Here is a 144,179-nt window from a genome sequence, read left to right on the forward strand (position 1 = left end):
CCAGTCCAATCAAAGACATGAGATTTTTCTTTTAGTTTTTCTTTTTTTTATGCAGAAGAAATGTTGCTACAATTGGATGTTTGTTCGTTCTTGCTTTTTTTTACAATGCAGTATAGTATTACAAATGTGTGACCAAAGTTTTTTTTTAAAAAAGCATAGCTACTATAACATGCCATTCTGTACGTCTTGTTTACATATTACAAACATTCTTAAATCTAGAGTGTTAGGTTGATATTATAATAGCACCAGTGAAGGACTTATCCTTTTTTTTATAAACAAGGCACTTTAGGGGGGGGGGGGGCAAGTTATTTTTTTAATTTTAGCTTTTAAAAGAAAAAGTCAAATTTTCTTGGTGGGGGGAGGGGTAATTTTTTCATAGGGGTTATTAATCTTAAAATCTTCCCAGGACCTATGAGAAGCTACATTGTAAAGGAGAATTGTATTGGTTTAGCAGTTAGCGAGATCCTTCGCTACACACAGACTAAAAGACACACCTACAAACATCCTGGTACTTAAACATAAGGCTTATTCATATTGTTATATTTTACTAAGTTTCACTAATCCTTTATTGGATGTGTTCATCCTTGTTTTTTTAGATGGTGAGATTTATTTAAACTTCCGTATTAGTTGTTGGTTAATAATTTCATGCATATACATATACTAGAGTTTGTACAATACAGCTAATTTAACATGTTAGCAAAATTTATAGAGGTGGCAGTTCTTTTGGTGAAATCTTTCATTACCAACCTTTAGTGATATAGTATGTCTTAAAATAAGTCAGTAAGTCTGTCAGTATGTCTCGTTGTCGGAAAGGTTAGGGGTTCGAATATATGCTCTACACCGCGTTATAACTAAAGGCATAAAATTGTTCCTACTGCTGCTATGTCAGATGTGCAACATTAAAAGACAGAGTAGGGGAAATGCCTTGGCCCAAAATAGGCACAACTCATGCACAGTCAATAGACCAAGTCCGTGCATTCAAATAGATGGTTGTGTGATGGGTGTCACTTAACCTGATACCCCGAGTGTTTGTACAGAAAAGGAGAGATATGGATTATCTTAGTTATCCTTGGTTATTGGACCTGTCGTTAAGGTGCCATGACCAGCATTGAATCTTTTTGTTTACATTGTATGTACATATATTTGATGCATATCCTGTCCTCATGTCAGTTAGATTTGCACACATACACACACACACATCCATACACACATGGTAGGTGTGTGTGTTTTTGCATGCATGACTTATGGTTAAGTTAGTCATAATGTAAAGTGTAATAACCCTTAGAATTTATATTATTTGTGTTTTTTTAGCATAGCTACTTTAAACTTATAAATCTTTTCATATTTATAAGACTTATTATTCTTAATTTTGACCAAACAATATTTTAAATGCCAATCTAAAAATAAGAATACGGACTATTGTAGTCATTTTTACACCCAAGCAAAAAGATCTTTTATATTTAAACCTATAGACTAGAGCTGGAGCTAACATATTAGTACTATAAAGTACATTCTTTATGATATAAATACAACAAGGATGATAACATTCATAAAGCGAAACTGAACGAATCGAGCGCTTTAATCTAGGCATAATTAGATGCTAAAGAAAAAGGATGTGTTAATCAAGCGTTAAATTGTATCATATCATGATCATAGAGATGTTATGTTTAAAACATAAACATAGTGCTTCATTGTCCTAGAAGTCATGATAACGAACGCAAAACACAGTATGATTGTAGAAAAGATTCGCTTTAAAAAAGTACACTGAATGAAATATAAAAAAAAGTTTAAGTGTTTGTAAATAACAAATGATAATGCATTTCTGATGACTTAATCATTTTTTAGTAGCGCAGCTAATATACAACTAAAATTTCACTTATATTACTTAAATGTTCTTTTATATCCTAAATCTGATTATCATGATTTGCAGAGCTTTGAAAGAGTATAGAAAAGAATCAATAAGAATTAATTTGCATTTTTAATTAATATTTTTTGGACTCTGTTTTTGTTCCAATATATAAAATTATTATTTATGATTTATTAATAGTTAGTTATTGCATTGTATTATTGACAGCTTTCCGCGGATATTATAACAAAAAGTTATAATATTAAAACCAGTTTTGCTGCCCCGATGAAAATAATACAATTTGTCAGCAGGGCCGTTTTGAAGATCTTACTGAAAAACTTAGAATGAAAGTGTGGACAAACCAAATACTCTTAGAAGCACATCATACAAAATATTAGAATTGTATGACTCACACACACACACACACACACACACACATACATATACTTTTCAGAGTTCATTATAAACTATGGCATTTCCTATTCTACAAGAAAACCCCTATAGTCAGTAATTTACCAAATATTTAAAAACTTTTTTAGTTGTGAAGCTACTCTATAGATATCCCTATGTCTTTTCGTCCACAAGAATTAATTTATACAAATTTAATCTTTATTAAAATATTCTTTAATAGTTTATTATTCTTTTTTATTAGAAAAGCTTAATGTTGTTACGCTTCTTAAGGAAAAATGAATTATTTAATGATGGTCCTCTTGTAGGTTTGGTGGTACTAGTATGTGTCAACGATTCATATGGTCCTCTTGTAGGTTTGGTGGTACTAGTATGTGTCAACGATTCATATTGGTCTACAGAACATACTCAATGATGATAAACAAAATTACATAATGTAGTTTACAATTTTATTTGTAAAAAATTAAATATGTTATTTTGAACCGACCAATCAATATCTGATTTTTAGAATTCTTTAAGTTACGCTACTATTGGATGTAATCTTTTCTGTTAGACTTTATTTTGCAAACCAGCGAAAAACAAATGTATGTGTGTGCGTTTTTGCACATAAAATAGGGAAGGGGGGGGGGGGGGAATTAGGAAATTTGTGTAAATAAGATTAGAGGTTAATTAGAGAATGAATTAGGGTGGATGATGAGGGGAAGATAATAAAACAACTACAAAAAGTAAGAGAGAAAGAGAGATAGATAGATAATGAGAGAGAGAGAGAGAGAGAGAGAGAGAGAGAGAGAGAGAGAGAGAGAGAGAGAGAGAGAGAGAGATCAAGGGTTAGAAGGGATAAAAAAGAGAAGAAAATTTACCTACCCTTACTAACCCCCTCTTCTACTGTATAATGCACAATTTCTCTCCTTTCTCTCTCCTCGAAAAAGTGGGCGAAACGCGCTTAACTCGCTTAGTGAATTTTCTTGCTTTGCGCTTCCCCAAATAAAATTTTCCCCTTGTGACGAATCTACAAAACCGCCAACTTAACCCCCCAAAAACGCTAATTTAAATTGCTGTTAAAAACAACAATGCAATACATTAACACTTGAGAAAGGATATTCAGTAAATGTAGACATATGAACTAAAAAACTTAATTAGTTGTCCTTTCCTAACCTTACCTTATTAGACAAAAAGACGTTTATATTTTTTTGTACTATAAAATTTTGTTACAATTCTATACAACTAAAAGTATTACTTTTAGATTAATATTAAATATTACAAATAAAATCTTATTATATAAATTAATAAGGTTATGTTTGTTTGTCCTCGCCTTAAAAAATTTCTTCATTCTAGGTAAGTTTAACATAGGTTCCAGGATGGTTTCATGCTATTTTAGTCTTAAATTTAACCTGAGTGTAGTTTTAGGCTTTTTTTTCTACCATCTCCTTTCTTGTATTACAGAACAATAATGTTGTTAATGTTCGCTACAAATTATTAAGAAATTAACTGTTTTGAACGAGCACATGTCCCCTTAAATTTCCCTGTCTCCTAATTGCGCTACGCGCGTCTCATCTCTCTCCCCCCTCTCTCTCGCAATAACTTACACTTACTAGAAATAATTCACTTGTAGTTTGACAACGAACAAGATTACATCCCAAAACACAAATCAATCAATCAATCAATAATGGCAGATTCTATGTTACGCCGGTATCTCATCCTCGCCCCGCCTCCATCGCCGCCCCCAACCCGGGCTGTAACCGCCGGCACGCCGCCTCCGCCATCCCCGCCACCATCTCCGCCACCACACGCCCCCTCGCCTGTTCAAAATATTTCGTGATAAAGTTTTTTTAAAGTTTTTTTCTTTAATTTTATGTATTAGCAGTTCTATGTTATTTAGGTAAGAATTTAACTTTAACTCAAATCTAGCATAGCTACTTTATAATCAAATGTGAATGTTTGTCATACTTCTCATATTGATTAAAACCTGTACAGAGTAAGTGTAAATTACAGGTTTTATCAAAAGAACAAATGCTTTGTTTAAGATTGATTAAAAAAATGTATTTTTATATAACTGAAACACCCCTTAATAAAATAGTGAAGATTTAAATTTTTTATATGTTTTAAAGGTTATCTTTTTCATGAACTATAAGGTTTTTAATCCATTTATATTGACCATTCGAAATATTCTATTGTCGATGTATAAGTTTTAAATGACTTCAACGCCGTAAAAGGAAACGTCGTATTTTTACCGTATTTTACGTACCAATTTCTCTCTCTCTCTCTCTCTCTCTCTCTCTCTCTCTCTCTCTCTCTCTCTCTCTCTCTCTCACTCTCTCTCTCTTTTTCTCTCTCATGTTTCTGTAGGTCGACTTTCCCTTAATGTTTCTTGGTTATTACATAAGCATGAAGATTTCCCTTTTTTTCACATACACACACATACAAACACACTCACACACACACACTTAAACACGTGTATCCTATTGGCTTTGCTATCATATATGGCTTTTATGTTTATACAATAATGATACTTATAGGCATCAGCAACTTTACTATGTGTTATACAAATGTATTTAAATGTGAAACTATGAGTTGTTTTCTCTTGCTTCTACGGGATATCATGGGCGGTCACAAGAATAGCCTAAAACCAGCCCAATACGCTCCAGTAATCCAAAAGATCTCTAGCTTCAGAACAAAAATTGTCATTTTTTGTGTCAGCAACGACCACATATAAATATAAATAATGATTTGATTTAGTCAATAACAGGTTTTAACCCATTTTTCCGCCGAAGAAACCTAATCTCAGATCAATATTAGGAGTCACAAAAAAAGCCTGCATTAATAACGTTAAATTTGGTTTGGTTGATTTCGTTTTTTTTAAGACATATTATTTGTTTTGTAAGAATAATATCCAAAAGCACGTAAATATGCTAGGTATGTATGTATGTATGTATTATACCTCGACTTTCACAAAGCATCGTGCATCTAGAGAATATCTGTATACACAGGTACTCTATAACTCTCTTTGTCCGTCTGTCCGAACGTATAATAGTGAACCTTGAGTTTCGTGATATTCCACTTGAAGATTCATCTGACAATTAATCATTTTTTATGTAACTTACTCTGTCAGTTTGTCTGTCGGTAATGCTATGGAGGACATATTTATTTTTGTGATTTTTTTTAGCTTCTACTAGATCTTGATATCTAAAATATACTATTTTCTTTAAATGACTTTGTCCGTCTATTGCACTAAAATAGAAATAAGATTTTCTTGGCTGCCATAATGGATAGAAGTCCGAAAATTATTGTACTGTTATAAATTTTAGAGAAAAAAAGCATTTATTGGCTAAAATTGGTAAAAATCAATTTGTAAAAATGTTCATCATCTAAAGAGAATCTATATGACCAATAAGCATCTTTTCAGCAACTAATTGTGTCCGTCTGTCGCTTGCATTATTTTTTAAATATATTATTGGATTCGCTACTATACATGCACAAATCATTGTTTACGTATCTATCTATCTACTTTCTGGTATTATCTAATTTTTACTTTCTCTGCCCTTTCTCCTAATTTCTCTCGCTTTCCCAGCGTGACAATGACATTATACTTTGTGTGTCAAGTTGCACGCTTTCAAGTGCACCCCTGTTAGTCTATTATGTTGATATTAAATCAACATAATGCAGGAATCTAAAAGGCTAGGACAATGGCCGATTACAATGTACATCCCTAGGGATTACACAGAAAATTATCCCCCCTGTAGATTATGGTTGAAACGTTTAAACACTCAAATTAATAAACCAACTAATCAAAACTGACTAAAAGTCCCCAACGTTGTTGAGCCAACAAATAAGAAAACATAAACAAGACACAGGGGACAGGTGTTATAAACAGCTCATTGCCCCCTGTCTTTCTGCATATTAGTTGTACATGATTCGAGTGATAAAAATGTTTATCTTCTTAAAATGATTTTAAATAAAGTGAAACTTTTAAGCACTCGAAGGAAATAGAAAACTAGGATTACTAAGCGACTAAAATGCTCCAAATGCCCCACTAATTTTATGTGTACTTGTTTTGATTTGAAGCTTCCTTGCTTGACAGGGGGGATGAAAAGCTTAATTTAAACAATTAAAAAAGAAATTAAAAAGAAAAATCATATACAACAAGGGTGACAAAACCTTTCAAAGCACAGCTAACAAAAATGTGAATACCTAAAGAATATCGGTCAATAAAATAGCCGTTGCCTTTGAAATTAAAATCAGCCGCTAAGCTAGCAGCTGCCGCTACTATTTTCTGAGAACTACCTACGTCTATATCTTATTATTTAAAGTAGTAAAGTTTTTTTTGTCTGAAGTTAAGATCTCAATAACTACTGAACCGATTGGGTTCTATATTTTAGGTAGCTTCACTAAAGTCCCGTGACGATTTTAGACTATTTCATTTTCAGATTTAAGTGTTGTTGTTAAGCTATTTTTCTATCCAGTCTGCTTTATAACCCTTCAAATACATAACCCCTAGATGCTAGGGGCGCAATCGCTAGTATTGTTAAAAAGAGCTGAATTAAGAATTACTTAATACGACTACGGCTGCCAAGCCCTGATAAAAAAACCCTTTTTTCCCAATTAGAACTAATGTGTTAATTGTACTTTTAACATTTCTTTTTTCTTTGTCAATTTTATCTTTGTCTAAATATTGATTTAAAATTTTAATGATTAAATTACATCTTTTTTATCAAAAGTGTATTTATTTGATAAAAACTACCGTTAAATTTTAACATTTTAGATGACAAATTGTTTGACAAGGATAAAAATGTAGAAAACTAACAATGCTTATAAAATTTAACGTACTGACAGACTATTTCTTTTAAATCTCGTTTACTGCATATTTTCAACGCTATAATAGCCTCATTGCCAGACTAACAGACTAAGTAATTACAGAGTAGACGCTCATTAGTCATAAGAATATTTACAAAAATAAATCAGACATTTATCTTCAACAGTAGATTCAGAATTGCAGGAGAGACAGACTTTTAGAGGTAAAGAGTAGCTTTGCTACTAGAAACTGTTCATATTTAAGGGAGATAGAGAAAATATGATGATAACAAAAAGCCCAGAGAAAATCTAAACAAAGAAAAATGTTAAAACTTTTTATCAGAAAATTTATTTACTTTGTGTGTTCCATCAAAGCAGTAGGAAAATGTTTTTAGCACTTTTTTTTGAAAGAAACAATGAAACTTTTTATATTTTAGAAAGCGCAAACAAACTGGGCATTATTGAGAGCATTACAAACCAAAATCAACATATCATATCAAATATAGCGAATATATGCTGCTAGAAATTCATAAATTCGCTAACTTTTAATATTATCTTCATTGTAAATCTATAAATATTTATTAGATAGAAGCCTGGTATAGCCAGGGATCTTAAGGGATGAGACAATGGACTATAAATTGATGTGTACATCCCCAATGAAATTACCTATTATGTAGATTAGAAGCATTTGTTGATAAAATTGAACACTGTTAGTTTGAACCCACCCAATGAGATAAAAATAAAAATAAAAGTCCTCAATGATTTTAGACCAAAAACATGGGAGTGTTTCAATCTTTGGGTACATGTATAATTTACAATGTCCCCTCCCTCCCTGGTTTTTAGATTTGTTTTATATTAGTTTAAAATCAATAGGAAACTGAAAAATATCCGCTGTATTAGAACCGATTCTCAGCCATACTGAAAATATCCACTGAAAAATGATGTATTGCATCACATTACAGACAATTTTCTACGAACTTTGAAATAAAAATCATAAAAGTACAATTACAATTACGGACGAGCCGGTTTTATTCTTATAATTTTTCATTTAATATCCGCGAAAGCTGCCTATTATACAATGCGATAATTAACTATTATTGCAGTTTTAAGAAAATCCTAAATTTGATGCTTAAAATTAGTTTCTTTTTAATATTTGTGATACAATAAAATATTCTATTATTACTATGCATACATATTTTGCCTCCTTGTTTATAAAACCTTTTTTTAACTAAGAAAAGGTGCTAAGAAGAAGAAAAACCTGTTTTGCCTCAACTTACCAATCTACCAAGCCCTAAAAGTACACTCAACTTTTTAAGGCCTTAATGTATTTCTGTAAAAAGTGCAGGTGGCCTCAAAGGTTCAAGATTTTTTTTTCGTTTTTAAAAAAATCATAAATAATTCACTGGATAATAGTAAAATATAATTGCTATCAAAAAAGAAATATAAATCTAAGAGTAACTACATTTTTTTGATGGTGCATACAGTTTTAAGGTTTGACAATATTGCATTAAATAAATATTCTAAATTATGATTATAACCACAGTGCCTTGTTGATAGATTTGCTTCAGAAAAAATAAAATGTTGAAATCACAAATAGTTATTTATCGCATCGAATTATAGACAGCTTTATAAGAATAAAACCTATTTTGTTAACAAAACTAGAATTAATTTTATGATTTTCATTTTACCGTGCAAAATTGTCTGATATAGTATGCTATACATGATTTTTCAACTGAAAGCCGGTTCTAATCCACCAGATATTAATCGGTTTCGAAGCCATACTGTGAATGATAATCTATATATGGTCCTGGGAAGCCCTGGAAGTATAGGCCACGCAAGGTTCTGACCCCTGCAGGGGTTAGGTAAAGATAGAAAAAATAACCTCCTCCTCTCATTTTATTTTATTTCAATAAGGTGGAGGGTTTCAGTGCTCGACAGGCAATTTGTAGAAAAGCACTAGCAAATATTCTAATATTGACTTGATCCATGGAACAAACCATAATAAATGTTGATATTCAATTGACTATATGCTATTGACTGATATTCAAAAACCCAATTGAAAGTCGGCACAGTTTCCATAGGGTGGAACATACAGTTATTTAAACCATTCCCTCTCTATTTTTTACTTTAATAAAAACAAAATGTTAGATATGCTTAACATACTTAACTTTACTTGAACCAAACAATCTAAGTTACTTATTCTTTTTTATCCTTGGTGCATAGATTGATATTTATGCTAGAAGTACTTAACTTTACCTGATCCAAAGAATCCTAGATATTTATTCTTTACTTGATCCCTGGTGTCGAAAATCATTTTATTAATACTGGAAATACATAACTTTACTTGATCCAAACAATTCAATATACTTTTTTTCTCATTAATGATTAACTTTACTTGGTCCGTTGTGTTGAACATAATTTCATCAATGCTAAAAAAAACTTAACTTTACTTGATCCAAACAATCATTTTTATTTCTAATAGATTTGATCCCTTGTAAAACATAATGTTACCAATAATAGAAATACTTAACTTTACTCAATCCAAACAATCCTATGTATCTATTCTTTACTTGATCCGTGGTGCATAAATTAATATTTATGTTAACCTTGAGAGAAAGAAATTTATCAAGAATCTTTACCACAAACCTAACGGTACAATCACAAATTTAGGGGAATTGGAATAAAATTTTTTTGATTTAATAATACTTTTATGGCTATTCTTGTCAATAAAGCCTTATGTATATTTGTCACTTAAGACCAATAAACCGCCAGACCAATAAATAGACTTTGTATTAATCCAGGGAAAGATTTCAGCAGATTCAAGGGGGCCAACCACTTTTTAAAAAATGCCTTATTAATCTTTTTTTCTGATTATTAGACCAAGAATGAAGCTTTTCTTTGAATTTACACCTTACATTCCAGTAATTTTTGGGATCTAACTGAACACATGTAAATTTTTTTAACTATTCTTGTATTTAAATCAAATTTCATACCTTGATTTTCAATCTTAATAGACAAAAACTCTGTGAAATGAATACGTTTTAATTAGTTGGTTCAATTTATGAAAAAAATCCATTATTTTTCCTCTAATTGTGTAAGAAGATACAATTTAAATGTTATTAGTATGAGGCAGTTGGATTCCGAATCTTTTCTGACAGCAAGCGGGCATTTATCATCTTGGCTAATGACATTGATACTAATAAAAGCGCCTTTAAAATTACATAATTATGACAAATGTATGACATGTGATACATTTAATTGAAAAATTAAAATCTAGATTTGAAATGTATTTATTTGTGAGTTTGTAAAGCTGGTTTCAACAAGAGAAACAAGAAATTTCTGTCCCAAGGAAATTTGTACTCACATATTTCTTTGTGTTTGTGTGTGCGTGTGTGACTTTGTGTGTATGTGTGTGTTTATGTGTGTGCACTTTTTAAAATTGATATTTGTTTCTAATCGTGCGATTTCTGTATTTTATTTTCATCTATTTATGATTTATATTTCTGTATATTTTAGCTCAAAACATGCCCTGGCCAAATAAAACTGTGGACTGAATGGTCCAGCTATTTATAAAACCTTACTGGACACATATAAACAAGCTAATTTTGTACAATACTAGTGACTATGCCCCTAAAGGCACTTGAAAGGGGTTGAAATTTATTTCTTAAATAAACAACTCTTTCCTGAAGAGGTTAACTTTATGCGCTGTAAAGGCTTGTCAGTATAGAATTAGATACCCAACCCTTTATCTATTACAATATATGGTCAATAAGCACAAACAAAATTAAACAAATCCAAATGGATTTTTTGAACTGTGAATATGACATAAATAAAATTTAAACAAGAGTGTTTACTGACATAGCACAGAACACACATTCAAATATTGAAAATATACATTAAGAGATAAATAACAACTAAATTTCCTCTTCAAGTGTCTATTTCTATCTGTATGTCTGTCTTCCTGTCTGTGTTTCTTTCGGTAATGCTTATTTTGTTAGATTAGATAATTCCATTTCCTTAACTTCCCCATCACTGCACTTCCCTTAACTTTCCCTTTCTTTTACTTTAACCTCTTTCCCCTCTTCCACTCTCCTTTTTTGTTCTAATTTTAAACACATTTGCTATTATTAGACGTAGAGTCGTCCTTATTTCAATAATAATACTAATAATATTCAAAGAAACTTAGTAACAAAGACAAAAGGAAGACAAAGCTTTATAGAACATGATTGCGTTATTTCTAGTATAGAGTTTAACTAAATATTAAAAAAAATTATTTTGTTTGTAAAGGTTGTTTTAGAAGTTTGCATTTGAGATAAAAGTTGACGACTTAAAATTCTATTAATTAGATACAATTTTTAATTTAGTGAAAGAATTTAGTGGGCTTGCCGTACCCTTCTTTTCACATCAAAGGTGTATACCCCCGTGGCAAAACCCTGTTAACGCTACTGAATTTAATTTGCATATCAGTCTATAAACCAGTGGTCTAATATTGCTAAAATAATCACCATTTTGACATCCAAATTTTGCGACACTGCAATTTAATTTTGCGAGTTTTTACATCAATCAATATCATCATCAATTATTACAAAACAAGGATGACAACATCCATAAAAGCGAAGCTCTGAAACAGTATGACAGACGAACATTAACTCTTGTAGAGTGTCAGAACTGAATATACAAAATGTGAATATATAAGTTTTGACAAAATTATACGTAAATTTGTTGCAAAAATTTATTAAATACAGGATTATGTTTAAGGACATACTGACATTTTTAGGAGATGCTGCCCTCAAAATATTGTACTTTAATGTAATGGGAATCAGTGATCCAAAATTAAGATCAATTGGATGATTTTATCACATAAAAACTTGTTGTTAAAAAAGTTAAAAAATCAACATGTTTAAAATGAACGTTTGGACATTCTGGTAACGATTATAGAATTGCTACGATTTCTAAATCGTACCTAACTACTATAGGAATCATCATGCAAAGTTTGAAATCTATAGGGCAATTCTAACATGCCTAAGTTAACGAAAAAAGCTATCCGTTACGGACGGACAGACAGACTGACGGACGGACGGACAGACGGACTGACCGACCCTAATTATAGAATAGCTTGGCTTTTAATAAAAATATTTTGATTAAAAATTTTAAAAAGGTTTAGAGATTTTTTATGTAAATTTGTAAAATTTTTCATGTTTTAAGAATTAAGTAAAAAATATTGAAAGTTTTTTGGGTTCAATTTTTCATTTTGCCCCCTGACATTTTTAATTTTAGGCCCCTCCCCATATTACTCCCCACTTTGAGATCTTAAAAGTCCTTCAGGTATACTGACGTACTATTAAAATTGACGAACTCCCTATCTTTGTAAGAAAAGTAGACTTTTTCTTTTAATTAGGTTCAAAACAATTGTTAACCTTGTTTTTCCAACCTTCCACACCTAGACTATAAAACGAGGACAATTATGTATACAAGTTGCGAAGCAGTAAAGAATACATATTAAAAACTAGAGGGTAGGCAAGGACTAAAAACTATCTTAAAACCACCATACGACCTAAATGCAAAAATAAAAAGCCTGTGACATATACGAAGCTTCCACAGAAGGGATAACTCAATCCCTAGAAATAGTAATAGAAATCTTAAGCTACACACAAAAAAACCTTCATATTTATATATTAAACATATAAAGTTGCCATACAGTGATTCGTTTAAGTGGCGAAGTCAATTAAATTTTTTTTCTTCGGATTAACGGACATACGAACGGATCGAGTATTATTATTATAGTATTAAGTAGCTGCGCTACTCAAAAGACACTCAAAGGGAATGTTTGTAAAATACAAAGCTGTTTATTTTAATCAAGTTAATGGCAATTTCTTTAGCTTCCTGGCTAGGTGTTTACTGAAAACATGTTTAGTACTTTTTAGCTACTTAAAATTTTTAAAAGAAATTTTTTATCTTATCACCCTCGTGCTGTTATTATATCAAGATAAGAATGTAGTCATTTTACTATACTATGAAATGTTTTTAAAGCTTAAGAACTCTTTTTTTCTGAAATGATGGTATCACTAGAACAAGTCCAATGGTTGATATAAAAGTGTTATTGACTGACATATTATTGATGATAAATTACAAGTTTTTTACCCAAATTAATCCCCCCCCAAAATATACGTCCTTGCAACACACGAACATTCCTCTTATTTTCTTTATGTTGTTTATTTGATTTTTTGTTGCGTTTTTTTGCAGAAACACCTGCCTTGCTAAATTTAATGTTGAGAAAATTAAAATAACGAACCTGCACATTAAAGTCTAATCTTACTTCTTACACTCAATGTTCATACAATGCATACAAAATCGCGATAAACATGATTAAATTGTTATTTCTACATCAATCATTCCAAAAAGTGACTAGATCCTGTAGAAAGTTCTTAAATGACGGGTTTTCTAACATTTTCTAACATCTAAATTATTGCATTTTTAAAAACGAAACTTTACTAAAACTACGACCGTCCAAACGTAAAGAACGGTTAGCTATTTCATTTGCGACATATTTATTTATAATTTTGTTTAGACTTATACAATATTCTGCTTTTTCACTTCTGACAATCTATAAGTGTTAATGTTTGTTTACTGTTCAAGAGCATCGCCAACAAAATGTTCTTGGTTAGAGGTTTGAGTAACTTTTTACAATTTTTATATTATATTAAAACATTGCTTTGCAAACATTAGAGTTCAACATTCTATTCAATTGCACTGCATATTAATTTAGATAATTACAAAACATCTAAATCCAACTGTTTTTTTTTGTCTGGAAATATTACGCAATATTGAATAAACACCTTGCCAACACAAAGTTCGTTATGTTTCATGCATAAACCTTACTCTTGGTATGTCCATTTATTTAAGCACAAACTTTGAGACTTTAAACTATATTCCATTCAATTTTATTCTTCTTAGATTATATTTATCTTATTTTCCGATAGACACAAAGCCATAAAGAATAATCTTATACACCACGACAAAAGATATGCTTAGTTTTTTTTTGTTGGGGATATTTTATCTGCGGTCAACTTTCGATGATTTCTTGGTATTATTTTCGTGAGGGGTGTTTTCACAACCCCTACTGTTTTCCCCTACTATTAAGTCATAATGTATTGTTATTGGATTTTTTTGATTTTTGTTATATATTTGCTCGAAAAAAATCACGTATTTTGTGGTTTTACATTTACACTTCCTACTACTTTTGCTACATAGACAATACCTTGCAAAAAAAGGCTTGAGTTGCAGGGAGTCGGGTGTAGGTAAACAAACGATAAATGCATTGTTAGTTTTTTTTTGTTATGCCCCATACCTACTATTTTCTTTTATGGCTTTAAAAATTTGAAGATAATTTAACACAATATATGTATTATGTAACCTTTAATACCTGATTTGCTATAGATTTGCAATCTTATCTTTATGTGAATATAACATTACTAAATCCTAAAATACTGAAGTAGCTGGATGTATGTCTGTGTCTTTCATATAAAATCTCGCAAACGGCATTTTAGGTATTAAGCTAAATTATAAGTGTGTGTGCTATCACCACTTTTCTGCAGTAAATAAATAAAATTTAAATATAGTCATAATAATTCATTAGTTGTAGAAGTTATAGGGTTCTAGTAATAATGCTTAATGTTGTTCAAACTAAATTGTAGTCCAAAAAAGTTGTTACAATAAATAGAAATCTTACAGAAAGTCGATAAAAACCTCTGAATTTGCTGGCCAACATGGTATTTCCATTTTTTAAAGGGGATTTATTTAAAACTACTTCCTATTTTCAAGACACACACACAAAACACTCTGACACACATTTTAAGAAACCTTGTAATTTATGCCCTGAGCTAAAACTCTTTAAATTGCACTCTTAAAAAGTTTGTAGAAAAAGTCTTTTTCGTAGCCATTCTAAAAAGTCTTCTGTTTAGTGTGATCTGTCTATTGTTGGTCTGTAATTTTCTGTGCTTTCTTTTTACTCTCGCACTCCCTATTTGTCACCTTTGTAAAAAGACACTTTGTCTATTTATTTAAATTTTTCTAAAATAAAGCCTATATAAAACATACTTTTACAAAAACACTCTAAAAGACTTGATTACTTTTTTTTTCTTATTTGAACTAGGTATCTTCCTGTACATTATTTTAACTGAATTGGCTATTTTTCCACTGATAAAAAAAGTTAATATAATTTTGAGTCGTTACATATCTGTCCAAATAAGTTTTCAGGAAATAAAAATATTCCGGTTCTATCCATAGATAAAAATAAAATTTGTACTGATATTTATTTTATTTTCAGAATGTTTGAACCTACAGTTGTGCCTGAATTTGTAAATGATAATAAATCTAACGCCCCGCATCACACCATTGATCTCTATACTTAAGAGTCAGATTCTTCAAACAAGAAAGACGACTTTTACATTAATTCTTCCAGTCGCCGCCATTTTGTTTTTGGAGCCAGTTTCCCGCGGGAAATAGAAGCAGTGACATAAAATGGCGGCCACCCCCATATCCATGCTTTTAAAAATCCTTTGATTTTAAAGTGAATCCCTAATAACAAACAAAAAGCAATTTCGAATCCTTATTTAACAGTAAAAAATACTGACAAAAGTAAATAAGTATTTCATAAACAAAACAAAAAATTCCCAATAAATTGAAAAAAGTGATAAATATTTAATGCTTAACCAAGCTAAATTATAATGTGAGGACAAAAAAGTAATCAGCTTTCTATAGGGTCTTTAAAAAAAGCAAGAAAAAAATACTAATTTTCTTTATGATGAGATTTTACGTTTTTTTTCTAGAGAATAATTTAAACTGGTGTTTGTTTTTATGTAATATATTATTGTATATAATTTTATATAATCTTATTAGTCCATTCTTAATCATTATCAATGCTATAAATAACTGTCAAAATTGTCATATTTACATATAAAAATAAATTATAAAAATGGAAAATAAATTGATTTTATTTATATGTGTATTGTAATATTTTATTTATTTGAAAAAAGAAATTCTTGGTAACGCATCTACTCTATTACTAAGGTACATCTTTATGTCATTTCAACGTTCAACATTTGTGATTTCACTTTTTCGTAACCAACTGAAAATGAAGTACATTACAGTATGACACTTAAAATATGTCACTAAAATATGTCCAAAAGATAAATATTTCGTTCACTTTGTTAAAATTTACACCAATAATTCCCCCAAATATTAATAGTTCGCTACCAAAGTTAAATTTCGTAATATAAAAGGAGGTAAAATTATTATCATTTTCATGCCCATCCCTTAAAATTTTTAAAATTGACAATCAAAAATAAAATTGGGGTTACCTGACATATACACTATGATACTCTAAAAGCTTTGACTTTATAGCACTCTAATAGCTTTGAATTATAGACAGACAGTTGCAGTGTGAGGGATACTAAGCTCTATGGAACACGCTTTGTGTGTTAAAAGCACCATGCACTTAAATTTTAGTTCAAAAATAATTTCTTTGGTAATTCTTTTTTTTGGGGAGGATAGACCTAAACCATGATCAGATGAGTTAACTAAAACACATTAAGGCCTAATTCAAAGCTTGCATACCAGCAGTGAAAGGGATCTTATGTAACACAAGATCACAAAGTTACATACTTATTTAAGAGGTTTCGTGATTTTTATGATAAAAAGCAAATATCATTTTTTGATAATATATTGAAAATAAATATTATTATAGATTCATATCATATCATAAATAAAAAAAACTACAAATATCCTTAAATATTAAAGGTGGATTATAGAGTCGTTTATCGCCGCTTTCGTACGGATGGGGGGAGTGGGGTTATGAGTATATTAATTGGGTAAATTTTGTAAACATGAATTTGCAGTATTTCCCCCCTGGAAAATCCCATTACTTGCACAGGTCAGATTAACCCGATTTTTGCCCAAATATATCGTTTGTTTACGTTAAGGCGAACTGTGACATTTTACCTCAAAGTATATCGAGGCAACAAACAAGCTTTTAAAAAATGTATTGTTGATTCTTAATATAGATTAATTAAGTAAATTAGAGGTTAAGAATCCCTGCAGGGATCATATCCTGTTGAATAAGGCCACACTTATGGGCTAGTATTAAGTTTCTTATTCTTAGATCAATAAAAGGAAAGATTGTGTTTGTTTTGTAATTTAAGAATATGTTTGAGTTAAATCATGAAAAATTTTGACAAAAGACTATAAAATCCACCTCCATTAACATTAAACATAAACTTCAGATTTCTCATTAAGTGTATCATTATTATTTGGAGTATCATTGGGTAATTCACTGGTCTTTGTTTCTAAGTTATCATTACGAGTATTTATATTTGTAATAGGGTTAGTTTTACTGAGATCTTCATGTATTGCTTGTGGAGTTATTGCTTCTAGCTCAATACTGTTAGTTTCATTTACCTAAAATATTTGACAAATCATAGGAATTATTTTTATATTAGTGCTGCTTCTAACACAAAAAGACTTTTATAAGAAGCAAAACAATTCCACATTATCAACTGATAGATCAACTAAGTAAAAATTTATAGAAGCTTAAGTATGAAAAGAAGACTCAAATATCGAATAAAAAAAACTTTACCTTCTCTAAGGGATGATTAATCTTCAATCTATGATGATTGTTATCTTCAAGCTTTAATTCCATTACGTCTTCATAAGTCTTGTCTTCAGTATTATTTTTATCATCTTTAGTTCTTTCAATTTGGAGTCTATTGTGATCATATTCAACATGAAAGTCACAAGGACCTAACTGAAGTCTGTGGTGACCAAAATCAAAGTTGCCTTGATCAAGACTGACTCTGTAATCAAAGCTGAGTCTTCTTGGCTGCTGGGAAATTATCTGAATGTCTTCTTGTGCACTTAGACGACGCCTGTGTTGTTGGATATCAAGTTGATGAAGTCTTTGCTGATCGAATCGATCCAAGGGATCCTGCTTACGATGTTCTTGAATATCTTGGCCTTGCATAACCTGAGGACTCGGTAAAATTCTATGTTGACTTAACTGACTTAGCTGAGATCCGCGGCGAAGACGTAGTTGATCATACAGATGATTATTAGGACTTGTTTGGGGCTGCATATCAATAGAATCAGGATCAATTTGAATTTCTGGAGGACCCAACTGAAATCTTAGCTGTTGTTGATCATGTTGACCCAACTGAAATATGCAAGGGCTAAGCCGATGGCTTTGTTTGTCCTGTTCTGTCTGTGACTGAAGACCTAATTGATGTCTTTGTTGATAAATAGGATGAAGGTCTTCATCCTCCTCTGGTATCCAGGAACTTTGGTAGGCCTCAGAGATAACTGAGGACTGAAATACCTGAAAATAGATGAAAAATATATTTTTATTTGAATTAATTATCCAATTTTCTCTCTCAGTAATATTTCAAGCAGAAATTTTTTGAGGGTAAATCTAAATCTATTGTTTTATCCCTGACCCTTGTACAAAACATTACCTCAGAATTAAATGTATTAACAGAGCTGATATCAGATAGGAAGGTGGACCTACTCCTTCTGCCCCCTTCCATACCAAAGATAGAAGACGACCTTGCAGTTGAACCGCGGGAAGCAGAAAACCGGTTCCTTCTGTACCAGTGGATATAATCAACATGAATATAACATTAGTGGCTTGATTAGGTATCATAATACGATAGAATACACTAATAGTTATTAATCGCATCGTATTATAGACATATCAAAATGAAAAATTAAATTATTATAACCAGTTTTGTTCAGTAGGCTTAGAACTGGTTCCAATTAAATAATCAATTTCGATTCCATTCTGGTAAAAATGTTCTTTAATTGACCTTTAGATTGAACATTGTGTAATTTCAAATAATTTATCCATATTTTAGAATCCATTCCTTAGTTGTAGGGTAGGTAAGTCCGCAGTGGTAGGCGTAGCAGTTCCTATACTTCGTATTGTACTCTCATCTGCTATCCCAGAGTCATTTATCCTAATATATAAAAAAGAGGTTAAAGGAATGCATATCCAGTGAGGGAGGGGATTTTGAGCTGCTTATTACACCAGTCCCCAAATTTTTATGGTAACGTTGCCTCAACAACTTTGGGAACTATGATTGAATTTTGATTGGTTGATTCATTAGATAAAGTTTTTAAATGATTCAACCACTAATTAAAATTTTGTTTATCATCATTAGGGAGTCACATTTATCCCTTTATCTTATCCCTTGAGATCCCAGATGGATATATGTCTGCTTTTATATAAAGAAGGTTTATTAACTTTTATTTTTATATCTAGCCGGTGCTTTTAGTAAGTAGTAGATTTAAAATTTTCCATAGAATTCAGATATGCAATCGTTTTTTTTTTGTAGACCTCTTATTTTTTAAGTAATTTAAGTTTTTAAAAAAATTAAGTCGATTTTAAGGTATTAAAACGCAACAAAAAAAAGAAAGAAAATGGCCATCATGAACAAAAATAGTAAGATCTTTAATTTGACACCTTACTTTTCGAATTTTGTCAGATAATTATTGAAAAAATAGATTTTTTAAAACCCACGAGAATAAAAACTTTGAATTTAATTTTATCATTACACAGGCATAAAAAATATGGGTTCATATATACCTTTAGAATCAAAAAAAATATTATGAATCCATTGTAAGCAAAATTGAAAAAAGTAAAAAATAAAAATAAAAAATGGCCTAACATATTATTTTGTACAGGCAACACTTTCTTCATCCCCTCTTAACCCCCTTCTCATTTTTATTCTCGAAACAAGAAATAAGATGGTTACCTGTATAATATATTAAATATTTTCATATAATTCCTTTTATTGTAGTTTATTTACTATTTTGTAAACTTTTTATTCAAATTTTGCTTAGAATGGACTTGTAATATTTTTCTCATTCTAACAGTATATATAACGCCTATTTCTTATGCCTGGGTAATGATATAATTAAGTTCAAATTTTTTATTCTCGTGGGTTTTAAAAAATCTTTTTTTTCAATAATTACCTGACAGAATTAAAAAAGTAAGGTGTCAAATTAAAGATCTTACTATTTTTGTTCATGATGGCCATTTTCTTTCTTTTTTTTGTTGCGTTTTAGTACCTTAAAATCGACTTAATTTAAAAAAAACTTAAATTACTTAAGAAATGAGAGGTCTACAAAAAAACGATTGCATCTCTGAATTCTATGGAAAAATTGACATCTACTACTTACTAAAAGCACCGGCTAGCTATAAAAATAAAAGTTAATACACCTTCTTTACATTAAAGCATCCCCATGTTATAATCTATTTAATCTTTAGATTTATCTATTAATCCGTCAAATTTTTTTTCAGTTTGTCTTTTTAACTGTTCACCTGACCATCTGTCTATGTGTCTCATTATCTAGTCATCTATATACCTATCTAATTATCTATCTATCAATGTTACCCAGTAGTAGTAGAATTCATCAAAGAAGAAGTCATAATGGTAGACACATTCTTAATTGCCTTCTTTCTTCTGAATGTTGCAAACATCTTCAATCTTGGATGTAAATGTCTAAACAATGATGTAATGTAAATTATTTTTAGCCACAGTTATGTTCAGAAGAACGGCTGAATAGCAAAGTAAAAACGTTTTTTTTATATAAATATTAGATCAATTTGGTTGCTTTACAAAGTTTCCTAAAATATGTGCCTTTTGCCGTCATAAAAAATGAGGGATGAGAGGGGAAGTTGGAAAGGAAACCCCTTGAAAAGAGGTGGATCTATTGACGTCAGTTTAGTTTTGTATCTTGTCCTGTTCACATGTTTTCAAGTGATTAGATTTGGACAAGGGTGATTCAAAAAAATATATAAATCTCTAACAAATTAAAGTTATAGCTGTATAATGGGACCAAAAAAGATCCCTAACAAACCACCTCAAGTGACTCAAGTAAAATTGGACCCAGTCACTAGTGCATTTTTAAGTGAGTTAAAAGTTGATGTAAATAAATTGACATTAAATGAAAATTCTGTTAAAAGTGTTTTAAACACCCTAATTAAAACTATCGGTCAACTTAAAAATGAAATTACCCAGCTTAAAGAGTCAGGAAGTGAGAGTTCAAGCGACGAGGAAGAGTGGGAAGTAAAGGGTGGAAAGGGGAAGAATGGTACAAACTTGCCCAGAGGAGGGGGAGGAGATAACAACAGATGGAAAGGAAATGGTGTTCCCACCAACATACAGGCACAGGTCAGATATAACAGCGATCACATTGACCAGAACCAACAAAGAGCAATGAAAGGTACTTTATTATTTGCCTCACCAGAAAATGCAGCCAAGAACCTTAAGTCTATTCTAAAAGAGCCAGAAGAAATCGGAGAAGAACTATACACCCAGCAAATATGCGACACTATAGAGAAGTATTATGGTGTTCATATTGACCCAGCTCTGGATATTGAAGCATGCCACCCTACATCCAAAGGTTGTGGTATTATAAGGTTTAATAATCGAAGGATGGGCTCAGCATATGCTAAACTATGTTCGGCGATTTTGAAAGGGCCCAAGCCATCACAGCCCAGGAAAGAGGAGGAGATTGTAAGTCAACCTGGGGCGATGGAGGGGAACGAGATGGAGGGAGGAGCGATGGAGGGGAAGGCATCAGTGCAAGGAGCCCAGAAAGAGGAGGTGAGAAAGGTAAAACGACCTAACTTTTGGTTAACTTTCCAACTCACAAAAAGGCGTTCAGATTTAATCAGAAAACTAAAGGAGCTTAAAAGGGATGGAAAGATAAACCATTTTACTTCTAATGAAAATGGTGTTATCAGTGTCACTTTGAGCAAAGGAGCGGCTCCTAAACGGCTTACTTTGGATTACAAAAATGACAACTCTAAAACTTACTATGTGGGTGAGTTACTCCAACTTGTCTCCTGTAAAATATGATAAACAATCCGAAAGTGAATCAAACTAGAATATAATGGTGTAAAAATGGGATGAATATTTTATTTTTGAAAAACCCGAATTTAAAACTAATCTCTATCTGTTATCACTTAATATTTATTTTACTATGTATATTAAGAGATATAAGTTTTCCGGAATTTTAATGTAGGGAGTAGATTTGAAATCTGCATCAAATTTTAAGGATTTTTTATAAAATTCATTTTTTGTATAATTCTTTATCTAAAAGCGGAAATACAAATTAAGTTAATTAATTTTGGCATCCGTGATTGGTGGATTTTAAAAATCTGCGCTCTGATTGGATGTCGTACATCATTCAACCAATTAGAGCGCAGGTAGTTTAAAATCCAACTATCCTATTGGTCAAAATTAATTAACTTAAAATGTATTTCCGCTTTTAGATAAAGAATTATACAAAAAACGAATTTTATAAAAAATCCTTAAAATTTGATGCAGATTTCAAATCTACTCCCTACATTAAAATTCCGGAAAACTTATATCTCTTAATGTATATGTTCTGTGTAAATTATCATAGCATTAAAAATGGGTTGTTTAATGCTTTTTTTTCTTTGGTACATTTAAACAAAAATAATATAGGCATTCAAATTAAAAATGGATGATGAGTTAGTTAATAATCTTGGACATAATTCTTTGCAATTAGATTCAAATTTAAATCATTCGTGTTCTTACTTTGAAAACCATGAATTTGTAAACTTCATTGGAAAGAGGGAGGAAAAGTTTTCAGTCTATAGTCAGAATATTAGAAGTATAAATAATAAAATCGACGATATACAAGAATTATTATCGGAGATAGAAACTGAAAAATTTTCTTTTAGTATTCTATTATTTCAAGAAATTTGGGCAGCAAATAACGCACAGACCACTAGATTAGAAAATTATCAAGATATTATCTTACAAACAAGGGAAGGAAAAAGGGGTGGGGGTTTAGGAATATATCTTAAGCAAAACTTAAGTTATGAAATTATTGATGAATTATCATATATTTTAGAGGGCGAATTTGAGACTCAATTCATAAAAGTATTTTTTGGTAAGAACAAATTTAAGATTATAGGCAATATTTACAGAATTCCTGGTGGTAACTTAAATAACTTTATAGAATGGTTTGGAGAAAAATTAACATTTCTTAAAACTGACCCAGTTTTAAAAAAATCTGATGAAATTATATTTGGGGGTGATTTCAATGCAAATTTTCTAAACTTTGATTCCCACAACCAAACAAATGATCTTTTGAACCTATTAATATCCAATTCTTTTCTACCAATGATTACTCTACCTACTAGAATTTGTCAAAATTCAGCAACTCTCATTGATAACATATTTAGCAATAAAAAGCAAGAATTTTATGAAAGCGGCCTAATTATATCTTCTATTTCTGATCATCTCCCAATTTTTTACTTAAATGTAACTTGTGAAAAAAATACTTCAAACCAAAAACAATATTATTATGATATGAGTCCAAATAACATAGAAAACTTTAAAGAGAAACTCTCTTCACAAAATTGGGAAGGTGTTAATAATGATAATATTCCGAAAACTGCCTTTGAAAGTTTTGGTAACATATTAGAAAAGTACTTTAAAGAGAGTTTCCCTTTAAAAGAAAAATGTGTAAACAAAGGAAAAGTTCCTATTAACCCGTGGATGTCACAGGAGTTATTAAAAATCAGAAAAGCCAAAAATAGGGCCTTTAAAAACAAACTTAAACATAGGACTGAATCTGCTGAAAATAAATTTAAATGCCTAAATAATAAATTCAAAAAACTTGCTAGGAAAGAGAAGAAAAAATATTACCATGAAAGATTTGAGGATTGTGTTACTGATATCAGAAAGACTTGGTCGCTAATTAACTTAATAGTCAAGAAAAAAAAGTGTAAAAATGACGTGCCTTGTGTTTTTACAGATGCACAAAAATCCTATAATACTTTCTCTGAGATAGCCAATGGCTTTAATGACTTTTTTATTGATGTTGGGCCAAGACTTTCTGAATCAATACCTCAATCTTCTAAATCTTTCAGGGATTTCTTGGGGGATCAATATGATGAAGAATTTAACTTTCAGGAAGTAAACTCTTTTATTATCAATATAACTTTGTCCAAATTAAAATCAAAATCAAGTGTAGGTAATGATAATATCTCTATGAAACTTTTAAAAGAAATAATGCCAATAATTGTAAAGCCTATCATTCACCTGTTTAACCTCTCTTTAAACACTGGCTACATTCCTGATAACTATAAATGTGCAAAAATTATACCTATTTACAAAGCTGGTGAAAGAGATAGATTTGACAATTATCGTCCTATTTCCATACTTCCAGCCCTCTCTAAATTACTTGAGAAAATTGTTGCTTTTCAAATGATTAGATATCTTGAGGGAAACAAAATGTTATATCAACATCAATATGGCTTCAGAAGGTCAAGAGACACACAACAACCACTGATACATTTAATCAACAAAGTTTATGACGGACTGAATAAGCCCCAATCAGAATACAGTGCATGTGTGTTTCTTGACCTTAAAAAGGCATTTGACACGTGTGATATACCAATTTTACTATCCAAACTAAAACACTATGGTTTTAAAGGTGTATCTGCAAAATGGTTTGAAAATTATCTAACTAATAGAAAACAGTATGTTGAAATAAATGGTGAAGTCCAAAGAAAAAGTATTAACCCATGGAGTACCACAGGGCTCTGTCATTGGACCAATTTTGTTCTTGTTGTATATAAACGACCTTCCAAATTCAACAACCTTATTTTGTAGCCTTTTTGCAGATGACACAATATTTTGTAAAACCTCAAGTAATTTAGAAACCATAAAAACATCATTAAATGAAGAATTAGATAAGGCATCAGTATGGTTTAGGGCAAATAAACTTTCTTTAAATGTATCTAAAACAAAATACATGGTCTTCAGACTTAGCAGTATGCAACCTGTCAATAATAACTTTAGAATCTTCATTAATGGGGAGGAAGTTGAGAGAATCAGCAATGAAAATGAAACAAAGTCTTTTAAATTTGTTGGGGTACATCTTGATGAATTTCTCAATTGGAATGAGCATACAAAAATGGTAAAAAACAAAGTTTCTAGTTCTCTATATGCATTAAATCAAATAAAAAATGTTCTCCCATCAAAAACTTTGAAAACGATTTATTCCTCAATGATTTTGCCTCACTTAAATTATTCTAATATCACATGGGGTCTCTCTAAAAGTAAAGATATTGATCAAATAAGAAAACACCAAAAAAGGGCAATAAGGATTATTGTAGGTGCTAATTATAATGCACACACTGAAATTTTGTTTGGACAATCTAAAATCTTAAAATTTGATGATTTGGTAAATTTAAACATTTTAAATTTTATAAGTAAATTTTTTCATAAGAAACTCCCAGAAAGCTTTGATAACATGTTTAAAGTTCTTTCTTCTCAGAGATCAAAAAAGTTACTGATAAGTATACCTAAAACAAAACATCTTGAATATTTTCCAGCAGTGTCATTTCCAAAACTTTGGAATAACTTGAGAAATGAAATAAGGCTTTCAGACTCTGTAAAGAAATCATTGTCCATGATTAAAAAAGATTATCTTTTAAATTATAAATCATTTCATTGCAACAAAAGAAAATGCTTTTCCTGTAAGAAATAAAATCTGTACCAACTTCTGTAACTGTAAATAGTTATTTAGTCAACCCACTTAATTATTGATCTATTAAATTCGTGTAAATATCTTTATATAATAAATAATTTTTGTAATTTCTGGCTATAAATAAAATGATAAATGAAATCAATTAAAGGGGTAAATTTACGGCCTACTCCAAGGCTTAATTACTCCTTGCTATGCAATTTTTAAAATATGATTTTATATGTATATTTAATAATTTAAATGTATTGCATTAGTTAATAAATTCTATTCTATTCTATTCTATTCTATGTGGCTCATTTTTTAGGACACTTAGGAGCTTCATCAATTTTCAAAAAAATATATTTCATATATTGAACTTTAAAATCCGACTTAAAGAAGTGAAAGTCTATATTACAAATACTTTGCTTTGAAGCTCTAACTAAGCATGATAACAAATTGCTTTATTTTCAACTAGCGCTACGCCCCTAGAGGCCTCTAGGGGCACTTGAGGAGGGTTAAATCCCAAGACTTATTTTTTAGACTTATAATAAAAATTTGTGGGGGGGGGGTAATTTTTTTCTAGGGGTGATTTCTCTTCGGAGGGTGGTGGTACCATCCCCCAAAATAATTATAAACCCTCACAGGAACTATGAGAAGCTACCCAGTTAGGGAAAACTCGATCGGTTCAGCGGCTAGCGAGATCCTTCGGTACAGACAAACACACATCCTGTTACTTTATTATAAGGATTGATGTCAAGCAACTTCCAAAGCATTATTAGGTATCATTTTCTACGTCTCTAGCATGATGTGGCATGTTTTAATTTTCCAACCTGACAACTAGCGGGTGTTTGTTATTACCTGTAATATGTAAGAATTAGGATTGATGCTAGAATAACAACCAATAATACAAGAATATACAGGGCTATATAGACACCAAAAACACCGGGTATCACATTTAGAAATTCTAGTCCCTTCTCCTTCACAAAATGCTCCAAAAATTGCCTAAAAATAAAAATCATAAACAAAAGTTAAATATTTTGAGATGTTTTGGCTTAAAAAGTTTTTTTTTAAAGTGAAATTTTTGCTTCAATGTTTCAATCCTAATTTCTTAATATTTATTCCACAAACTACTATAATTCATTTAATAAAAACAAAAGCAAAATAGTTTAACCAAAGATGCCAAACTCAAGGATAAGATCACACACGATAAATTGATGTACTCCTAAATTAAAATAGTATGAACACTGCTATTTTGTAAAATCAATTAAATAAAAGTGCCCAGAGTTTTTAGGCCAACGAATGAGAGATTGTGTTTTAAAACTTTGGAAAACATTATGGTTAACATTCCAACAGTTACATGGATATTGTGACAGGGGATAAGTTGTTGTCAGTTAGTTTGCTATTTCCCCTGTCATTTATTAGTAGGGCCGATCATCCAGTGGGAGGGAAATAATAGGGGTTAAATGGGGGATGGGGGAGATCTAACCCGCTGCAGGTTTCACTTTAATAGAGAACATGAAAATCTGATGAAAGATCTAAGTAATAATAAAATACATTTATATGAGCAATTAAAGGAAGCTTGACCTAATTATAGCATTTGATTGTAGTTTTCCTACTAAAACTTACAATGATGAGATTATTAAAATTTATGATTATCTTTATGTAGGTTAATCTTCTTATGTGTAAGTGAATGAAATGATTTTGAAACAAAGAAAATTAAAACATAAATGTAATGAAATTAAGCAAAATTGTATTTACATTGGCTTATTGAAAATCTTTATAGGGCAGCCTTTAATATCAAAAGTCTTTTTAAGCGTAATACTTTTAAATACAATTGTCATATTTATAAAAAAAAATTTTCTACAAAAAATCACAAGGCTCGGCATCCGCGCGTAAGCCTTGAATATAAACCCTTTTGGATTCTTGAAAGAGGAATTGTCAATTTTGGGTCATGATTAGACTTCCAGCCGATTTTTAAAATTGCAAAAGGTTGATCTCTCTGAGGCTTACAGGATGCTGGCGCGCGGCTGCCGAGGCCAGATAAAACATATTGACCTGTAGCTATCAAAATGATAAAACTGATACATGAGAGCAGAAAAAGTCACTACACAAAAACATTCAAAAGTGTATAAACCTAAACATATAAATCATTGTTTTTATTAGCAACTTATATTTTACTACTTTTAAAAAGTGAAGCTTGCCTATAATTAGTGTCGGTGGGTCCTCCCGTTTTTACGTACGTCAGAAACGGATAGATCTTAAGGCATGTTAGACTTGTCCTACCATTTTAAACTTGACATGTCGATTCTTTTAGTAGTTGTGTAAGCATGTTGATTATTAACTTTTTTGACAACAATTTTTTGTTAATATTATCCTATTCACTTGTTTTTTTTTATAATTTGATTCCTAGAACAACAAAGTACAATGTTATACGCAAAGCATGTCTATAATCAACTCCTTTATATGTAAGTAAGTCTTAAACAGTATCCTGTATTTAATTAATTAATTAACAAATGTACTTGCAATTTTGTTTAAACTAATATAGTTATATTCTTCTTATTCATTTATTACACTTTACAATTGTTAATGTGCATTTTTTCTACCGTTTCCTGGTTTATCTAATATACATAGTAAGCGAGGGAAGCTAAACTTTATAGAAAAAATAATAAATTGTGGAAAACTAAATATTTTTACCTAAAACCAGCATCATTTCATAGCGTGACTTTCGTTCAAACTCCAAAACTGTGGAAGATCTAAAATATGGGATTAATATAAAGATATAAAAATAAGAATAGATGGAATATCGTTGTGGCTTGAGTTCTAGGTCCTGCCTTAGCACCGAAATATCTCTCTCTCTCTCTCTCTCTCTCTCTCTCTCTCTCTCTCTCTCTCTCTCTAAAAAAAAAGAGTTAGGGTTTTCTTACGCCTTACATAGATATTATTTACGATATGCAAGACTATGAAAACTTAAGTTTCTAAGCTAACCTAAGAAAATCTATAGAATTAGTTCCAATACGAGTTTACCTTTTTAATGTTTTTCTGTCTGATTTTCTGAGACTCTAAAAAAATATCACTATTTTATTAAAATTTATAATTATAAAAAATGTTGTTACAAGCTAAACATTTTAAAATCAAAATTGTATTTGATACTAAATCTATTTAAACTGATTTAAAAAAAAAATATTTTACCTCTATTATAGAATGAAAAGACTGTAGACTACTCATTGATTCATCATTGCTAAGGAAAAAATAATATCAATCATATAAAAAAGAGAGAAAATTTAATAAGAAATTGTAATAAAAGATGCACATTTTTAATATAAGAAAGATAATTCTAGTATCTATTCATATATATGTAGATGTATAAAAACCCGATTGAGCAAATTGAATTGTTTTATATGAAGTCCATCGTTTTAGAGGTCTTTAAGGTCATGAAAACGCCTTCCTTTTAAGTAAATAATTTTAAAAACTTTAAAAAAATGATTATAAAAGTCATTCCTAAATAAGATAAATAATTTTCAAATTAGAAAATTAGAAAATAAATTTACTTACAATTGACTATAAGATGAATTCAAACCGCTGTCTATATCCTCTGAAATTAAATAATAGATAGACCCTGAAGTATTATCTTTATTGTTTTACAAATATAATTCAATTAATTTTAAGAATATACGACAACAAAGATATATCAATCAGCCATAAAAAAATACAAAAGGCTAGTAAAAACAGATTTTGTCAACCTCTCCTTTATAAATACTGTATTCCATACCTATTTCTATCTCCTTTATGTTAGAGTAAGGATCATCAGAAACAGCCAATGGGAGCACGCAGCAAACCATACAATGGATCATTCTATCATGCCAGGGTAAAGTTCTGAAGGAAGGTGACACCTAAACAATAAATATGGATTATTCTATTACACAGGGAAGGTTTCTCAAGGAAGGTGACAACTGAACAAGAAATGTTGGTCATTCTATCATGCCAGGGTAAAGTTCTGAAGGAAGGTGACACCTGAACAAGAAATATAGATTATTCTATTACATAGGGAAGGTTTCTCAAGGAAGGTGACAACTGAACAAGAAATGTTGGTCATTCTATCATGCCAGGGTAAAGTTCTGAAGGAAAGTGACACCTGAACAAGAAATATGGATTATTCTATTACATAGGGAAGGTTTCTCAAGGAAGGTGACAACTGAAAAAGAAATGTTGGTCATTCTATTATGCCAGGGTAAAGTTCTGAAGGAAAGTGACACCTGAACAAGAAATATGGATTATTCTATTACATAGGGAAGGTTTCTCAAGGAAGGTGACAACTGAACAAGAAATGTTGGTCATTCTGTCATGCCAGGGTAGAGTTCTTAAGGAAGGTGACACCTGAACAAGAAATATGGATTATTCTATTACATAGGGAAGGTTTCTTAAGGAAGGTGACAACTGAACAAGAAATGTTGGTCATTCTGTCATGCAAGGGTAGAGTTCTGAAGGAAAGTGACACCTGAACAAGAAAATTAGACCATTCTATTGTAAAACGACAGAGTTTTCAAGGAAGGTGACACCTGGACAAGAAAAATAAAAAAAATTATTATCTAAAGACAGAGATTAGAAGAAACTTGACACACAAAAAATAATGATTATTCTATGATAACAGTGTTTGGTTATGAAGTAAAGTGATAAATTATTAGATTATTTAGATTCAATTAATCAAGTTACTAATTAGTTTAACTAATATTTAAACTTTTACATCTACATACTACTAATTCAGATAAATGCTACTAATAATCACTTTTTTACAACTTCAAAACTAGAATTGTTTTTAAAAAATTATAGTACAAAATCTAACCGCTAGAGCTGCAAATAAACTTACATTTGAATAAGAAAGAACAGTTGCTGTTACACAAAATTGTATTATCACAGGTATAAAGAACAAACCAGGGAAGTTGAGAAAACTAAAATAAAAAAAATCATACTTTTTTTTATATTGGAACAATATTTTTAAATCTTTCTATAATTCTACCTATCTGTCTAACTGTCTTGCTGTTTAACTGTCTTACTGTTGTATAATTGTCTAACTGTCTATATGTCTCTTTGTCTCTTTCTCTATTTGTCTATCTGTCTTTATATTTAATGTTTATCCGTCTATCTGCCTATCTATCGAGTTAGCTGTTTATCCATCTATCAATCTATCAATCTATCAATCTATCAATCTATCAACCTATAAACCTATCAACCTATCAACCTATCAATCTATCAATCTATCAATCTTTCAATCTATCAATCTATCTATCTATCAATGTATCAATCTTTCAATCTATCAATCTATCTATCTATCTATCAATCTATCTATATCATACTTACCATATAACATAAACAACAAGCTTTGTACTAATTAATAAGATCCAAGTTATAAATTGCAGAAATGTGGAGCCAGAAATCACAGGCCTAAAAATATAAAAAAAAAATAATATGTATAACCCTGCAAGGACATCTAACCGGCATAACACCTCACCCTCCCCCCCCCCTCCCTCCCCTCCTCCAAACCGATACAAAATGTTTTATACAATGCTAACATTTTTATTAATAAAAAAATCTATTTACCACCTCTACCCCCAAAAAAAATAGTTGTTGTATATATCAAATTTACCTCAAATACTGTTTAGACCTAACGTGATAGCTCCAGAAGGTTGCAAATAAAGAAAATACTGAAAATAAACATCGATTAATGAGCGTAGCTCCATTTTTATTAGGTTATGTACGATTATCATTATTAGAAATTCAAAGAAAAAATTAATATATAGTAAGGAATACAGCTTTTACTTATACTATTTTCGTTATAAGAGCCTAGGATCACTTATAATTTAATGCTGTAGAGCGAACGGCCAAAGTGTTTCTGAGATATTACTGGGCAAACATACATACGTACATAGTACACACATGGCTTTAGCTACAGCTACATAATTAGGTAAAAAATTTTCCAGTATGGCTTCGAAACCGCTGGATTAGAACCAGTTCTCAGCAGAAAGCTGTCTATACTACAATACAAAAAAATAACTATACCTGAAATAATCATAGAAATAATGATAACTTGTTCAAAAGTAACTCCAAGATAGGAAAAGTAGTCAGTCTAAAACAAATTCAATTAATCAAAAAAATGAGAAACAAAAACTAAATTGTAATCTTTAATAACATAATTGTTTTTAATTTTTAACTTTTTGGTAGCAATGCTTCCCTTTCGAGGGGAAATAAATTACTGGATATATCTGTCAAATGGAAATAGAGGTACTCTGCCCTAGAAAAGTTCCAGGGACCTAGTTTAAGAAGCTTCAATGATAGGAAGATTTGGAACGGTCTAGCCAGCTGGCGGAGAGTGAGATATTTCAAAACACAAATAAACACACAGACAGACATCCTGTCTGTTATAATTAGATTTAAAAGCTTGATAGAATTGTTTATGCCGATTTTAAATTGAATTAAATATTAAATTGATTTGATATACCTGAATTAAAGTTTTTAGCCTAAGTAGAACAATACTTTGGATAATCAGCTGACCAAATGCCTCACAAACAACCTAGAAAACAAAGAAATAAAAATCGTTTAATTCTAAAAAAAGATACCTTTAAATTTTAGAAAAACAAGGACAATGACATCCATAAATAGAGATACAAACACAGTTATTATACGGTAAGAAAAGAAAGCCGTAAAGTAAAATTATGTCTTACAAACCAAACCGGGACCATTGAGAAGCTACCCATTTTTTTGTTTACGGGGAAGTTAGTTCACATAAACTACTGGCAGCACCAGTAGTACTTAATTTTTTAATTTAAAATTTTTTTTTATTACCTCTTGGGGCAAAGCCCCTAGTATCTATTTATAATACCTCAATAATCTTGATGTTGAGAGCACTTTTTTCAATCAATTTTTCTTCATAAAGTAGTTCTAGGTAGGTTTTAAAATGTTTGGCTTTCATGGCGTAATCTTCAGTTTCTTTCAACTTAATAAAAAAATATATTTTTTTTTCATTTAAAAATATCTAAAATAAAACCAAATCAGGGCTCAACAGCAGTAGTCGCATTGGAGTAAAACACTAGATGGAGAAGGAGTTATACAACTGTATGTTCCCATCCCAAGGACCTTATGCCGACTCTCAATGGGGTCTTAGAAAATCAACCAATAGTGTCGGGAATATTAACACAGCCAAGAATACAAAAAAGGTCCTTGGAAAAGGGGAGCAGGTATCTGTATATATATCCATATAGATCTGTTGTAGTGGCACCCGTATTTAGCCAACTGATAACTGATAAGTCAAATTTTCTCATGCGAATTATTGCTGCTATTCCTAGAGACAATATTTAACTTCACCCACAAATCATGGCAGCGGATGGCAGCTAGATAAAAATCATAAACGTATCCTTAGCCATCAAAATAATAGCCTCCTTTTTAAATAAAATTTCGCTTTATTTTAGACAAAGGCAAGTGCCGAACCCTGAAAAACTCTAATAGATATATTTACCTTTTAATACAATTATTAGTGAGTTCCATAATAGTGCACAGCAAGCAAAGAACCTCTTTCCATCCCTTATTTTTTGGTGGGGTTGTCTTCCCCTCCCTCTTACTTTTAATTTATTTGAAAATAAGGAGGCAGTGTATTATATGCTCGACAAGGCACTTTTAGGGAAACCGCCTAAATATTTTTACCTTTATTTTGATGAATGAATCTTCAGCAAAGAGAAGGATTGAAAGAGTGGAAGGTATTAATTGTGCAAGATATATCATGTATTTTATCATCTAAATTATAATAGTTATTTATCGCATCGTATCATAGACAGATCTTCACTTACAAAAATAAAAAAAATATAGGATTTAAAACCAGTTTTGTTAGCTCCGAGGGGCCAAAGGATCGAGCTAATAAAACTTGTATTAATTTTATGATCAATATTGCCAAGAACCGGTTTTAATCCAGCGGATATTAATCGGTTTCTAAGCCAAACTGGAAAATTGATTATAAATAAAGGAAAATTATGTATGAGTCAGGGTATGAATAGAATAGCAGACGAAGAAGACGAAGAAAGTCCCTAAAAAAATCACTCATTTTTGTGATGTCATTGAGGGAATTTCTTCGTCTTTGCAGACGAACAATATTTATCTAAATCGGCATAAATAAAAAAACAAAGATGTCAACATCCAACGGCCAAAGCTCATCAAATTACAAATAAATGTGAGGGGAGAAAGTCGTTCAAAAAAGTTCTGACGTCATGAAAATGAGGGATGAGGAGAGGTAAAGAAAACCCCTAAAAAAGAGATGGATAATCCCTCATTTTTATGACGTCACGTGCTGATTTTTGAGTGACTTTCTTCACTCACCAAATAAATGATAAAAATATCTATTTTGATGATTCACATAGAATTCATGGTCTAATTTTCACCCTATGGGATTTTCTCGAGTTTTGCAAATATATTTTTGAAAAGTTATATTTATCAAAATGTATAAAAAAAGAAATTCTAATTCCACTACATTAGTACACATTGGTTAAAGTTTTAAAGTCAGAATTTCAATACATACTTATTTTCTCTTTTGCTTGATAAAAAAAATATGACGATTGTCATGCATAATATAATAACATAAATCGGTAAAAAAATTTACCTTGCTTTGATGCTCACAGAGCATTAGGAATCCAGGTTTTCTGGACACCATACTCCAATAAATCTAAAGTAATTAAAAACAAATAAAATCTTTATCATTTTCTAAAGAAAAAATTACTAAAAATCTTTCCCTTTTTATCTTTATTAGAACAACTATTCTATAATTAACTTTGCCTTTTCTTTCTTATTTTCTCGGCTGCTATTAAACATATACAGCTGAAATTTTTAGTGAAGATTCCTATGAAACGAGCAAGATCTTTAGGTATATAAAGACAAACAGTATGAACTCATGCGATAAAAATACTTACCAGAGTTATGCAATGGCTTGCGGCCAAGAGTCCTATGGAAATAAGGAACACATAAAACACGTTAAAATCAAAATATTGTTGGTATCTACTCTTTTGACCATCATAGTCCTGGGACAAAATAAAGCTTATTTATCAAATACAATGCACAATTATACAAATTGAAGTACTAATTAGAAAAGTGCATTTTTTGGACTTTTTTCGATTATTGAAATATTCAAGAAATCTGGCTAAAACACTTTCAAGTATATGTTAGAATTTCAAGTTCTTTAAGTTGAATAAAAAATAAGAAAATACATTAAGCGTGAAGAAGGGTGTATGGTAAAATTAAGGGGACTGGATACTGCTCCCTGATACAGCTCTCTAAAAAATCTAAAGAATGGGGGGAGGGGGGAAGTTAAAGCTAAAAAAGTCACTCAACTCCTTAATTGAAGATGTAACAGAAATTGACATATTAGCACAAAAACAACCCACTGCTTTTACTATCAAAATATTTTATAATAAGCTTTTTTTTCCTGGATTATATTTGTATCATAGTGCATGACTGCTGAGGTGAAAGTTATATCCTAAAAATTATAAAAAAAATAAATATTTTTAAAAATTAAATGAGTCGCTTTATGTTAAGCACACACAACATATTTTCCTTGTTTATTGACGATTTTAAAAATATCTAAAAAAATAAATTGCGTAAAACATAATGCAATACCAAGCAAATAAAAGTCAGTGATTCCAGACTTGCCAAAAAATGAAATTAAAGTCCGTCAATTTATTATATGTTTAAGCTTTATTTGGCCAAACAGACCTTTACGACTTATTATACTCACATGGTTTCTTTACAAGCCCAAGTAATCAGTTTTAAAATATCTTTCTATTCCAAGGAAAATATTAATTTAAATTGACAAACTTAATTGCATTACTACACATTTTCTTGAACTCATTCCTTATCTTCTCTGTTTTAACTGTAATGTTTCCATTAACATTTATATTATTTCAGTTCTACATTAAGACATAATTCTACTACTTTCAATTCAAATAAAATTTACCTTTACAAAATCTGCAATGTTAAAGATAACAAGGAGAAAATGAGTGAGAATCATACTGTGGGAAACAAATATCCAAGCTTTAGACCTCTTCTTCTCTCTTGACCTAAAACATAATTTTATTTTAAATGATTTTATAATTAAAGTTTTATAATTAAATAATTCAAAATTCCCAATAATGATTAAAATTTACCAGATGAGATTAACATTTTACATAATCCGTATATATAAAAACCAATTATTTTTGAGTGGCTTCCAAAATACTTACATTTCTATTTAATTGAAATAGCTCTAGAATTTTCTCTATTGTTATTATGTACAAATTTAACTAGTTATTAGAATTAATGACATATTTAGACTAGATTATACTACTAAAAGTAATTAAAATGAATATTAATTCAAGTCTTTTTTTTAATATTAGTCTTTAATCAATTCACTGTAACTATACTTTATTACAATCTTAACTCTAGTACTTTTAGTAATTGTAATAATAATCAAATTAACTATCACTTTATTTCACTGAAATTACTTCATTAATTTCATTACTGGCTAAACTCTTTATTAATCATAAAAAAGTGTTCAGCATTATCATATAATTTAGATTAAACTGTTCAGCTGCCAGATTTAAATCAGGTATTATGGGCAGTAAAGAATTTTAAATACTCAATCTCAGCTGTTTAAACCTGTTAAGGTTAAACTGAACAGCCGCTTCATGCTTGTAAAACCAAAATATAGGACAAACAATCAGCCACATCCTTTCTATTAAGATAATAACCACAGTTAATGGATATGAATCTGTCATTGATCTTCTGACAAAGACCAGGATCACAATTATTGTGTTAACAATTGTTATTATAACAGCAATATTATGGGATAAGGGGTTTTGCATTTTTGGAACAAATTTGTATGTCAAACGACTGTCGATTCTTGTGTTTTCTTCTGTAGGGGCCATACTTTGAACAGGATATGGTGACACTTTGTTATGTCTGAACAATAAGAACCTTACAAAATTAAATAATATTGTCACTACCTCATAACACCAACTTAGTGGAAATGCAACTGCAAGGAGCAACCAGGGATAACGATTTGAGTATTTAACATACGCTTCCATTGTTTGTTTACTAACTAAATAATAATTTTCATCCATATCAATTGCATTACTAAATCCACAATCTTCATTAAAGATAGCAACAACAACACCAAATATTGCTAGCATCAACTGTATTAGTGCAATTGATAAACAAAATCTTTTTACTCTATTTGTGTTCAGTTTGAGATAGAATGCTGGGAAGTTGATTAGAATTGCCTTGACAACTATGATTTGTGTCACAAAGGTAAAGTAAGGACAAATGATAGCCTTTCTGTCAATCAGGTTACATAACAAAGCAGGATACCTTTCTGCATATCTAATAAAATACATTAAATATTAATCATTAATTGAGAAAAAATAAATTTAATTTATCCAAATATTTAATGTTATTAACATTTTGACATCATTATCTTTGATTTTATAATTTTAGTCAAAGGTAGGGAAGTCCAGCTTTTTTTTGGAGGGGGGGGGGGGGGGGACCTCAGTAATTTTGAAGGCATGCAATTTAAAAAAAAAATTATTCTAATTTTTTACTCAAGGGTAAAATTTTCGATAGGAGGGGGGATTGGGAGTTAGCTAACCTTCCAACATGTTTTTTGGGGAGTTGGGTAGCAAGAAAGTTAAAAACTCACATTTTGTCTATGAAATGTGGAAAAACCACCTGATTTTTAGAAAACTTTGAATGAACCATGGTATAAAGTTTTAGTTATTTTGGGTTAAGCTTGTTAAAAACATATATAAATTTTTGGTGTACTAAAATCCTTTGCTAGCTCTTTCCCCCCCCTCCCCCCATACCTTGTATATCCTTGGCCAAGCTAGTTCACATTTCATTACTTTAGTTAGTTATTATCATATTTAATTCTAAAGTTTGCAAAAGAGTTATAACAAAGATAAAAAAATTTACTCCTACCTTTTAACAAATTCATGAAACAATTGAGTAAATACAACTACAATGAATTTATTAGCGATGACAACAAATATTGAGAAAATGAGACATTTGGTAAGAAAGATGAGAATACTCTGCTTGTTGTGTGGAAGATTATTGAAATAGATGAACAGACACAGAAGGCAAATTGAACTATAGATTTGATTTTTTAAATTAATAAATAGTTTTTTTTTATAAAGATTTTACTAAACCCTGAAAATATTACATTCTTTTTTGTATATCCTACCTAGTAAATACATATCCATTTTAAGAAAATACTACTCCCTCATGATCAAATTTTCACATCCTCATAATAAAGTAACAGGATGTTTGTCTGTCTATACCAAAGGATCTCACTAACCGCTGAACTGATATGGTTCTCCTTTACAGGGTAGCTTCTCATATGTCCTGGTAATATCTATTTTGGGGGAGGATCCCACCACCCTCCCAAGAGAAATAGCTCTAGAAAAAATTATCCCCCTTCCAAAAACCAAAAACATTTTATTTAAAAAAAATTTAATTAAAATTGGGGAGTGGAGAGTTGACCCACCCCCCAAAAATGAAATTTCACCAATTTTTTATTCTTCGGGGTATCAGCTTTAACTCCTCTCTCCTAAAATGTCCCTAGGCCCCTTGGGGCATACCCATTAGTACTTAAAAAATATTTAAAAATATCAAATTCCTGGTTATGAGACCAAAACTGAGAAGAATGAAGCCAAAGAAGCTATTATAGTTAGGAGCAATCAACAATAGAATACAATATACTATACAAAAGGTCTTTTGTTTATTGAGACACATAATTATTTACTAGAATTATTTTATGTCCAGATGTAAGTCTATATTCTATACAGGATTTGGATAAGGTCAAATTAACTAGAGAACTCTAGAACAACTGCTGGAATTTCTCTTTTTCACATCTCATCACAAGTTAAATAAAATACACAGAGAGAAAAATGGTAAGTGAATAAGAGATAAGTGGAAATTTTGATCAATATTATGATGTCTAAGATGTTACTCACTTATGACAAAACAGAGTTGGTTTTTGCATCAATAAATTTTTTTCACAATAAATTTAATTTTTCAAAATATGTATTTATTGCATGGTTGATTTTTTCCTTTCAAAAGGGTTTCTATAGTTAAAAGTAACACATTTTTAAAAATATTTTTTTAATGTTTTTGTAATTTGTTGTTGTAGTAACCTGCTGAAATAACTAAGCTTTGTCACAAACTAATAAACAATCATAAACTAATCGCTGAGTTCCATGGTGACGATTTGTATACAACAAAAGATTTTTTAGTTCATAATTTTTTGTAACTTTTAGACAAAGTTAGCTTCAGAGTATGAAAATCTTGGCTAATTTCAAGGAATTTTTAAATTAAGTTAACACTATATTGTATATCTTGACATTAACTGTTTGGCTCTATTGTGATTAAACTGAATGGCAGCATCATACTTGATCAACAAACAAATGGGAGTCACTATCAGAGCAAGTCTTTTGATGGAAATAATCACAAAAGTAAGAGGGTAGGTATTTTCTTACGTATGAAAGACAAGGTAACATCACTATGAAATAATTGAGTAAAGATGAGCTATACAACTTTGTTAGCAATGATAAATAGAATTGAATGATATGATGAAGCACTTGGTTAGGAAGATAAGGATACTCTTTTTGTTCAGGGAAGATTGTTGTTGAATTAATTAAAGATACTAGTGAGACAAGTTGTATGACATTACAATTTTTTCTGAAATAATTAGCACAACTACTCTATAAATTGGTTATATACGTCTACTTGTATAATAAAAAAATAAAATTCTAAAATTTAATGAAAATATAGTGTTCAATCATAGGTTACAGCTAACTAGCTTAAGAATGCCAGAAAGTGTTTTGAAATCAAAGGATTTACTGTAAGATAAGTGATAGCTATTCTGTAACATTAAATAAATTTTACTTGCAAAGTTATGGACAAATGACTTATCTTTTCAACGAGTTTCTTGATATGTATAAGAAGTAATTAAAAGAGAAATAAATGTTCCTAATGATATAACCAATAGTAAGAAAATTTTTTCATATCGTCTATGGTGAAGCCATGGCTGCCAACACAAAAATGTTAAAACCGTATTTTTGTTCTCATTTCAACAATTTCCAGAGTTTACATGAGTTTCATACCTTAAACTTTTCCTTTAAACTTGCTTGACAATCGAAAACCTTTAAATCAACACATTTATTAATTTCTAGGAGTACAGCTCTTCACAAGTAATTTTTAACTGGAGGTCGATTGTGGAAAAACCCTTGCCTAATATCAATTTTTTTTTCATAAATGGAATAGTCTATACTTGAGTAAATTATGGTATTAATTCTAGATTGGTGACGTTATTCTAACTAGTTCTATAACTGATTAATCTGTTTCTAAAATTCTAGCTTCCTTTCTTTGAACTTCTTTGTGCTTGTTTTTCTTGTCAAAATGATAAATTGATTTAACAAATAGCTGTTTAGGCCTTCCTAAACGAAGATCCAATGAATATAATGAATATAAGCATCCATGATATGCTTCACTGCTCAATATGTTTAATATAAGGTATAGTAAATATTACAAATCTTAAACAGCAACCATGATTTTACATCAAATTCTTTTTAATCTTAAGGGCTTTGCTTAAATGAATGTTGTCATCCTTATTAAATAAAAATTAACAATGTACTATTTTTTTAGTAGCGAAGCTACTCTATAATTTAAAATGTCCGTCTGTCTTTTAGAGAAAAAAAGGGGAAAACATCATTTTCTCAACTCCTATAAAAGATAGAAGGCTGAAACTTCTTGTAAACATTCAATCAATATGGAGCATAATTAAGTATAAAACATCCATAGCAGTCGGACTGCTGTTAAGCCGCTTATATTTTTCACAACTAATTTTCTCAATGTATTATTTCTTTTTAGTAGCAAATCTGCTCTAAAATTCAAAATGTCCGTCTGTCAGTCTGTCTGTTAGAGACAAAACGAGGGGGGGGGGGGGTGGAAACATGATTTCTCAGCTCCTGTAAAAGATAGAAGGCTGAAAATTCTTGTAGCTGTTCACATAAATATGGAGCATAATTAAATATAACACATCCGTAGTGGTCAGACTGCTCTTTCTTTTCTTTCTTGTGATAACAGATAATCAGCTTTATAACTCACTTTATCCGATTGTCTATTTCACAATAGATTTTGTGCTTCGCTACATATGGATGTTGTTAACCTTGTTTTTTTTATTACAGTATAGTGTCAAAAAATTCAGTATTTATAAATGGATTTGTAATTTAAAACATTTCGAATGACTAGTCTTAGTCTTTATTAAACTTAAAAGGGGGAGGGGGTTGTACACTTTCACAGTAACAGTGTACTCTGAGGCCCATATACAAGATAGAGCTCTGAATTATAATACTATGGGTCAGTCTAGAAATATTCTGCAAAACTTTTAATTTGGCGGTTTGGCGGCTGACCACTGGTGCAATTATTCAGCTAAACTTGTAATATTGAACATGCAATCTTGTTTTTTTTAGGGTTTGTTTTGGTTAATTATAAGAAAATATATCAACAGTAACAAAAAACTGTTGAGCTGCAAACTACCAGCCGCTGGCTGTGGATATTAATAAACATTACAACAATTTTCCAGCTCAACAGTTTTTCATTACTGTTGATATATTTTCTCATAATTAATTAAAACACACCCTATGGTTTAAACAAAATTAATTTTAAAGTAGCTTCGCTACTGTAAAGTTGATGTCATGCATAATGTATTTTTTTTGTCCCATTTATGTAGGTTTAACAGGAAGGGATAGTTCATCTGACAAAAGGTAATAAGGGAAGATTTAGCCAACCTCCCTGGATATCCTTTTCTATTTATATTACCTCATATATTTAAGACTATTTGTTAAAACATTTTATCATTTTGACAAAAAAAACAAGTACAAAAAAGTGCAAAGAAAGAAAGCTAGATTTTTGGAAACAGATTAATCAGCTATAGAACTAGTTAGAATAATGTCGCCAATCTAGCATTGATACCATATTGTACTCAAGTATAGACTATTCAATTAATGAAAAAAAAATTTGATATTAGGCAAGGGTTTTTCCACAATCGACCTCCAGGTAAAAATGACTTGTGAAGAGCTGTACTCCTAGACATTGAAAAATATGTTGATTTAAAGGTTTTCGATTGTCAAGCAAGTTTAAAGGAAGAGATTAAGGTATTAATCATGTTTTAACTCTAAAAATTGTGCATTTTAGAACAAAATTAGTATCTCCTCTTCAATGTGTTAAAGTTGATGGCGTTGCTAAAGTCAAAAAAAAAAAAAAAAAAAATTTTGTATTATTTAATGACTAAATGAATTTTTTTTTGACAGACTATCAATTGTTTATGTATGTTTAACAATTTAGGGTGGTTTTTAGGCATTAAAAAATATTTCGTGAGTTCTATAATATTCCAGTCAATTTTGTCTCTTCTATTAACATGGAACAAGAAGAATTGTTAGAATGTTACCCAAGTACAAAATGCAAAAAGGCAAACCCAATGATAGCTTTCTGAAAAATTCAATTTACTAGAGTAAAAGATAAAATTTGTTTTGGGAGACATCATAAAAAACATCATAATGTGATTTTAACAAAAGCCATTAATATATTTGTCTTAATAAGTTCTATTTTTACTTTAGACTAGTTACCTGAATTTTATTCTATACTTCATATTCTTAATGCTTATTTAGCTATTTCATTAGAGTTGATAACGAACTACTGCACCATCCCATAACTGGTTTTTTAGGCCTAGGCTTGAAATAGGCCTGAATTAATATTCTCCCATCCCATCCCTTATCCCTGATTTTAACAAACTATTTCAAAAAGTATTGACGTTTTTCTTACATTTTCTTATATCTACATATATGTCTGCCTGAGAAAAATTGTAATAAACACACAAATACTAAGCTCCCATGGAAAAGATATGTTTCGTTAGCATATTGGCTATTCTGTTTTACATCCTACATAACTCACCCGAAAATTCTGACACCCCTCTTGTTATTTTTAACATATCACTAAACAAATATTGATTGGGTTGTGCAGACAATACGAGAGGTGTTATTTCGTTGTCAGGGAGGCCGGTGGATACACCCCCCTAGTTGTTTACCCCCTACTTCATCAACATATTCAAAAGTAAAAAAATACGTCGTATATCTGGTAAATGTGAGCAAATTCAAGGAAGTCATTTCTTTTTTTACTTTGAAACCCAATGGATGTTTAAATGGATTGTCAAGAGGGGTTGACACGTTAATTTTGTCAGTAAATTTAAAAATCAACGACATTATCATATGTTTCTTTATTCAGATTGACAAAATCACATCTAAAAAAGCCTTGCTTTTATAATATTTTAAAATGAACATTTTCAGTAGAACGTCAAGAAGTCTTCTAGGTAATTGATATCACACTGTAATTTTCTTCTTCTTCTTCTTCTTCTTCTATTAGCCCAGATCCTTTTCATCCATATTCATCATTTACAGGCAGGTTCAGGAACCTGGCTGCTTCCAGAGGGGCTGTCCAGAGGTCGCGCACAGTGAGTGTGGTGGGGTTCTCCGGACAGTTGAAGAGGTGATTGGTGGTGTGTGTAGCAGGACACCTGGGGCATTTGTCTGTGTGGTTCGGGTTGAGTCTGGCTTTATAGCTGTTAAGACAATTGCTGTAGCCAGATCTGAGTTGTGCCAAGGTTGTTCTTGTGACTCTAGGGAGGTCCTTTTCCGAGTCCTGGATAGGGGGAGGGGGGCAGTTCAAGACCTTGTTGTCTGCCATAGAGTTCAGCATGTTCCGAACAGAGGTGGTGTGAATATGTTTAAGTTTTGCCTTGTAGACTTTGTCAGGCATGTTTGGAGTGGTTAAGTCCTTGATTTCTTCTCCAAACTTTGAAGCAAGTGTTTGCTTCATTTGACGTGGAGGTGGGGGGTCATTAAGGTTTACCGGATTAGGGTGGTCCTGCAGCTGTGTCGAGAGTAAAAATTGCTTGCTCAGCATCTCACAATGAGGTCTAACCTTCATAATTTTTGTCTCATTATGTAGATGGTCAATGTCTGACATAAGATGGCATCCGGTAGCTATTCTGAGTGCTGAGTTCTGTACACTGCACACTGTAATCAGGGGCGTCCTAGCTTTTTTTTTTTTTTTTTGGGGGGGGGGGGGTTAAAATGGCGCGCGAAGGCCCCCCCAAATTTTTATTCCGGGGGTAAAATCTGCTTGGGGGGTTGAAATCTGTTGCAGGGGTAAATTTTTCTCCCCCCCAAATTTTAATCGAAAGGGATTTTTTAATTTTGGTGGGAAGATTTACCCCACAATTGTTTGGGGGGGTAATTACCCCCCCCCCCCCTCCTAAATGGTTGGGGGTGCCTACGGCACCACCAAGGTAGGGGTAAATTTTAAAGAGGGTGGGGGATAATATGAAAAATATTTAGGGGGGGGGGGGGGGTAATTTAATTACCCCTTTAACCCTCCTTGGACGTCCTTGTCTGTAATAATTCATTTCGGGAATCATAACAATAATGTTTTTCATATGAAAGAGATCCATTATTTCAAAATAAAATATAGATACGTAACAATTAAATCAAAATTTTGTTTTCATTTCTAAATACAAAGTAGAATGATGTATGTCCGTTCATCTGTCCGTCTGTCCCTTAGGATCTCGGTAACCACTGAACCGATTGGATTCTACTCTTCAGGGAATATACCTACTGGTCCTGTGGTGGTTATATGCTATTTTCTTGGGGGGGGAGGGGGGGGGGGGGGAAACCCCCAACCTTCCAAAAAAAAACAAAAAAAAATCCCTCTCCATTTTTTAAAAATCAGTTTTTTAAAATTACCTCTTGAGGCAAAGCCCCTAGAGGTTAGGGGCAAAGCCGCTAGTTCAATTATAAAAGAATTAGATATTGACATTTTACAAAAATTTAAGAGCAATAAGGGCCGGGGGGGCGGGGGAGAGGCATAAAAAACTATTGATTTTTTTATACTAAGATATATTTGTTTAGCAGCTGCGCCCTTAGCGCCTAATATTTTATATAATATTAGTGGTTTCGTCCCTAGCTTCTAAGGATTGAGTTGTGCAGAAGGGGAGTGTATCCAAAAATCATAATATGTAAAATGAAAAAACGTACTTTCCGGTATTGTTATTATAAATATGCACAACCTAATTAAACTAACTTACTTTGTAATAGAACAGACCAATCCACAGACAGTTGCTTTCCATCCCTCCGGTGGTAGCCGCGGTATTATTGCGTTCTTCATCTAAAATTTGTAAAATCAATTTAATCTGTATAAATTTCTCCTGTATAAGGCATTACACAAATGTGTATACAGGGTGTCCCACGTAAACTGTTTTTTTTTAAACGCTTATTACTCCCTTAATATTTGAGCTATCTTAGTAAAATAAAAAGTATTTGGCAGCCTACTACTGACCATTTTATAGGGTAATGATGAAAAATCCACAAAATAAACAGGAAAAAATCTACGAGGTATTACTTAAGAGGTTCATTTTATTGAATTTAGACTAACCCACAAGAAAATATTTGCTCTGTGAACTTTAAGATTAGTTTGGGTCCAAACTGCTAGTCGCTCAGACTTTCTAAGCACAAAAATAGAACAATCTTGACATGGCATACTAGAAATTTTTAATATTCAAGAATCTAAAGTGTATTATAAGTGAAAAATATGTAAAAATAGGCATAATATTGATCTTCTTTGTTAATTTTTCATGTGAGCTCGCTTTAAATGAACACAAGAACCTGAAATATACCAGATTTTTTAATTAGACTACAATACCAGTTCTTATAATGTCTGGAGTAAGTCTTTGTTATCCACCGTTTGACCACCAGCTGTTTTAAAGTTAACTAAGGCATATTTTTCTTGTGGATTAGTCTTATATTCAATAAAATCAGCCTGTTATGTATTACATTGTAGATTTTTTTATGTTAACTTTGCGGATTTTTCATCACTATATTATTAAATGGTCAGTAGTTTGCTGCCAAATACTTTTTATTTTACGAAGATAGCTCAAATATTAAGGGAGTAATAAGCGTTTAAAAAAAAAACAGTTTACGTGGGACACCCTGTACATCCAGTGGCGTGCAGAAAAGGGCTGTATCTACCCCCCGGCAAAATTAAAAAGGATTTTAGTACCCCCCTACACCCCTTTATATCCCCCTTAACAAGAGCCTACACCCCTATAAAACAGCCTAAGGAGTGTCAAGTTAAAAATTTATTATGTAGGTGGTTGGACACCAAGAGGAGGGGGTTATCCACCCCCCTGACCTTAATATCATACCACTCTTATTTACTAAGTATATTTGCGATAACTTTTATTTAATAGATTCTTCCAATTTTTAACATTTACAAAAGAGCCTGCTTTATTGCTTCAAGATCCATGAGAGATCTATATAGGAAATAAATGTCTATAAATGAGCTCAAATCTTCCAAGGAATAATCGTTTAAAACTCATAGTGCTCCCATAATCCATAATAAACTCTCATTGCCCAGAACTATAAAACCCATTAATTACTTTATTAAAAATAAATTCATTTTTTTTCATTTCATGTTGCTATTTACATTATATTGATGTATTTAATTTATAATCATAAAAAAGAAAATCTAAATTTATAATATAGTAAATTTAAGAAAACTCTGTTTTAAAAGAACTCGATTGTGGCGACACTTCCTGTGTGTTCAAATATTGAAACTAAAATTTTAATCATATTAACCCTTTGGTGATGGTAAACTGAAAAAAATATAATTGAAGAAATCTTAAAATCATTTAAATTATTAAATATTAACTACTTTCTTTTAGATAGAAATGGCGGGGGCGGAAAATTGATTTATTGAGAAATAGATAAATAGATATATACTTATAGAACACTAGCCAATAGCGAGATAGTTATATCGAGCCAACTCTAGTAGTGTATATTACACACTGCAAAGCTAACACCCCATACTCCCTGGCTTAACTCCGTACACGCCACCTAATACAACACAAATCTTCAAAATTTGGCTGATACATACCAATAAATATCTTTTGCAAACTTAATATCTCATGTAATTTTCCTAGCTGTTGGAAAAAGAATGAAATAATTGGTATTAATAAAAAAAATACTACAATCTTAGAATGGGTAGAGACCTACCTTGACAAGAAAAGCATATGCTACTAGAAAGCAAGATCTTCCTTTATTCTCCATCTCTAGATACGCCACGTATTCCTCAACCATCTTTCCATTTCCAAATCTTTCTCTGTTGTAAAGCTTTATATTAAAAACTAGCGGCTACTCGCCTAGAGGCCTCTAGGGGCACTTGAGGGTGAGGATGGGGTTGGAGAGAAGTCGTTCCCCTTATTTAAAATCTTAGTTTTACAAAGAAAGAGTAATTAGTGTCCAAACTATTCAACCAATAATTTTAGACAATTAGGTGTAACTATGTTTCATTGGGGATGAAAAATGAAAGAAGTTGAAAAATTCTTAATTTTTGTGTATGAAGCTTCCCTGACACATTTATAGTATCCCTGTGGAGTGGAGTGATATAAACTTTCAACCTCATTCATACGGGCAAACGTCGTCTTCTTAAGACCCCAATTTTCTCTAAAAATAAGTTTATATTAAGGCAATTTTAAAAATTATTACTGAACAATTATTGGATAATACAATAGCGGCTAGACCCCTGAAAAGGCTTCTAGGGGCAATCTAGGGTGGGTGAGAGGGTAGGGGGTGGAGAAGTCAACGTCCCAACCCCCCAAAAAAACTGTTAGAAACCTTCGAAGAATCTATGAGAAGCTTCGCTATAAATGAGATCCATATAGGTCCTGCGGTTAGCGAGATACCTCGGTACAAACAGTCAGATAGACAGACAGAAATACTGTTACTTTCATAAAAGGATTTAGCTCGTTACGTCTATGGTAAGAATTATGGACTTCCAAACTAGTGTGTTACAATTTTTTTACTATAAAATATTTCACTTTTATATGATTGGAACTATCATACCTGAACGACAAAATGTAACCAATGATGGAGGCGACAGCAATATGATCCTTCTTATTTGCATGACTTGACTCATAATCATGGATAAATCCAAAATCTCTGTCATCTTTCATTGCATCCTTAAGAATATCATTATCATTATCCACAAAATCAATCATTTTACTGATTATCTGTTTGTTTGACATTCTGCAAAAACTCCAAAATCTCCTCAAAAGTATTATTACCTATCATTGTGTCTATATTTATAAATATGGCATGATCTATAACATGGATAAATACAAAATATCTTTCTTTGCATCCTTTAGAGAATCATTATCATTATTAATGAAATCAATTGTATTTATCTTTCAAAAGTTTCAATATGCCTTAAATCAAAATAATGGATAAATCCAAAATCTCTGTCATCTTTCCTTGCATCCTTAAGAGTATCATTATCATTTTTCATCAATCAATCATTTATCTGTTTATCTGTTATGTGGACATACAGCAAAAGCAAGTCCAAAATCCCCTTAAGAGTATTTCAATCATTATTCATACATCTATTGTATCTATCTTTAAAAAGTATTTATTATTTTATCTGTTTGAACCTACCTTAATATCCTCAATCCTATTGACCAGAGATGGATGGGAATACCATCTATCTACCTTAATATCCTCAATCCTATTGGCCAGAGATAGATGGATAAGAACACTATCTATCTACCTTAATATCCTCAATCCTATTGGCCAGAGTTGGATGGATGGGAACACTATCTATCTACCTTAATATCCTCAATCCTATTGGCCAGAGATAGATGGATGGGAATACTATCTATCTACCTTAATATCCTCAATCCTATTGGCCAGAGATAGATGGATAAGAACACTATCTATCTACCTTAATATCCTCAATCCTATTGGCCAGAGTTGGATTAATGGGAACACTATCTATCTACCTTAATATCCTCAATCCTATTGGCCAGAGATAGATGGATGGGAATACTATCTATCTACCTTAATATCCTCAATTCTATTAGCCAGAGATAGATGGATGGGAATACTATCTATCTACCTTAATATCCTCAATCCTATTGGCCAGAGATGAATGAATTATAATGCTATCTATTTACCTTAATATATACCCTCAATTCTATTGGCCAGAGATAGAAGGTTGGGAACACTCCTCAATCCTATTGGTCAGAGATAGATGGATGGGAACACTATCTATCTACCTTAATATCCTCAATCCCATTGGCCAGAGATTGATGAATGTGAACACTATCTATCTACCTTAATATCCTCAATCCTATTAGCCAGAGATTGATGGGTTGGAGCACTATGGGCTGGATCAGTACAGAGGAAGTAGTCGTGGTGCTTCAACACCATAAAAATCACCAGCACGGCAAACATGTACAGGAAGATCATCAAACTTATGTTTCTAAAATAAACAAATGATTACTTTAATTAGCCAGTAGCAAAGCGACACCAAATCTATGATGATTTTTAGAAACAGGATGACCTACAACATCCACAGAACAGATTTTCAAACATTCAAAATAACAACAATATTCAACAATATCAAAAAGCTAAAGCAAATATTCTGTTTAAATTTGTTCTTAAATTACTTGATTACAGAATGCGTAATTCAGACATACTTGCATTTTAAGACTTGATTATAGCATATTACTTAATCATCCCAGTAATATCTACTGCAAAAATCAGAAGAAAAGGGATAACTGTGTTCATCACATATAAATTTATTGTTAATGAGTTAAAAATCAGCATTTACTTTCTGATCAGGATAATAAAGTTCCTACTCTTTTTAAGCTGTAACAATCATTATGCCAAGTTCGAACTAGATAGGACAATTCTAACATGGTTAAATTTAAGAGCTATCCATTACTTATGAAAGGGCCGACCTTAATTATATAAAAACCTTCGAAATTAAAAAAATAACAATATACTGTAATACAAATTATAAGTAATTTTACCTGGCAAAAGGACTGCCCTGACAAATGACTTCTTGTTCGTCCCTTTTTCCGTTTGGACAATCATCCTTACTGTCACACACCTAAATCGTGTTATAGGATTCCTTTTAAAAAGTTTGAAATCGATAGTATAGTTCTAACATGTCTAAATAAAGAAAAAAAAGCTATTCGTTTCGGACGGACTTAGGGACCGAACCTAAAATCATAAAAGCTTCGCTTTTAAAAATATAAGTCACCTGATTTCTATTAATAATCTTGTAATTATCCTCAGCTCCACAGTTCCAATTCTGGGTGTCATGTGTAACTTTCCTAAAAATTATATATTTTAAACTTAAACATAAATAAACAGACATACAAACAACAAAATACTTTAAAAGAAGAGAGTGGGATTAAAAATGTAATTACCTTGATACACAGCAAGCAAAATTACAGGCGGAAATCTTAAACTCGTACGTAGTGGCCACTTCAAGTTGAACAAAATCAAACTCTGCTTCACCACTAAAACATGGATGACAACATCCATAAGTAGCGAAGCACAAAGAAAATCATGGATGTTCCAACTGAGAAAGTCATTGAGCCTACATGATGTTTTATGATCGCAAAAGATAAGAGCAAGAAAAACCACTATTTCTTTTGTAGCATGTTTAACAGAACGACGAACCAAGTGATTTGTATACTAGATACTCTTTTAACAAGGGGATCTTCACACTAAAAATCAGCATTCCACATTAAGTATCAGGCAAGAAATCACGTTTCCCATCGCGTTAAAGACTGTCATACAGACATACAAAGTGAATTATAGAGTAGCAACATTATTAAAAAACATTTAATATAAATCTTAAACAAAACTGTTATTAAACCACAAAAATTTAGGATTTTGTTGGCAGCTGTTTTTAATTCATAAGTAATTTACCTTTAAAAAGTTTTAGAATTAGTTAATAAAAGTGTAATATTTTTTTTTAACACAAATAGTTCGATAGATAGACTTATTTAGATTATAGAGTAGCTAAACTAATTTAGTTTATCTTTTGCAGAGGGTTAAACTATTAAAAGTAACATTTTTTTTATCAAACCACTAGATAACTCAAAATTTAAATTAATATCTGATTAAAATTAAATTATATTACTGATTATTACTTAGACAAGTAAAACTATCAACGGCAATTTTAAAACTTTGCGTCTGTATGTCAGCCTAAAGACAATTTGTAAATTTATAGATGATCGCGTTTAAGAAATCTTTTTCTCGTATACATTCGAATCCGGTGGATAGGAACCTGTTCTTATCCATACAAAAAAAACTATGTCTAGCATCGTATTATATCCAGTTTTCTACGAATATAGAAATGTACAAAACTTAGTTTTAATCTTATAATTGTACATTCTGTATCCGTGGAAAGCCGTTTATAATACGATACGAGAAATAACTATTCTCGTATTCATTCGAATCCGGTGGATAGGAACCTGTTCTTATCCATACAAATAAACTATGTCTAGCATCGTATTATATCCAGCTTTCTACGAATATAAAAATATACAATCATAAGATTAAAACCAGTTTTTTTAGCCAATGCCTTCGGCACCGAGGGGCTAAAAAACTGGTTTTAATCTTATAATTGTACATTCTATATCCGCGGAAAGCTGTTTATAATACGATGCGAGAAATAACTATTACACATTCTTTAATTTGTAAAAAAAGTTATTAAGTATAATAATAATAATAAATGTTATTTTCAATTAAAACTTTAAGCTAAGTTTGGCTTATCAAATGACATGGTTCTTAAAATAATTAAGTTATGACTTCCAGACAAAGTCAATATTATTAAAAGGGCGTCTTCTAGAGTGTTACTACCTGGTACAAAGATGGTGAGGATGAATGATCTTCTCGTACTGCAGAGAAATGTTGAATTGACAATGGTGTGACTCTATTTCTTTTCCATCTAAAAATTTGTATTTTTATCTAAAGGAAGCAACATGTCTGTCTGTCAGTTTGTTTTACATCCTGCCATGCTTGCTAATTGCTGGTTTGATATACATAGTAAGAACTATGTATATCTTACGACCTCTAACGATTATTTTAAATCCATTTTGGTGAGAGCATCTAAATCATTTAGAGTTACACAGGAAAATGCATCACACATGACAAAGTAAAAAAGTAAAGTGATGAGATTATATCTAAATTAAAGTGCCTCCTGAGCCCTCCAGAGAACCTAGAAAAATCCAATATCTAAAAATTCTCTTTCAAAACCAAAAAAAACAAGAACGATTGGATAAGTTTCCTAATTCATATGTGTAATACTAATTGAAAGAAAGTAGGAATGTCCTGGTCATAAACAGGTGCAATCAACCACAACATACAGTTTATACTTCCAATGAAAATATGTAAAATCAAACTGCCAAGAAATGTTATCCTTAGCTAATGTACCTAATAGTTTTAAAATGCAATTTTTGTTTTACTAGGATCAATTTCTCAATCTTCATGATGTTTACATAGAATGAGGAGATAGGTAAAAATTATTACTTTTAAATGCAGTGACAGAAATATTTTTGATGGTATTGCTTTCATCTCTGAAGGCACGGTAATCAATAATAACTCTAGATTTAGAGAAAGTGTTTGATTGTTTCCTTTTGATATACTAGAGGCTACGGCCCCTGCAAGTCTCTAGAGGCACACAATGTGGAAGGAATTCCACCCGCCCACCTCCCTCTATTTTCAATTCTAGTTTTTAAAAGAAAAGGGGAGGGGGTAATTTTTTTCTAAGGAAATTATGTATTTGTCGGGTGAAGATACCCATCCCCTAAGTATTTAGTTGTAAACCTTCAATGGACCTATAAAAAGCTTTGTTGTAAAGGAGAGCCATGTCAGTTCAGCGCTTTGCGATATACAGACAAAAAAGCTTACTACTTTATATAATAGGATACAAAATATCACTAAATTTTCAATAAAGTTAGGTTTGATTTTTCATCGCAGTTCAGAAACAATCCGCATTCTTAAGAACCCGTTCTTAATTTTTTTAATTTTAAAAATTTAAAGAAATTCATCAACCAAAAACATAATCAAACACTTTCTTTCCGACCACAGAGAGTTTGGGATCAGATTTGATATCATTTATGATATTAACATATTTATTATTTTCATCATCTTCTAGGATTGGAGTCTCATCACTGTTTGTTACATCATAATTAGATAAAGCTTTAATTACGTTGTTTTGACTCGAGCAAAACATTTGACTAATAAAAATAAATCAAATATCTAGGCAACAGGATGTCTTTCAAGGTGTTCCGAAGAATCAGGCTAACCGCTGAACCTATATGGTTTTCTTTTGATTCTCAAAGGTCCTGGGAAGGTTTTTAACTACTTTGGGGAAAGTAAAACTACCCTCCCAAGAGAAATCGTCCCTAAAATTTTTTTTTAGACTTTCTTAAGTCTTGGGATTTAGGCTATTTTTCTTCTCTTCTTTAACCCCTTTGAATACAGAGCCACCATCATAAGCTTAAGATCTTAATAACTACTGAACCGATAAGGTTTTATATTTTATCTAAGCTTTACATAGGTCCTTAAATGGTTTTAGGCTATTTTATTATTAGATTAAAGTCTTGGGATGGTCTAAAGCTATTTTTATATCCCCTCTAGCCGCTAGTATAAATATATATAAATAATGTTTCCTAGCATCATGACAATCTCTGATTCCATCACATCTCCAATGATTTGGGATACACTGACTCTTACTTCAACCAAATCAATATTTCATTTTTTATTCAATAAATTGTATAAAATATGAAGAAAATTTTTTTTAATGGAAAGCTCTTCTATATTTAGGATTGTTCCGTTAATATGAATATTCGTAACGGATAGCTTTATCGATAACTTAGGGATGTTAGAACTACTAGGAAAGTGTATCAATTGACATAACATAACTTAACACACTGGAAACCTCTAAAAACCTGCCTATTAAAAAATGTAAACTACATGGATATGTCGTTTTCGAGATCTTATTGTTTTTAATATAAATGAAATAAATTTTCCTAAGACATGGGAATTCTCCAGGCTTGCAAAGTTCGTTCCATTCGTTTTTCTTGTTGGCTCTCACTCCTTTTACCTATACAGAATAACAAATTAGTTGCTTTCCGTCGAAGTGCCTTTCTAGCTCAGAAACCTCCCTCCCTTAGTTTTTAATAAATTAAAAATAAGAGGAAAGGGAGGGTAGCAAGAGTTCTCAATAATATAACCTAACCTAAAGTAAAACAAAAACACACGTTTACTGACCCCAGCCCTTCTTTTCAAGTTATTTTAAAATGAGAGGTTTGAGAAAAAAATTCTCATTATCATTTATGTACCGAAAATATTAAATCCTTTTCTACTGTTTTACAGAATTGTCGAGATTTCAAATTAACCATACCTGGCAAACGATTTCCATTTCTTGCTGAATAAATCTGTCACCTGAATATTTAATATCATTTAAAACAAAAATTTATTATTTATTTTTAGTAAACAAAATTACATATTATGTATATTAAATTATATCTATCCATCTATCTTATCATCTACTTATCCATCTATCTATCCTTCTATCTATCTATCTATTCTTTTTTCTGTTCTATCCATCTATCAAACATCTAACTGTCCATCTATCTATCCATCTATCTATTCATCTATCTATCTGTCCATCTATCTTTCATTCTATTTTTCCATCCATCTTTCCATTTATCTTTCCATCTATCTATCCATCTATCTATCCATCTATCTATCCATCTACCTATTCATCTATCTATACATCTATCTATCCATCTATCTATCCATCTATCTATCCATCTATTTATCCAATTATCTATCTATCTATTTATCTATCCATCTATCTATCCATCTATCTATCTATCCATCTATCTATCTATTTATATATCCATTCATCTATCTATTCATCTATATATCTATCCATCTCTCTATCCATCTATCTATCCATCTATCTATTCATCTATCTATTCACCTATCTATATATCTATCCATCTATCTATCTTTCTATCTATCTATCCATCAATATATCCATCTATCTATCCATCTATCTATCCATCAATCTATCCATCAATCTATTTATCTATCTTTACCTGTATAAAAAGTCCATACTGAAGGAACAGCCTTAGTACTGTTAGCCAAACATCTAGTTCCAATGTTTGATTCCCAATGTGTCTGTAAAACATATTTTTTAATGAAAATTCTATTTATTTCTCGCATAAATTCATAGAAAGATACCTAAATTCCAGGGCTCTGCAGCCCTGCATATGCCTAAAATTAAACCCGTTTGTGTGCAAATAAATAAATTCCAAAAATATGGATTGTTTGAAAGAGAACATGTTTTTAGACATTCAAATGAATTATAACGCTATAATATGATGAATTTATTAAGACGTACACGAGGCTGAAGCGCGGTTGCCGAGCCCTGCTAAATTCCTGTGGCCTCAACGAAATATAAATTTATCAATTACTATTTACTGACGTGTTTAGATTTTGCAGAAAAAGAAAGTAATTTTAAATGGAAAGCGTGGGGGGGGGGGGGCCTAATAAGTTTTAGTGATCTTAACTGTCAAAAAGAACATACAAATAATTACCTTAGCATTTGTTCCGTCTGCTTCAGCCGAAGCCGTCCAAACCCTCTTGGCTCTGTCGAATCTCAGAATCTTTCTTATGGCCGAATCCTCTTTCTTTCTGTATACAATACGACCTGAAAAAAGTGTTTGAATGATAATGTCTTTTCAAAGCTTTTACTATTGAGCACTGAAACTAAACTCCGCCCCTCCTTTGTTCCTTTGTATAAACGCTGTGGGAGGATGGGGTGGGGCGCCTGACTCTGCGGGGTTTAAACCAACTTAACTTAAAAAAAATATGTGGGGTAGGGGTTTCTATGCTCAACAAGGCCTTTTGAATATTATTTTTTCCTCATAACTGTTTGCTTTTGCATTTGCAACAATCGGCTTTATCTGTCTGATTTTCTAATATCAAAAAAAATTTAGCTTTTCTGATTCGATGAAAATAAAAGTTTTTAAAATAATAAGCTACTGTACGAAATCGTTCTTGTTTAATTACAATATGATTGTGCATAGTGTGATATTTACTTTATACTATACCAGAAAAGTATATGAAATTTGTGCAAAAATCAATTAATTAAGTAAGCTATTTTATATATTGCATTTGTAAAATAACATTCTTTATTGAAAAACAGTGAAGTTTATTAATATTGGTAAAATCATTTTCTTTCTTGGTATGATTTCTTTTAAATGTATGATTTTTAAATCGTTTTTTTTTTACATTTTGTTATTAGGTTAGGGTGGGCAATATTTAACCTTTTTTGTATGTACATCTTTCATATGCTTAACTATCTAATATGGTGTCCCATCACTTCCGCATAATATGTTAAATGTATATGATCAAAACCTGTAGATTATTACAACAGCACAAACTGCCCCTTCATCTTTGCTTTATACACATCATTAACCACCACCCAAATACAATTAATTTGAAATTGCATGTTCTTCCGATTATAAAAGTTTTTGAAGTTTTTTCATAATATGCAGGAGTGATGGGACACCTTGTGTAATGTGCATAGTGATTATTTTTACCTTGTTTTGAATACTTACCTTTAGAATCATAGCCACCTCCGTCCTTATCAAAGGAGTACAGCCCAAAGAAGTCGGTTTTGGATCTAAAAAATAAATGTATAATTGGATCATCTAGTGAATCGTGAACCCTAACGGATAACAGATAACTCTATAGTTATTTAGGCATGTGAGAAATGTCCTACTGATTTCAAACTCAGCATGATGATTCTTATAAACGTGAGCAATAAGGTATGATTTAGAAAGCGTAGCAACTCTATTATCGTTACCAGAAAGTTATTACGTTTATTTAAAATATTTGAAATTATTTTCGAAATATTGATTCCTATGACAAAATAGTACATGTTAAGCATCTCTATAATCAAGTCCTAAAAATTTTTATTCTGCAATTATGATTGACTCTTTCAACGTTTATAGATTTTTTCTTTCTGGTTAAAAAATATTAATATCTTACCCATATTCAGCTAGTCTTGTTCTATTTATAGCAGATCTTTTAGAATTAAAAACTATATCTTCTACACAACAACCTAAAAATGTCCATTTATAGTAAAATTTAGAACTTAAACACACAAATCAACTTTTTGACAATGTTTACAAAAACTGCTTAAATTTACATTTTACTTTTTGATTTAGATTTTCACTATTTGACTGTATGATATGATTCTGTTTTTTTTCAGTCTTTGATTAGATTTGTTAAAAATGTTTAGGGATGAACCTGTTCTTTGGCTAAGGCAGTTTACCTACACTTTTTATTTCCTTGACGTCTGACATAACATCAATCTGTCACATTTAAAATCCCCCCTATCCTCTCCCCTGACCATGGAGGAACTTACGGAACAGTATATGAAGACTATATTAGCAACCTAAATTGACGTCACAATATCCACGTATTCTATATCCATTCTTATATAAAGCACGATTAAAAACAATACAATACCAAAATTCTGCAACACAGCTGTTCTGCAAATAATTCTTACCATCGCTGAAGTTGCAATCAAATGGGGTAGCACAAGTATCACACAATATTCCAGTGTAACCTAAACAAGAAATTCAATCCTTGAACAAAACATGATCTGTGTTTGTCTGCTCTTCAATTTTTAAATTTTTAAAAACTAAAATTAAAAGTAGTAGGGATGTCGACTCCCTCCCCTCAAACTTCAGTGCCCCTAGAGGCAATGCAGCTATCTTATTAATATGTACTTACATAAACCTTTGGCAGGTATTTCACCTTATTCCAACCTAATGAATTGAAGCTATCCATGTATCTATGTGCCAAATTATTTTTAACTTATTCTACAGTAAACAGTAATTATCATTTATATTGTTTGTTAAATAGATTGATAGATACTTCACAAACCTGTTTTACACTGACATGTAAAGTTATTAATTCCATCCTCGCAACTAGCTCCATTGTTACATGGGGCCTCCAGGCATTCGTTTATATCCTCCTCACAAAATCGACCTAAAATAATTTTTTTCCCTGCTTATTACAATTTTAAAAAAAATCTTATTTAAAATTAAAGTCATTTTGGAATTATAATTTGTCTAGAGTCATAGCTCAGTGGTAACACACTGAGTTACGGTGGTGAGAGTGCTAGTTCAAGTGGCAACTTGAATTTCTCAGTTGCAACTTCCCCTGGTTGTGTGGAGATTATTAAGTGGTTACTTAATAGTCATGCGCATCATATCTGTTCAATCCTTATCCTAAGCTCATCTGCGGAAAGCGTCATTAGTTAAGGTTACTAAATTAAGGACACCTGCCTTACTCTGCGAAGGAAAGGTTATAAAAAGTAACTCCCATGAGACAGCTGAACAAGTCATAATGTACTTGAACATGAAGATTGATAGACCTAGTGTCTCGTCCGTCTCAATGAATACTTAGGTCCAAACTCCAAGAAACAATAGCTACACACACACACAACCTACTTCTTAATCTATTGTGTCTGTCAGTCAGTCCGCAATTCTATGTGGGAAAATATTTTTACTTTGTTTCTTTTCAAAAGGTTGATTTTAGAGAACTTTTTTAGGGGTTGCTTTTGGAGCACAATCAAAGGAACTAAATTGGAATAATATAAAGCACATTAAAACGACTATTACAGGATAAAACTAACCTTCAAAGCCTGGTAGACATTCACATGAATATTCATTAATACCATCCCTACATGTTCCATTGTTAGCACAGTTATGACCAACACAATTATCTATATTCTCTTCACATAGTACTCCTAGATAGATAAATAGATAATAGATGATAGATAGATAGATAGATAGATAGATAGATAGATAGATAGATAGATAGATAGATAGATAGATAGATAGATAGATAGATAGATAGATAGATAGATAGATAGATAGATAGATAGATAGATAGATAGATAGATAGATAGATAGATAGATAGATAGATAGATAGATAGATAGATAGATAGATAGATAGATAGATAGATAGATAGATAGATAGATAGATAGATAGATAGATAGATAGATAGATAGATAGATAGATAGATAGATAGATAGATAGATAGATAGATAGATAGATAGATAGATAGATAGATAGATAGATAGATAGATAGATAGATAGATAGATAGATAGATAGATAGATAGATAGATAGATAAGTAGACAGACAAACAGATCTATAATAACAAATATACTACCTGTATATCCTGAAGTGCTACAGTCGCATCTAAAACTATTGATGTCGTCTAAACAATTTCCATTCAGACACGGATTAGACTGAAACAGTAGATTATTATACAGCAAGAAAAAAGTAAGTTCAGTAGGTATCATCAAAATTTTTGGGCCTTCTAACAACGTGCCTGTTGAGCACTGATTACCTCTATTTTATGCCTAAAATCTTGCAAGGGGTCTAGCCCTGCAGGGCAACCCAGTACACAATATTACCTAATCTAACCTGACCTGACCTTGAGCAAGTAACAAATAAACAAACAACCCTCCGTTTTTAAAAAATAAATTAGAGGGAGGGGTTTAGTGCTCAACAAGGTACTTTGTGTGAAAAGCACCAAAATATTTGGGTAATAAATGGGTAATTTTTTGTACCATCATTGGAAATGTACATCAATTTATCGGCCATTGCCTTATCCCTTGAGATTTCTGATGGAAAATCCTAACAAAGGACCAGAAACACCTAGTTATAGAATAGCTTTGCTGCTACAAATAATTACCTCGCACTCATTGATGTTGACCTCACAGTTCTTTCCCTTGAATCCTGGGGGACAGGTACACTCATATCCATTCACTATATCACTACAAATATACATAGACAGGTACACAACACTCATATCCATTCATTATATTACTACAAATATATATAGACAGTAGAGGATTTTTTCCCCGGCTTTTTTTGAAATTCAAGTAGTGCATCTGCAATTATTATGCCTTTTGGTGAAAAAACACTTGTGTAAAATGTTTATCCATTTTGGACAAGTATTATGCCCAGTAATTTCAAAGTTTCTAATAGACATGTACAGAACACTCATATCCATTCATTATATCACTACAAGTATATTTTAGAGAATTCTGTAGATATGTAGGAAACTTAATGAAAATATAAGATAAACATGATTGTTATATAATAAGAATATAATTAAACAAAAGGGATTGTCTGCTTGGTATTCCTTTTTAAGTTTGACGGATCATGTGGCCTGATTGACCCTCAAGATCTACTATAGCTATTGATAGATTGATAGTTCTGTAGTTAGATATGTAGGAAAATTAATGAAAAATTTAATATGAACATAAATATTGTATAGAAAGAATGAAAATAAACAAAGGGGTTTGTCTGCTTGAAACTCTTTTTTGTTTGTTTGACGGACTATGTAGCCTGATTGACTATCTAGATCTACTATGTCTACTGATAAATAGAGAGTTCTGTAGTTAGATATGTAGGAAACTTTAAATGAACATAAATGTTATATAATAAGAATGAAAATAAAGAAAGGGGTTCGTCTGCTTGAAATTCCTTTTTAAGTTTGACAGAGTTTTTGTCCTGATTGTCCCTCTAGATCCACTATTTCCATTGCCCAATATTATTTATACCTGCATTGACCATTATTTTCACAAGGGCTTGTAGCACATTCATCTATATCTTCCTCACAATATTTACCCCTATAATGATTAAGATAAAATAATATTTACCCCTGTAATATATAAAATAAAATTTATCCTGTAATACATAAAATAGAATAATATTTACCCCTGCCATACATAAAATAGAATTATATTTACCCCTGGTATATATAAAAAATATAATAATATTTACCCCTGTAAAAAATATAATAGAATAATATTTACCCCTGAATTTTAACAAGATTTAGATACAATTAAGATTTAAGATAGATATCAAGAATTTCAAGAATCAATCTATTAGACTATCAATCTTCAAATCTTTCCATCTACCAAATTATCAATTTACCAATATATCAAACTATTAATTGTCAATCTATAAATCTAATCTACTAATATATGTAACTGTCAATCTATCATTCTATAAATCTATCAATGTTTTAATCTATTAATCTATTAAACTATCAATGTTTCAATCTATTAATCTATTAAACTATCAATGTTTAAATCTATTAATCTATTAAACTATCAATCTATTAAATTACTAATCTATAAATCTATTAAACAATCAGTTAATTAATTAATTAATCAATCTATTAATCTTACAATGTATTTACAAATATATAAAACTATCAGTCTATCAATCTATTACACTATCAATCAATTAATCTATCAATCTATTAAACTATCAATCTATTAAACTCTTAAACTCTAAGTATATTAAAATATCAATCTTACAATATATTAATCTACCAAATTATCAATTTACCAATATATTAAACTATTAATTGTCATTCTATCAATTTTTCATCATGAAATATGTTAATCTATCAATCTAAACGTCTAATCAGCTATTTATATACCATACAACTTCTTTTTCTCAATCAAACTTATAATGAATTAATCCATCCATTGTTCTATACCTGTATCCTGGTACACAATGGCATAGGAAATCATTGATTTGGTCCTGACACGTGGCTCCATTCAAACATTCATTTGTATCTATTTCACAGTCATTAATGTCAATCTCACAGTTTTTTCCTAAAAAATGTATTTTCTGGTTTTGTTGACTATGATATCCTTATTTAAAAGTAACACCATGTCTATTTGTCTGTCTAAAACCAAAAAAACATGTCTTTCCAACTTATTGTTGTAGCTCTTCTTTACACATGAAGTAATAATAACAACAAGAATGATGCAAAATAAAGAATGAAAGCTGAACTAACCTTGAAAACCAGGTTCACACTTGCAGTCATAATCATTGATCTTATCTGTACAGTTTCCATTATTCTGACAAGGCTTCGACTCACACTCATCTATGTTTACCTGCACAATAGTAACAATGATGACTTAAAGCAAAGTTAGAAAAAAAAGAAATATTTAAACTAAGGAACATTAATTTGAGGAATCTAAAGTATAAGGATAAAATGTATTATAAATTAGATTCCCATTAGTAACTAAAATCTCCATAGTTTTGTTAGCCTCAAGGGGCTGAAGGATCAGACCATCAAAACTAATATTGATTTTATAATTTTTTTCGTGAACAATTGTATGAAATACGATGCATGATTTTTCAGTATGGCTAAGAACCGGTTCTAATCCATTGTATATATATCAGTTTCAAAGCAATACTGGAAAGAATCATTACAAAAACTTACTAGACAAGTGTCTCCAGTATATCCAGGCAAACATGTACAAGAGAATCCATCCACTGAAAAATGTTAAAATTTTTTTTAAAAAACCTCCAAGTTTAAAGTAATTAAAGCATAATTTTGTTTGCTAATGATGATAATCATTATTTTTGACTATCAAATAAAATACAAATTATCAAATAACTAGGCAATAATTCTCAAATTCACCCCATTTAAAAAAAATTGCTTTTCTATCATTGTTCAAAATAAATTTTTTCAAAAATAGATAAGATATTAGTTAGGCTTTACCCCTTTCTTGTATTTTAAATAACCAGAATTCGTTTAACTGTCCATTATTCTATCCCTGTATTCTCATTTAAAAAGTTGACCTTGATCGGCACAAGAAGAATCATGAAAGCAAGGGTTGGGGGTACAGTCATCTATGTTCACTTCACAGGACTTTCCTAAAAGATATATAGATTATTTGTATCATCCTCCTCTATCAAAACAATGGTGTTTATACATACAGCATGAACCTCGAAAAAGTTTTTTTAAGCATCTGCAGCCCTTATTTCTCAATGAATTATCAAAAAAAGTATATGTCCTTGTTCTCTGTAGATTTCCACATAAGTAGATATCAAAATATTTTTTTACATCAATTAACAGCTGAGATTTTTAGTACCAAAGTTTGAACACAGTAATAGTGTCTGACTGATTATGACGTAACAAAAAAAAATAGCCAATGAGAGGCCGTTATTGACCAATGGTAACATTTATAGTGGCCTCTCATTGGCTAATTTTTTTGGTTACGTCATAATCAGTCAGACACTATTACTGTGTTCCCAAAGTTTTGAAAAAGTGGCTGAGGAAAAAGTAACTTTTCAAGAAAAATGTTTTTTTAAAGTGAAATGACGTGTTTTCCTCATAATTTCAATACTTTTTATAAAACTTATATAAAGATGTTTTCAAGAAATTTATTTCATGCTGAAAGCACTTTTTTCACCTGCTCTAAAAGGCATTTTTAGATTAGTTTAAATTGCAAAAACACCCTTACAGAAAGAAATCCTATAAAAATAGTAGCAAATTAAAAGTTTACATAAACTGAAATCAAACACTTTTTATTTTATTAAAATAAGTTAAAAAACAAAAAGTTACAGCTGCAAACTTTTATTAAACATTTAACAATTTAAATGATTTTTATGTGTGTTTAAGTAATTTGTATGAGTGGGCGGGAATTTAAGCACTAATCTTTCCGGTCGTAAGCATTAATTGGGGAGGGGTTTATTTAAGGTCATATTAATAAAGAGGAGAAATTATAAGATTTGAGGGTAAATGGTTATGAGAAAAATGCATTTGATGAAATTTTGAAAAGTAATTTTTTATATGTAAAACTAACCTTTTTTTATGCAATAAAAAATGTATCAATTGTAAACTTGCTCTTCTTTCTTATTTGTTTTTTAACTGGTTGATAAAAAGTAATATACTAATAAAAAACTAAGAAATATTTAGCAATATCCAGTTTCTCAAGCACTTTTTCCAAACTTTGGCTTTAAAAATCTCGGCTGTTAATTGATGTAAAAAAAATATTTTGATATCCTTTGATTTAGAAAATTATAGAGAACAAGTACATGTGAATCTTTTAATATTTTAATGAGAAATATAGGCTGCAGATGCTTAAAAAAACTTTTTCGAGGGTCATGCTGTAGTTGTAGTGTCAATACCTTGCCAATATATTATATGGTTCTATTAGATTTGAGTACCAATTTTTAAAAAGTTCTTTAACAGTATGGGGGGTCTCCAACCGTTAATTAGCCTTAACAATCACAAAACTTAGTTTTAATAATTTGAGGAATTATACAATGTTCTACAAGAGACTGAAAAACAATAATTAATTGATCTATCCATCTAAAAATTTACTTGTATCAAGTAATGCATTAATTTTTATCTATAATTATCAAGTATCCATTAAACAAATTAATCAAAAAATGTTCCTACTACTGCTATGTCAGGTGTGCGACAAAGTTAGAGAATGGGGGAACGCCTTGGCCCATAAACAGGTGCTTCTATTACCAGGCAAAGTTAGGACTTCTCAGTAAAAGATCGTGCAATCAAAGGGTTGGTTGTCAGTTGAATATTTCTAGGGTGTTAGGGTATCGCATCCTAATACAAGCGAATGTTGCTCTGGATTATCTAGATGATCACTTAAAAATCGAAGGAGAATTCTACCCTTACGAAGTAAGGTATTCCTGTATCTACAAATGTATGAACCTGTATATCCAGGAAGACAAGAACAATTATATCCATGTACAAGATCCACACACTCAGCTCCATTTTCACAAGGGTCAGGTACACAATCGTCTATATTGGTCTCACACACTGTTCCAGTAAATCCAGGTGGACAGCTGATATAAAAAAGATTTAACAGTTTAATATTTTTTTTTATATAATTAACAATTGCAAATGTGTAGTACATTAAATCTATTGTTTTTTTTTTATTTTAAAAATTCATGAGAAAAGCATTTCCTACTTTAATTTCTAATAATAAAAAATAATAAGTAATCTGTAATTTCTATCTTTTTTTTCATAGAAAACAAATAAAATACAAAACACACAAGAAATCAAGAAAGACATGTATTTCTAATCCATGTGTCTTGCTTTGTATATGTCTAGAACATGATCTATCCATCTACCTAAGCATCTTACCTACAAGTGAAGTTGGCTATTCCATCAAGACAGGAGCCACCATTGATGCATGGATTTCCAGCACACTCATCCGTGTTTATCTCACAATTCTTTCCCTCAAATCCCTAAAAAAAGGATTAATGATTCATGAAAATTAAATGAACTTGAGGTTTCTAGGGGTACCCAAAATATTTATAACAGGAACAATGAGAAGCTACATTGTAAATAAGAAACGTATCAGTTTAGCGGTTAGGAAGATCCTTCAGGATAGCAGATAGACAGAAATATATCCTGTTACTTTTATACCATATTACCAGGTATTAAATTATTTTCTGCTACCTGTAAACAGCGGCATGTGTATTTGTTAATTCCGTCCACACATTCGCCATTAACACATGGACCTGTCTCACACTCATCAAAGTTTATCTCACACTAAAGAAAATATAATTATAACTCAAAAAGTGAAGTAAATTCTGAAAAACTAACAAATTAACAAATGTTGTGTTATCTGTTAATAGTTTAGGAAGAAAAATAATTTGTAAGTTCCTTGCAAATGCATAGATCAGTATTTGTTTTTTTACATAATACAGGTTATCCAAATTCTTTTCCTGTCCTAAGGCATATTTATTGTATATTAATGATACTTGACTGAAATTACCCAGCATTATTAAGAGTATATTCATCAATTCTTTTTTACCTGTTCACCAATAAAACCAGGCTGGCATTCACAAGTGAAATCATTGATCTGATCATGACAGATGCCATCATTAGCACAGGGTTGAGACTCACAATCATCTACATCCTCCTCACAGGAGTCACCAGTGTAACCAGCAGCACACAAACAAATATATTCACTTGAAATAAATTACAATTATGTATGAAAATGACAGGGATATTGAGAGATAGGACAATGAAGGATGAATTTTTGCACATACACAAAATCAACCCTTTTGTAAATTAAAATTATTAATTGAAAAATTTATACACTACTAGTTTTAAACTAACCAACCCAATGTCTTTGAGCCAATAATTAAAAAAACATTCTTATAAAAATTTAAATTTGATTGTAATTTTTAGCCCAATGTCACCTTCCTCCATTAAATGGTAAAATAGGCCCTACAGGTACATATAAATATTTGTTATAATTGGAAATCAAAAGTCAAAGATTTTTCAACTACATTCTTTTATCAAAAAGTTTTTTAAATGCCAAAACCTTACCCAATTTCATCACGACACGTGCCACCATTCTTGCAAGGTTTTGAAGCACATTCATCTATGTCAATAGTGCAATGTTGTCCTGTAAATCCAGGTGGACAAAGACAGCTGTAACTATTCACACCATCCTAGGTATTGAAAATAGGTAATGAAAAGAATTCTTTGAATATGTAAATTGTAAATTAGCTCTTATTATTTCCACTACTATGATTAAGAATTAATAAAAGGTTGCAAAGATATTAAATACAAAAATTATATAAAATTATAGTTTGTTTAATGTTCACCTGACAAGTTGCACCATTTCTACAAGGTTTAGGTTTACACTCATCTATATTTATTTCACAGTCTCTTCCATCAAACCCAGTCCTCAAAAATATTGTAGTTAGTTAATTATTTAATAAACCCGCGACCGTGGCTCAACATGTAGCGCATCCGCTCGTCGTTGGGAAGGTGTTAGGTTTGAATCTCAGTCCGACACCGCGTCATAACTAAAGACGTTAAAAATGGTTCCCACTGCTACTATGTCAGATGCGCGACATAAATAGTTAGAGTGGGGGGAATGCCTTGACCCAAAACAGGGGCAACTCATTACCATGCACAGTTAGGACTTCTCAGACAAAGGTCGTGCATCACAGAGAGTTGGTTGTCTGTAATGTACTGTACCACAGGTATGAGGTGAAGGACCAAGAGTCTGGCCTTGAGTTGACAAGTTGACTGTTCAGTCCAGGTGCAACTCACCCATACGACATTAGCATTATAATTATTTAATAAACAAAGCATACTTTTGTAAAAATTAAATTAAAAAAGAAGCTGCTTACCTACAGTGGCACTGATAGTCATTTAATAGATCTTGACAGGTACCTACACAAAATGCTGATTAAATAATGTAGAAAATTAGAATTCTTTTTACTAAATATTTGATTCTTTATTTTTTTTTCTTATGTAATACTAACTTAATAATTACCTTGGTTTTTGCAAGGATTAACTTCACATTCATCAATTTGAATTTCACAATACTCTCCTTTGTAAATAAAATAATGTTTAAGGAACTAAAAGATAAAATATTAAAGATAAAGGAAATAAACTGTGCTGAATCAAATTATAAAGCATTTGGTTTTATGATTTATCAAGTATATATCTTTACTCACCTGCATAACCAAGAGGACAACTGCAAGTGTAGCTTTGAACTCCATCAATACACAATCCTCCATTCTGGCATTTGTGCTAACCAAAATTATACAATATCAAATTTCATCAAAATAATTAATAATCAACTATGAAATGAAAAAAAAAATTAAACTTTGACCAGAAACATTTATTCTATTGAGATGAAAACACATTTTAAACAAATTTTAAATTAAACTGAATCCCAGCCAATTCAATACAATTAGTTAATAAAATAATTCAACAACTTCCAAACTTAGAAATTCTTAGCATCAATCTTGCAATTTGAGCCAGCTCATCAAAGATACCAATTGCTGAAAGACTTAGCCACAATCCCAGGGCACTGCCAACTTCGACAACCAGATCAAAGATGCCATAACTGAAGATAAAAGTGTACACTGGAACTTTTTTGTCTATGATTATTTCCATGATAGCAGCATCTTTGATGTTTGAACGATGAAATATCTTTTCAATGTTGATTTGAATTTCTGTACAAGAGGGCAAACATTTGTTAGCAGATACATCTATTGGTAAGTTTGCCAGTAGATGATAGGACATATTGTACAGATAGCTGGCAGTTTCTGGCTTAGGAACAATATTCTTATTGCATGTCAGATCATTATCTAGTATTTGAAACCAAGGTGGAAGGCAGTTAAGATGATCAAGAAAGGTATCCTTAATAGCTTGTTCAAAGCAAGTAGCTTTAGTTGTTCCTTGGGCAGAATAATCAGTACAAGTTTTACCAGCCAGTACTCTCTTGTCAAGTTTAGTCAATTTTACTTTGTAGGTCTTAAATTCAAAGTATGGAGGTGTAGAAGGTTGAACATTCATTCTCTCTCCAATGACTCCATCCATATCCTTTCTAACTCTGTTAGCTTTAAAAGCATCCACAAGAATAGCAGACATTTTGTTGGTAGTTTCGAATTGAATATTGTCTGTTTCTTTGATATCAGCCTTTTTACAGAATCCTTCAGGCAAAATAAAAACATCATCTATGTTAGTTTCCTTTGGCTTTTGGATGTTCAGATCAGTGTAGTTAAACTCATATAAGTCAGTGATGAGTTTCTCGTAGTTCATTGATTGATTTGCTCCTTTCCAAGTGATTTCTTTTGTACAATTTTTGCAGGTAAGTTGTCCTGATAAGAAGTTTGAATTCCATGCATAGCCATAAGTGTTGGCTAGGCTATACTTGTATTGGTTCATAGAGCAGATGTACAGTTCAGGCATTTCTATGTCAGCAAGGGTGGCTTGAGACATGTGACTTACAACAGGATTATCAATATATTTCTCCAGAGCAAGTTTCATCTGGAGAATAAATATTCCAACAGCAATCCATTGGATTAATACTCTTAGTATTTTATACTTCATGTTTTTTAATGTATTCAGGCTGACATTATTGTAAAGAATGACAAAAATATCGAATTTGTATCCTTTTTTATATACTAAATACCTTTATCAAATAATACTACAGTAAACACAAATACCATTCTATTTTTTTATCGAATTTTTATAATATTGATCCTGCTGTAATGGGTATTCCAAATGTTCTGGCAATGTGTGATCACAAGGCAAAACTTGAAATTTCTCTCTCCCATTCGTGGACGAAGAAGGTAGACATTACAAATTTTGCCTGATGATCAATATATTTCAGAATAATTTGGAAACTTATTCCCGTTTATGCAATATTACAAAAATGCAATACATAATTATGTCATATTTTAGGCTAAGATATATAATCAAAAAATAAATAAATCCTATTAGATTGTATACATTGTCGTTTCAAATACGATAAAAACATTATTAAAAAGAGTTGATTAAAGTTATTTTTAGCATTACTTATTTCATAATTTGTTCTGTATAAAACATAGTCTGAATGTAAAATTTGAATCAAGTTTTTTAAGATACAAACAAAAATGTTACTTAAAATATTTTGTTTATGAATTAGGAAATGTTTGATAATCATAATAAGTTACAAACTGCTTTCAAAACCTTTTCAGCTCTATGAATAGTGCTCTAGTTAAAAAAGAACTTCTCAGAAAGTTTTTTTTGACGTCAGCAATGTCATAAATGTTTATGTTATGTATTGGTTTATTTTGTACAATTTGTAAGTTGAATAAGAATGTATTGTACAATTCTACGTTTATTTTCTATGTAAACAAAAACGAAGAATTGAATATTCATAAAAATTATTATGTAGATGTCTAAAATTCAATATCAGCCTATAGTATTACAATACACCTCATTGAATAATTGTTTGTTTAATATTGGAAAGTGTCTACTTTTATCTATTTTCTTTGTCCAACTTAATAAATTGACAAAACTTTTAGAAATTTAATGTCAAAATTATTGAATAAGAAAGTAAAAAACTATTTGACTAAAGTCTAAAATTCAATAAAATATGGTAAATCTATCAGTTTGGGGAAAAACTTGCTTTCATTCACATAAACTGTACATCGTATGAATAACAAGGACAATCATAACTATAACAATCGCAGCAACAACAGTTTAGATAAAAAAGAACAATAATGTAAAGTTATACAGTAAGAACTTACATTTATAAAATCATATAAAGGTATTGTAACAATGAATTGTTGTAATAACTGTTTTCAATTTTGAAAATTCTTGTAAATAAGTCACTAAATATGATAGATTGGTCAGGTATTAAAATGAATTAAAAATAACTTACATCTTTGCAGTCATCAATGTTGATTTCACAGAGAGACCCCTAAAATAAAAAAAATCAAATCAATCATATGTCATTAAAAAACATTATAGTGATCGAGTACAAATTTCTTCCTAAAGTCACCCCCCCCCCCCCAACCAATCTCTATAAAAGCTAAAAACTTTGAGTCCATAGAGTCTTTAAAAACCCCGCACAGAAGATTACCTACTATAGTAGACATGTTATAAGGGAATATTTATATTTAATAGATTAACAAGCTAATATAAATATTACCTTAAAGCCAAGTTCGCAGTTACACAGATAATCATTGATCAAATCAGTACAATTTGCATGATTCCTAATAATAAATACATTTTTACTCATAAATATACTGCAAGAGTAAGGTATAAATTCAATATCTCATTAGCTGCAACTCATAACCTAATTCACTGAGGACTTTCAGACAAAGGTGTTGAAATCAAAGGGTTTGTTGTCTGTTACTCTCTTAGTCCATTGGAGGTAAAAGTGGCCTCTAATTCATGGACCTCACCCATAAATAAAGAAGCGAATTCAATATGCAAAAAAAAGTCAAATAAACTTATTAATGATGCCAAATAGAATTTAAAAGACCTTTTATATCTAGCCATCTTGGTATCTAAAGGTAAGATAATAGATAGACAGAAAAACATCTAGGTATCTGGATATCTATAATACCTGCAAGGGTCGCTGGCACAGTCATCAATATTAGTTGTACAATTAGTATCTGTATACCCTGGGGGACAGGCACACCTATACCCACCTAAATATTAAGGACAATTAATTTATAGAATCACCCACAAATAAATAAAATTAATGGATCATTTAAATCTATAAACGGTTATCTATTTAGGAGTGGCCCCAAAAAGGAATAGACAATGAACTTTATAAAAATCAAAAAGCATTATAAGAATTTCTGTACAGCAATTTTTTGTTGTTGATGTATTTAATTTTTTACCTAGCATTTTAATGCAACTACCCCCATTTCTACAGGGTCTTGCTAAGCAATAATTTGTCATATCTTCACAGTATTCGCCTTCATATCCTTTCTAAAATATAAATATTTCTACAGGGTCTTGCTAAGTAATAGTTTGTCATATCTTCACAGTATTCTCCTTTATATCCTTTCTAAAATATAAATATTTCTACAGGGTCTTGCTAAGTAATAGTTTGTCATATCTTCACAGTATTCTCCTTCATATCCTTTCTAAAATATAAATATTTCTACAGGGTCTTGCTAAGCAATAGTTTGTCATATCTTCACAGTATTCTCCTTCATATCCTTTCTAAAATATAAATATTTCTACAGGGTCTTGCTAAGTAATAGTTTGTCATATCTTCACAGTATTCTCCTTTATATCCTTTCTAAAATATAAATATTTCTACAGGGTCTTGCTAAGTAATAGTTTGTCATATCTTCACAGTATTCTCCTTTATATCCTTTCTAAAATATAAATATTTCTACAGGGTCTTGCTAAGTAATAGTTTGTCATATCTTCACAGTATTCTCCTTTATATCCTTTCTAAAATAAAAATATTTCTACAGGGTCTTGCTAAGTAATAGTTTGTCATATCTTCACAGTATTCTCCTTTATATCCTTTCTAAAATATAAATATTTCTACAGGGTCTTGCTAAGTAATAGTTTGTCATATCTTCACAGTATTCTCCTTCATATCCTTTCTAAAATATAAATATTTCTACAGGGTCTTGCTAAGTAATAGTTTGTCATATCTTCACAGTATTCTCCTTCATATCCTTTCTAAAATATAAATATTTCTACAGGGTCTTGCTAAGTAATAGTTTGTCATATCTTCACAGTATTCTCCTTCATATCCTTTCTAAAATATAAATATTTCTACAGGGTCTTGCTAAGTAATAGTTTGTCATATCTTCACAGTATTCTCCTTCATATCCTTTCTAAAATATAAATATTTCTACAGGGTCTTGCTAAGTAATAGTTTGTCATATCTTCACAGTATTCTCCTTCATATCCTTTCTAAAATATAAATATTTCTACAGGGTCTTGCTAAGTAATAGTTTGTCATATCTTCACAGTATTCTCCTTCATATCCTTTCTAAAATATAAATATTTCTACAGGGTCTTGCTAAGTAATAGTTTGTCATATCTTCACAGTATTCTCCTTCATATCCTTTCTAAAATATAAATATTTCTACAGGGTCTTGCTAAGCAATAGTTTGTCATTTCTTCACACATTACATTTGCATATTTCCTACCTTATAGGAAACTGCTATTTGGAAAGAAAATTTACATATAAAATAACCATATTAATAACATTTGACTGTATAAAAATTATAAAATGTATATAACATTCATTTAATTCATTTCTTATTGTTGTTCTTTTTATGTATGATTGTACACCTTAGAATAATAAATCTAATCTAATTAATACTTTGTCAAATCATAATTTCATTAAATTTGTTGATGAAATAGTTTTTAAATAAACAAAAATTTGTAGAATTAGGGGTCTTACCTCACATTCGCATTCATATCCACCAATAAGGTCCTTTTCATTAATACAAAATTAACATAAATAAATAAAATTACAGTTATAAAAAGGCATTTTTTTGAGGTTTTGGGACAAAGTGACTCAAAAATCAGTAATATGACGTCATAAAAATAAAGGAGAAGTGGGAAAGAAAGCCCCTAAATAAGAGATGGATAATCACTCAATTTTATGACGTCAAATGGCTGATTTTTGAGTAACTTTTTCCCACCACTTTTTGAGCAATATTATACACTAAAGTAGCTGGATGTCTAAATAATTGATATGTTTTTGGTCTTGGGCAGGGTTTGTCCTATTTTACTGAAGGAGCGGAAAGATTACTGTTAGAATCTTGATGATATGCATCTTATGATATTGAAATGTTTCATTGCGGATATAAAAGTTTACTGTTATCATCATGCTAATTGACATTATTTATATCAACTAAATAGCTTAAAGTATGACTACAAACTTTTGCTTATATAATTACAACAAGAAACATATAACATAGCATTTTGTGGATTGATTATTTTGTTTTCCTTGCAAATAGATTTTGGGCTGCATCTGTTGTTTATACAGTCATCTACATCTTGATCACAATATCTTCCCTGAAAAGTTTAGCATTAATAGATAGATTTATATGAATACACTAGTTGGATTAAATGTGAAATTTAGTAGCTAGTACTTTATGGAAGGGAAGTCGACAATCGAATTTCAATTTAAGAAAAGGGGGGCAGGGGCGTCCAAGCTTTTTTTTTTGGGAGGGGGGGTAAAATGGCGCGCGAAGCGTGCCGCAAATTTTTTTTACCCCCCCCAAAATATTTACCCCGGGGGTAAAATTTGCTTGGGGGGGTAATTACCCCCCCTGAAATCTGTTGGCAGGGGTAAATTTAGTTTACCCCCCCTAAAATTTACCCCCGGGGTAAAATTTTTTGGGGGGGATAATCGCCCCATTACCCCCCCCCCCCCCCCTTGGACGTCTATGGGGGGGGGGGGGGGGTAGGAATATTTTATCAAGGAGCAAGAAGATGGAGGTCCCCTACCCTAACTTTTCTCTGGATCTATAAGAAGCTTGAAGCTTTATTCTAAAGAACAACCATATTGGTTCTGCGGTTAGTGATAAATTAAACTACAAAATAAAATAAATTAATAACTTTGCATCCTCTACATATAAGAAGTTGAAAATGCAAGATAAACAGAATAAAAAGACGGATGCTTTAAGTAAAAGGCTGACTACATATTCCAAGTTAGAAAATTATTAAAACCAACAAATTTCTTTTAATTAGACACCAAAAGTATTACCTGAAATCCTGCAGTGCACAGACAAACATAATCAGCCGTTCCAGAAACGCATGTTCCATTCATACATTTCTAAATAAAGAAAATTAGGACACATGAAAAAAAATGTGTGAAACCCTTTCACATAAATCAAAATATTTTTTTTGACATCTTTATTTTGTGATGCGGCTAGGCTGAGATTTAAAGTTTTTTTCTAGTGTGGCTTCGAAACAATTTTAAACCAATATTATAATAAAAATCATAGAATTAATACCAGTTTTGTGTGCTTTTAATTGTACATTTTAATGTGCTTAGAAAGATGTTTATAAAATAATGCGATAAATAAATATTCTGTCTGACAAATGGCATATTATACATTTTCATTCGATGTAAAATAAGCTACTAATTTTAATCATCTACCGTATACTTACATGATTTTCACAGAAGTCAATCTTCGTTTCACAGTTTATTCCAGTAAATCCAGGTAAACAGGAACAATAGTATCCAGAACCCTGCAATAATATAGAATAACAGATTGTTCCAGTAAATCCAGGTAAACAGGAACAATAGTATCCAGAACCCTGCAATAATATAGAATAACAGATTGTTCCAGTAAATCCAGGTAAACAGGAACAATAGTATCAAGAACCCTGCAATAATATAGAATAACAGATTGTTCCAGTAAATCCAGGTAAACAGGAACAATAGTATCCAGAACCCTGTAATAATATAGAATAACAGATTGTTCCAGTAAATACAGGTAAACAGGAACAATAGTATCCAGAACCCTGCAATAATATAGAATAACAGATTGTTCCAGTAAATCCAGGTAAAACTAAACAGGAACAATAATGTCCAGAACCCTGTAATAATATAGAATAACAGATTGTTCCAGTAAATCCAGGTAAACAGGAACAATAATTTCCAGAACCCTGTAATAAAATAGAATAAATCCTGGTAAACAGGAACAATAGTATCCAGAACCCTGTAATAGTATAGAATAACAGATTATTGTCACAAAGATAATGGATTTTTTTTATAAAAAAGTATTCAGTTAATATGCAACATGGGCCAATAATAAAACATATAAGACCCAGACGACTAGCTTAAGCGTTTACCTGGTTGACACAGGTGCCATTATTCGCACATGTGTTAAACTGGCAAGCATCCACCTGGACTTCACAAACACTTCCAGTAAATCCATCTAGAATTAAGATTAATATAATATGTAAATTCAATAAAGATGTGAATACACTAGGACAACAACATTCATAGAAGTAAAACTCAATTTTAATTCCGGTTCCAATGATATGCGTACACTGACTGTGCTGCCAGCCGTTTGGGAGCAAGCTACATTTAAAGTTATTTAGTCAATATAACGACTTATGAATTTGGTGTTAGTGTGGTATTCGGCAACCGTGAGCCATGCCTATGGCACCCCTGACCGGGGTTTGGTGGAGGGTCAATGGCCCTCCCCCGAGTCCTGGGGAAGGGGTCTGTCGACCCCCTCCCTATGCCTAAAATTAATGATTGAATCTGCCAAGTTTTATTATGGTTAACTGTATTGTTAATTCCCCCCACCCTTTCCAGGGATGGGGGATCATTATTGCCCAAACTGACTATTGTATATGTATTATAATGCTTTTATGTTATGATTATTTATTCCTATCTGTGTAGTTATTGTTTGTTGTATATAGCTTTAGTACCCTTTAGACCTGCAATAAAGTGACAACTGAAATAGATGTTGATTATTATTTAGTGAATGCTAGAGAAGCGTAGCTTCTCTATAGTAAGGTGTCCACGTCTGTCACACTGCCGTAATCTAATTGAACTCCAGTGTCTGCCATTTCTCCTCGGCGGATACCACAACTTTTGGTGACAGCTGTGTGAGATTACGGCAAACCACAAGTGTAGAGCAGACGCGCAGCTGAGGCTAAGGTACTCCCAGCAGTGAAACTGGCAAAACTGACACAAGCAACCTGAATTACCCACCCTGGATAGCAAGGTCTAACTCTGCATCCGGCAGTTGTGGAAGTGGAACAGCGAAACTTGACGAAGAACCGCAAGAAGCGCCAACATCTAACGGAGAATTGAGCGCTCAAAGGGCTGAAACAGGCCTGCGGACCGGCTGAAACAAGCCAAATAAGTGTAAACGGCTGAAAATAGGCCAATTTTATTGCAAGAGATAGCAGGATCCGAACCAGTGGCGCTAGCAGGACGGGACATTCCCTGCCGCCATCAGCCGGATTTGGATCAGCGGCGCTAGCAGGACGGGACATTCCCTGCCGCCGATAGGCTGAAACACGCCATATAGCTGCGAGCTGCGAGCCAACATACGAGTGTAGTGCACCAAAGCAGAGAAAACTACGTCAACTCCAAGTATCCTGAGAGGCTACAACGCAGCCACCCATCTAGAAAAACAGATATTATATCACATTGCAGGGATTACCACCCTGGTGTGATGGCTAAACAATAGATTTATGAGCAAAGATTGGCAAACAATTTGTTGTGTTGTGATAAAACTAAAAATAGAACAGGCTTGGATTTATTGTGTATTGTGATAACAACTAAAAATAGAACAGGGTTGGTAAACAAATCTGTTATGTAATTGTGATAAGGACAAAAATAGAAGCTAGATGTAATATAACAAATGCCCTGATACACAATCTAATCACCTCAAGCCTACAGCACAACAACAATACACCCCTTATCTCAGAGGAAAGGGAGGGGCCCACTCTCCACTGAAGGAAATACAATCAAGGTGACATAACAGATAAGCCTAGGATTAAGGAGAAAGGGCACCATTACTTCATCACACAGTTACCTCAAACCCACAGCACTCCCCCCTTCCTCACAGGGGGAACGGACGGATTTACCCCCGTCCCCTCACGCGCTTCCCCCCTCCTACCCACACTAGACTAAGTCCGCCCACGGTGTGGAGCTAGTGGCCGGGAACACAGAGCGCCATTTACGGGTAGCGCAACGGAGTGCGGAAATATCATAAAATTCAACGGACAAAGCGGACCAATGAGAGAGCGAGTTGAGGGATAAGTGCGCGTTTTACCTGTGTGCGCGGATTTGACGGTGCGTAAGCGCGTTGCAAGGACAGGAGATTTCACGCACACACACACACACCGGAGCGGAGCTACTCCATAGCATCTAACAGAGGTATTTTTAGAAAATAAAGAATTACAAGCTTCCTCCTATCTGTAGTGTGATAAAGGAAAACCAAATCAGTTCCTGACAGCAGTTCAGACCCTCAACACCTATCTACCCCTACCAGCCTACTCTACAACCTCAGAATCCAACTAGTGATAAGTACAGCTAAGTTATATCTTTGCAACTAAACTACCAACCTAGTGATACAAACAGTGTTGGCTGTTAGGCTAGAAAGCCTCAAGTGACAAACCATTTATCCTATTGCTTTATAACTTTGTGTCCCGCCGTTGAACCGTTGACCCGATGGAACAGCCGCAAGCGCCAGGAGGCGACCAAGCCCCAGGATGGCTCCAGGATGACCCTCAGCCGGCTCCAGCCGAGTACCGCAAGCTGATGCTGAGTAACCTGCCGGAGTATAGAGGACCGCCCAAGCAATCCTGGAGTTCACATATCCGCAGACTCGAGATGTCATGGGCGGCTTACCGCGTGCCACCCCATGACTCCCTCAACCGCCGCAATGCCCTTTTACTGTCACTGGTAGGGCAAGCGGCGGAAATGGCTTCTCATCTGTTTGGCGAGGCAGGCCAAGCCTTGACCTACGAACAGGTCAAGGCCGAGTGTGAAATGTTATTTCGTCTTGCTTTTGAATCCCAAACGCTTAAACAAGCGTTTAGGGATTACAAGCAACACTCGACAGAACCTATACAAGCATACATATCAACCAAGTGTGCCTTGTATAGGGACGCCTACAGCCATGAGGATCTCGAGTTGTTAGTGGACGAATTAAATCGTGGCATTCGTAACGCTAATGTGAAACGCGAGATGATGAGTCATGAGATCACGAGTGTACCTGAGTACACTCGTAGAGCCATGTTCACCGTCACCATGATTACCAAGCAGCTGAAGGAAGGTGTGTGCCTAGTGGACTCTACCGACGGGCTCACTGGATCGGCCAGCATCCAGTTGCCCCAATATGACGAGTCGGAGCCAATGGAGATTGGCGCCTTGGCTCCGGGTCTCCACCAGATGGGGAAGGTCGCTCCAGATGACAAGGTTCCAGGTCGCTGCTTCCGCTGCCAGGGGAGAGGCCACCGAGCTCGAGACTGCCCGACGCCTATGGAAGTTAGCCTAGAGGAGAGACGCACCCAGCCACGCCATGACCGTTCTGCCAAGTGCGAGCGTTGCCACTATGCCGGTCACACGGCGGCCGAGTGCAGAGCTGACTGGGACCAGGTAGCCAGCCGCAGGCGCACCGCAGATAAGGGTGCCCCTCCAGGAAAGCCCAGCAGAGTGGCCCATATGGAAGGGAGCGCGCCCCCAGCACCACCGCAGCAAGCAGCCGCCCCCAAAGCCGCGGACCGAGCCGACGGAATGCCGCAGTTTGGGACCGTTCCAGCTAGGATCAACGTACTGGGCGGCGCGGCTGAACCCAACCGGGTTGGCCTGGGCTTCAGTCTCAACCACCTGGGGCCGGAGTTGGTGCAACCCTACAACATCGCCGAGCCAGAAGTCCTGAGGCCCCAGCCTTTTAGCCTCAACATGATGGAGCCTGCTCGACCGAGCCTACCCAGCAAGAGTGGAGGGGCGCTACCCAGCGTCACTGAGACGGTGTACGGGGAGGCCCTGGCGGCCGCTGAACGAGAGAGGCAGGAGGCGCTAGCCAGCGCATCAACATCGATGTATGGGGCGCCACCCGGCGCCGCCACCTGTGATGACTGGGGGGTGCTATCCAGCGCCTCCCATCTGGAGCCTGGGGCGACAACCGTCGCCGCCACCGAGATACCTGGATCCTGGAACGAGCCAGCCTCCAACCTGGTGCCTGGGGCAACAACCGTCGCCGCCACCGAGAGACCTGGATCCTGGAACGAGCCAGCAGTCCCAGCGGAAGGGGTGACACCCGTCACCCCCAGCCAGCCAGCGCCACCAGCCTGCAGGGAGAGCCCAACTACATACCATCCAGCGCCCCCTGCCATCCGAAGGAACCCAGCTGCCCAGCACTCCCAGTCGAGCCAGGATAAGTTAAATTTGACAAATGTGTTGTATCCAGACCATTGTAAAACCCCAGCCTTGCCTGTGCCCCCTGCACCAGAGGCTGGGGAGATTGAAATTTGGGGATATAAGGACTTGCCTGTGCCACATGCACCTGAGTTCCTAGGGCAGGGGAGGGACGTGAGTCAGGGCGAGCCTGTGCCACACGCACTTCAGCCCCATGCCACTGGGCATGCCATGGACAAGGGAAGGGACCACTTGGGGCTAGGGGAGCCGACACCCAGGCAAGCGCCAGTCGCCTGCCAGTCTGTCATTGGGGAGGGTATCGGGGTGCCCCGGCCACACAAAGATAACGCTCAATGGAAACTTGTACCTAGCCAGGAGCAGCCCAGCCGTGTCCAGCCCAGAGAAGCAGCCGTGACCCGAGCCGAAGATCCCCAGCCGCGTGTGCGAGGTAGATGGCTGCCTGGAAGCTTCTCACACTGGTGGATGGTCCTGTGGGGACTACTGCTGGCAGCCGTGTGGCCTACAACCAGCTACGTCCTGGTGGGATGGGACTGTGCCAACCCCACCCACGTCACAGCCTACAATAAAGAAAAGATGTGCAACACGGAACCTCTACACCAGGAGGTGCCCCTGGGCCATGAAGTACACGTCCTGCAGCAAGTCAAGGTGAGGGAAACAACAGGATACAGTTGTCAGCTCACTGTGTCCCAGTGGACATTCAGGTGTGGGGTATGGGGTCACCTCAAGGTGACCTCGGTCCCCACCCTCATGAGGCCAACCAAGATAGATCCAGAAACGTGCCGAGACCTGGCCAGGAACCGAGTCTACACGCTGCCAGGCAAGACCCAGCCACTGACGTTCCAGCTGAACCATCCCCTGTTCTTCACCCTCGATATGGTGGCCAGAGCCCGGCTCACCCATGCCAAGTCCCGGGACTTTTCAGTAGACTGGGATGCCATTCCCATCGGCCGGGAAGCAGCCGAGGAAATGGTGTCCATGCGATCAGCCGATAGCGGGCATGACCGCCCAGGCAGGCCAGGACCGCCCTCTGGAAGACCCCGCGGCCCCTCGGGAGGTCAGGCTGCCGCCCAGACGGTCAACTTGGCAGCCAGTGCCCCAGCCGCTGCCAACAACAACCAGAATGCCCCACTGCTGACTGTCCCAGCAACAACTGTGCCACCCGCCAACCTGACACCTGCCGGCGCTGAACTACGTGTCCAACCAAAGCCAGCCTCTGCCTTCTATCCCACGTTGGGAGCCCATCAACCCTGAGAAACACTCACCACTAGGATTCCATTGAATCATTATCGTTTGTATATATCTTAGCCCTAAGGAGCGGACCGAAGGCCTCAACCACTGTCGGAAGTCTGGTAGGGAAACCCTCTCCCAGCCTTCCGAGGGGAGAGTTGTGGTATTCGGCAACCGTGAGCCATGCCTATGGCACCCCTGACCGGGGTTCGGTGGAGGGTCAATGGCCCTCCCCCGAGTCCTGGGGAAGGGGTCTGTCGACCCCCTCCCTATGCCTAAAATTAATGATTGAATCTGCCAAGTTTTATTATGGTTAACTGTATTGTTAATTCCCCCCACCCTTTCCAGGGATGGGGGATCATTATTGCCCAAACTGACTATTGTATATGTATTATAATGCTTTTATGTTATGATTATTTATTCCTATCTGTGTAGTTATTGTTTGTTGTATATAGCTTTAGTACCCTTTAGACCTGCAATAAAGTGACAACTGAAATAGATGTTGATTATTATTTAGTGAATGCTAGAGAAGCGTAGCTTCTCTATAGTAAGGTGTCCACGTCTGTCACACTGCCGTAATCTAATTGAACTCCGGTGTCTGCCATTTCTCCTCGGCGGATACCACATTAGTCCACCATTGATTTTTTCAAAATCATATGCCATGGAACAATTTTTTTAAGCATAATCTAAGAAGACAAAATAAATACCAATAAAAAAAGGTAATCTATAATTTACCTGGGCAGTCGCATCTAAATCTATTAACCAGATCTGTGCATATTCCATCATTCAGACACGGAGATGATTCACACTCGTTTATATCAATCTCGCAATTGGTTCCCCTATAAATCAAATAAGAAGTTTAATAAGCATTTTACAAAACAATGTTAAATGTCGATTCTTAAAGTGATGTATAAAAATCTAGGGATTTAAAGGGATAAGACAATTGTCGATAGATTAATGCACATCCCAATAATGGTACACACAATTATTCCTTTTGTAGATTACAATTAGTGGTTAAAACGTTTAGAAACCCAACTTAATGAATTAACCAATCAAAATTAAATAAAATTCCCCAAAGTTGTCAAGCCAACGATTAAGAAAACGTTATTATAAAACTTAGTGTACTATTGTAATAAACAGCCCATTGTTCCCTCCCCCCTGAATAAAATCTTAACTCTGGTTTAAGGAATAATTTTTATTTTTACGACTGGAAATTACACGGATTATTTTATTACTAATGGACAGAAGGTTTTTTTGTAATGATAGTTCTGAACAGACATCATCTGAACCTTAATAAAGTCCGTCGGTCCTTCCATTAATCAATAAATGGAAAGTTGTAAATTATATTTCCAGTAAGGCTTCGAAACCGAGTTATATCCGATGGATTAGAACCGGTTCTTAGTCATACTAAAAAATACTGTATAGCATCGTATTAAAGACAATTTTCCACAAATAATAATATAAAAATTATGAAATAAAAACTAGATTTGTTAGACCGGGCCTTCGGCTCCTCGTTGCTTACAAAGCTGGTTTTATTACATAACTATTATCACCGGGCATCAAATATCTATAAATGTCTACAAATCTAACTTTTGTCTGTAAGTCTGTTTGTCTGTTATTAAATATACCAATATTATCTTACCTATATCCATCTTTGCAACTGCAAATATATCCATTAATTTCATCAAAACAGGTAGCATTGTTTTTACATGGTGATGATCTGATTTTCATTTCAAATTAAATGTATAATACCTATAGCTTTGAAACCGATTAATATCCGCTAAATTAGAACCAGTTCTAAGACACAATGAAAAATATTTGAAAAGAATTGTATTACAGACAATTTCTTGGAACAAAGAAATAAAAATCATAAAATTAATACCAGATTGCGAACCTAGTAATAGTGTCGGACTGATTATGACGTAAAAAAAATAGCCAATGAGAGGCCATTATTGACCAATGGTAAAATGTATAGTGGCCTCTCATTGGCTATTTTTTTGCGTCATAACCAGTCCGACACTTTTACTAGGTTCGAGATTGCCCATCGGGGCTTTGAATCGGATTAATATCCAGCAGATTAAAACCAATTCTCAGCCATATGGAAAAATTATATTACAGACAACTTTCTTAATTAATACTAGAAGACTGATCGGAACTAACAAAACTGGTTTTAATCTCAAAGTGTTTCATTTTATTATCTGCGGAAAGTGGTCTATAATACAATGCAATAAATAACTATTACTATCTAGAGATCCATGAATATCTCAATGTATAAATTCTAAAATTTCTTGTGAAGATTATTTATTGGGTAAATGTAAATTTTGGATGTTGTCATCCTTGAGATATGCTTAGTAATTTAATTTGAAAAAATATATTCCTGCATTCGTCAAGTTCAGTTTCACAAAGTTTGCCACTGTAGCCCGGCTGGCAGGTACAACTAGAGAAGGTTAAACATCATATCATACATCATATAAGTGTCTAAAAAATCAGCCATGTGATGTCATAAAAATATTATCCATCTCTTTTTAGGGGTTTTCTTTCCCACTTCTCATCTCATCCCTCATTTTTGTAACGTCACATGGCTGATTTTTTGAGACACTTTATAAAGTTTTGATTTTGGCGTGTACAGGAATTTTTAAATAAAAATTTATTAAAGATTTTGCATTAGTAAAGTTGTGTAATAAATCTATTTTTAATTTAAGTTGAGGATATGATTTTACGGTACTACGTCAAACCCTAGATACGTCAAACAGTAGATGCGACAAACGCTAGACAGACAAACAGTAGACAGACAAGTCCTAGACACGACATACGCTAGATACGACACGCGGTAGAATGCGACAAACACTAGAATATGACAAACGCTAGATTTTTTCTAAAGGCGACAAACAATAGATACGACAAACGCTAGAATTAATCCTTATAGTAAAGTAAAAGGATGTTTGTTTGTCTGTACCGAAGAATCTCGCTGACCGCTGATCTGATCGGGTTCTCCTTAACAGGGTAGCTTCTCACAGGTTTCGGGAAGGTTTATAACTATTTTGGGGGGAGGGTCTCACCACCCTCCCGAGATATTTCGCCCGAAGAAAAAAATCACCCCATCCCCCCCCCAAAAATTATTTTTTACTAAAATAAAAAATTTATAGTAATATAAATTTAGTATTTATGAACGAAAAAATCTATTGATATTTTTTAAAGTTTAAATTCTAGCGTATGTCGCTTCTAGTGTTTGTCGTACTTTAAAAATTCTACTGTTTGTCGCGAAATTGAAGATTCTACTGTTTGTCGTAGTCTAGTGTTTGACGTATCTATTGTTTGTCTGTATAGCGTTTGTCGCATCTACTGTTTGACGTATCTAGTTTTTGACGTAGTACCGATTTTACATATTTTCCAGGGTGAGTAAAAAGTACAAGCACTAGAAAGTGACATGCGTGACGTCATAAAAATACGCCAAAATAATCTCTTTTGTATGGGTTTCCTTTCCCACTTCTCCTCTCATCCCTCCTTTTTAGACGTATTTTAATGACGTCACACATGACACTTTCTAGCGCTTCCCTAATTACCTATTAAATCTCTATCAAAGTGCCTAGTAGATCACAGGAAACCTTCCCTTTTATGTGTTAATATTTTACTTTCAGTTAGGTTAGGTACATTAACAGGATAATGGGGATAGGACACAGCAGTTAATATACCTCAAGGGAAAGCACAAAATATCAATGTAGTTTTAGAAAAGCTACTCAACAACTCTGCTGATAAAATGATGCCTTACTTGAAAGAATTGTTGAGATCTATACAGGTACCGCCGTGTTTACATGGAGCACCTGAAAATAAAATGAATGATTAGTAGGCAATTTCACTTCAACTGGAACAAAAGCAAATTGGTTGTAAACTTTTTATTTCATTTTCGATGCTAGTTTAGGCTTAGGAAGAAAAAAAAGATGACCCCACTAAGATATAGTAACCCTAAGATGCTAAAAATTAATATTATATCATTAGTATTTTATATTTAAAAACTAATATTATTCTAATAAAGTAAAAAAAAGATGATAAGGGCCGTTTCTGTGGACCTTTCGTTCATTTATTTCTTTTCAGATCAGGCACTTTAGTAGAACATTGAAATGCATTCTGTCTCGACATTTTCCACAAGTATAAAAAGTCAAACCAAAAATATGTAAAAATTATGTTTTCCATTTTAAGTTGTTCTTCTTATTACAGCCTTAAAAAAATTAATTAGTGATTGTAATTTGTGATTTGAACAGTTGTAACTTTTTTTTATAAAGTAATATTTTCACTTTTTTTCATAGTATTATGAAATGTTAATTAGCATAATTTAGATTTTTTATTACGTAATTTGTAAAATTAAAATTTTTAAATAATTATAAAAAACATAAAAATGTTGCTTTATTACATGTTATCATCGATCAATCAATTGATCAACATTTAAGTGAACAGTTTTAATTTGATATAGAAAGTACAACAATCTAAGGCAAATCATATTGAATGATTTATTGACAATGCTTATTGACAAATTCTAAAATTTTTAAACTTTTAAAACCATGAACATTGAATATAAATGTCCTAGTTGATACTTTCAAAGTACATTTACTTTTTTTGTACTTTATTTCAATGCAAATTAAATGCTATTGGGACAGATAGTCCGAAAATGTACTCAAGTTTTAAAAGTATAAGAGCAACAACAATTATACTGCTTCTAAAATTTAAATAAATATTAAGAATCTCTTATTTTGTAAATCTTTGAATAAAAACCTTTTCAAAAATATTTATAAATCTGAAGAAAAACCCAAAATACAGAATATAAAATGTACAAAATCGGAACCTGATTTTTTTTCAGTCATCCATACAAAGTACAGACGTTATGACAAAGTAAGATTTTAAAAAAGCATTAAAAAGAGTGTAAAATTAGAGCTTTTTAAAAAGATACATGCAAATTTTAAGAGCGGCTTTCCATATCAGCTTTTATTTTGAAAAATGTAAATTTCCCTGAGGATATGCAAATTTACTAACAGTTTTGAAGGGACACTTTTAATTTGACGGGTTAATTTTGAGATTACTGCCAATTTGAGCCGCGATAACAGGGAGAAGGAAAACACTCTTACACGGAGCAATAGAAAGATTAGCATTAACAGTATTGAATCTTTTTATTGACGGATTTTTTTCATAATGTTTAGAAAACATTCAAAATACAAAAAAACTAATCTTATAGGAATCGCTACAAATGTCTACTACTTGTAAAAAAGTTAATATTTGTTGCACTTCTTACAAAAAAAAAAAAAAAAACATTGAAAAAATTGAAAAATATTTAAAAAAACACCAATTTCATGGGATTAAAAAAACTTTCTAGTAATTGTAAACATGGTAACGTTTGCACTTATAACAAAATAACATTAAAATAATGAAATATAATTAATTCTTTTTCCAATTATAATAAACAAACTTGCTTTTTTAAAATCATGAAAAGATTGGGGGGGGGGGGGGGACAGGGTGATTGTGAGGACAATGGTTGATTAAATCTACCACACCCAAATATGTAATCTATACTTTAATTAAAAAGTCTATTGACCTATACTTACACCCCTGCGTGATAAGTTAATCATGTACTTCAATTAGAAAAGTAACAATTTAAGTGATAATAACTTTGTATTTTTAAAAGCGATACTTTTTTACAATTAATGTTTAGTCGTCTGTACGTTCTAAAAGGAAAGCTCTGAAGTAAACTGATTAGAAACGTCTAATTGAAATCAAACCTCAAATGTAATTTTTTGTAACAAGAGAAAAAAATTGTAAGCAGATAAATACATTATAAAAACTTGGCAGCATATCCTTAAAGCTAGTAAAAGTGGCTGACTCAGATATTGGTGTCAAAATAAATTAACCAATGAGAGGCCAGTATACACTGTAATTGACCAATGGTAAAATTTATAGTTGCCTCTCATTGGTTAATTTTTTTGACGTCATAATCTGAGTCAGCCACTTTTACTAGCTTCCATATCATTGTATAATAAAAGAAACAGAATGACTATATATCTGTAGATTAAGATCTTATTAACCACAGGAAAGACATGGTTCTTCTGTTCGGTGAACATTCTTTTAGGTACAGGGATGTTTTAGGGTGAAGCCTACATCCACCTATGAGAAAAAACAACCTTCAAAAATCTTTCTAGAACTTAAATAGAAAGTGAAGGGTCACCTTACCCCCTCCTCCCATTCCCTTTAAGTGTCATGAGGTTAGCTGGACGTACGGACAGACCCTGATCCTGCACTAATATCAAATACCTTCGCATTCGTTGATGTTAATTTCACAGTTGGTTCCCTGGAAACCTGGAGGACAAGAACACCTGAGCAAATTTAGGTCAATTTGAAAAATGGCAACATCTGATTTTTTATTGAATTACACGAATTGGATTAATATCTTATTTCTAGAATATTTTAGGTAGCTTGTTCTGCTAGAAGCCTTTAAAGGTACTTTCTTCTAGTTTGGCCCGTGTGTGACACTAATAGTAAGAGGTACGAGAATGTATTGGTCTGTCAACAGGCATAATTCAGCATTATGGGATAAACTAATTTTAATCTTATGATTGTACATTTTTATATTCGTAGAAAACTGGATACAATAAGATGTTTTTCCTAATTTTTCAGTATGGTCGAGAACTGGTTATAATCCACCGGATATTAATCGGTTTCAAAGCGATACTGGATATAGTATTTACCTGTACGAGTATGCTTGATCTTGGCATACTCCTCCGTTCAGACATGGAGTTCCTGAAAAATAATAATCCTTATATAAAAGTAACAGGATATCAGCCTGTCTGTAATTTAAGAAATAGCTAACCGTTGGTCCAATTTGGTTTTCTTAGACGCTATATGGCAGCAATCAAATTACAATTAAATTGACCTCTTAAAGGTTATTCAAACTTTGTAAACTTTGATTCGATTACAAACAAGGAAGAGTGGTAAATGAAAAGAAAAAATAAAAGTAAAGTAATTTTAAGCAATCCCTTAACCTATACGAATGATTGCAACAACCGTAAAGTTAAAATAGTATTTTATATTCACAAAACCCATCAAACAAATAGATCAATATAAATTCTAACTATGTTGAATAAAGATTGACTTACTGACATCTTAAACTGGTTACAAGTTAACAGAAATCTAGGCTACTATGCAAATACGTTAAAACTTCTTTGAGTGGGGAGGGGGGGTGTTTAACACCTATTTATTCCCTACCTCCTTTTACATCCTTGCTTCTATGGTTGTTAATGGACCAAATGACCGATTAAATATTGCTGAGAATTTGTGAATTAAGTATGCAGAACAATTAAATTTTTTTTTACCTGAGCATTCATCAATATCAATAGAACAGACGGGTCCAGTAAATCCTGGAGCACAGGAACATACATATTTGCCAACCTAGATACATACAGGTGCTACTTGATTGATACATAAATAGGTAGAAGATACTTGACAAGATAACAATGTGTTAAAAACCATTTTTATATATTCTGGTGCGGAAATGTATAGAGAACATGGACATATGCGTCTTTGAATAATTCACCAAGAAATATGGGCTGCAAACCATAAATTACTATTTTTGTGGGTCTTACTGTATATAAGTAGACAGATGGTCTTGACTAATTAAATTATCAGTTTTTATTGTGATTATATTAATTTTTAAAAATTTTGTTTTATGGCTAATTATTACATATTTAATAAATAAACGAACTGACCAATAAATGACAGGAAAAATAGCAAACCAAACAGACAAAATTTTCCCCCTGACATAATATCCATGTAAATTCTCATCCATTGTGTACCTGATCTTTGCATGTAGCTCCATTAAGGCAAGGGCTACCTTCACAATCATCTATATCTATCTCACAGTTCTTTCCAGCAAATCCAGGTAGACACGCACACTCATAGTTGTTCTGTCTGTCCTGTAATAATAAGAATATCCATAGTTGTTCTGTCTGTCCTGTAATAGTAAGAATATCTATAGTTGTTATGTCTGTCCTGTAATAGTAAGAATATCCATAGTTGTTCTGTCTGTCCTGGTAATAGTAAGAATATCCATAGTTGTTCTGTCTGTCCTGTAATAGTAAGAATATCTATAGTTGTTCTGTCTGTCCTGTAATAGTAAGAATATCCATAGTTGTTCTGTCTGTCCTGTAATAGTAAGAATATCCATAGTTGTTCTGTCTGTCCTGTAATAATAAGAATATCCATAGTTGTTCTGTCTGTCCTGTAATAGTAAGAATATCTATAGTTGTTCTGTCTGTCCTGTAATAGTAAGAATATCCATAGTTGTTCTGTCTGTCCTGGTAAAATATCCAGGTAAAAAGATATATAACAGGTTGATAAATAAGATCCTTAGGACTTGACAAAAAAATTTCTCAATGATGGAAAATTAAATTACCCAATCTGTAGATTAAAATCCTTGGTTGAAAAGTGTGGATACTACTAGTTTGGAACCAATCCATTAAAATTCAATAAATTCCAGTATCTCTTCCCTCCCAGGATGTACCTGACAAGTTGCTCCATTGGCACAAGGATCTCCTTCACATTCGTTTATATCATCATCACAAAATTCTCCAGTAAATCCTAAAATATCAGCCATAGTAGTTCCATTAATAGCGTAGCAATAATGATTAGTTCTAGCGGTAGAGCTGTAATAACAGAAATAACAAGTTGATCCATTTGATTGATGTAAATTGTCTAAGATTCGCAATATTTAATATAGACAGATAGTCGAAAACAAATCTTAATTTCTATGAAAAATGGCTAAGATACAAAATATTTCATGTATACAGACAGGCATTAATCTTTGGACCTCAAAAATGATGAAAATGCAATATTTTTCTATTAAATATTGATGGAAAAGGTATAAATAATATACTTTTTTTTTATAAAATTATTGGCAAAATATCTAAAGACGTTAAAAATGGTTCCTACTGCTACTATGTCAAGTGTGCGATATTGATAGTTAGAGTATGGAGAATGCCTTGGCCCCGAACAGGCGCAACTTATTTGCATGCACAATTAGGACTTCTCAGACAAAGGTAGTGCAATCAAAGAGTTGGTTGTCTGATGGGTGTTATTTAACCTAATACCTCGGGTGTTTGGACAGAAAAGGAGACATTTGGCTCCCCTTAGTTATCCTGGGTTGTTGGACCTGACGTGTTAGTGTCATTGACAGCATCCCCGCCCGTATGAGGTAACTGATGAGGTACAAAATTTATCGCCAATGGCTTGAATGTACCTGGCTCGCACTGACAGTGGAAGGTATTAATTCCATCAATACAGGTTCCATTATTCCTACAGGGTCTTGTTATACAGTCGTCTATATTCGTCTCACAATTCAATCCTGAAAAAAAGTTAATAATATAGATAAATAAGTACTGCACTATTTTAATAAACAGCGTAACTGCAATAACTAGGAGATTAAATACACTCATCTTTATTCGTAATTCATAATTTTTATTTGATTTTGTGGATTATGGAAAGAACACGAAGTAAAGTGTTTCGTCGTATTTTCACAGTTACCTTTCTACTATATCTAGCACCTTCGTGGGGAGGGATCTTTAACCCTGCGCTCAATCATTAACATTTACCTAACCTAAAATAACCTATCAAGAGCTATTGTGAAAATACGACCACTGCTTCTTTTTCTTTCCTTGGTCCTATTTTTTTATTTCTATTTTAATTTTTAAAGCAATTAATGTGCTATTTCGTATAAAATATAACATTATTGGACATAAGTACACAGATTTAAATAGCCAGTATCTAACACCAAGTTGTAGCTTACCTGCAAAGCCAATTTTACAACTACATTTGTAGCCTCCAATATCATCAAAACATGTTCCACTGTGGAGTATTATTCTTTTGTTTTTTTAGGAGCGAAGCGAAGTATTGGTGTCTATGTCTGTCCACCAGTCTGTCGGTAATGCTATTGGATGAAATCTAGCTTTATTGGCTGCTATTTAAGATAAACAGATTAAATTTTTGGTGAAGATTCCATGTACCAATGAGCATCAAGTAAATATTTTTTTGGTAAGTTGGTCCGTCGGTCATGCTCCAAAAGATTACAATACTTAATTTATTTTTTATCATGATAACTGTTCATCTGCTCTACAACTAAATTTGTTCGTTTGTCCATCCACGATTCTTTATGCTTGGTTACTTGTGTATGTTGTTATCCTTGATTAGTTGTTATTGTTAATGTGATTATTTATGCATTCATCTTACTCTATCTGATTATCTATCTATCTAACTAAATGAATAATATTCCTGTTTAAGCAAGGATTATTTCTACATTCGTCTATTTCTTTCTCACATGTGTTTCCCTCATATCCCTGAAAAGAAGAAATATTTGTCAACGTGTAAAGGGTCAAACATTTTAATTACTAGAGTTTTGGCTTTTATCAGAGATATAAATAAATTTAATCATCAAAACCCTCTGAATCCCTTCCCCCAAAATTTTCCGCTTAGCACCAAGATATTATCACGTTCTTCATATATAAGTTGAGTGAGGTTATTCTATAATTCGCACTTGTTTGGCCTTATGTTTCCGCAGGACTTACGTCTCATCACAAAATGTCTGATTTTAATTTCCCATCCCACCCCCAACCCCCCAAAAAAGAATATAGTTCGAAAAATTACCATCCTTATGTAAATTTTACCCCTAGGGGCAGATAATTAATATTCCATGGCTATATCCCTGTCATTTTTTATTTTAGAAGTAATAGTGTTATAAAGAATTTAAATATGAAACACAAAATTCAAAATTTCAATAGCATATTTGACCTTTCGTCTGGATTGTAAAAATTAAAATCAAACACTTTTGAATACGGATCAAAGTGTGAAGAAAAGGGTTTTTAATCTTTTAACATTGTAAAACATAACTGTAGAAAATTTTAAAATGAGGACATTATTTCTAAAAACTGTAGAAAATTATAAAATAAGGACATTATTTCTAAAAACGTATTCAATTAGTAGATTTAAAACATCACCAGGAAATAGCCTTAAACCATGATAGGACCAGTTAGAAGATTTTCTGATAGCAAAATCAAATCTGTTTGCAGAGATATATTGCACCAGACGGCCAGACAGTTTGACATTAATTCTCCTTTGTAATATAAACTAGTGGCTTCGCCCCTAGCCTCTAGGGTGAGGATTCAAGTTGCCCCCCATATTATACTCATGTTGTTATTGATTACAATAACACAAATATTCTAATAAGTTGTCCTTCCCCTTAAGTACCAACACAACTAGTATCTATACCCTCTGAAGAGTAGAAAACAATCGGTTTAGGAGTTACCGAGAGCTTAATCTTCAGACAGACAAACAGATGAGCAGGCATATTAGCAGATTGAGTTATAATGTAGCTAAGATAAGATTGAAAAACTGTAAATAACCTGCGGACACTGACATTTAAAATCTTCCAGAAGGTCGACACAGTTGCCTAAAAATAAGAAGCTCCTTATAGTGCCATTAAAAAAATGACGACATACAATACAAATAACAAAAGAAAGGCCAATACACAGACAAAATTACCAATGGCAGTCCAGTATACATGTAAATTGACCAATTGTAGGCCAGTATGACGTAACTTTTTGTAAGCACTATATAAAAGCTTCAAGAAATAAATTTTGAAAAAAATACATTCTTACCAAATTACTAAACTAAAGTTAGAACTCAATTTTTCCTTCCTTTCTGGCAGAAGAACAGTTAAATTACGATAAATCTGCCTTTTATATATTTGTTTATCAATCTATCATTTTTATTCATCTATCTATCTTTCTATTTATCTATTTGTTTATCTATCTATATATCTGTCTATCTATCTATCTATATATCTATCTATCTATCTATCTATCTATCTATCTATCTATCTATCTATCTATCTATCTATCTATCTATCTATCTATCTATCTATCTATCTATCTATCTATCTATCTATCTATCTATCTATCTATCTATCTATCTATCTATCTATCTATCTATCTATCTATCTATATATCTATCTATCTATCTATCTATCTATCTATCTATCTATCTATCTATCTATCTATACCTGAATTTAAGCAAGGATCAGGATCGCAATTATCAATATCGTGTTCACAAAAATCTCCCTAAATAAAAAAAATATTTTCCAATCATAGTACTTTAAATATTAAATAATTTAGACTTACTAATTATGTTAATCTGTTGATTAATAACGGTGTCCATGTTAGCTGGTCCATGTTAGCTTTGAAATTAAGACCAAAATTTATCTTTTATTTACACATCCCTGTTTTCTTGATATGATTAAAATGTTAAAAAAATTCGACAGTGACTTTTCATATTTTGAATGAAAATTAAATTTATGTGTCTGAATGTCACAATGGATATAGAATACGTGGATGTTGTGACAGGGAAATCATTTCTAATTTTCTCGGATACATTCAAAGACTTGGGTCTTAGACATTATTTGATTAATTCTACTAGTATCTATGTATAATGATTTTTTACCTGATAACCAATGAGACAACTACAATGGTATGATCCGACAGTGTTTATGCATTCTCCATTTTCACATATACTTTTTAATTATTCATTATTCAATTTTAGATTTTGTTGATTTTTATTACATTAGTTCAAAGATTTTCTGATTCTTTAAAAATATACAAAAATCTTTCCGGGACCTATATGGAGATTTCCTAAAAATTATAACCTAGTAATTTCGGCAATTTGCAAGATCTTTTTGTATAGATAGAGAAGCGCTGGAATGTGTTATATGTGACGTCATTAAAATACGTCTAAATCCATCTCTTTTTTAGAGTGGTTTCATTTCCCACTTCTCCTCTCATTCGTCCTTATTACTTTTTTTATGACGTCACACATGACACTTTCCAGCGCTTCATAGACAGATACACAGAAATAATTTAAAAATAAGGAAGGGGATGGGGTTCTCCTATGTCTAACTCATGCTTTGGGCCCTAACACTGCAAGGCTACCCTTTTTCAAATTTTGTTTCAAATAAGGGGTAGGGAATTTCGGTGCAGGGCACCTTTCGGGAAAATATCAACTTAGAAAATTAAAATTATTACAGTAATGAAAACAAATGATTTAATTTCCTGTCCAAACATTCATCAATATCTTCTTCACAAAATTGTCCAGTGAATCCTAAAATAAAACAAGACAATCAATTCCACAAGTTGTAGCTATCTTTGCAACGTAGGGACATTATTACACTGGTACCCAATGTTTTATCACCACGTTTAAATTTGTTGGCTAAAACATCTTTGGATGCTCTATTTGAATTTTGAACAAAGTAACATTGACCAAACTTTTCAACCAATAATATTAGTTTTTAGAAGTTGTAATTTATTTTTCCATCATTTACATAAATTTAACGTTCATTTATCTCATATTTCTCATATATCATATATATTATAGACACATCTTAATCTACACTCCCCTCTAACCTTCCTTCCCTGTCAAAAAATTATGAACCTTAATATAAATAACACACCAACAAATATATTTATTTTTTTACCTGGAGAGCAATTCATACAGCTGATGCCATCTTCTGTTTCAATACAGTCACCAGAAATACACGGGCTATGTTCAGTACATGTTAATCCATCAATGGAACCTAAATATAAATAAAATGATTTACTTAAAGCCATAAAAATAAAGCATACAATATTACTGTACCATAAAAAACTCCATTGATTCTTGATATACTAGCGGCGTCGCTCCTAGCCTCTAGGGGCTTCGCCCTATAAAGTTATGGGAAGTCAACCCTCCTTAATAGAAATATTCAAAAAAATTATTCTTTGTTTAATTACTCTGTGGTAAAATTAAACCCAGGTTGTGCGCTTTATGCACAAAAATTTTTATTTGTACAAAAAAATTTCAATTCGTAAAAATTTAACCTAGGTTGTTCGCATACACAAAAATTAAAATTAAAAACATTTATTTTTTTTTGGGGGGGGGGGATTCATGGGGGCTTCGTCCCATGTTGCAGTGGGGTTCCCCCACCCCAATTACTGGTTTTTGTTTACAAATTAAAAATTTTGGAAGTAGGGATGTTTTTTATTTTTGGTGGGGTTGGGGTGTCCCACCCCCCAAGAAAATAGCTTAAAACCACCAGAGGACCAGTAGGTATATTCCCAGAAGGGTAGACCCCAATTTGATCAGCAGTTACTGAGATTTTACAAAAAATGTAAAAAAACAAAATTTTGGGGGGTGGTTTTTTTTTATTTTTGGGGGGGTTGGGGGTGTCCCCCCCCCTAAGAAAATAGCCTAAAACTACCACAGGACCAGTAGGTATATTTCCTGAAGAGTAGAATCCGATCGGTTCAGTGGTTACCGAGATCTTAAGGGACAGACAGACAGACAGACGGACAGACGGAAAGACATCAAGCTACTTTGTATTATAGATAGTTTTACTAACCATGCGAGGCCTATGCCTGCAATGTTCTAACCACTCGGTTCTACAGTGTACCCTATTTAACCTAACCAAAAAAATACTCATACCTCTAATATTATTAAAAAAAATATGGGGGATGAATAATGTGGCAGCAAGGCACTTTGAGGAACAGATTTATTAATTAATAATGTCTTGAAAATAGGGCTTATTTATAACATTAACAAGGATGACAACATCCATAAAAGCGAAGCTCTGAAACGGTCTGGACGTACGGACGTAGGGACCGACCCTAATTATAGTAAAGCTGCGCTTTTAAAAATTCATCTTTTGAATGCCATTAACTTGGTTTAAAAAGACAAAGCTACGATATGTTTTTCATGGAATAAATTACTAGATTTTCTATCCATTTCCCTAATTATCTCCAGTACTTGTTTACATGTATGTCTAATTAAGTGCCAATTTTTTCTGTCTGTTTTGTGGCTTTCTACATGACATGGATTCAGGGATAGATCAATATACAACAAATATTCCTTAAGACCTATTATGGGCCATGAGATCCAACAATCAAATCTTTGATTGCAAGACATTTGTTTTGAAGTCCTAACTTTACATATTGAGTTTTTAAGTGCTATGAGATTCTCCCTACTTATATATTAATGACAAACGCCTGAATTAGAAGCGGTAGGTACCATTTTGATGGTCTTTAGTATGAAAAGTTGTGGTCTGGACTCGAACCCAACAACTGTTCGCCAGCAAGCTGGCACGTTAAAATGACGAACCCCAATCTGTCCTAGTTTGAGAAAGACGATTCCAGTGACGTCATATACGTTTAGGGAAGGGGGAAGAAAATATCTTCCCCTTTCTCCCATCTCTTTTGAAGAGATTTTCTTCCCCCCTTCCCTTTTTCTTTCCCGAAACGTATATGACGTCACTGGAATCGTCTTTCTCAAAGTAGGACAGATTGGGGTTCGTCTGTTAAAATCTACAGAATTGTCTCTACCCTCCCTGTGTTCTCTAACAAATTGTTAGTATATCTTATTTATCTTGGGGCAAAGTTTTTAGTAAATTGGTTAGATAGATAAAATGTCTACACATGCGTAATTGGATATATGTTAAAGAAACTAGATGTACTTTTAAGTATCTAAACAGCTTAATACACAGGATAAAAGATAGCAAAATAGAGGGATATCAACTAAATCCAGGATACCTTTGTTTATTCTATTTTGGGCAAAGTAGACAGATCCATAGCAAGAACCTAGTAATAGTGTCTAACTTTTTATCTTTGTGACGGAACAAAAATCGAAGGATGAGAGGGGAGGTGGGAAAGAAACCCCCTAAAAAAGAGATGGATTTTTGTTACGTCACAAATATAAAAAGTTAGACACTATTACTAGGTTCCATAGCAATCTATTCATGGTTAACCGGTCAGAACTTATTAGAATTTAGGTTGTTTATTGTTATAGTAATTTATATCCTATATCTTCGTATTTTTGACTTTGTTTAAATTTTAATTCACAAATAAATATGTTTAAGTTTATATAGATATAGAAGAGTTAAGTAGATAATGTTTGATAGATAGATTAATGATTAAATTTTACCTTGGGGTAATGTAGAAATAGAATTGATAGTTTCTTCTGTAGTCGATGGTGGGAGGACCAGTCTTAAATGACAATAGAAATTAACAAGATTTAGGGTGGGGGTGTTTGCCTCTCTCTCCAAAACATATAGATTTTAAAGATCCATAATTTTTAGATTAAGAGGTATTTTTTCAAATCGGGACATATCTCATACTTAGCCTAACCTCCTTTTATGTAAATGGAGAGGGAGGGGGCAGGAATATAACTTAAAACCATCCAATAGCTTTAATGAAGAAATAAAATATCCTAATGCTACTAAGTACTTATACACAGCTTTCCCAATTCAATTGGTTCAGTGGTTAGTGAGTCTTGAAAGCGTAAACTAAGTACCTTTCTCCTTGTATTATGGACAAGATAGTTTGGCTTGTTATTACTGCATATTTTGTCTAATGAAAATACGACCATATCCATATTTAGCAAGGAATTGAAATTTGATTTTAAAATCTCTATACAAAAAAAAGCTAAACAGTAATTAGATTTTAAATATTTGCTTCTCCGTAGCCTCTAGGGGAGAGCCGGGGAGATCAAGATTATAGCCTAAAACCACACCAATCTTCCCCTGGAAAATGCAAACAACTCGTGACAGTATTTTCTGAGATCTTTATCTTCAGACAAAATCTTACTACTTTATACATACGGATTGATTGAATAACGGTCGGACAGACATTAAGAATCATAGAGTTATTTCACAATTCATAAAAATGAGCTTAAAATGCATCAAAATTATTCCTTTCGGCAGAAAGCAACCTATTATAGCCCATTATAAAAAAAGATACAACAACTTTAAACTCCCAAAGTTTAGAAATTTTCAGCCAAAATTACCCCAATTCGGTGCCTCATTGTTAAAATATCAGCGTATTATTGGATGTCTTTTGACTAGGAGACATGTTATTGGTTTATTTTAGTGGCAAATTATGAATTCAAAAATTTAAAGTTGTGTCACTAAAGAAACAAGTAACATCAATAGTGTCCTATCAATTGCGTCAAAATATCATAATTGACAATTGATCGGCCAATATTTGAAACAAAAATATCATATTATCTAAAATATCAAAAAATCAGTTCGATCCATTCTTAATATAAAATTGCTAAAAATGCAACCCTAATGTTGGTGATAATGTTCGTTGGCTAATCTAATTTCGCTATATTATTACTGTTGCTATTATGGTGATTAGGTGTTTAGCTTTTTGTGTTAATGTAATCATTTGATATTTCGATGATAAACTTATCCAAACTTCCAGTAGTAGTCGTATCAGAATCTTGATATCAACAATAAGTAAAATTTAAGTCAGCCATGACTACTTTTATTTAATTCCATTTTGTTAACAATGAAATTGCATCTAAACAGAACGCCAACGCATTGCAATTCTGATTTATATGCAGTAGTCATGTTTCACCAACAACAAGACATATTTCATAAATTTAAAGATTAAACTGGCAGGTAAATCATGTAAGTTTTTGATGTGTGTGCAGGACTGCACTTATTGCACTTTACTTTGCTATTTAGTAGCAAAGCTACTCTATAATTCACTTTGTCTGTATGTTCAACCGTCAGTCCGTAACCTACTACTATGCTACAAAAGAACAATGCATATTTCATTGAAAACGGTTTTGGGAATTATTACTTTGTATGTTTTTTTGTAGCACTGAATATTTACTCTATAAATCACTTTATCCATCCACTAGTGCCTTCGTCCCTAGCCTCTAGGGGCTTCGCCCTATGAGGTAAGGGGAAGTCAACCCTCCTATATAGAATTTGTTTTAAAAAAATAGGCTCTGCTACAGGCTGATGCCTAGTACAGATGTGTTAAAAAAAAAGGCTTTGCTACAGGCTGATGCCTTGTACAGATTTGTTAAAAAAATTTCGCTCTGCTACAGGCTGATGCCTGGCAAAAAAAGGGGGGGGGGTTGGAGGATTTTTTGTTTTTTGGGGGTTGAGGGTGTCCCACTTCCAAGAAAATAGCTTAAAACCACCACAGGACCAATAGATATATACCCTGAAGAGTAGAATCCAATCGGTTCAGTGGTTACCGAGATCTTAAGCTTCAGACGGACAGACAGACATCAAGCTATTATTTATTATAGATAACTAGTACATTCACAATTTTTTTTGTGCTTTGCTACTAATAGATGTTGTCTTCCTTGTACACACCTGATCTGAAGGCTAAAGGGGTCCTGCGGAAGATCACACAACAAGTTGATAAAAACTAGTAAAATACAATGCCTAGGGAACCCAGATCTGGCTTTGGTTAAACTGAATGAGTAGCTACCATACTATGATTTTTTTCAAATTACTTTTTTTATCGAATTTAGGAGATTTCAGATTTTTTTTACTCTAAATTGTATTATTTTGTTATTTTTTTTCAGTTCATGAGTCACTTGGGAAGGATCATATGTATTCTGACTACTCTTGAGGGGTTACTCTCCCTTTCCCCAGGGGTAACTCCTCCCCTGTCCAACAATTATTCTGACTACTCTTGAGGGGTTACTCTCCCTTTCCCCAGGGGTAACTCCTCCCCTGTCCAACAATTACTATCTAAAATTTCCTCTATTTAACACTAATTTTCAAAGTAGTAGGAGTCTATTTGTATTTTTATTTATTATTTGGTAAATTCACTCACATTTGAAGGGGCTTGTGGCCCATAGATAAGAAAAGATATTTCGTGTGATACTGATTTCAAGACCCAAGTATGATATTACTACCTCCGTGAGTAGATCTTCAACCTTGTCTTGATCAACAAGCTCAGTGCCAAAGCATGAGCTTGTTTAGGCATATCTCTGCTTGCTTTCCCTTCAAACTGCACACTAAGATAGTCCTCAGCTATAGCATTAAATTTTTGTGGAAACTTTACAGCTTGCTCTCTATCCCCAACAACTTTAACATACCTATCCCAAAAGGTGTGATTTACAAACCCCATTATAGCATGCAACTCTTCAACAGGACAATTGTCAAGAACTTTGATATCAGCTTCTTCTTTCATAATTGAAGTTTCAACTGTGCTCTAGCAGTTTTTGGCAAGCTTCCTGTTGGAATAAAAAAATTTAGTATATATATCATGGCTTAACTTTAAGTTTCCAAATGTTCTTTCCTCCCATAGATCTTCAGGTAGAATTTCAGCAGAATCATCAACTGTAGAGGTAATCTTTCTGAGAGGAACATGACAATAAGGTCAAGGAAATGATGCTGACAATGTCTGACAACCCAGTCATATTACCAGAAGCTTATTATCAGCAATAAATAGAAAGCTGATTCTATTGAGCTTTGTAATTTCAAACAAAATTGACATATTAGCATAAGTTTCCTTGCAATCAGGAACAACTGCAATGATCAAGAGTCTTTTAATACTGGTTAGTTTTAATGCACTATGCCTCCTCCTTCCTTATGGTTGACCTTTTATCATCAAGATCATTAAAACCTCTATTTAACTCTGGTTTGTAGTTCTCTTGAAGTACAGTCATACAACAAGGAACAGCACCATTTATAACAAACTTTCATCATTTTGAAGCCCTCCAACACTTGGAAGCAACCAGAGAGAGAATGCAAAGAATAATTTTTAGGATGGCGGGCAGGGGGGTGGGGGGTTCCCCTCAAGAGGAGTCAAAATACATATGATCCTCCTTAAGTGACTCATGAACTGAGAAAAATAACAAAATAATTCAATTCAGAGTTGAAAAAAAATAATTTGAAAAAAATCATAGTAAGGTAGCTACTCATACAGTTTAACCAAAACCAGTTCTGGGTTCCCTAGGCATTGTATTTTACTAGTTTTCATTAACTTGTTGTGTGATCTTCCGTAGGACCCAGTTATCCTTTAGATCAGCTGTGTGTAATAAAGATCTTACCTAGCCCCAGTGTCTTCAAATGGTATTTCAGACTCCCCTAAAACAGATTTTATGCATCTAAGTCTAAATTAAAAATAATAGGACAGTTCAAAGTAAAAATTATAACCAGATTTAACCGTCTATCGCATGAAGAAAAATAACATTGCAATATCTAAAACTTGGAACATGCAAAAGGCAAAGAATCTTTCTAAACTTAGTCCTATCACGAAAGTACAAGAAGGCCCTAGGGCAAAAAGTTTCGTAACCAAAATTAAAATTGCTTTCTCCTGGCCCATAAAAATGAAACTATTATACAATTTACCAAAGGGTGTTGAAAATTAAGCGTACATGACAGAATATGAGCAAAAAAACTATTTCTTAATGTAAAATAAATAATTAATTATGGATTTGGGAATGTTTTATTTTTATCCGATATAGTTTAGTGGCTATATGTAGGAATATGTATCAGTATGATCTCGAAAATGGATCAACCAATCACTCTTAATTTTCCTGGAAAACTTAGTATTGGCTCTTGGTGGTTTAGTTAAACGGAGATTTATTTTCCATTAAAAAATAACACAATTGGCATTTAAAAATTATGCAACGACTGCAAGTAAATAAAAGTATATAAAACCTATAGTATTTGAAAAAAATGGCGTAAAACCTGGCCAGAAGCCATGGTCGTTATATAAAGTAAGCGGCAAAGCCCTTTGATACAAAATGTCTAAAATATTATTTGTCTATGCCGACTTGGTTTAACAGCGTTTAGAAGAGAAAGCAATAATGAATAGGCTGAAATTTAATAGCTGATGATTAAAATTGCAATATATATTATACAGTGTGTTTTTTTTATGAGAACTTTTTTGAAAGCAATTTTACCCCACTTATAGTTATCAGAATTTAATGATTAATGGCTTATTTTCTTCGTTTTTTAAGGGAAATTATAAAAAACAACCAAAAAAAATTACAGTTTTTGTTGAAAAAGTACAGTAAAGTTGAAAATTAAAAACTTAGGTGTCAACATCTAAAAATGGTTTTAGCGCATTTTTCTTATGTTCAAATATTCTACCTTTTGCAAGAATGGCTGCAAAACGCTTCAAAGTTGAGATATAGAGCTATAAATTTATACAGATACTATTGGGGACATGTACTAGAATAGGTCAAAGTTTAAAGGCCATATCTCAATCAGGGAGAAAGTACTGGCCCCCCAAAGTCGACTACTGAAAATCCAATTTTTTTCTTGCAAAGGGTAGAAGATTTGAGCATAAGAAAAATGCGTTAAAACCATTTTTAGATGTTGTCACCTAAGTTTTTAATTTTCAACTTTACTGTACTTTTTCAACAAAAACTGTAATTTTTTTTGGTTGTTTCATAATTTCCCTTAAAAAACGAAGAAAATAAGCCATTAATCATTAAATTCTGATAACTATAAGTGGGGTGAAATTGCTTTCAAAAAAGTTCTCATAAAAAAAACACACTGTATATGATATATGTATGTATGAGTAGCTTTAGGTATAATATTTCTATTAAGGTTTTTACAATTTACAGTTATTGAACATATTTCTTATGTATATTTATTGGCGGGTAGGCCCTTAGAGGCCTTTGAAGTGTAGGGGATGGGGAGGACGACCTTTCCCCACATTCATTTTTAGTTTTGAAAAGAAAAGGAGAACCATATCAGTTCAGCGGTTAGCAATATTCTGCGGTTTAGACAGACAGACACATATACACTTACCCGGGGCTAATGGAAAGCTTCGCTGTAAAAGAGAAGCATGTCTATTTTTTATCATTGTTTTCATTAGTCTACTGCATCTAACTATCCATCTAAATATGTTTGTTTATCTATTCATCAATCACTGTAATATATTGCATTTTGCCTTTTATCTATTTATCTATCTTTCTAGCCCTATCTATAAAAAAAATTTGACCAGTCATTATAAATTTATAAAGTCTATTTTAATATAAGACAATGATTACATTGTTTTCTTTCTAAACTTTCGAAGGCCATGCAAATCGTAAACTTTCTAGATTGTATGATATAAAGACTTTTTATAGACATTGGGGGATATTTTAGAATATCTATCTAGATGGCCGCATTAATTGTTAAAAACAGAAATGCTAAAACAGTATTAGGTTATACTTTCTAAAAGGAATTTGTACTCTGTTTAACCAAAATTATATATAATGGTAAAGGTACCTTCTGGTAAAGAAGTGTTCAGTGTTTCAAAATCAAAATCATCTATGCTTCGCCTGAAAATAGTTTATTTCATGAAAATATAATTAGTAGGGAAGATGCTCTATAATTCGTAATACCCGTCTGTCCGTCCATTCGCCTATTTGTGCGTTTGTCTGTCTTAAACCGTCAGGGTTATATGTGCATTCCTCGACTGCTATTTAAGGTAGACGGCTTGATTTTTTGTGTGAAGATTCTCTATACCAATGAGCTTTTGGTATATAATTAACCTGGTCTGTCTTAAAATTTTTCATTTTTACATCCGCGGATACAATTATTTTATGCAAGGGTCGCTACAGTGGCTTATTGGATGGAAAGCCAAGCGGCTGTTTTGTTAAACTTCTCTAAGCTTCTCGGATGATGGTGGCTATGGCTGCAGAGAGCCCTGATTTTATATATGCATTACAGAAAAGTAATTTATCTATAATACAAAGTAGAACGATGTTTGTTTGTCTGTCTGTTTGTTTGTCTGTCTGTCTGTCTGTCTGTTTGTTTGTCTGTCTGTCTGTTTGTAGCGAAGGATCTCGCTAACCACTAAACCGATCGGGTTCTCCTATACAGGGTAGCTTCTCATGGGTCCCGGGAAGGTTTATAACTATTTTCTTGGGGGGTGGGACACCCCTAACCCCCCCAAAAAATGAAAAATACCCCCCCCCCCAAAAAAAAAAAAAAATGAAAATTTTCTTTAAAATCTAAAACACGAAAAATTAGTTTGATAAAACCTATTGGGGCGAAGCCGCTAATAACATAAAAGCTTGATACCTTATTTTTGTAGTTTCCGAGTCTGACAGCCCTATAAATAGGCAGAACAGGATATAGTTTAACATTCTTTGCTACATCTGAAATTACAAAAAAATATAAATTTTCCAAAAAAATACATTTTCAAAGCATAGTTGTTCTACTATAGAGATGTCTGTCTGTTCATCTGTTTTGCTAAATTATATCAAATAAAGTTAAATGTCCCTGCTTTGAAATATTAGGATCTAGATTAAATTGATTTCAATAGAAGATCAACAAGGATTACAAAGTCTTATGTTAGCGAAGCTAAAAGATAAAGGTAAAATAATCTAAGAGTAGAAAAACTGAAAATCAGAAGTAATAAATTTTATTTTTTCTTCTCCCCATACTGTTCTGTAATTAGTGACAAATCAATCTAATCAGTAAAATTTTAATAGTACATTCTATATACATTTTAATGTAACAGAAATACTTATAATTTTATTGATATCTTATGGATCGACGAGAATTTATAATTCCAGAGTAGCTTCGCCGCTAAAACATATATTCTTAAAGTTGATTGCTTTGTATGCCTAGTGCAGGCCCCATGTTTCAGGGGTCAATGTAAACAAGGACATTTGTATCGATAGCTGGCTTGGCTAAACTTAATTAGATAATTATCACAGACAGATAACAACTTACTTATTGAAAATGTAGTTTAAACAGGGAATATTGAACTATAAATTAAACTCGTCAACAAAGTAACTTTGGGTACTTTTCATAAATCTTGATTGGGTTGTACAAACATTCAAACTTTAGACTAATAATCTTGATTTACAGAGGGGTTTGTTTTGTATCGATTATATTTGTTTATCCATTGTATTATCTCTAGATTTAGTAGGTTGAGAGAGGATTTAGTGGGATAAAATATTTATTTTACTAATACAAAAAGAATAAAATTGATAGTTGAATCGTTGAATTTGTAAAGAATTGAAAAATGCCCATTAAGATGTTAATATAACAATTTTCTGCCATTTATTCTTAACTTAGATATCATTTTCATTGCTTTAGTGACAGTTAAAATATATAATAAAGCTTCCTGTAGTTATATAAGTATACATAATAATAAAATGTTTGAATATCGAAACCCACGCAAAAATACATTTGATACTTTTATCTTCGAAATATCTTTATCATCTTTTAATCTAAATGATAATTTGCATGAAATATTATAATTCAGAAGAAAAAAATTAAAAACATATATGTATGTTTTTTAACAAGGATGACAACATCCATAAAAGCGAAGCTCTGAAACAGTAGGACAAACGGACATTAACACTTGTATAATGTAAGAACTGAATAATCAGAATGCGAATGTATAAGAGTCAAAGCAAAATTGTAAGTAAATTTGTTGAAAAACTGCTTGATACAGGATAATGTTTATGGACATAATTACATTTTTAGGACTTGATTATAGAGTTGCTTCGCTTATAATATTGTACTTTGTTGTCCCAGGAATCAGTATACCAAAAATCAGACAAATCGGATAATTAGGCCACATACAAATTTGTTGTTATAAATGTAAAAAATCAACATGTTTAAAATGGACGTACGGACATTCTGGTAATGATTATAGAGTTGCTACGCTTTCTAAATCGTACCTAACTACTACAAGAATCATCATGCTAAATTTGAAATCGATAGGACAATTCTAACATGCCTAAATTAACGAAAAAAGCTATTTAAAAAACTAAAAAAAATCAACATGTTTAAAATGGACGTACGGACGAAGCTACCAGTTCCAAAAATAGTTAGTTACTGTAACTAAATTCTATTAGAATTGTGGTCGTCCTTGACAAAAATTTGTAAAAAAAAGAGTAAAACTGTAAATACAAATATTTTACTACTCCCTTTTTATTCATGTACTTTACAGGGGTCTGAAGGGATAAGACAATAGCTGATAAATTGATGCACATCCCTAATGATCATACAAAAATTTGCCATTCTGTTCATTTATACAATTAGCGTTTGAAACGTTTGGACACTCAAAATAATCAAAATTCAATAAAAGTCCCAAAAGTTGGTAAGCCTTAATAAGAAACCGTTTTTAAAAAAACTTTGGGGACTAAGGTAATAAACAGCAAAATGTCCCCTTCCTCTCTGTGTACTTTGTCTTCTAAGCAGGTAAATTTGGAGAAATTAGGTATAAGTTTATGAAAATTTTAGCCTGACAAGTATTTCATACCTAAAATTTAAGATTAAATCAGGATCAATTATACAATTACAAATAAAGAGTGTAAAAAATCATCTAGTTTTAATAAAAATAAATAATATAAGTAGGCAACAAAATTATTTTTTTAAAAAAAGATTTATCTTTTTTATTTTTCTTTACACAATTAATGATAAATATAAATTATAATTTAACAGTATCAACCTAAGGTTTATTTTATATGTTAATGTCTTACTGCATGAATTATTTAAATGAATTAAATTGAAATTATTATAGAATAACTTTAAAAAAAACTATATAGATCATTGTACAAATTTATGAATATAAAACTTACATATGTTATAGTTATGGATATAATTGTTCTTGTTTATTTATATTTGTATTATTGCATTTTTAGGTAAAAATTTAAAAAAAATAGCAAATGTAAACTAATTAAGTATTTATGGTAAAATGATATTATTAATACTCATTCAAAAGTTAAGCTCCGCAACTAAAAAAGTATAGGTCAGTTTGAGCCTATAAGGAAAAAGATTTTGTATTAGACTTTTAAACTCAGTTGCCGCCTTTGATCCCATTATTGGCTTATTATTTATAGAACAATCAGAAAATAGTTTATTTTAAATTAAAATACATTATACAGTATGACCCTCGAAAAAGTATTTTTTAGCATCTGCAGCCCATATTTATCAACGAATTATTAAAAAATGTATATGTTCTTGTTCTCTATAGATTTCCACATAAGTAGATATAAAAATATTTTTTTTACCTCCAATAACACTGGAGATTTTTAGAGCTAAAGTTTTGAAAAAGTAACTGAGCGAAAAGTAACTTTTAACATGAAACGACTTTTTTAGAAAAATTAAGGTAAAAATCCTTTTATTTTTGTTACTAGCAGAAACTTTATACAAAAATGAAATAAAAAATTTAGGTTTTAAGTTAAAAGCATTTTTTTACACATATTTTTGGAGTCTTTAGTTTAATGATATTTTGAAAAACTTACTTATTAGGCAAAATTGTTTTAGATTTAAAAACCAAATAAGTCTTTATGAATTTAGCAGGAAAATTGTTCTTGTTTGATAATCCTAACTTTAATAACAAAAAAGTTATAAAGAAAAGAAAATTACAACAAAATGATTTTTTAGTCTAAAAAGCTTAATTAACCCTCTATTAAATGATTAAGATGTCAAAAAAGGGGGCGGAGCAACTGTCATAATTAATCCTTTTCATAAATAAGGGTAAATAAATAACCTGAAATTTGCAAATAATCAATTCATTTAGTAGTATTTTTTGCCATTAAAAATTAATATTTTTTGATGGAATAAAAAAGAAATAATTAGTTAACTTGTTTTTCTTTGTATATCATTATTCAGTTACCAAAAAAACATAATATAACCATCCAAAATTTATGAGAAACAAAAAAAATTCTTTTTCTCAGTCACTTTTTCAAAACTTTAGCTCTAAAAATCTCCGGTGTTATTGGAGGTAAAAAAAATATTTTTATATCTACTTATGTGGAAATCTATAGAGAACAATTGAAAAAATACATTTTTTAATAATTCGTTGATAAATATGGGCTGCAGATGCTAAAAAATACTTTTTCGAGGGTCATACTGTATATTTATATTTACAGTAGCAACTGAAAAATATCTTAGAATTAGGCTGTGAATTTATGGCGGCTAGTCAAGAAAAATTATAACAACTTCGGCCTAGATATAATTTTATTCAATTCTATTGCATTCTGCAGGAAGGGAGAAGACATTAGGCTGTTTATAACACTAGTCCCCAAAGTTTTATAATAACGTTTTCTTATTTGTTGGCTTGACAACTTTGGGGACTTTTGTTCAATTTTGATTGATTGGTTCATAAAGTCAAATGTTAAATAATTCAACCAATATTGTAATCTTTAGAAGGAGTAATTATTAATTATTTGTATCATTGGGGATGTATATCATTTTTATCGGCCATTGTCTTATTCCTTTAGATCCCTAAGCATTCTGTAAAAATAATTAAGAAATTATATAACTCTGCCAACCAAAACAAAACCATAAACCCAAATTTAGCTCTAGTACTATTTAGTCTAATTCTGATCTGTTTAGATAATCTTAACATCAAAAATCTTGGCATTCATTTTAAAACATTATTTTGAAAAGATTTTCTATATTCATCTCTGTACTGCATATAAAGTTATTTATTGCATCGTATAACACACATTTTTCCTCGGATAATAATATAAAATATCAGATATTAGCAGAGAGAGAGATAGAGAGAGAGAGAGGGGGGGGGATTGGACTGTAAATTATACTGGTACAGTTTTTTTTCATCTTATTTGTTGGCTAAAAAACTTTGGGTACTACTGTTGAAATTTTATTACTTGTTTCCTAAAAAGAAGTTTGATCTACAGCAAGGTAAATTTTGTTTAACATCGTTAATTATGTATATTAATATATTGTTCATTGTCTTATCCCTGGAAGATACCTGAGAATGGTTTGGTTTTGTGATCCCAACTGTTTTATAAGCTTGGGGCGAGAACTAATTATTTTATTAAAACCATTAAATAACAAAGAATCAGAAGTGTCATTGTTAGCAAAATATTGTCATGATATTACAAGTATAACAAGGATGACAACATCCATAAAAGCGAAGCACCGAAACGGTAGGTCAAGTTGACATTAACACTTGTATGGTGTCTGAACTAAATAATCAGAATATAAAAGTATAAGAGGCGAAGCAAAATTGTAAGTAAATTTGTTGAAAAACTGCTTGATACAGGATAATGTTTATGGACATACTTACATTTTTAGGACTTGATTATAGAGTTGCTTCGCTTATAATATTGTTCTTTGTTGTCCCAGGAATCAATATACCAAAAATCAGATCAAACGGATAATTAGATCACATAAAAAATTTGTTGTTAAAAAAATCAACATGTTTAAAATGAACGTACGGACATTCTGGTAATGATTATAGAGTTGCTACGCTTTCTAAATCGTACCTAACTACTACAGGAATCATCATGCAAAGTTTGAAATGGATAGGACAATTCTAACATGCATAAATTAACGAATTAAAGCTATCTTTCTCGGACGGACGGACATACGGACCGACCCTAATTATAGAAAAGCTTCGCTTTGAAAAACATGCATAAAGGGAAAAACAAATTTTATCTAATATGAGATCATTAATTTTTTCAATATTTCTTATTTTTTTTTGTGACGATTTGACATTTGGACCTTAGAGGTAGGCTCGCATCTACAAAGTAAAGAGTTACAGAGATAAGGGATAAGACAATGGACGATAAACCGCTGTACGTACAACCCAAATTAAGATCAACAAGATTATCCCTTCTGTAAATCAATATAAGTTGCGGAAAAGTTTGAGCACTAGAGGTCTAAAAATCAACTAATTAAAATTTTAAAAAAGTACCCAAAATTTTTATCCACAAAATTAAGAAATCGTGTTTATAAAACTTTGAGCACCAGTGTAATTTACAGTCTAACGTACCCTTCGTCCCTGGAATGGTTAGCATGATTCTATCAATTTTATCATGAAATGTTCTAAATAAAAACCAAAACAATAGATAAAAATAAACAATATTGTATTAAAGTCAAGAAAACCAACAATTTGCCTTAGGATTTAAATGGCATTACATAAACAGTCTATTTATTTTTTTCTTGAGTAAAATTATTTCACTTCTTTTTCGTTGAAAAATGATTTTAATCTACAGAAGGGGTAATTTTTTTCATAATTTGGAATGTATATTAATATATCATTTATTGTCTTTGCCTTATCCATTTAGATCTTTGAAATGATGTATTTAAAGAAAGACATGTCGATTGTCGATTAAAATGTAGACATATAGTCGAAATAAACTAATGAAAACGCATGTTTATACCATTAAAGAATACCAAAAAATTATTTCAAAGCAACACAGTATAAAAGTGCCTGTAATTTTATTCTAAGACCCAATAAATGAATGTAACGGTATAAGTCTGACACAATTTTTTTTAACTAATGACTTTTTTATCCTTTATATTGTATCTAACTCAAGAGTTCTTTCAGATGCAAAACTTTATTAGGTTTGTAACCCAACAATACGAAAATATAATGTTTTATTACACCATTTTGATCTAATTAGGCATTAGATTTATTGTTTGAGAATCACGGTAAAATACATTAGATGGATAACATTATCTCAGAGTAAAATTTGATCTTTGTCTGTGCTGTTTAATTTTTAAAGGTGTTTTAAAAAAAACCAATACAAACTTTAAACAGCAAATAATAAATTAGAAAATGATTGGATTCTTAAAATTATGAAATAGAAAAGTATTTATGTAAAATTTAAAACATCACTGCATACCTAAAATTAAAATTATAAGTTAAGTTTTGATTTATTTGGATAACCGCCCAATATTGCGAAAAAATATTAATTACTATTATCGCAAATATAGATTTCTGGAAACCATTACTTTAGGTCATTTGATGCAGGTAACTAAAGGGATAAGACAATGGCCGATAAATCGATGTACATCCCCAATGATGGTACTCAAATTACCCCTCCTGTAGATTATATTATTGGTTGAAACGATTTAACACTCAACTTATTAAACAAACCAATCAAATTTATTCAAAAAGTTTTTAAGCCAACGAATAATAGAACGTCATTCTAAAACTTTGGGGCCTTATCTAATAAAATTCCCAGTGTCCCCTCTCTCTCTGTATATAATTAATGTTATATAGAGGTAAATGTGGCTCTAAAAAATTTGGAAATTTTCACCAACGATGGAACACTTTTTAAAAGGATCTATTTTGACTAACCCAGGGCTATGGGGCGGTAAAACTGTTCTGTATCAAAAGTAATTTCAACATTTATGTTAAGACTAAATCAGAAATAGACCAATCAAATCTTTAATTAGATTACAATAGATGTTGACTATGCATTATTACCACAGTTCTAGGACTTTATTATAGATATGCTTCGCATATAACATTGTACCTCACTGTTAAAATAATCAGATATAAATAGAATAGCAGAACAGTTGTTATCAAAAAGTTAAAAATCAACATTTTTAAAGTGGTAAAATGGACTTTCTGGTAACAATGATAAAGTTGTTACGCCTTCTAAACCACGCCTAACTGTTAGAGTAATAAAATGCCTAGTTTAAAATCAATAGGACAATTCTAACATGACCAAATTAGAGATGAGCTACACGTTAAATACCTTGATCATAATAAATCTTTTAAAAATCTAACTTTTAAGGGGTAGATTTAAGCTTTAGTTAGATAATATTAATAATTTGATATAACAGTATGGTAGATAGAGGTTCCAAACAGTAATGCGTAATTTTGGCTACAATGTCGACGTAAAATACAAGTTAAATTGTTCTTTGGGAAGTCTATGTGATGTAACTTAATTGTTCTTCTCGTTGTTAAGTATGAAAATAGTCCTATATAATTACAGATAGAACAATTAATATGTGTTTTTAATCATTATTGTAAAATACTTTAATTTGCTATCTATAATAGAGCAATTAAAAAATGGAAAGTTTATAATCTTTTATAGAAAGAAAAACAGAAAGAAAAATATGTAAATAGCTTTGCTACTAAAAATATGTATTCTAAGATAAGATTTAGAAACAAAGGTAATTGTTAATAGTTATTTATCGCATCAAATTATGGTCAGCTTTCCACGGATATTAAAAGGAAAAATTATAAGACTAAAACTAGTTGAAGAGGGGCCGAAGACCCGGACTTATAAATCTGGTATTAATTCAATGCTATATATGACTTTTCAGTATGGCTAAGAACCGGTTCTAATCCACCGGATATCAATCGGTTTCGAAACCATACTGGATAAGATTATCTAAGATTAGTTTTATCTCATTCATTATTATGAAGTATTTGTAAAGAAAATAAATAATCCATGATAAGAAGCGCAGCAATTTGAAAACTAACTTTGATAGGAATAACTAACTGTGAAAAAATCAAAATCAAAAGTATTCTATACCTTATGTAAAAGTAACAGGATGTCTTTTTGCATCTACATTGAAGCTTTTTATATGTACAAAAAGTTAGATAAATATTTTATTATTGGTTACCTCCATACACCCAAAAATAGTTGCCCCTAAAAACTACCCTCCCTCTGAAAAAACCTTTTTCACCTTCTCATTTTATAGGTAAAGTTGATATAGGAGGGTCGACCCTCCCCCCCTTCTTCCATCAAAAGCCCCTAGGGACCTCTAGGGGAAAAAGCCGCTTTCTTACTGCGTTAAAGAAATGTTATTGTGACTTTATTCATATTTTCCTTCTAGTTTTCAGCAAATAATTTAACAAAAAATTAAAAATGCTGTGGGGCAAAAGTAAAACTTTTATTACCCTTTTAACTTTCAGCAACTAGTTTGGTCGGATAATTACAGATAAAAAGTAAAATTAGTACACTTTTATAATTCTTTGAAAAATGTTTCGTTAAAGTGGTATAATGATTTGAAATTCGCTAAATTTGTTACGTAAACCAGGATGACAACATCCGTTAATAACGAAACTCTTACATATAAAATTAATAAGAAAATCAAGGCAAATGGAATGAAAGGCAGGGCAGACATACCAACAGACATATTAAGTTTTATAGTAGATTATCAGTGGTTGTAGGAATATTCAAACAAAATACTACTAATCAAATAACAAGAATGACAACATCAATAAGTAGCGAAGCACAAAAATCATGGATAATAATACGGATATAGAGGTTTAAAGAGAATTTGTTAAAATCAAGAATATTGGTGTGAAAAATCACGAAACCTTTCTCGCATATTTTTTTTTATATTTTATAAGATGACCTATGAGTCACGAAAATCACGCTTCTCCAATAGCGTTTCAAAGAGACGGAAATTTCTTTTTATACTTTTATAAATAGTTTAAAATGAGAAGCATTGTTAATAAAAACGCAATGAAAGTTAGTGTGTGCAAATTTGATAAAAGAAAAAGAACAAATTTTTATCTAGCCCCGCCTAGGAAAAATGATTTTTATTCAACAATTTTTTTCATCAATATATCACTCATATATGTGTCAACTTAAATTGATTTGTTCGGAGACAGTTTAAAGCCTAGTAACAGTTGCGATTCGTTAATATATGCACGGTTAGTACTTTCAGACAAAGGGTTTGCAATCAGTGTTTTTGTTGTCTGTAGCGGGGGAAAGCTTAATTCCACAATGGACTTACCACAAGATTTTGAATTTCAATTGAGATTAATCTTTTGTACATAAATATCAAAGGATTTAAATTAATGAGAGAATGTTGAATTTCTATCCCTCTTCCAAGCCCCGCCCAAATGAATGTTATTGCAAATTAGGTTTTATTTATCTAAATTTTTTGTTTTATTTTAAAATATTTTAATCAAACTAAAGTACAAATAAAATGATTTTCTATTTCATACCTAATTTCAAACTATTGCTTGTCCGATTTTCATTAAAATATTGTACAAATATCACTTTGTTTATTATCCAAAAATGACAATATAAAACAACAAAATTGTTCTCGTTTAATGTGTAGCATTTAAAATCAAATAATTTTTAAGTAAAAATAATAAAAAAAATCAGATAGGTACATTTTACTGTTTTTCTCATTAAATCTTAACATGAAAACAAATTTAAGGAGGTGGGATTTGAATTCAACAAGCCAATTTTTCTATTGGGTGGGTGGTGGTACCCTACTCCTAAATAGTTATAAACCTTCCCATGACCTATGAGAAGTTACTCTGTAAAGGAGATCCATATCAGTTCAGCGGTTAGCGAGATAATTTAAAACAAACAGACAGACAGAAAGATAGACATACTGTTACTTTATTAGAAAGATATTAATGTATATTATCAGCGATGTGTAAATGAAAGTTAAATTTTGGAACTTCAAAGACATGAATTTTACTAGGATAAGGAAGACTATATAAGCCTAAAATAATTTGCATGCATAATTTGAAGGTTTAAAAGAGATAATTTTGCAAGAGAATGATCCATATATCCTTGTCTTTTGTTTTTGTATAGTAAGTATTAAAATTACGCGAAAGATGACGCAATGGTTGTGATAAGTCAAAACAAAGAAAATGTAATTCTCCCTATTGCTGAGGAAAGGATACTTATTTTCAGTTAGTTTAATACATTTTTTTACAAGTATTACCGAAATCCTTTTGTGGAAAGGGTAGCAAGCATTTAATTATCTATCACTCTGAATGCTAGTTGCTTTATCAATATATGTTCTGAGCAAGTTCTTATCTATTTTATGTCAACTCTTCCATAAAATACATTCATATCAAGTAACCACTTGAAAAATAATATTTCTAAAGCTTAAGCTGTTATGTCTGTGGGGATATCAACCATCCATATTCTTTAAACAATGTTTGACAATATTCCAAAATTTAGCGGTTTCCCCCAAAGTGGCTTTTTGAGCACAGAACTCAACCCCCTTATTTTGTAATGAATTGAAAATAAGGGCGGGAAGTTTTTTTTTATGTAAGGTTAGGTTATATTGGGTACATGGTAGAATTAGGGCACCCCAAGTATAGGCCCTGCAAAAAAACCACACTATCCCCTTATTACCAATTTATTTATAAAAATATGGCTTCGTGTGCTTGCAAGTTACTCTGTGGGAAAGCATAAAAAAGTAATGAAATGGGAATCAAAAAGTTATAAAACATTACCAAACATGCTTTAAAAGTGCTTAATGTTTCATTACTCTAGGGGACACAGCAAACTAGTTCTATATATCAGAATTTGTATCAATCTATATTAAGTTCAAGCAATACAAACAATGCATTCAAAACTTGTTCTAAATTAAAATCGAATCTTCTCTATAGACAAAGATGTCTGTAGTTAGCACATAATCAACGTCTTTAATCCTATTATACAAAGTACTAACTAAGTTTTTTTTGTCTGAAGCTTAAGGTTTTAACAACTATTACATTGATTAAGTTCTTTCATTAAGGGAAGCTTAACAGGCCCTGGGACAGTTTTGAGTTATTCTAATTATATTTTTATTCATTGGGATGGTTTCAGGCTATTTTCTGCCCCCTATCTATATACCCGTTTCATTACAGAGCCCCTAGATGCTAGTGGCGTAACCGCTAGTACAATAGAAAGAAATAAGATTTTTTAAAGAATATAGAATTAAAACAACAATTAAGGTTTTCTAACTAAGGTTTTCCTTGTATTTATTGGTTTTCATTTTTAGGTTATCTAATATAACACAAAAACACTTATAAAAACTATGCAGAATCTTCTCTAAAAAATCAAACAGTTTGTCTAGTTTCTTGGAGTTCTTTAGGTAGACAGATGAATACAAACACTCAAACATCCTAAATTTTAATACCTAGGCTAATTTTGCTATTTACAATTTATATTATTGTAAAAATACCGACTACGCCCAAATTCAGGTCAGCTGAATTTAAGTGACCGATTATGAATGTAGTTTCCTCATCCTATCTCAATATTTACTACTAGCAAAAAAGCTTCAAACTTCCAAAAAAATCTAAATTTGAAAATTTTTATATATAATGTATAAATCGTTTATACATTATATCGCTTTTCCCTTTGACCGTAGTAGCTGAAAATAGGTTTTTGCAATAGTTGAGTAATCTGCTGTACAACTTCGGAAATTAAGGAAGAAATAGGCAAATCGTTTTCAGACTCATGGATTGCTAAATTTTATTATGGTGTCCAACCACTTGAACAAATTATCACACCCATGCAAAAATTGTTCACAAAAAGACCAAGACAAAAAAACTTTGGGTACTTTCATAGAATCATTGAATTTTGATTGGTGTGTTCGAAACTAAAAGTGTTCAAGCTTTTCATCCAATAATTTTAATCTGCATGTGTATTTCTTATATATTATTATTAGGTATGTTTATCAATTAATCGTCCATTGTCTTACCCCTTATGTTTCCTGCAAAAATACACGATAGCAAGTAAATTAGAAGGTTTATTATTGAGATACGCTGCAGTATTTATATAAGGTTATGTTTATTTTAAATTTTAGCGACATTTATGACACACCATTACATATTTGATGATGAGTAATTTCATGAATTTAGATATCAGATTCTCATTACTAGAATGTTTTAAAACCAAGAAAAGTGTATTATTCTGTATAACAAAGTATCAAATGTCTTAAACGGTATGAACTATTAAATTGTTGCACAATTTTAAGGGAACTTTCATAGTGTAGGTCCAGGGAAGGTTTTAGGCTATTTGGAAGGAAGGTACAAAACCCCAACCCCTTAAAGATATAACCCAAAGAAAAATTTAGCCACCAATTTTAATCTAAATAACAAAAATATAATTAGATGGGGTGGATTCTTAACACCCTCCTTGGGGCGAAGCCATAAACAGTTTTTTCGAATGTTTCATTTCTTACATTGAGATTTTATTGCCGTTCATACAAAAATGTCAATTATGACGTTCGCTGTAAAGTCCTTTAATTAGAAATATGCCTTAACATCAGAGATAAGGGACAATGATTCTGACAAACATTTCTCAGTGAAAATTTGCCCTACACCTAACTGCTTTATTTCTTCTCTATACACCTACATAGTTTTACCAGAGTTTACTCCGGCAATTTCAAGTTGAATCAAATTTATAAATCACAGCTTTTGAGTAAAATGAATTTCTATTTATTCCTGAATAAAGTTATGATGCTTTAATCGTGATTTCAAGGAAATAACTTGGTTTTACTTGAACACACTGTAGAAGCATTTTTTTCATTTCATTCAAATATTATAAGTCAGCTATAATTAGTTATTTTTTTAAAAATTGGATGGATTATGTCTGATAGCCCATCAAAATTAATAAGACCTACTCATTACTTTTGCTTCTCCCTTAGCCTCTATTTTAAAAGAAATTAATGTGGGAGGGGCGAGGGATTCGAAACAATCCTTCGTAAAATAGCCTAATACCAACCCCGAATTTATATTAAGCAGCATAGAAGATTTACGAAATCTTACTTGAAAAATTGATTCATAGGAGAATAGATAAAAAAATGAATAGAAAAATAGAGATTTATAGTAAAGATTTGATTGAATTCTGTTACGCTTCAAATATTATGTACTTATAGAATATTACGGATGTATAGGTAGGGTGTGGATACTTTACAGTAAATATTATATACTTATAGGATATTACGGGTGTATAGGTAGGGTGTGAATACTTTACAGTAAATATTATATACTTATAGGATATTACGGCTGTATAGGTAGGGTGTGGATACTTTACAGTAAATATTATATACTTATAGGATATTACGGGTGTGTAGGTAGGGTGTGGATACTTTACAGTAAATATTATATACTTATAGGATATTACGGCTGTATAGGTAGGGTTATGGATACTTTACAGTAAATGTTATATACTTATAGGATATTACGGGTGTATAGGTAGGGTGTGGATACTTTACAGTAAATATTATATACCTATAGGATATTACAGCTGTATAGGTAGGGTGTGGATACTTTACAGTAAATATTATATACTTATAGGATATTACGGGTATATAGGTAGGGTGTGGATACTTTACAGTAAATATTATATACTTATAGGATATTACGGGTGTATAGGTAGGGTGTGGATACTTTACAGTAAATATTATATAATTATAGGATATTACGGCTGTATATGTATGGTGTGGATACCTTACAGCAAATTTAATATACTTATAGGATATTACGGGTATAAAGGTAGGGTATGGATACCTTACAGCAAATATAATATACTTATAGAATATTACGGGTATATAGGTAGGGTATAGGTACCTTACAGCAAATATTATATACTTATAGAATATTACGGCTGTATAGGTTGGGTGTGGATACTTTACAGCAAATATTATGTACTTATAGGATATTACGGCTGTATAGGTAGGGTTATGGATACTTTACAATAAATATTATATACTTATAGGATATTACGGGTATATAGGTAGGATGTGGATACTTAACAGTCAAGATTATGTACTTATAGAATATTATGGGTGCATAAGCAGGGTGTAAATACTTTACAGCAAATGTTATATACTTATAGGATATTACAGGTATATAGGTAGGGTGTGGATACTTAACAGTCAAGATTATATACTTATAGAATATTATGAATACATAAGCAGGGTGTAAATACTTTACAGTCAATATTTTACACTTATAGAATATATATTAAATGTGTCTAGGTAGGGTGTGGATACTTTACAGTAAATATTATATATGTGTAGGATATTACGTGTGTATAGGTATGTTGTGGATAATTAACAGTCAAGATTATGTACTTATAGAATATTATGGGTGCATAGGTAGGGTGTGGATACTTTACAGTAAATATTATATACTTATTGGATATTACAGTTGTATAGGTAGGGTGTGGAAACTTTACAGTAAATATTGTATATTTATAGGATATTACGGCTGTGCAGGTATGGTGAGGATACTTTACAGTAAATATTATATACTTATAGGATATTACGGGTGTAAAGGTAGGGTGTGGATACTTTACAGTAAATATTATATACTTATAGAATATTACGGGTGTATAGGTAGGATGTGGATACTTTACAGTAAATATTATATACTTATAGAATATTATGGGTGTATAGGTAGGGTGTGGATACTTTACAGTAAATATTATATACTTATAGAATATTATGGATGTATAGGTAGGGTGTGGATACTTTACAGTAAATATTATATATTTATAGGATATTACGGCTGTGTAGGTATGGTGTAGATACTTTACAGTCAATATTTTACACTTATAGAATATATATTAAAGGTGTCTAGGTAGAGTGTGGATACTTTACAGTCAATATTATATTCTTATAGAATATTACGGGTGCATAAGTAGGGTGCAAATACTTTATAGTCAATATTAGATACTGATAGAATATTACGGGTGTGGCCACTTTACAACAAAAATACTGTATTTATAGGATTTTACACATTTCACATTTAATAAACATATTTTTGCTGTAAAAAATCTCTTCTAAAAATTGCACGCTATGACTTTTTGCCACTCTTCCTTGAAGTGTTTTATAAAAACAGCCATTTAATTGCAGGCCTTTTTTTCTTTAAAACTTTTGATTACATGAAATAAGAGATCTATTCTACCAGTCAAAAGTTTTTCCGCTTTTAAACTGTTTTTTTTTCTTGATTGAGAGAAAAAATACGACAAACTAAGATGAAATAAAATTTTCTTTTTGCATTATTAAAAAATCATAATTTCTTTCTCAGAAAAAATCTACAAGAAAAAAATAATTTAGATGAGACTCTGTCAAATATAAAAAAAAATTATTTTTTTATTTTTTATTACTGATTACTGATTTTGTAACTTGATGGGGACACTTTTCCGCAATTTAATTCATTTTCTGTAACAAAGAAAATGGTTTACAACAGCTTCCACCAAAATTATGTTATACAAGGCAGAATAGACAACAAAAACTATATGGAATTCTTAATTCTGAGGTTAGCGAAGTTTAGGGGAAGATGCATGTTCATTAGTTATAATTTGCAATTGTATTATCCTTTGCAATTTAAATAAAATAAAACTTTATGCGGAAGGGGTATTTCACCATGAAAATACATTGTATAATTACGGAATTGCAACAATTTTTGGAAGAAAAACAACAGATTTTTTAGTAGATTTTTTACTTGGAATGTTATATAATTAAATATTCCAGATAATTCTTGACAATTTATGGACTTCAAAAAAAGTTAATCTCAATAAGGTGCAAAATTATTATATGATGTATATTTCTCAGGGATCTAAAGGAATATAAATTGATGTACATTCCCCATGATGATACACAAAATTACCCCTTCCACTTGGACACTTAACTTAATGAACCAACCAATGAAAATTCAATAAAACTCCCCAAAGTTTCTAAGCCAACGAATAAGAAAACGTAATCATAAAACTTTGGGGACTAGTGTAATGAACAGTCGAATGTCCCCTCCCTCTCTGTTTCTACACTTATTAACTAAACTAAATAATCATCTAAAGTTATCCCCTTCTAGAAAGAAATTACATAGCAACTAGAATTAAAACTGTAAATCTTTAATGTAAATATTGATAAAGGGTTAATCATAGCTTTGCTATTGTCCATTATTTGCTATATACAGAGTATGCAAATTTCAAATAATAATATTAGTTCTGAAAAGTTTTATACTATGTTTTAGTTTCATAGAGAAGCCTAGCGTGAGCCGCTTAAGAAGCCGCCAATTTACTACCGTTTGACTTCTTATACATGAATGAATGTTTCGTTCATGGCTGCTTGAATGCGGGTGTCTTACGTCAAAGAATGGGTAAAAAAAATTACGCTGAAACATAGGTTTGTTATACATTACAGGTAAGATTTTACTCATTTTGTTGTTGCTAAGGCTTATAAAAAACAAAAGGCTTATAAAAAAGAAAAACAAAAGTCTTGTGTTAATGAGCATTTGAAAGGACAGGGATGCACAAAACGAATAATAGTTGATACTGATTTTCTCACCTCAAAAATTTAATATATTTTTTTAATAGGGGTGGGGGTAGGTACTTATGTGAGCAGAATTTCCTAGTCGTATCCAATTTACGAATTATAATAAATTTTTGGGAGGTGGTGTGGTAATATTCTTCATGTGTCCTTCTTCTAATAGTTTGAGTAAATCTCCCAAAAAGAATTTGTAATCATGCCTGGGGCCTATATGAAGCTTCTCTCCAAGAGTGAACTCAACCAAGCAAGATCTTGTTGTAGGATTTTATGATAGCAACTCTGGTATAGAATATTTCACAATTGAAAACGTCAGGGACAGAATAGTTTGGCTTAAGTAGACATACCCGTGTCCCTTGCTTCATTATAAAGGATTTATTTGCATATGACCTGCAATTAAATTTGCACAGCGTTTACACAATAAAGCCAACAGAAAATTTAAAAGAGCGGATACAAAAATTGTAAAAAAAAATATTTTAGGATAGGTTCATATTAGTTCAGTGGCTTGCACAATCAATTACACACACACACACACACGCACACACACACATACATACATTCTGTTACTTTTATGTAAGGATGATAAGAAGAACACTTTTTATGCGGATGCACATTTCTCTTTGTGCTAATGAACTTGATGTTTAAAGAACAAGGACGAGACATACCCTTAGGAAAATTTGGGCAAGTATTCTATTTTGTTATGCAAACTTCCATATTCACATTTGCCGAGGGGTTAAATAGGGGAAAGGTAGACAAGAATGTAAAATAAGTAATGGGTAATTGCCACCCCTGAACCTTAGAATTTTTTTTTGGATATTAATATTTTATTTTATATTATAGGCACAACCAGAAGTTTTTTTTTATTATTCCGTAAAACAAAACAAAGGTGTAAGCCAACGAATTAGAGAAAGTAGTTTCAAAACAATGGGACAAGTGTAATTTACACTAAAATCTACCCTTCATTCCTGATTATACTTATATCAATAGTTTTATAATCATGTTCTCTCATTCTGATGGCTAAAAAACTTTGGGTGCTTTAGTAAATCAAGATTGGTTCGTTTAAAACAGCAGTATCTAAACTCATAATTTTAAGGGGTAATTTTGTTTATAATCATTACGGTTGTACATTAATTTATCGTCGAGTTTCCTAATCCTGAAGATGTTAGGCGCACTCTTACTTTCATTGAGTTACAAGTGTTTTTTGAAAAAACAAATAAAATATTATACAAGCTAAAAACTCTAAGCCAGCAGCATCTAGGTTCTTTACTAAACAATTACCATATCAAAATTATTGACTGGCTCTTATTCCTTTAAAATAACAGATATGCAACCATTTTATCATTTTATATTACTAATTAAGTTAGATGTAGTTTATACTATATTTTCATGTTTTTCAAGGGTGTTGTGTATTGATTCTAGGAAGGTTTCAGGCTATTTGAAAGATAAACAATTTTGTAGGTTTAAATGTTAACTTTTTATTTGTCCTTCTTATTTGCAAGCTATGTGGTATTTCCGCATAAAGTACAGTTAATGGATTTTTTCACGAGATTTAGGGATATATCATCAGAAGATTAATTATTTTTTTTCTTTTTAATTTTAGAGCTTCGCTTTTTTGGATGTTGTCATCCTTGTTCTATGTATTTTATAAACATCTATATTTCTTTCAATTAACTTAGAGATATCATTTTCTTTATTGATAATAAATAAACATGTTTTCGAAAAAAACTTATATAAAATCATCTAGTATTTACAATGGACATTGTTCCTTATATCCCTGTTTTTTTTAAAGTGTCATTGTTAAATTTAGATTCTTGAAACGTGCATTTTTTGGCAATTCTTTACAAGCTTGGATTTGGTAGAGCATTTTTGCTAGTGAAGATTTTCAGCTTGTACTTGTACTTGAAAGTATGCTTTTTGCTGCACGGACAAAACACTCCTTCCCAAAAAATAGTCAAGGTAAAAGTATTTTTTTTAATATGGCTTCGGAACCGATTAATATCCGGTGGATTAGAACCGGTTCTTAGCCATATTAAAAAATCATGTATAGCATCTAATTATAGATAATTTCAACGAATATCAAAATGAAAATTTTTAAAATGATACCATTTTTGTTCGGAATTAACAAAACTGGTTCTAATCTTATAATTTTTACTTTTCATATCCAAGGAAAGCTGTCTAAAATACGATGGGATAAATAACTATTATAATTTAGATAGATTATAAATATAAAGTAGCTCCGCTTCTACAGAATTTGATACAAGTACTAAAGCAGGTTATGTACTCTTGGGTGGACAGAAGAAAATAAGATGGTATGTCATCACTTCCGCAGACCATTTCATATTCGCAAAAAAACACAATTGAAAACCCTTTTACCTTTAAAATTGTACATTTTGATCCGTTGCGCCTTTTATTGGTTATTAAAATTACCCTTTCTCGCACTTTTGAGGTTTGTGCCTAAATTAACAGCATTAAGTATGATTTTTAAAGTCTTTAGTAATATGCAGTGTGATCCAAATATAAAGTCCAACTAATATACATTACGCAAATGCATAATCAAATTACAAGATTTTTTAAAGATCAAAAGGAAAGAGCAGTTTGTGATAAAGTAATATCAAGCGACTTGGATAATTTGATAATAGGATACATTTAGCGTAAGTAATAGCACACCTCCTAAATATTGGTCTCCGGGCCTGGAGTAATTTTCTGTTTTATCCTGGTATCAATTTTTAAAGGTTTGAGATAATATTTTTAGATCAACTTTCCCTTTCATTTAGAAGTTAAAAATAAGCAGCTTTATAGCTAAGTAGCGGTAGCACCCCTACCATACAGGGACTCTGTGTCCTAAGTACAGGAAAAAAATATCCTTAAACCATCCCAAGACTTAATCTAAAGATAAAACCGTCCTTGGTGAATCGTCCTTAGGATGTAGAACTCAAAAGGATCAGTAGTTATTGACAAACACCTTACTACTTTGGATAACTTTGTCTGTAAGTCTGTGTCAATGTTTGACATTATAAATACATCTTTTTTTATATACTAAAAATATTTGAAAATTATTTTTTCTTAAACATTTTCTTGTGTGTTAAAAGTATTTAATATTATTAAGAAAAAATGTTTCAAAATTAAGGAAATGATAAAGCAAAAGGGATGTTTTAAATTATACTGCTCTAATTTAAACACCATAATATCTAGGAAAAGTAAAAGTATTACAATTAATTTTCAAAACGTATATCTATTTATACTTAAACTGGCGTCTCAGCCCCTAGAGGCCTAATGGGGCACTTGACTTGATGAGCTTTAATTCGATGCCTCCCCCATTTTTTATTTTAGCTTTAAAAAGAAAAAGTAAAACAAATGGGGAGTGGGGGTTGTGGGAAGGTGGTTCCCTCATTTAAAATAGCAATAAACCTTCCCAGGACCTATGAGAAGCTACACTGTAAAAGAGAACCTATCGGTTCAATGATCAGCGAGATCCTTCACTACAGACAAAAAAACACCTTATTACTTTATATTATAGGATTTGTAATTTCTCCATATGCAATATTCCTTAAATACATTTGTGCTTTTAAACTAAAGATTATTACAAATTCTCGTATCTTTTTCAAAATCTTATATAGCCCAATCAACCATCCATATCGTTTCCAAAGACGTTATAAACATTATATACTCTAATTGTCAGGGATGGGATAATGATGGATAAAAAAACTACATCCTTTTCTATGCTTCCTTTAAAAATATTTACAAGCTACCAAAAATAATAATTTAAAAGGTATAAATTTGTTTAATATTGATTTATAATTCTTTGCCCTATCCCTAATCTTTGATAGTGATAGTTAGGGTCCGAAAAGCCAGTATAAACTGGCATAGTATTTAATAATAACTTTCACAGTACAACGCTAACATAGGGTACTAGGACAAACGTCAGAGCGACAAACGTCAGAGAGACAAACGTCAGAGCGACAAACGTCAGAGAGACAAACGTCAGACTGGACAAACGTCAGACTATACAAACATCAGAGTGGTACAAAGGTCAGACAAATTTAGCTTTTTGTTAAAGTCTGACGTTTTTTATAAACCTTAAAAACTATGTTTGTATTCATTGTTTTGGTGAGGGAAGTCAAGTATAAGATATTTTTGTTTAAAGAACAGGATTTTAGAGGCTTAGATAGTGTTCATTTAGATTTGGTACTGCTTTAAACCTAGCTCTTGCATATGTAAAATAAGACTGTAAATGACTAAATCTTTTGTTATGTTTTATAGGATAAGTAAAAGTGTGAATTTTTTATGTGATTAAAGTATGTATTAGGGTGTGTCAAAATCATTTTGAATTATAATACACAATTAGTCTTTTTCTTGGTTTGTTTTTTTACCCTAGATTTGGTACTGCTTTAAACCTTGCTCTTGCACATTAAAAATAACACTATAGTTAACAACTATACCTTATATTATAGCTTCGCCCCATTTCAGCAGGTTTTTTTACATTTGCTTTGTTGTTAGGCTTAGTTCAGAAATAAAGATAATCTGAAAGTTTCTCACATTTTCGAAAAATTAATCTCACAAAAAGGCCGAAAAAGGGAGGAAATGTTTGATCTTATAAAATCTTCTTTTCTTATATAAAACAAAAAATATTACATAAATTTGCCCCTGGCAACCATAAATCTTTTATAATTGATTAATCCTCAAAAACAATAAATACAAAACATAATTTTTAAATTTTTTTTTAAAACGTCAGACTTTTACAAAAAGCTTAATTTGTCTGATCTTTGTACCACTCTGATGTTTGTATAGTCTGATTGTTGTCCAGTCTGACGTTTGTCTCTCTGACGTTTGTCGCTCTGGCGTTTGTCTCTCTGACGTTTGTCGCTCTGACGTTTGTCCTAGTACCTAACATAGCGCTAGGGATCTTAAGGGATAAGATAATGCATGATAAATTTATATATGCTTTCAATTTGATAAACAAAGGCACCTATATTGTAGATTATAATTATTGATTGAAAAGTTGATGGAATGTATTAACGTACAAATGTCCCTTCCTCCCTGACAAACACAAAGATTCGTGCATTACCCCTTTAATTGTTAGTGATGCATTGATATACTTGAATCCTCCACACCTCAGAGTTTTAAAAAATCTTTGAATAAATAGGTTTTTGGGGTCATAGAAAGAAAACGAAGATGCGGGTTTCATCGTATTTTCACGGTAGCTTTTGAAAGGTTATTTTAGGTTAGGTTAAGTATATGTTTATGATTGCCCCACGGGGCAAGAAAATATGCTCCGCAGGGCTAGAGCCCCCAGCAAGGGCTAGAAATAGGAGACAAGCTACTGTGAAAATACGACGAAACTCGCAACTTCGTTTTCTTTCCATAATCAGGTTTTTATTAAGTATATTTTAAGTAAGCCCTGGCAAAACTGATTTTATTCTGTTAACTTGAAATTTCAATGGCATTAAATGAATAGCAGCCATTGTTGACATATTATCGACTACACAATATACTAATGACATACTTGTGTTGATAAAATAATAACTACATAAATTTTTGGCCCAAAAACGATCTACAAGTTTTGACCTCCACTTAGAAGAAAGTATTTACCTTTTATATAAAGTAGGTTTTTTTTGTTCGTTAATATCTCGCTAATTATAAGAAAGCCTGACATAGGAGCCACATTTTGTTTAGTCTATTGATTTTTAAATTTAAGTGTCGAGGTGGTTTTAGGCTATACTTCTACTACCTAATGTGAAAAAGAATAAAAGTGAGAAGAGAAGGTGGATGTAGCTCACTTGTCAATTAGAGGAATTTAACAAAAGATTTTTGTATTAAAATAGGGTTTGGTTGATTTTTAAAAATTAATCATGAAAACAAAAAAGAGTTATAATTTAGTATGTATAGATATAATAGATATTTTTTGTATGTTTTTTTCTGTTTTGTTGGTCCCATGAGCCAAAGGCACTTTCTTCTAATTAAGTAAGAACTGTTTTAATCCAGTGGAAATAAATCCGACTCGAAGCTATACTCGAAAAATATCGAAAAGCCATATTTCTACATTAGGTCAATTTTAAAAGTTTTTTTGGCAATTAAGAAAGATAATTTAATTTATATTTTATTTGTACTTGATTGTATTAAACGCAATCATTCTAACACGATAAAAGTTTTCATGTTGTTGAAAAAAAAATATTTTTTAAACTTAAATCACGTAATTTTAGAAACCTTCTTATTCGTGCGTTAAAATTACTTTATTTGTTACTTACTTAGCTGCGTTAATCTTTTAATCTAATAAATAAAGGGGGGATGGGTGGTATTGAACTCTTTTCCTTTAAATTTAGATTAAATATTTTTGCCATTAAATAAGCAAAATTATTTGCTGAGAAGTTTACTTTTCTAGAAAATAATTTCCCTTAAAATTGGGATAAGTTTTAACTCGTCAAAATTTAATAAATGTCCCCAAAATTTTCAACCAACAAATAAGAGGACGTGTCTATAAAGATTGGTTACAAGAATAATTTACGTCCAAGGTCCCCCCCTCCCCTCCCTGCTAAAACCTAAATTAGGACACACAATAATTCACTGTAATTTGATCAGACTCAATCTCTGCTGCTATTATCATATTATCAAGGATTCTTTACTTAAAATAATAAACAACAAGGACAGTAATGTTTGAAAATCTGACAACAAAAAAAGAAAATATGACGACATCCATACAAGCGAAGCAAACAGACAAATGCCTATTATCAAAGCAGTGGCGTGATCTGCAGTATACCAGTGGGGGTGGGGGATGAAAACATTGTTGGGTGAAATAATGGGAAGGCAGCCCTTTCCAATATATGCGGGGTGATTGCATCCCCTTTAGCACGCCTATGTTTAAAATTTGGAAAAAAAATCGCGGAAACCAAAGTTAAATTTCACAAAATAAGGTATTTTTAGCATATGAAAAAAACTTTTCTGTAAACTATCCTTGTATTATCACTTTCAATTTTAACATAGCTAGAAGCACTTTTTTGACCGTTTATTAGGTCTTTTTAAAAATAAACTTGGCCAACAAAAACACGGCTTAATCACAAACACACAGAGAGAAACACAGACTAGCGTGAGTCATGGTGGATATTTACACACAAGAGTGGTTTTTAACTAACTACTGAACAACTCAGCTATAGCGAGATGGTTCAAAAAGGTTTCGTTTCGCCAAAGTTCTGGGTGTTTCTACAGATATACCAAATTATATCACTATAGAATTAGCATATTATTTCGATAAAAATTTAAATTTGGACTTTTATAATAAAAATATGTAGATATTAGTTAAAAGGTATAACTTTCTTCCAAATGGGGATTGTATACGCTAACCATCACTTTTTGAATCCGCTTTTTCCTAGAAGTTTTTGAGTCGTTAATGAAAAACATGAATTGAATAAATCGTTTACCAATGCTATTTACAATTTAAATCAAAGCATCGGTTAATCCTTTATATTTTATTTATATCCCATTTACATTATATAAAAATACTATAAGAATAAGGTGGCTACTTTTGCTACTGTATGATATTGGCTTTAATGTATAAAAACTGCGCAAACGAAGTACATAGTATAGTAGTAGCGCTCACTATAATATAGTTGTTCTTCGCGCAATCAAAATATATGTTTCTACAATATTACCAACTAACGGCTACGCCCCTAGAAGCCTCTAGGGGCACTGGCACTGGTAGGAGGAGGAAAAGTCGACCTCATCCCATTTTAGATTTGAGTTTCAAAAGAGTTAAACAAATACTTTTTTTGGGGTTGGAGGGGGGTGGAGACACCCTCTTCAAAAATAGTTTAAAACCTTCCCAGGACCTATAAGAAGCTTCACTGTAAAGGAGAACATTATCGGTTCAGCGGTTAGCGAGATCCTTCGGGACAGACAAAAAACGCTTACTACTTTATATAATACTAGCGGCTTCGCCCCTAGCCTCTAGGGGCTTTGCCCCAAGAGATGACAACAAAAAAAATTAAAAAAAAAAAAATAAGAAGAACTAAAGAAATCTTCTACAAAAGAAATTTTCTACAAAAGAAATCTTCTACAAAAGAATTCTTCTACAAAAGAATATTTCTACAAAAGAATTCTTCTACAAAAAAAAAAAAAAAAAAAAAAAATGGGGGGGATTTTTTTGTTTTTTGGGGGGTTGGGGGTGTCCCACCCCCCAAGAAAATAGCTTAAAACCACCACAGGACCAATAGGTATATACCCTCAAGAGTAGAATCCGATCGGTTCAGTGGTTACCGAGATCTTAAGGGACGGACGGACAGACATTGTTCTACTTTGTATTATAGATAAAGACATTTCCTTCTAATTTTATAAAAAAAATATACACAAATACGAACGAAAATTTAGTCCAAATGCTTAAAATGCTAACATTGTGAATAATTGTCAAAAGCTTTAATTTAAAAATAAAACTCATGGGTCAATTACATCATTAGATTTGATTTATTAAAATGGCTAACCGTTACAGACGGCAGTAAGTACACGCCATAGTAAATAAATAAAAATTGTTGTTATGTTTGTAAAAATTGGAACAAATTAGTTTTCTTTTGATGAAAAAACACTCCGAATTTCATTTGTTAATAATATCTATATTTCTTTGCATGATAAAGTTATTATTAATGATCTAATTCTCCCGCTAAATAGCGTAGAACCTGAATTTGATCAATAAATTGAAAAAATATTATTATTCACTTTTTTTAGTTTCAACATTTTTTTTGCTACTTTATGATATTGTATCAGCATTGTTCAAGCATAAAAATGCATTTAGCGTCCCGGCTTATTTTTAGAGTTTATGCTGTAAGATTTTTCTTTGGAGGGGGTAGATACTGGATAGGTAGACAGGGATATTAGGGGATAAGACAATGGCATATACATTGATGTACATCCCAATTGATATACAAAATTACCCTTTCTCAAGATTGAAATAAGCGGTTGAAACGTTCGAATACTCAACTTAATGAGCCATTCAATCTAAATTGACTGAAGTCCCCTAAATTGTTAAGCCAACGAATTAGAAAACATAAATAAACAGCCTATTGTCCCCTCTCTCTGATAGGTAGAAATAGAACAAGTCCATTGCATTGGTTTAACAGAGCAAAAAGGTATAAAGAAGTGTAATTATAGCTTTACTTGATCCTTAAATTTAAACATAACTTGTAACTATAATCAAGTTCTAAAATGTAAGTATGTCCTTAAACAGTTTCCTGTATTTAAGCAGTTTTGCAACAAACTAACTTACAGTTTTGTTTTAACTTATATATTTATATTCTGCTTATATGTGCTAACATTCTACAAGTGTTTATGTTCATTTGTCCTATCATTTCAGAGCTTTACCTTTTTGGATGTTTCATCCTTGTGTTATATAATATTGTCCAGGCTTTGGGGTAATAAAAAGAGTTATTCAAGCAGAAACAAAATTTTACCTTACTAAGTTACTATAGTACAAAATATAGAAATTAGAGCATTTTTTTACTTAAAGTTCGTAGATTTATTGACGTTATCTAGTGCTTTTACACAAAGTGCCCGTTGAACATTCACTGAAACCTTCCCCTTTTTTTTGAAATAATAAAAATAAGAGTATTTTTAAAGTAATAAATTAAGTAATAAGCCTTAATTCTTTTGAAATAGAATAAAACCTACCCTAGAGCAATTCACGATTGTCTTAACGAAACAGACCGAAAAAAAGAAAAAGAGGGTTATGTTGGTTTTAAACAGGTTTTAGACTATTTACTATCAAAATTATTTATGATTTATCTAACCAGTCTTTTTCTAACTTTTATTGATAAGCCTTGATAATCTAAAATGATATATCCGGTAAATAAAAAATAAAAAGCCTATTCATGGCACTGATTTCTTTTACACATTTTTATTTTGGGAAAAATTACTTCCTTTTATATAATCAGTTCGAGATAAAACTGGTTTTTGTATTATTTTAAAAATTACAATATCAATTTATCAGCTTATACCAACATCGAAATTAATTCGAAAAAAAAACTCAACGTTATTTTCAGCTGTCGTTGAGGGGCATCATATAGTAAAAACGACGAACTTTATATATGCCCTCAAAATATTATTATAGATTTATTTTACTTGTTGGTTATACCTTACACCTGTTAATTTATTAAGTAAATTTATTTAATTCTATATAGGGAGGGAGGCACGAGTAGGCTAAAAAAATCCAGGTTTTTGAAAATACCCATTTAAGCGGTTTGCACAGCCTTAAAGTCACATGTCTTGGTATACTGGAAAAAGTAAAAATCAAATTTTCTACTGGGCCCTTTTTGAGAAAATCCAGTATACCAAGACATGTGACTTTTAGGCTGTGCAAACCGCTTAAATGGGTATTTTCAAAAACCTGGATTTTTTTAGCCTACCCGTGGAGGGGACATTGGTCTGAAAATTATACAGGTAAGTTATTTTCATCTCTGATGATATAATTGAAAATTTGCTCTATTAACAAAATTTGCTTCACTATTGTTATTTTATCAAAAATGTTTTTAGTTTGTTATAGATGCACAATTCACGAACTGAACAGTGTGCTTACTTGAAGCGAAGCTTATCTATGTCTACAGTCGATACGTCCATATGTCATTTCGACTTGTTGAAACTCTGCCTTAATGGATGTTGTCATACTTGTTTAAGTTTCAATTACTTGGGACCCAAATTGCTTTGATAATGATATTGCTGCATCAATTGTAAGCAGGGGTTTGATGATAGGTAATGTTCGAAAATTATATTTTCACCCCAACTTTTAACGTATAATTATGCTTTTTGGATAAATTGGGAGAAAGAAAGAGATGTATAGTGATTTAACCTATAGTATGTAATCCTCTCATCCCTGAATTTAAAGGTTACGATGAAGAATGGTTTCTTTAGATACATTTATGTAATACTGCTATTTTATTTATGTCTAGCGTCTTAGCCTCTAGTTGCCCCAAGGGCACTTTAAAGGATGGAGAAGCAGGGGGGGGGGGGGGAGTAGACCTTTAATTGTCTTTGAATTGTTTTAGGCTATTGGTCCTGTGGCGAAGCAACCATTCTATGACATATAATAGTTTTTGGTTAAAACTTAGGGTGGTTTAAAGCTGGAGAAGAGCAAAGTCCCTAGAGGCAAGTGGCACTAGAGCATAATATTCAACTAATTTTAAATTTGTTGAATAGTCTTTGCTTTTAAACAGTTTTCTAAAACACATATTGACTGTAATGTAAAAATATCTATAATGAGAACAGTAAACAAAAGAATGCGATAAAAATATATTTTTTAGCAACACTCGGCCGAAAATGTTTTTGTAAAGTTTTAAAATAAACAGGTTTTAACCTATTTCATAAAAGATCAATTTACGTTATTCAGTTAGGGAGTTGAATCCATTTTTATAGAAGCAGAAATATAATCTATGAATATGGTTTGGACCCTCTAAAACTGTAATCTACCTTTCCACTTTTCCCTCTCTTAGTGAAGATATCTTCAACGCCGATACGATTTTTGAAATGTAAGATTCTACTTTCCCTTCTCTTGGTGAAGATATCTTCAACGCTGATACGATTTTTGAAATGTAAGATTCCACTTTCCCCTCTCTTGGTGAAGATATCTTCACCAAGAGAGGGGAAAGTGGAAAGGTAGATTACAGTTTTAGAGGGTCCAAACCATAATCATAGATTATATTTCTGCTTCTATAAAAATGGATTCAACTCCCTAACTGTTATTATTAGACATTATTTTCAAATTTTTCAACGTTTTGGAAAACTATTTTTGTACATAATCAAACTCACTATTGCAAATTGAGTAATTGTGAACTTAAGTCTGGTTTTACTTAGTCGTAGAAAGCTTAATAGACGTAGAAAGCAGGGCTCGGCAACTGCATATAAGCCTCAAATTTAAACCCGCTTGTGTACATAAAGATAAATTCCGATAAGATGGATTGTGTGTTTAGGAACAAGTTTAGACATCCAGTCAAATTTTAAAGTTATACGAACGTTTCACCGAGGCTTGCATACAGCTGATGCGTGGCTACCAAGCTCTGGTAGAAAGGGTTTTCTATAAAGGTTAAGTAATTGTCTAGATTTTTGTTTATTTCACTAAAAATTAAAAAGCAATCAAATAAAACATTATGCATTAGGCAATCAATTATTTTATGGTGTTAAAGAAAAGTAAAAAGAATATAATTTATTTTATTTAGGTGTAACATAATGAGACAATGAAATTTATTTGCTTAAATGGGATAATTTTAAGATAATTCTTAATTAGATAAAGCAATAAAGTGTTAAAAGGCATTTAAAAGTTTGTGTTTTGGTGGATGTAATGGTGGTATTAAAAGGTGCAGCTTATGACTTTTGTACACAGCAAAGTAGTTTTTAGTTTATCGTTAGTCTGCCGGGATAATGATTTTAGCAAACATCGATTGGCCCCCAGGTAATGAAAAATAGTTATCATTAAAACATAAAAAGTATTTATCTTCCGAAATGTAAAAGTGTTTTCATCTTCCAATAATATAAAATAGTAACGTTTTTTTGGCTCAGAAATAATCTTAAAATCGGAAATTTATGGTTTCTTTCATTGTAAAGAAGATTTGAAAATTAGATTTTTAAAAGATCTTGTTCTCTTTAAAACACTAATCACTTGTTGTGATTCAGTTAATTAATTCCATTTGAAATAGCTAAAAAGTTGGATAATATTGTGATGGCGTAAAACTTGTTTTGTGCTGTAACTAAATGAAGTGGATAAGAAGTGGGTGGGGAGGATGAAAGCATGAAGTGGGTTGGTTGGAATTTTTCACATAAAATTGTTTGTCAGAATCCTGGTCCTTTGTCCCTGCATTTCATTTTTCCTTGTTCATTAGCGAGCATATTCAGAAACCAGTCCATGGGTGGTTTCAAGGGTTTCTAGTAGCGACGCTATTCTACAATAACAAATATCCGTCCATAAGGAAACAGTGGGATAAAAAAGGTTTTATCGCCTGCTATTGAAATTTGAATGTTTTTTTTGTGGAGATTGAGATTCCCTTAAGAGTATCTCATGTTATGTAGGAAACATACAATTTGATATATCTTCTGCCAAAGTTAACCTTCTTATAATGTTACTGGACAAAGTGTCTCAAAAAATCAGCCTGTTGCCGTCATAAAAATTAGGTATTATCTATCTCTTGTTTAGGGGTTTTCCCATTTCTCCTCTCATCTCCCTCATTTTTATGACGCCACATGACTGATCTTTGAGACACTTTGTCCAGCTACTCTTATGATGATACTTAGCATTGAATCTGTAATTCGTTGTGTCCGTCCGTCGTTCTATTTATCCGATTTTAGTAACGAAGCTACTCTATAATTCAAAATTTCCGCTAGTATGGCCCTATGTCCGTCTGTCTGAGCATTTTAAGAAAACGTTATTAATATATAGTTTACTTGATCCGTTGGTCTTTCGGACTTACTATAGCTGTTCTTCGCTTCTTATGGAAGTTTTTATTCTGCTTTGCCAGGCTACAAATTAATAACAATAAATGTATTTTATTTATCATTATAGAAACAAAGCAGTTGAACTCGAGGCTAATTTTTATGTGCTCTTGCAAATCAGGGATCTGGCCACCCAAGAAAAAAAACATAATCCATTTTATTCTCGCTTTTCAATAAAGGTCACTTTTGAAACAACATTAAGAAATTTATTTTAGCATTTAATTTTAATTCTCCCCTGTTGAGATGTAGGTCATAAGAACTTTTTCTCTGTGCAGTACAGTAAATCTTTGACTGTATACTACAAAGAAAAGATTTCAATGTGATTCCCCTTTTCAAAACTAAAATATATGTATGTATAGAGTATATATTGATATCACCACTACAGTTTTTCTTTGTAGCACAACTACTCAATAACTTACAAAATTGAATAATTTGTAGACCTAAGATAGATGTTTACAAATGTCAACTCATCGCCTGTATTAAAATATAGCGGATTGAGGAGCATCGATTTCGGTACGGCTATTGTGTTTCGTTAATAAAAATATGATTCACTATCGCTAATCGATTGTGGCTATACAATAATCCTTATATAAAAGTAACAGGGTGTCTGCCTGTCTGTACCAAAGCAAAAAATGTGCAGTTTTTAAAATTCAAATTGCGCGGCTTGTGTTAATGGTAGAAAAAAGATAGACATACCGTTAGAACCGATATTTTTTAGAAATATAAAAACAATTCCTGTGCTAGACATATGTAAGGAGCTACGCGTTGAAATGTCTCAACTAACGAAAAACTTAACTTGCGAGTATATTACTAAATATGAGAGAATAGGGTGTGCAAAAAGAACTGCGTACATTTTAATTCAATTTTCGCGGCTTGTGTTAATAGTAGAAAAATATTACGCACACCGTTAGAACCGCTATAAACTCTAATTTTTGAAAATGTAAGAACAGTTCCTGTGCTACAAATAATCTAGGAGCTAGATGGTAAAATGTCCCAAACTTCCCAGCGGACAAATTTGCGATTTCGCCAGGCAAAATCGCGAACTTTAGCAAGGGATTAAAGCCGAATTAGCAGTTTTTAGCAAAATTTTTGTATTTTTTGCAAAAAATTTCGAATTCGCGAAAATTTTGCGAAATGTAAAGGCTAAAAATTGCGAATTTGCGGCTTTTCTCTATTTTATTCCCTCCAAATTCTTGCTAATTCGCGAATTTTGTCTATTTATTTTCGCGGCTATTATTATAGCTCTAGCTTACGTATCTAGATCCGTATGTTTATTTGCAGATTTTTCACTAAATTTTACGTCATATTTCAACTACATTGTAAGCTCTGGCTCAAGAAGTATTGCAAATTCGCCAATGTTTTTGGGGGGAGGGGGGTGAAGACACCCTCTCCCAAAATAGTTTAAAACCTTCCTAGGACCTATAAGAAGCTTTACTGTAAAGGAGAACAAAATCGGTTCAGCAGTTAGCGAGATCCTTCAGTACAGACAAAAAACGCTTACTACGTTATATAAAAGGACTAGCGGCTACGCCCCTAGAAGCCTCTAGGGGCACTGGTAGGAGGGGGAAAAGTTGACCTTATCACTTTTTAAATTTGAGTTTAAAAAGAATTTTAAAAATATTTTTTTGGGAGGAGGGAAGTGAAGACACCCTCTCCAAAAATAGTTTAAAACCTTACCAGGACCTATAAGAAGCTTCACTGTAAAGGGGAACAATATCAGTTTAGCGGTTAGCGAGATCCTTCGGGACAGACAAAAAACGCTTACTACTTTATATAATAGGACTAGCGGCTACGACCCTAGAAGCCTCTAGGAAAAGTTGACTTCATCCCATTTTAAATTTGAGTTTCAAAAGAGTAAAAAAAAAATATTTTTTGGGGGGAGTGGGGAAAAGACACCCTCCCCAAAAATAGTTTAAAACCTTCCCAGGACATATAAGAAGCTTCACTGTAAAGGAGAACAATATTGGTTCAGCAGTTAGCGAGATCCTTCGGGACAGACAAAAAACGCTTACTACTTTATATAATAGGATATATAAAGCCTCTAGGGGCTTTGCACCAAGATGTTTGATTAACCTGATTTTTCATTCGGTGGAGTGTCCCACCCCCCCCAAGAAAATAGCTTAAAACCATCTCAGGACCAGTTGGTGTATTCTCTGAAGAGTAGAGCCCAAACGGTTCAGTGGTTACTGAGATCTTAAGCTTCAGACGGACAGACAGACATCGTTCTACTTTGTATTATAGATTTAAGTAGTTAGAATTAGTCATTAGTAGAATTAGTAGAATTAGTTAGTAAGTCATATTTTTCGTCAATTTAGGCAGGTTAGAATTGTCCCATCGATTTAAAACTTTGAAAGGTGATTCCTGTAGTACGTAGGTACGACTTAGAAAATTTTTAACTATATAAGTTACTTTTATTGAATTTTCATTGAATGGTTCACTAACTTGAATATCATTTATTTGTTAGTTTGTTCTTCCAGTAGGAGGGGAGGGGGGGGGGGGGTTGGGTAAAGTGGGTGGATAAGAGCGTTTGTTCTTTTAGCCAGCTAATAGTTTCAATTTATTAAAGAACATGATAATCTTGTGTAAAATCCATGTAATAATAATCCATTATATAATACTAGCGGTTAACCCCTAGCTTCTAGTGGCTCTGTATTCAAAGGGGAGAGTTAAAAAGCCTAAAACCTTCCCAAGACTTAAAATAGAATAGCCTAAAACTAATCCACGACTTAAAATAAAATAGCCTAAAACTATCATAAGACAAATATTAAGCTTACCTGAAATAGAAAGCCCAATCGGTTCAGTAGTTATTGAGATCTTAAGCTTCAGAACATAGAACCGGTTCTAATCAAGGGGATAATAGTCAGTTTTTAAGCCAAACTGGAAAAATTTTAATGAACAATTGAATAAATGCAACTACTCTATGATTAAGTGTATGTTATACAGGGATAGGAAAATGGCCGATAAATTGATATACAAAATTACCCCTTCTGTAGATTAAAAATTTGTGGTTTAAAAGTTTGAATACTCAACTTAATAAACCAACTTATCAAAATTCACTAAAGTCCCCAAAGTTTTCAAGTCAACCAATAAGAAAACGTTATTGTAAAACTTTGGGGACCAGTGTAATATAACCATTGTCCCCTTTCTCTCTCTCTGATATTTATTGTTGTTTTTTTATCAGTAGCGAAGCTACTCTATAATTTGAAATGTCCGTCTGTCTTAGTTTGGGGGAAACGTGATTTTCTCGGCTCTTATAAAAGATAAAAGATTGATTTTTTTTTGACAATTACCCCTTATGAACAATTAGATTATTTGTTGGAAAAGTTTGAAGAGAAAGAGGGTACAATGGGCTGTTTAATGTACTAGTCCCCAAAGTTTTATAATATTTATAGTAATATTTTTTTTCTTTGGAGAATTTTGATTGGTTGGTTAATTAAGTTAAGTGTTCAAACGTTTCAGCCACTAATTTTGATAATATAAGGGGTAATTTTGTCATTCAATGTCTTATCACTTTAGATCCCTGAGTTTGCATTAAATTTTCAATTGCTCTTTAACAAGGATGACAACATCCATAAAAGCGAAGCTCTGAAACGGTAGGACAAACGGACATTAACACTTGTATAGTGTCTGAACTGAATAATCAGAATATAAAAGAATCGAAACAGTCGAACCAAAATTGTAAGTAAATTTGTTCAAAAACTGCTTGATACGGGATAATGTTTCTGGACATACTTACATTTTTAGGACTTGATTATAGAGTTGCTTCGATTATACTATTGTTCTTTGTTGTCCCATGAATCAATATACAAAAAATCAGATCAAACGGATAACTAGATCACATAAAATTTTGTTGTTAAAAAAGTAGAAAAATCAACATGTTTAAAATGGACGTACGGACATTCTGGTAATGATTATAGAGTTGCTACGCTTTCTAAATCGTACCTAACTACTACAGGAATCATCATGCAAAATTTGAAATCGATAGGACAATTCTAACCTGCCTAAATTAACGAATAAAAGCTATCTATCTCGGACGGACGTACGGACGGACCGACCCTAATTATAGAAAAGCTTCGCTTTTAAAAATATATAAATATACATACACAACTATCTCTCTCTATACACAACTTATGTTACATACGTAAAATCATTCTTATATGATGAATTTCCCAAGTTTTAAGATTTTTTGGATAGTCCTCCAGGTTCCGGAGCTCCAGGCCTCTAGGTGGTCTCTGTACAGGTAAAAGTTAAAAATCCACTTTTTTTGATGAGTTAGAGGTCAACTTATAAAACAAAATATGCATCTTTTTGAATATTATTCACATATTGGAAGAAAAAACATAAAGATTTTATTTCATAAGCTAACATCGTATTATAAACAGCTTTTCGCGGATATTATAATATACAATTATAAGATAAAATTAATTAGCCCTGAGAGGCCGAGGATCATAAATTGATATACATACATTCCCAATGTTGATAAACAAGATAAGATGATAAACTAAAATTGCTTAAAAACGGACCTATGGAAGCTTCCCTAAAATGAATTACTTAATCAGTTTAATGATTACCGAGATCTTAACGAACAAACACAAAGTTATCAGCGAAGCACCACTGTTTTTTTAATTTTCAAATGTTAAGCATCCTGTATTTGATTTAGTTTGAGATAAATATTTATATAAATTTTAGAAAAGTATCCAACTTTTAAAAGCCAACCAAAATGAGCAAACGTTTTATAAAATTTGGGTAGCAGCATATTTTAAATTCCAATCCCCAATCCCTCCCTGTTTATTACGTGTCCAGTTTGACCGCTCATATGCTCTCACATGCACCTCATGTAACTGCTATTGGTCTAGTGCGCATATTTGACCGACAATGCTCGTGCGTTTTCATCTTTGAACTAAATAATGGGTATATAAGAAAGACAATTCACATCATCCCTATTAATACTCAAAAACATCAATTGTCTATCTAACGGGAAATGTTCTCAATAAAATCTAAATGGATTTGCATATCCTCAATGGTGACACACAAAATTACCTCTTCTGTAGATTAGTTTTCGTGATTGAAATGTTTAAACACTCAACTTAATAACACAACCAATGCAAATTCTATAAAGTCCCTAAAGTTGTTAAGCCAAGGAACAATACTAAGACTTTGGGGACTAGTGTAAAAAACAGCCCAATGTCCCCTCCCTCCCTTTGTATAAAATTGTGGAGAGCTGTCTTTTCCATTGCACATTTAAAATAGAGTTAAACAAATTTTTACTTTATATAGTTCAATTATTTGCCGCTAGGTGTCTCTTACTTTTTAGAAAAACTTTTTTTAGGCGTTTTTAATATATGTATATGTATGCTAATTAGCAAGATTGAAAATTTTAAAAAATTGGCGAAAATATGCAAAATTGCACTAAATCTTATATGCTAAACTTGCTAATTAGGGAAATTGGGAACTTAAAAAAATTTGGCGAAAATATGCAAAATCACACTAAATCTCATATGCTAAACTTGCTAATTAGCAAAATTGGGAATTTAAAAAAATTGGCGAAAATATGCAAAATCGCACTAAATCTCATATGCTAAATTTGCTAATTAGCAAGATTGAAAATTTTAAAAAATTGATGAAAATATGCAAAATTGCACTAAATCTCATTTGCTAAACTTGCTAATTAGCAAGATTGAAAATTTAAAAAAATTGGCGAAAATATGCAAAATTGCACTAAATCTCATATGCTAAACTTGCTAATTAACAAGATTGAAAATTTAAAAAAAATTTTAAAAATTGCCGAAAATATGCAAAATTGCACTAAATCTCATATGCTAAACTTGCTAATTAGCAAGATTGAAAATTTTAAAAAATTGGCGAAAATATGCAAAATTGCACTAAATCTCATTTGCTAAACTTGCTAATTAGCAAGATTAAAAATTTTAAAAATTTGGCGAAAATATGCAAAATCGCACAAAATCTCATATGCTAAACTTGCTAATTAGCAAGATTGAAAATTTAAAAAATTGGCAAAAATATGCAAAATCGCACTAAATCTCATATGCTTAACTTGCTAATTAGCTAGCTTGAAAATTTTCAAAAATTTGCAAAAATATGCAAAATCGCACTTAATCTTATATGCTAAACTTGCTAATTAGCTAGATTGAAAATTAAAAAAATTGGCAAAAATATGCAAAATCGCACTAAATCTCATATGCTTAACTTGCTAATTAGCTAGCTTGAAAATTTGCGAAAATATGCAAAATCGCACTTAATCTCATATGCTAAACTTGCTAATTAGCTTAAGATTGAAAATTTTCAAAGATTGGCGAAAACATGCAAAATTGCACTTAATCTCATATGCTAAACTTGCTAATTAAGATTGGGAATTTTGAAAAATTTGGCAAAAATATACAAAATCGCACTAAATCTCAAAATGTGATAAACTAGCTAATTAGCAAGATTATAAATTATAAAAATTAGGGAGAAAATAAGCGAAAAAGTTTTTTTTTTGGCAAATTTTTAGGGTTGATAAAGTATGCAAAATCGCAAATATAAAGCTAAGATAAAAGTTGCAAAATCGCACTAAATCTCAAAATTTTCTAAAACTTGCTAATTAGCAAGATTGGGAATAAATCTAATTAGTGCTAAATTGCAATCATTAGCAATTATTAGCAAGATAGGTAATTTGGAAGTTTTCATTTTAAGTGAATTAGCAAGTTTTAGCACATTTTAAGATTTATTGCGAATTTGCAACTTTTATCTAATTTTTTTTTTGGCGATTTTGTATATTTTAGCAACCCAAAAAAATTCGCCAAAAAAAAGCATTTTCGCACATTTTCGCTAATTTTGTTTTGCATGTTTTGTCGTGATTTCGCAAGGTTTCGCAAAATATGCGATTTTGCAAACTTTCGCTAATTTTCGCAACATATAATCGCAAATATTTCGCGAATTCGCCATTTTTTCGCAATTTATTTGCGAAAGTTGGCGAAAATTTCGCAAATTTGTCGGCTGGGTTTACTCGCAAGTCAAGTTTTAAGTCAGTTCGGACATTTTACCACGTAGCGGCCTAACTATACAAAGCAGAGGGATCGTTCTTATATTTCCAAAAAAAAGACTTCATAGCGGTTCTAACGGTATGCGTAAAATCTTTTTTAACATTAACCTAAGCCGCGCAATTTGAATTTAAAAAATCTACGCATCTTTTTGCTTACCCTTTCATATGGTTCTTATTTAAAATGTATCTTCTCATAGGTCCAGGGAAGGTTTTTAACTATTTTGAGAAAGGGTACCACAATCCAACTTTCAAGAGAAATCGCTATTCAAAAAAGTCAAATTTCTTTAACACTTTGTTTTCAATAATAACATTGAAAATGTCGTGGGGCCACTAGGAGCGTATCCTTTAGTTTTAAATATAAAAGCAGATAATTTTAAATAAATTGGTAAAACATTCTTTTAAATCCTTTAATTGATATAAATCGGTTAGGGCCTTAGGTTGTTCAATGAAATATTCAAGCAGAATTACATTTATTAGAAGATTCGAATTAATCATGACTACGGCTACCGAGCCCTGGGTGAACCAACCAAGATAGAAAAGCGCCAGACAAAAAATTAAAACAGCTCTATCATTTATTATTATTAAATAACAATTATCATCTATTATTATTAGTAAAAGCAGATCACAGTAAATTAATTAAAATACATACATATATTATCATAATTTAAAAAATTCAGATATCAAACTTTATTCTTATTTATCACATCCATGAATTATGAATATTAAATACTTTAAAAGAATCTACTTATCTATCATAATACGATATGAATACTTATTTTTGAGTTAGAAAAACCTTGGCTAAAGTATACCTAAATAATTATTTAGTTAATTCCAGCATGTAAATTTACATTTAAGCAATAGATTCATATTTGAAAAGTAATAATAATCAGTTGTTTTTATATGTATACGGTTAAAGTAAGACGCTACTCTGTAAATTGTATTTTGAATCTTTAAATAAAACTTTCTGAATGAATTAATCTTTCGTCCAATTCTTTTAAAATTGATTTATTGCCCTCTCCCTTTCTGGAAAATTTTCTTGTGGAAATTAAAAGCTTTTGGATTATTTTGTTATTATTCTATGGACTCCCAACTTTGAATAATTGCATCCTTGTTTTTTTTCTGTACATTGCCAATTTCTATATTCTAATTAATTAATTAAAGGCTTAAGTGACATTTTAAATATAATAGATTTCAGGCAAATACAAATAAATGTACAATAATCTGACAAATTTAATATAAAATCATCTTTAAAAAGAAAGAAAGGTTTCGTGTTTAAAATGAATAAAAAATTTAAAAAGCTAAATAATAAGCAATTTTATTGAGATTTACAACTCAGTTGCGCAGATGCGTTATAATTAAGGTATGTATTTTTGCAAAGGACCAAACCATATGAAAATATTTATGCTAGACTATGAGTATTGAGTTTAAGTCTTACATATCCCTTGGTTAGGTTTTGGAAACCCTAACTCCTAGGCTAACCTAGGAAATTTTATAGGATTTGGTTCATTGTCATTAGTTCATATACCTAAATATTGCTTTATTATCATTTAGTATTTTTCATTCCAAAGCATGGCTATTTTATAATTCACTTTGTTTATTTGCCATTCGTTGGGTTATATTGGGCAGCTTCTTGAAGGCAAATCAGCATACTCATCTACAATAAAGAATTAATAAACAACATCCCAAAAAATGGGTTTTATAAGCCGTTTAAATGATTGTTTGCTCGATCACACATTTGTTGACGTACGGTAGAACGGAATGAGGAAATAGAGACCGGCTAACATGCAGACTGATAGAAAGGCACACGGATGACCAGACATACAGACATAATTCCAAGCAGTCCGACAGATATACATACACACAGATAGGTAGTTGTACATAAAGATAGTTAGACAGCCAGTACAATCACCCTTGGACACTCTTGAGTCTTTTAAGACAGACAGACGGATTAAAAGACTTCTTATTGCCTATAAAATCAATAGGGTATCATATAAAATGTTGTATTGGATTCCAATCTTATCTTTAGGTCTTGTAGTAAGAAGACAGACAGACAGACGGACGGAAAGACATCTATGTACTAAAAAAAACTTACGAGGGGATCATCAGAATTGTTGTCATACTGTTTAGATGTGTCTATAGCTCCAGTAGATTCCAAACTCACTCTAGGATCTTGGGTATGCCTGATAAATAAATGATAATTAAAGCAGCTTTTAATGTCTCAAAAAAATAGATAAACATTACAACTCTTGGCCGAAATATCCCGCTTAACGTCATATTAATAGGGAACATGACTTTAATTGTTATAGTATATAGGGTCGAACGTTGGAACATTTGTCCACTTTTTTGGAGACAGTATAAGCTGTTTTTTTTTATTAAAATTTCCTTTCTTAAGGTGGGGGCCGGGGGGGGGGGGCCTCAAATACCCCGCCAAATGGCCTAAATTCTAAACCCAAAGGTCCAATAGAATGCTTTCCTTGGCATTGAAAATTAATCCAGCGGTTCATGAGATCATACTGAACTTGTTTTTACATAACTAACAACTTTGAAATGTGTTTTTGACCGTATGTTCTACGAACCATTTTGGGATAGAAATTTTATTTTTACCTAGGGGAAGATTCAGCCCTACTGATCCTCTGATCCGTCTCCTGTTGCTCCTGACCCCCGTCCTCAAGTTTCCAATCCTCCTCACTTCCCTGGTGGTTGTCTGATTTCACGGCCAGCAACACCTAGGGATCAAATATAAATATATTTATCCCTTTATAAAAGAGTTAGTAGGTATTTCTACATATTTAACTTCCTACCTAAAAATCCACTTTAGTATAAATCACTGCTTAGTGGACTAAAAAACCACATCCTTGTTTCTGGTCCCAAGAGCACTATTCCTATACCACGACAATAGTTTATATACTTGTGTTTATCCCCACTGGTTATAAACAAAATTACCCCTTTCTAAAGATTGAAATAATAGGTTGAAAAGTTTAGATACTACTAGTTTGTAACCATCCATCAAAATTAAATTAAAGTACCCAAAGATTTTGAGCTTACCAATTAAAAAAGTGTACGTAAAACTTTGGATACTAGTGTATTTTGCACTCCAATATCATCTCCCTCCCTGCTACAATGCACTAACTCAGCGGGGTTTTCAAACCTACTAATTTTACCAATAATTGAAACTATTCTTAAGTAAGAAATGATTGTCTGTTAATTGTCTGTCCATTGAATAAAAGAATACCTGGGAAATATCTGAGCTGTGCTTATCCCAAGGCCAGGTTCTTATCACAAATCTAAATATTTCACAATAAATATCAAAATTGTAACACATTTCAATCTAATTATACACCTATTGTCTTCAATTAAAAATGTAATTTTTAATGAATATTTTATTTATTTTCTTTTTATTATTTTTGTTACTGGACGTTATCGTCATTGCTACAACTCATTTTAAATGTAAATTTGATATAGATCATGGAAAAAAGACAAAGTAGCGGGTTTCGTCGTATTTTCACAGTAACTTTTTTCCTTTTTCTAACATTGCTGGGAGCTATAACCCTGCGGGGCAATAATTAACATTAACATTAACCTGACCTAACCTACCCTAAAATAACTTATAAAAAGCTACTATGAAAATACGACGAATTCCGCTACTTCCTTTTTCTCCATGGTCCTTTTATTTAAAAAAAATAATATTTCTTTACCTTACAGGATCTTCAAATTCTGAGGGATCCTCTCGAGAACTCACAACCTAATCAATCAAGTAGTAATATCAAATAAATTTAGTAGATCTATATACCTAAACAGTTTATTGGACACATAAGAACACATTGTATAAACAAGCTTTATTAGTGGTCAGAACACATTTTGGTACGAAAAAGCAGTTTTTTTCATTAAATGATTATTCGATAAGTCTTATATAAATATTTAATCAAAAATAGTTTCGGGTAATCATACCGTCCAAGACCTTCATTACTCGTAATATTGGATTAACCATATGAGACACAAATGTTATTTCTTAGTCTTTTTTTTAAAGTAAAAGTTGGACGGATCTTGTGACTGAAAGTCTATTATGATTTGCTTAGTTGCAATGTAAACAGCTGGACGGGCAAAACCGTTTATAGGCAAACTATTTATCGGCCACAATTAAATTCTATTTAAAAAAACTACCCTAAAAACAATTTACACCTGGAAGCAGCTTATAGTACCTTAAAAAATATCATCATACAATGCAAATGATCAATGATATTCTAAATCAATAGGTTAGGATACGTTTCTT

At 32.0% G+C, this 144,179-nt stretch overlaps 2 protein-coding genes and 1 long non-coding RNA gene across 3 annotated transcripts in view; 1 reads left to right on the forward strand and 2 right to left on the reverse strand.

The window, feature by feature from the left end:
• Nucleotides 1-3,857: 3,857 nt before the first annotated feature.
• LOC145320324 (uncharacterized) lies at nt 3,858-16,041 on the forward strand. The gene is made up of 2 exons (XR_013880162.1): nt 3,858-4,133; nt 15,369-16,041. It is a non-coding gene; the product is annotated as an uncharacterized LOC145320324 (long non-coding RNA).
• A 725-nt stretch (nt 16,042-16,766) lies between these two features.
• Nucleotides 16,767-102,814, reverse strand: LOC145319342 (uncharacterized). Its single transcript, XM_080161421.1, has 90 exons — nt 102,736-102,814; nt 101,938-101,990; nt 99,762-99,798; nt 95,880-95,941; nt 93,403-93,501; nt 92,981-93,029; nt 92,376-92,445; nt 91,939-91,996; nt 91,280-91,326; nt 90,153-90,217; nt 89,671-89,729; nt 89,125-89,229; nt 88,390-88,466; nt 87,683-87,802; nt 87,203-87,278; nt 86,579-86,630; nt 86,145-86,206; nt 83,620-83,671; nt 82,228-82,287; nt 81,493-81,570; nt 80,586-80,689; nt 74,567-74,652; nt 73,880-73,960; nt 73,473-73,541; nt 72,708-72,778; nt 72,159-72,189; nt 70,624-70,714; nt 70,344-70,428; nt 69,924-69,987; nt 69,654-69,692; nt 66,952-67,027; nt 66,768-66,824; nt 66,622-66,664; nt 66,088-66,169; nt 65,807-65,931; nt 65,286-65,442; nt 64,928-65,020; nt 64,610-64,713; nt 64,175-64,308; nt 62,296-62,370; nt 61,934-61,986; nt 61,502-61,601; nt 61,199-61,316; nt 60,249-60,317; nt 59,375-59,456; nt 58,847-58,925; nt 58,304-58,417; nt 57,550-57,654; nt 57,170-57,229; nt 56,647-56,719; nt 56,214-56,278; nt 55,188-55,300; nt 54,687-54,768; nt 53,984-54,024; nt 53,610-53,683; nt 53,250-53,312; nt 52,653-52,748; nt 52,105-52,178; nt 51,436-51,523; nt 49,992-50,084; nt 49,823-49,895; nt 49,590-49,669; nt 48,889-49,036; nt 47,623-47,738; nt 47,128-47,223; nt 46,774-46,879; nt 44,808-44,887; nt 35,592-35,694; nt 35,062-35,114; nt 34,552-34,657; nt 34,245-34,307; nt 33,299-33,388; nt 32,481-32,594; nt 32,100-32,171; nt 31,661-31,727; nt 31,248-31,305; nt 30,962-31,045; nt 30,471-30,552; nt 29,376-29,496; nt 29,159-29,198; nt 28,796-28,844; nt 28,631-28,665; nt 28,301-28,359; nt 27,662-27,740; nt 26,465-26,608; nt 20,488-20,595; nt 18,955-19,047; nt 18,547-18,676; nt 17,676-18,410; nt 16,767-17,497 (listed from the first exon to the last, which is right to left on the reverse strand). The coding sequence occupies exons 1-90, from the start codon at nt 102,798-102,800 to the stop codon at nt 17,306-17,308; spliced, it is 8,031 nt and encodes a 2,676-aa protein (XP_080017547.1). The 5' UTR covers nt 102,801-102,814; the 3' UTR covers nt 16,767-17,305.
• A 37,649-nt stretch (nt 102,815-140,463) lies between these two features.
• The window catches only part of LOC145319343 (neuron navigator 2-like), a 123,283-nt gene continuing 119,567 nt past the window's right edge, over nt 140,464-144,179 (reverse strand). Inside the window, exons 52-56 of the mRNA XM_080161422.1 lie at nt 143,605-143,651; nt 143,142-143,193; nt 142,514-142,635; nt 142,002-142,089; nt 140,464-141,563 (exon numbers count right to left, since the gene is read on the reverse strand). Coding sequence (XP_080017548.1) covers nt 141,504-141,563; nt 142,002-142,089; nt 142,514-142,635; nt 143,142-143,193; nt 143,605-143,651 — 369 coding nt within the window. The 3' untranslated portion in view covers nt 140,464-141,503. The remainder of the gene's footprint in view (nt 141,564-142,001; nt 142,090-142,513; nt 142,636-143,141; nt 143,194-143,604; nt 143,652-144,179) is intronic.

The sequence above is a fragment of the Acartia tonsa genome, chromosome 5, assembly GCF_053477335.1.
Source record: "Acartia tonsa isolate MP-2025a chromosome 5, ASM5347733v1, whole genome shotgun sequence".
In the NCBI taxonomy this organism is placed as follows: Eukaryota; Metazoa; Arthropoda; class Copepoda; order Calanoida; family Acartiidae; genus Acartia; species Acartia tonsa.

What these genes read in the sequence shown, in the direction of transcription:
- LOC145319342 (XM_080161421.1), bottom strand. Translation starts at nt 102,800, where the DNA reads ATGTTAAACTATATCCTGTTCTGCCTATTTATAGGGCTGTCAGACTCG. An exon ending in AATAATCCTTGCTTAAACAG is followed by an intron (nt 89,730 to 90,152) that starts GAATATTATTCA and finishes AATACTCCACAG; the next exon opens with TGGAACATGTTTTGATGATA. An exon ending in TATTTCTATGATTATTTCAG is followed by an intron (nt 31,306 to 31,660) that starts GTATAGTTATTT and finishes GTTTATTTTCAG; the next exon opens with TATTTTCTTTATTTGCAACC.